The sequence below is a fragment of the Zosterops lateralis genome (genome assembly GCF_965231275.1).
Source record: "Zosterops lateralis genome assembly, chromosome: 1".
In the NCBI taxonomy this organism is placed as follows: domain Eukaryota; kingdom Metazoa; phylum Chordata; class Aves; order Passeriformes; family Zosteropidae; genus Zosterops; species Zosterops lateralis.
Window position 1 is genome coordinate 44,060,573 of NC_139762.1, and position 144,179 is coordinate 44,204,751.

The 144,179-nt window shown below is 40.3% G+C and overlaps 3 protein-coding genes across 4 annotated transcripts in view; 2 read left to right on the forward strand and 1 right to left on the reverse strand.

Moving 5' to 3' along the window:
- The first annotated feature begins 16,691 nt into the window (after positions 1 to 16,691).
- Positions 16,692 to 68,487, forward strand: SH3BP5 (SH3 domain binding protein 5). Its single transcript, XM_083874666.1, has 9 exons — positions 16,692 to 17,145; positions 19,233 to 19,295; positions 29,319 to 29,447; positions 48,407 to 48,571; positions 56,614 to 56,744; positions 60,690 to 60,732; positions 62,620 to 62,839; positions 65,967 to 66,227; positions 67,026 to 68,487. The coding sequence occupies exons 1-9, from the start codon at positions 17,065 to 17,067 to the stop codon at positions 67,205 to 67,207; spliced, it is 1,275 nt and encodes a 424-aa protein (XP_083730792.1). The 5' UTR covers positions 16,692 to 17,064; the 3' UTR covers positions 67,208 to 68,487.
- Positions 68,488 to 69,598: 1,111 nt separating this feature from the next.
- CAPN7 (calpain 7) lies at positions 69,599 to 101,621 on the reverse strand. 2 transcript variants are annotated; one of them, XM_083874640.1, is made up of 21 exons: positions 101,487 to 101,621; positions 97,475 to 97,583; positions 96,684 to 96,841; positions 94,428 to 94,495; positions 93,097 to 93,297; positions 92,609 to 92,695; positions 91,831 to 91,957; positions 91,414 to 91,499; positions 89,606 to 89,699; positions 87,900 to 88,046; positions 86,151 to 86,257; positions 84,517 to 84,637; positions 84,086 to 84,230; positions 82,474 to 82,573; positions 80,729 to 80,864; positions 80,220 to 80,295; positions 77,839 to 77,984; positions 77,028 to 77,090; positions 74,510 to 74,640; positions 73,268 to 73,360; positions 69,599 to 73,191 (listed from the first exon to the last, which is right to left on the reverse strand). In XM_083874640.1, exons 1-21 carry the CDS (start codon positions 101,586 to 101,588, stop codon positions 73,047 to 73,049), a joined length of 2,442 nt encoding a protein of 813 aa, XP_083730766.1. In that variant the 5' UTR covers positions 101,589 to 101,621; the 3' UTR covers positions 69,599 to 73,046. The 2 variants fall into 2 exon arrangements, with proteins under 2 accessions (XP_083730766.1, XP_083730767.1); XM_083874641.1 differs by lacking the exons at positions 97,475 to 97,583; positions 101,487 to 101,621 and having other exon boundaries at positions 96,643 to 96,780.
- Positions 101,622 to 128,237: 26,616 nt separating this feature from the next.
- The window catches only part of COL6A6 (collagen type VI alpha 6 chain), a gene marked incomplete at both ends in the record, with an annotated part of 36,192 nt that continues 20,250 nt past the window's right edge, over positions 128,238 to 144,179 (forward strand). The window contains 14 exons of the mRNA XM_083882476.1: positions 128,238 to 128,307; positions 130,256 to 130,599; positions 133,566 to 133,644; positions 134,247 to 134,392; positions 134,488 to 134,580; positions 135,918 to 135,971; positions 136,459 to 136,538; positions 137,006 to 137,024; positions 137,935 to 137,979; positions 138,211 to 138,264; positions 138,496 to 138,558; positions 139,730 to 139,795; positions 140,861 to 140,914; positions 141,770 to 141,805. Of these exons, the coding sequence (XP_083738602.1) occupies positions 128,238 to 128,307; positions 130,256 to 130,599; positions 133,566 to 133,644; positions 134,247 to 134,392; positions 134,488 to 134,580; positions 135,918 to 135,971; positions 136,459 to 136,538; positions 137,006 to 137,024; positions 137,935 to 137,979; positions 138,211 to 138,264; positions 138,496 to 138,558; positions 139,730 to 139,795; positions 140,861 to 140,914; positions 141,770 to 141,805 (1,203 nt within the window). The remainder of the gene's footprint in view (positions 128,308 to 130,255; positions 130,600 to 133,565; positions 133,645 to 134,246; positions 134,393 to 134,487; positions 134,581 to 135,917; positions 135,972 to 136,458; positions 136,539 to 137,005; positions 137,025 to 137,934; positions 137,980 to 138,210; positions 138,265 to 138,495; positions 138,559 to 139,729; positions 139,796 to 140,860; positions 140,915 to 141,769; positions 141,806 to 144,179) is intronic.

Here is a 144,179-nt window from a genome sequence, read left to right on the forward strand (position 1 = left end):
CCTGAGGCAGAAGTCTGGGGAGAGACAAGCAAATTGGTTACACTGTGAATCACAAAATCAATAAGGGAGTTAACAGCATAGATACCCATTTGCTTATTGTTCTGAGAGAAGGCAGAAATCCAGAATTATCCACTTCATATATGAACTCAAGGAAATTTAATAAGCATTTAGAAAGGGAGCATTTTTTCATGACCTGGATGAAAAATGCTTGAAGAATTCAAACTTTGGTTTTAAGCTTGGAGCACTTGCAAAGTTCTGAAAGCCTAAAAAGAGTGCATACATGCATTTAAACCTTGTGCATTGCTGGGACACTGCTTTCTCAGATAAACTGTGGGACTTCGACCTGCAGCATGGCCCCCAAATGACTGAATGTTGAGATACGCTTGTTTGTGCACCATTTCCCCTTCTCTCTCTTGAAGTCCTTGTTTTCATTGAAAAAGAGGATAGCTGTGCAGGCAGAGAGAAAGCCAGAAGGGTCTTCATGGGTACTCCCTTGTATTATGGGGTATACTCATCCTGATAGCCTTAAGATGCCACTTGGGATTTCTTGGCTCCTGAGAAATTTCACTGGACAACGCAAAGAACAGTAAGGGGAGCAAATGTTTCTACAGAGCAGTGCTTTGGCAACCTGGTCACTGCCTGTGTCTCCTTCTCTCAGCGACCTTGGTGAGATAGATATTCTACTAAGTGATGCAAGCTCTGGGTGGTCAGGCCTGTGCAGTATGTGGATGCTGAGGAGCACTGGCTGTGTATGGTTGGGAAGGGAGCAGTGCTGCAGTTTTTGGGAGGTTCCTCTGCAGAGTCCCACGTTGTATAGGGGTACATGGTTGCAGCCAGCAGACTGCACAAGGCAGACCTCTGTGCCTGCTTGGCTCAGGCTGATTTCTGTACTAGGAAATCAAGACCAACAAGGCATCTCTTATCCAGCCCTTTTCTCCTTTTTCCATAAGGTCCTTCTTAATTATCCTCCTACCCTTAAGTAAATTGACTTGCTCTACTTTCTCCCTACAGTGATGCAAGCTACCATGTAACTAACACTTGTTATCTGTATGAGATGAACATTTTCTTCCTTCTCCAGCTTATTGTCTTTAGACTGCAAATATTTGAGGGCAGGTTTGATTTCTGGTATGTTTACAAAGTACTTAGAACAGTAGAATCCAAATTTGGGCTGAAACTATTAGGATTTAGTCACTCTTATCTTTATTTATCATTTATAAGTTCTACTGGTAAATGCTCTGTAAAAAGCACTGCTTCCTCCACTGGCCTTGGTTCCTGCTGTGCCTCATTTGTGTTGAGGATGTGTTAGAGGAAATTGCTCTGCACACAACATAGAGTAAATTGCACTTTATTATATCCTTATTCAACATCTCTATTTTATTTTTTCTTTTAACTTTTCCTGTTTCTGTTAAGCCCTCACAAAAATGTAGACAATTCACATTATTTTTCTTATATGAGCAGTAAGAGCCTTCTCTGTCATGTTCTGCTGACTAGTGAGTTCAGTTTCACATCACTCTTCACATACATTTCAGCTACATCATCCAGCCTCTTCCCTTCAGCAATTTGCTCCCATCTCAGCAAGTTTTTAGTCTAAAAGAGATCCTAAATTGCATTAATTGGTCTTAATGGTAAGAGCCAACATATAATGCAGCCTCATTTGTGAGGCTGCACAGAAAGAGGAAAAACCTCATTCACTGTAAACTGATGTTCTAATTTCTTTTAGCCAAGTGATGCTTACAGATATTTGTGCAAAGAAAGCACCTGTGCTGTACAGATCCAGTCCCAGTGCTTACTTCCCAATTTTGGGCCATGTTCCCTTCAGAAAGTAGGCATGAGAGGAAGAGCAGCCCAGCTGAAGAGAAGAAGTGAGAGATTTAAGGAGAGGAGAATTGTGTTTGAATTAGTTTATGACATGTATAAGAAAAAACACAGAGGCTGGTGGGCTTCTGCTTGGGTTCCAAAAAACAAACCCCGTGGAATCTTTAACTAGCAGGGAAGCACAGGTAGAGTAAATCATTGCCTAGAGGGTTGATTTGGTGGAGAATCCTTATTATGAAATGAACACAAAGGTCAACAGTGGTTCAAGACAACATAAGTGCTCTTGCTATCTGTTCTCCGAACAGTTTGCCTTGTTCCTTAGACTTAGCTGGAGAGTACAGGATTTTCATAAAGCTGGTTAGGAAATGCATGGTAGTGTCTTACATGAAAATCTGTTTGGAGAAACTTAAACTGCAGGTCCCATCCTCTGTTTCTTGAGGCAGAAGAGGATTACTCACCAGTAGAGAGTGATGGACAGACTTACTAGTGGATTTGTATCACTGAGTTTAGATACTGAGATTAGATAGGGCTAAATGGCTGCAAGGGCATAGGCAAAGAAGAAAATGCTGAGTTAAGCAGCTCTGGATGTATTTTGGCCACTCTTGCAGTCTGTTTAGGATATGGAAAGAGGACCAGAGGGAGGTAGGCTCTGGTTTTCCTTGAGGCTGGGGTTTCTTGGCTGTGTTGGCTTGCTTTCAGCTCTGTTCTGTGTGCTCTCAGGCAGAGCGTAGCCTGTGTGTGAGACTTGCCTGAGAGCTTCAGGCATTTAGAGGTGACTCCCTTCTTCTTGTTTTTCCCAAGCATCTCTATCTGACTCGAGGCTTTTGATATAACATACCAGACAGCAGTGTGAGGCTCAAACTCCTAATCAGTAAGGATTGCTCACTAGGCATGACTTGGCTTTAGCTCTCAAGAAAGTTTTCATTGTCTTGCTTCGAGTTCCTCAAGTCCCTACAAAGAAAAGTTGCTCAGCTGGCCTTAAAGTAGGGAACACATGCAGTAGAAGAAAGACAAGAACTCAATTTGGATACCAGTAGAAGAGAAAGTAAGCAAGGAGTGTGGAAATAAGGCTTTGTGCACAACGTCAACTCTCTATGCTGTCTTTCCAATATGCAGCCCACTTTCATTGTTTTGTTTTTCTTCTTGGTGTCTTGGTTCAGGCTGTTGTTACAGACTGTTACAGACTCAGTTCTCACTACCAGAAATACAACCTCAGTTCCCAGTCCTCTGAGCTGCAGAGCTTGAAACAATGGCATGATAGTAAGACCCCCGAATGGAGAGTCTACTGTGAATCTATTTTAAGCCATTTTGGAAGGAGGAGGAGGGTTTGACAGGAGGAGGAGATTTGGTTATATTATGCAGAAGCTGCAGAATTCTCTCTCTTCTCTTCCTCCACTTTCAATTCTTGTAGATAAAGAGGTGGGAAATGTACCAGATTACCCAGAGTTCATGAGAGAAACCTATCTAAGATTTCTTGATTTAAAAACTGCTGGACTTTTTGGATTGTGACAGACAATACTTTACAAAACTCTGTTGTGTTTAATGTGCTTATAATTTTTAAAGATGTCCTAGATATAATACATAGTCGATAGATAAAAAAAGATATAAAATACATTTAGGATACTGCAGACAAGAATGCATGCTTGTAATGACTGTGAGGATTTGCAGGATAGGAATCTAAGTCAATAGGTGTGTTGGAAATAATTAGAAGAGAGGTCTGCTCATCTGAGAAACCCCACAGAACTGCAGACTCAAAAGCAAAAAAGATAAAAGCAACTGTCTTTTGAACTTCTCAATTATTTTTTATTGCTTGTACATCTGTGGGTAAGATAGCTGTGAGACTATTTTAATGCATCTTTTGGAAGGAAGGTCAGTTGTAAACCTGAAGTTTTCTTTCTTGCTTACATTTATTTTTCCCCTTCAGGGGGTACAGGTGTTCCTTTGCTGTCTCTGTACCTGCTCATACTGCAATCTTCCATGGCAGTGCTTGGGGCCGGGGCAGCAGCAGCAGCCAGGCTGTGGGTCAGGCTGTGACAAGCACACAAGGACGTACCTGGCAGATACCAGGCACCATTTGTTCTCCACCTCTGCTTTGAAACAGGCAGTGGCATGGGTCTTGCCAGCTTCCCTTCACTTGGACCATGTGGATTTATGAAAATAGCAATTTAAAGTGCCTGGCTGAAAATGATAATTTAGTAGAGAAGTATTTCAGTGTTCTTACTGCATTATGCCAATGTAAAGAATTCTGGCAGTTCTAATAATAACCTTTCTTTACATAGCTTAACAAAACCCTCTAGTCTTTCTTTTCTGCTTTTTTTTTTCCCAGGCAGTTCCTAATTATAAACTATGTAATGCAATTTTCAAGAGAAACTGTTTCAATTTTTCTACTGACTAGAAGAATCAATGCTCTTTATTGTGAGACCAGACTCTAAATATGTAACTCCTGAAAGGTTAAAGTTTATTTCTTACACGAAAAAGTGAATTCAGATCAAGAGTCCAAATTTCAGAGTTTTCTTTATCCTAAGTTTTAAGATCAGGATTGTGGAGAAGTAGGAGGATTATTAAGTAACAACATTTCAGAGGAGACTTTTGAATTCCGAATTTGGCATTCATTGGCACTGTCCAAATTCATAAATTTTTTCTTATTTTGAGCCATTTATTTATTTATTTTGTAGTTGAATTACCATAATATTAGGAAACACATTAGTCACACATCTGTTATCAGAGTGGTTCTATCAAAGTCTGATTATAGTAATTTTTAAAATCAGAGCCTGTAAGTGAAGTCTGTAGTATCTGTTTTCATCTGGATAAAAAGCAGCACTCTTTTTTGAAGAGAAATTGATCTGACTGCACACTTGGATACCAATTAGGAAGAAATTCTCACTGCAAAAGCACAAGAAAGAGTGGGCGGAAGGTTGTACATCTCTTTAAAAGGAAACTGTAATGGTACCCTTTTTTACAGTCATGTTAAACTTGCTGTTTGAATCAGAGAATATGTGAAGAGAGATGTCTGAACACAGGCTTTTGGGTGTGGGGAAGGTGCACCAGAAAACAAGCCATAATTGATGAAAGGGTGCTCTGCTCTGCCCCAATAGTGAGATACTGTTAAATGTTAACACAATGCATTTGTTACAGGTGAAGGTGTGATATGCAGAGGTTTTGTACCCATTTAAGTATTTTTGGTAGAGAGCCTGTTTCCTTCTAGAACAGCTGCAGCTACTGTAACCCTGTGTAAAAGATATCATTAGCTTAAAAGGAACTTAGAATGATGCTGTTGCTTTGTCTATGGGTATAAAGTTGGATCCATCTTGCCCATCCTGCACAAGACTTAGGTATTTGAGTCTCAGGTGTGCTCTGCTGTGCTGCCTTCATCTCCAGCCTTGTGTGTGACTGCAGTGGAGGAGAGGTCAGTGTTATGGTGCAGCTGTGTTAGGTTTTGGAGCCAAGGGATCTCTTGCTAGAAGGTGATTTCTCTCTCATTAACCTCATACCATGGCCTTTCCTCCATCTTGCACTTGGGAGTCAACTTTGTGCCTTGCCATGTGATGAAACTGGTGAAGCCCTGTTGCTTCAGCACAGATGGGAAAGGTGCCCATGGGCTCAGACAGATCAGCCTTAATGTGTGGGTGGCTTGGAAGCAGTTGTCTGTGGGCATACTCCTGTCCTTGGGGAAATACAGGGGTATTCAAGCTAACTTTATCCTTTCTCTAGGTTTTGTTGTTTTGGTTTTTTTTTTTGTCTGTACAAAGACAGTTGTACTTCATTACATGATGATTTTTGCATGTATGCAAGTCATGACTTAACCCCTTGCTTCTGTATCATAAAATTGTCCCTTGCTGCTGACAAGACAATGCGCAAGTCTTCTTTGCCATAAGTGACCTGAAGGAGGTTGCTCTGCATCCTCACTCTGTGGGGCTCTTCCAGCTTCTGTTTCCCCAGCTCTGGCATGTTGGACTGGCTCTTCTGCTAGGAAAGAGGTACAGCCCCCTTGAACTGAGGGGAGCTCTACTAACCTGTACAAATGGTAGATATGATCCATTATTGTTAGTGTTCCCAGATGGCAAAATGTGTCCAGATGCTGTTACTGTAGGCAGGGAAGAAGAAGCCATAGTTTTGTCCTTAATCTGTATCTTTGTAATGCTATGGAGGGGGGAAAAGGTGAAGAAACATCTTGCCTCCTCTCACTTCTGCTCGTATTTACTCATGGATGTAACAAGCTGTCATTTTCTAGTTTGTGTGAAAAGTGACACTTATTTCCCTTCCCCCCTTTGCAACCTTGCCAATGTATTTGCTGCATGCAGATATAGATTTGTGTTCATTTCCCTAGCAGATGTCACAGTGATTCAGTGCAAAATCTGCTTGGGGACATGATGATAATTGAACTGTCCTCCAGGAAGGAGAGATGAACACGTGGATATTTTCTGCTTTTGATATAATAGTAGAGCTTTATATTTCAGATCCTTAATTCAGAGCTTTAATTTTCCGTTTTTTCCCAGCAGGCTGGGTGACATGTACTGATGTCCAAGATGATGTTTGAACTGTGCCTTACCTAAACTGTTTAAGAACTGACTTTATACACAATGCCATTGTGAAGTGACAGTTGTTTGATATTTAGATGCAAGAAATCATCTGTCAGTGGAATGTAAATACTACTGTTACTTAAAGTTTAATTAAGTGCTGGCTCCTGGTATTCAAAATTTACTGAGAACACTTATCCTTTCTTTCACTTTTGCATCCAATTTACATGTAAAAATAATTCACTGCCGAGGAAGTGGCTCAAGAAGGTTTGGTGTTCTTGTTATGACAACCCAGGGGCACCACTTCCCTCTTCAGAGAGTACAAGTTGATTATGTAGCTGCAGCAAAATAATACAGGAGCCAAATTAAAAAAGAGTAAAAAGCAGTAACTGCCTGCTCACATTGCTGCTGCTATGCAATTGTTTGATAGCTGTATAATTTATGTGTGTGGCTGTGATATGCAATTTCCAGTTTGTGTGCATGCTTGGTGCCTGTATATTCTTTCAGGAGTTCCCGACTGCCTGCTATTTTCTGTTGTTAGGAGTAGATGTTTACATGCAGTGCATCTCCAGCTGGCTCTTGACCAAGCCTTCTCAGAGCTCTTGGAAATACCCCTCCTTTAATAAAATTAATGTCAGTGGAGATTGCCATCTTCAACCATTTTGATGTCCTTGGCACAAAGGAAATGCTGTTTCCTCCCTCTGGAGGATTAGACAGCATTAAAGCTGCTCCATCTGTGAAGAATAACACACTGCTGGGTGGCTGCTTTTTCTCCCCTTCCCCCCTGAAAGAGTTACTGCTCCAAAGGGGTGCCTGCAAGAGGAGAGCTGTACTGCAGACTGCCTGACATCTGCTTTGTTCCTTTTGCTCTGCAAAATGTCTGCACCTGAAAATCAGTTCCATCTCCTGCTGTTTGGAGAGGGTGTTCCTGTGCTGGTATCTCACTGCTCATCCCAGCACTGTGCAATGGCAGTGGCAATACTGAGTCTGCCCCTGCTGTTATACTGGGGTGCCCTCCCACTCCTCTTTGCTGGGACTGGGGAGCAGTGTGGATACCAAACTACATTCGAGCAGCTTTTGTCCCTGTGACTCAGCATTTCTTTTGCATTATTGACAGGTTTCCCAATCTGCTTGGGAAATCTGACAGAAGCCTTCTGGGTCTGCAGGGTGTTGAGCACACCAAACCTTCTTGTGGCCGAGGAGGCAGATCCCTCTCCTTTCTGGTAGATTGGCTGTTGAGAGATTGATATGCCAAACATCTTCTCAGCTTATTTTGCAACGTGTGTATCCTTCTCCAAACAAGGGCTGGATGATCCTCACACACCCATCAAACGCAAATCCCTTCAACTACTTCCCTCCACGTCGATTTCCTAATTCCATTTGCTGAAATGGTCCTGACAGCAAATCACCTAGGCAGCTTTTCCTTTTCAAGATCTGAACACCTTTTTCACAATAAGTAATGTGAAAAACTTAGAGAAATGAAGGTACCCTTTTTTTTTTTTTTGACATACGAAATCATATTTTGGACATATAAAAATTCCACTGTCCTACCCAGAATCTCCCCCAGGTATTCAGCATACCTGCCACTTCCAGGGAATTCAGATACTTTGCATCACAGGAGATTTGCTTGTGCCTTGATGGCTCGACAGAAGTGTGGGCACAGGGGTGTACAGTGTGGCTTCTAGTGTGAACAACTCACTTGAAAGGAGTTACCCTGTGGGAGGGTAGGAAATAAAAGCGTGAGAGGAAATTGGAGGAAAAGCCAAGGAGCTGAAAAGGAGGCTCAGGGGTCACATTTTAGATCAGAGGAACAGAGTCTCCAGTGTGGAGTGATTTGTGTTCATCTGCATCTTAATAAAGGACAATCTGTCAGGCTCAACATGATCCTATTGGGCAGGATTTTCTAAAGGGCTGAAGCGTGTTCCCTTATCTTTTCCTGCTGTTGTGGAACTTGCTCCTTAGATATGTAGTGGCTGTTACATCTAGGAAATATACCTGCAATTCGAACTGGAAAAGTGCTGTTCTGATACAGTCACTGGAACAGAAAAAAGGAATTGTCATCTTACCTTCTTGTGTCAATTGAACAAGGAAAACAAAAGAATGAGTGCCCTTTTAGACAAAAGGGAGTACTTTTTTAATCCAGCTACCTGCACAAAGTGAATCCCACTCTGAAGGTCTAGAGGGCATTTGAAAAAAAAAATAATTTCTGACCGCTGGGGCAGTTGCAGGGACTTTCAAAGTAAAATATTTCATTTCTGTCCCTATGACCTCTTATTCACTGAGATTGCAAAACTGCCCTCATATTGGAGAGACTTCAGTGGAGAGGAATTTGCAGCTAGGGTTGAATATGTTTCTTGTGGCAAAAGAGACTGCTCTGCTCTGGGGAAATCAACATATTCCAAATGGTACTGCAAAAGTTTTTCAGTCTCCTCAACAGATGAGCAAACTCAACACCAAAGTGGGAGCTGAAATGATGAAGCTCATTCATTTTGACAAATGGTGGTGTTGAACCACAGCTAATAGCAACTGCTATGTAACAGTTTACACATGAAAGAAGGGAAAAAGAGAAATGAAGGATAAAGACAAAATAAGGAAGGAGGAAAACAATGGGCTAAATGATACTTGCCGTGGTAAAAAGAAGAGGGAGATATTGAGGCTGGGGAACAAACAAGGCTGAGCTTGATGAGGGAGGTGAGGATAAGTAGAGATGACAGACTTGAGGAGTGGAGAGCACAGGTGAGATCTGCATTGCAATCCAAAGTGTTTATTAAGCTCTAGGAGATGTGAGGCATTTGGTCAGATACTGCTGCAGCATGTTTGTGCCAGGGAGGCTTCCAAACCTGCCCTGTGTGACTGACTTTGTTTTCACAGCCTTGGTGCTACTGCTGCAGGCTGCTCTTGGGCACCAAGATGGAAATGCAGGGATGTGGCTCTGCAGCAGCATGTTCCTGCAGGTTATTGCATGGGAGAAGGCAGGAGAGGGATCACTGTTAATCACTTCTTCTCCTGACATATAAAGTTGAGTGCTAAAACAGACTCTGCTTTACTCCTACACACAATGTGCTCAATCATTCCATTTTTAATGTAACAGGAAGCACTGAAAAGTATGATTCTCTCAGGGAAGAAAATCTAGCTATTAATGCTGGGAGAGGGAAAAAAGGGGCTTTGAACACAGGAAGCATTTCACTTTTACAAATCTAAGACAGATATTTTTAATTCAAGTATTTTAAAGGTTTGACTTTCCTATATATATATATATATGGAAGGCCACACTTGAAGTGTGGACACTTATGATCTTTCAGACATCAAATTCAGATTTGTTAAACTGACAATTTTTTTCTGTACCAAGATACTTCATAGGTTCATATTCTCTGCCACAAGGTAAAATACGCTATAACCAGCCCGGAAAGGAGACTAAAGAGGAGGGTATAAAAAAAAAATTCCTATTTTTCCTGTCATTGTTTATAGGCAGTCAAATGTGGTTAGGAAGCAAATAGACAGTGCAAAGGCCTTTCGTAATATCTTGCTAATGAGACTTGGCTGTGGAAGGGCCTGTCCCCATCTCCAGGCTCCCCAGCTGTCTCCCTCTTGGCTGCCAGGCTGCCTTCACAACTCAGAGACAGGAGTTCCCCTTTGGTTGCCCATCCCAGTCTTTCTTTTTCTCTCTATATAGACCATGATTCTGCCTTTTCTCTTTGCACTTGAGCTGTTCATGATGATAATGAGATCCCAAATCTTCCTGTAGCTACCTGGTCTACTCAACCTTGTTTGGAAGCTGATTTTGACTAGGTATTTGTTTCCCTCATCCTCTGGGCCATGCTTTTACTTGAAATATCTATGCTGTTTCCCTCTATTAATCAATTTGCACTCATAAGAAATGGGATTTGTGCTGGAAACCAAAGGGAAAGGTTCTCCAGATAGCTGATGCTTGAAGGAATGCTCTGAGATCTCTGACAGAAGCTCAAGGTTTTAATGTTGTGTGTTCAGCAGCTTAAAATAGGGTATGAGTGAATTTCCTGCCTGATAACAAGATTAGTAAGAAGCAAAGTCTGTGGTCGGAGAGCCTTCATCAGTCACCTGGTTGCCTTTGCACAGAGCTGTGCTCCAGCCCGCACACAGCAGGTACCTTTGCACCATAGATGACTCACTGCAGGGAGTGGGTGTCACAAAGCATCTGTCAGGAGCATTGCCTGGGACCAGGAGGCACTTGGAGACCCTTTCCTGGTGAGCTGGAATGTACCAAGTGCGTAGAGTAGCCATGCTACGGGAGGGAAGGGTTGTGGAAATTGCCAGCCTTAAGCAACCCTTCATTGGTCTCTCACAGAAAAGTGCACCAGACACATGAATACCCTGAACTAGACCCACAGGAACTTCACTACCTGAAGTTTCCTGTTTGTCCTTACTTTTTCATAGGGACTCCTGCCTTCGTCTGTCACTTTTGCATTTGGTATTATGAGCAGCATGGGCTGATGGCAAGGAACCTCTGAATGTTCATTTATCAGTGAGAAATCTAGTGATACAGTTAAATAGCCCCAAATATGGAACCAATCTGAATATTAAGCACACTACTGAAAAAATGAGATGTATTCTGGCATGTGGCTGGCATTATCTGAGAGTCAGAGGTGGTTCTTTAAATAAATGCTTTAAATGTGGTTTGCATACATGCCTAAGTATAAAGAATAAAAGATGAGGTTGGGTGTTTTTGTACTGAATAGCAATGATGTATCCACACCGCTGCAAAGCCTGAGTGAATTGTCAGGCTGGGTAGAGGAGAATGGCACTTGCATCTCATTTTGGCTCTCACGAGCCAATACCTCTTGTCTAAGGCCTCATTTTGAGTACAGTCTAGCACCTTTGCATTTGATCCTGCTGCCATTGAAACTGATGTGAGGCTGCTTATCAGAGAAAGCAGATAGCAGGACTGGGAACCTAGGAGGATATATTCAACTTAAAAGGGTGCAGTATAGGGTTTTTCCCTGATCAAGTATGAAGCACTGTAAAAGGGATCTTCCTTATCATTCAGCAGCAGATCTGAGGACAAGCTCATGTTACTCTGTTATTTTCTAAATCTGCAAAAGCAGCACACTCTGCATTTTGGCCAGAGGAGCAGCAGGACTGCTGCAAGTGTAGTGTCATTGCATGGATGGTTTTTTCCAGTGGGAAATTCCACCACCAGCAGCCTTGCCAAAAGACAGCTTGGAGGAGGAGAAAATTTCCTGTGATGATGGTGGTTCTTTCCCAATGAAATAAAAACAAGCAGGGAAATCCATCAAGCTGTTAGTCATGCATTTTTTACACTTATATATAGCATAGTGCATGTGAGTGTGTCTATATGTGTATACAAAAAAACCCTATATTGCACTCACACTCTCTATATGAAGCATCATCAATTTCAGCTACTAAGAAAACTAGCTCATGATATGATGGGAGATAAATGTATATGCAATGGAAAATGGCCCAGCAGATAATTTTGCTAATAATCTTTGTATTTACTTTTTATGGAAGATACTAAGATTAGTGTGGCTTGAAAATAGATTGTACTTCTTTAAAATGAGCCTCCTTTCTTTGTAGCCCTGTGAAGCCTGGAGGTTATTTTTAATTTTAAATAGTGCTTGTTAAAGAGAAGTGAAATCAAAGGGTATTTTGGAATGTAGCCTTTTCTTTAAATACATCCCTTGTAGGTGGGGAAATCTAAAAGTTTTTTGTACCACAGATGCTCAAGCTCCATTAATATGTCTTTGTGTGCAAGTTCATAAGGCAATACCATCTTACAAACTGGTGTAGGAGAGATAATTGATTTTTAGTGCTTTCTAAAATGCAGAGCACAAACATGCCACAACCATTGTGAGTATGGAAGCGTGAAAATTTGCTTGAGAAATAAGCCAGGGGAAGTATTGATTCTGACCACTTTGTGTTTGACACCCTGTATATGCGTCCAAGAAATTTACAATCTTCAGTAAATTCTGTGCATATCTTCCATAAAAATTTTGTGTTTAGCCTCCTATAAAAGATTAAGAGATATGTGATTTGTTCTTAGCCTCCTATAAAAGATGATAGAGACCCAGATCTTCACATGTACTATGACTATAGGTGAGATCCCACTTAATGCTTAAAAATGTTTCCAACACGTGCAGTAGACTTTTGAAAACCAGGAAAGTATACAGGATTTGAACACTGACAGAGCAATGTTTTTGCTGCAGCTTGGAATATAAAGATGGTGGCTCTGTGTTTAAATGAGGTATTCCCGTAGTTAAACTAATTTCTGGTTTAACATTGCAGAAGTTAGTGTAGTAAACTGGGTTTTCAGAGTTAATTCAGCTAAGAAGCTACATGGTAGATTTTATGCTCATAAATGTATTTTGGGGACTGTGTTTATTACTCCTTGGAATTGGACTGTTTATACTTCTGGGTTTGTTTATTGGTAAATTACTTAAAACCAAATTGCAACAGCACTTCAACATTTGAAGCCAATTGGAAGCTAGCCTCTAGCACCATCATCAATGGAAGCAGAAGAAATTTTCAGAGCAAAACTGTTTCTCCAGTCCCCTTGAGGAGAGGAGCAGTATTCTGTAAGCAAGGCTCTGTCTCTTAGGCTGTTTTCTCCTTGAACATTTCTATGAGCTGAAATGTGTCTTCAGTAATCAAATGTGCATTAATTAGTCCTGAACTCTGCTTAGTTTGCTATCAGTGTTCAAAAAGAGAAGATACATGTTTATGAGGAAGGAAATGCAATTTTTGATTTGTATTTTAGGCTCTTGCCTCTAGTGCTGGGACAGAAGCAAGCATGAGCAGATATTTGAATGTAAGATGAGATTTGGGCAAAACCCAATTCTTCCTTAAAATCCATTCAGAATCTACCATTACCAAATATATGTAAAATTACACTATCCATTCCCTTTGAATTTTATCCCTAAATTAACTATAGTCATTAGGATGTTTCCTCAGGCAATTCTTCACTGATGCATACTTCTTCCCAGCCAATTTTATTTAAAATGCAACTTCTAGTTCCCCAATGGCTATTCAGCAATGTAATACTGAATCTACAAACCATCATCTTCCAGAATGAGGAAGAGAATTCTTCTCTGTATTCCTTCCTCACAGTAGAGACATTTCAATCTTTCCCTTGCCAAATCTTTGCCTTGCCTGTACACTGAGAATTTCTGTGGGACCAGATAATGTGATTATGTAGCAACTTCCCCCAAAAGTAGAGCTGTAGCAGTCCTCTCAGCCAGAACATCACCCTTGTCTAGGGATTTCTGTGCACCAGGGCATGATGTTAATGATAAGGCTTGTACCCTAAATGCCTGCTGTCATGCCACAAGACAGAGGTGTTGCTGAGTACACTTAAATTGGTTGCTGAAGCAGCCTGGATTGTGGCTTTTCCTGTACCAGAACCTCTCTTTGTGCTTTTTAGTTGAGCTGTACCCTCTTCAGCATAGCTCATGTTAAGTTGCAGCCCAGCCTGACAGGTCTGGACTAATTCTCTGCTGTGGCCACTCTGGAAACCCATTAGTGAAAGAGCAAGCGGTTTCTTCCTGCCTTGACTTCAGAGTGCTTTGTTCAAATATTGAATACTTGGGACTGGGGTTTTGAAATATTGATACAGGAGAAAGTACAGACTGTCTCAGTCAGGCCTCGTGCAAGCTTTGCTCAGACGCCCTGGCGCGCGTAGGGCCTGCGGGGGAAGCGAGAAGGTCAGCGTGACTGGCGTTCTGGGTGTGGGGTGGGGCTGGGGAGCAGTCTGGCCTTTAACAGGGATTTGTGTAGGAGGGATTTGCTGGGATGACATCACTCATGATTTGGCAAAAGTAATACTCAAATGCCATCCACCGCAGTTCACTTCTTGCACATTATTGACCTGAGTAGAGCATAGAATCATGGAATGTTTTGGGCTGGAAGGGACCTGAAAGATCATCCAGCTCCATCCCACTGCCATGGGCAACAATATCTTCCATTAGACCAGGGTGCACCAAGCCCCATCCAACCTGGCCTTGAACACTGCCAGGGATGGGGTATCTGTAACTTCTCTCAGCAACCTGTGCCAGTGCCTCACTACCCTCACAATAAAGAACTTAATCTTATATGCCATTCTGGAGGGGTGTCACCAGAGTGGATCAGAGTGGGAGAATCACCACCCTCAGTCTGCTGTTAATGCTTTTCTTGATGCAGCCCAGGATGTGGTTGTCTTTCCAGGCTGCAAGCACACATTCCTGGGTCATGGTGAGCTTCTTGTCAACCAACACTCTCAAGTCCTTCTCTTCAGGGCTGCTCTCAGTACATTCTCCACACAGCCTGTATTTGTGCTTGGGATGCCCCAACCCAAGTGCAGCAGCTTGCACTTGGCCTTGTTGAACTTCAAGAGGTTGGCCCAGACCCACTTCTCATACCTGTCAAGGTCTCTCTGGATGCCGTCCCTTCCCTCCAACCTGTCAATCACACCACACAGCTCGGTGTCACCAACAAACCCATGGAGAGTGTGCTCATGTGTGAGGCCTGCCTATGTGACACACAGGTTTGTTCCTTGGGTATTTCTCGGGTCCTGCTGCCCTTTGCATGGGACAGCAGTTTCAGCAAAAACCATTCCATGGTGAAGAGAAGAAAATGAACATGTAAATAATAGCCTTGAGTCTTTTATTGATCTTCGTGTGTACTGAATAGTCTCCCTTTCCCTGTTCTGTCAAATCTTTTCCTTCAGGCCACTTTTCTGTTAATGCTTTAGTGATGTCTGCAGTAATGACAGATGTGCATTCTTCACTGATTTTGTTACATGTAGATCTTCCCAACATATTGGTTTGATATAAAATGATCTCAGTGGCCTCAGGGCTCTATGAGAGATTTCAGACTAATGGGAAAAGGGGCTTGTGTTTCCACACCATCTCTTGCTCAGTCCTAAGCTCTGCAAGCAGCTCTCCCAACTTTCTAAATCCACTGTGCAACTGAGGAGAGAGACAGCTTGCTCTGCCTCGATGGTAGCAGATTGATGAGTTTGGCTGGAGGTTTTCGAGCTGCAACAATCACGGGGATTGTCACAGTAGTAAAGGAAGAACAGGGTCCTTTGTGCAAACATAACAAATCCCTTTGGGAGAGCATGTGTATGCAGGAGCACTTCTGTACTCCAAGCAGCGGGCAGTGCTTTTTGTGACATCGCCATGGGTCAGGCTGTGTAGGTTTTGGAGGAACATGGCATAACTGCAGTAAATATTTTACATACTCTTGTTTTTTAGAAATCAAAGTGGTAACACCAGGACTGGCCACATTAAGTCTTCCACATGCAGCTTCGTGTTTTCTTTGCTGTTTTAGGATGATGGGAATGTTGGACATTTGACCACTACAGTCTTGGCATGAGCTACAGCACTCTGGGGAAGAGAAACACCAAGGCCCTGGGAACCTCTGGCTGGTGTACACATTGGATTCCCTTAATGGACAGCAGTAAGAGTAAACACTTGACTTTGGCTTATTTGGGTTTTGGTTTGTTTTTATTCCGCCCCCTGCCCTTTACATGATTTCTTCTGCTGTGAGCAGTGAAGATGTTGCAAACAACCCATCTGCGTTTTTGCAACACCTCCTCTGTTCCTTGATTATTTTAGTTTGTTGGTGTCACTTTGCATGTTTATACTATTTTGAAATGTTTATGTCACTCTCTTCCCATATTTTGGGGTTTTTTCCCTCGGTTGCTTTATAGCATTTGGAAGAGCTTGAATGCTTTTCTTCTGCCTCCTTTTTAAATCTTAGTTACCTTAGAAATGTTAATTTTTATCTTCTTATTTTCTGTCCCTTTTATTTTGTATCGTATAAAGAGATATGAGATTTTTTTCCACCTGCAGTCCCACAAAGGAAGCTTCTTTCTTCACCACATCTAAACTTTCCATTTTTATTACCTTTTGAGGAATTTTCTAACAAAAAAAATGGGGTTAAAGTAATAGTGATACTTTAAAGGTGAAAATATATTCCCCATCTGTTGAAAATTACTTGTTATCCACCCCAGTGATTAGGGAGACACTAATCTGAAGTGCTCTGCCAGACATGGGCCATGCACGTACATAATTCTTGTACAAAGTTCTTTTTTACTGACAACAAAAGGCCGTGTCTTCAGTATGTCTTTTTCTGCTGCATGCAGTAGGTACAATAGTTACCCACTCAGCTGCCACACACTAGAAATCTGGGTTTCATTTGAATTTTCAAGGTTGTTGAAAGCGCCTTTCGTATTTTTCTCTTCTACCCTTTTATTTTTCTTTTCTCTCCGTAGGAATGTCAGCCTCCAGCAGAGCCTGAAAAAGAGGAAAGAAAAAAAGAAGGGGCGGGGGGGGATAAATTAAAAAAGCCAGCACGGTGTCCTTAGCGTTTCCCTGCACCTGGAAGAACTGCTCATCCTGTGTGCTCCACGCAGCTCCGAGGGGGACGCGGGAATAAGGGAAGAAGCACGACAGAAAAAACGGGGCGTGGGGGAAGGCTTTAAAAAAAAAAAAAAAAAAAAAAAAAAAAAAAAAAAAAAAAAGAGAGAGAGAGAGAGAGAGAAAAGAAAGGAACCCCCGCGATTTCGCGCTGTTTCTCTCCCTGCGCCGCGAAGGCACAAAGAGACGGGGGCGCTGCGGGGAGGGAGTGAGGGAGGGGAGGGTTCCCCCGGAGGCGGGGCCGGGCGGAGGCCGGGCCGGGAGCCGGGAGCCGGGAGCCGGGAGCGGGGGGGCGGGAGGTGCCGGGCCGGGAGGTGCCGGCAGGAGCAGCGGGAGCCGCCATGGAGCCGGGGGGCCGCCGGGGCCGCCCCGCCGAGGAGCCGCCGCGCCCCGAGGACGAGGAGGTGGACCCCCGCATCCAGGTGAGGGCCTGCCTGCCCAGGGGCGGCTGCGTGCTTTGAGCTGCTTTTAATACGTGTGTTACGGCTGTATGCGATAATGGTTGGCCTTTATTTCAGTGCTTTTGCTGCGTGTGTGCATACATACATACATACATACGTATATATATGTGTGTCTATACAGAGACGCGCATATAGATATGTATGTATGTTTATTTATTTATTTACTTATTTATTTTCCCCCGGGTCCCCCAGCCTTTGTTACCCCGGGCATCGCTCCGCTCCGGGCTCTGCTGGCCGTCCCTCCTCCTCCTCCTCCTCCTCCTCTTCCTCCTGCTGCTGCTGAAATCCCCCCACCCCTCCCCTTTTTTTAGTTTTGACCATGACAGCGTGACCTTGCTCCTGGAGCCGCTGCTCAGAAATTCATAAATGCAGGAAAAGTAGATTAAAAAAAAACCCCATTTCATTATTTTTTATTATTTTTGAAAAAGGAGCTTGGGTGGAATGTGGTGCTTCCTCTCAGTGAATGCCTTCTGCAATGCTTTTTATTCTTGCGTGGTGTCTGAACAAAGCTTTTCTCCCCAAAATCGTATCTCGACCAAGAGAAACTTGAGGCACGCTGTGGTCCCTGAAATGAAATGTATTTTTAGGTCTCTGCAGATTTATGGCTTTTGCCTCCAGCATTGCTGGGGCTGTTTGTCATGAATGAACATAACATGTGTGTGCATTGCTGAGAGGATCCTTGGCACAGGTCCCTGCTCGCTGTAATTGTCATTCTTCTCTCCATCGTGAGCATTGCGTTTTCCAGGGCTGTGCAGAGCAGTTGCAAAATCCTCAAAACATGGTCACACAGAGCGAGGCCCTCAGCCAAAATCTGGCCTGGTACTGCCCTGGTTTTAAGAGGCTGAGCCTGGTTGGTGTCTATTGATCTAATTTTGGCTTTAGGTTCTTCAGCTCGCAACACGTTTCCACGTATAGGATTTGTGAATTGTTGGCAAAACAATTGTTTTTGTTAAGTTTTCTGTTTGGTTTGAAAAACAGGCTGCTGTGTCTGCTTCCGTGAGAGCCATCAGGTTTTCAGCCTTACAGTAAGGGACAATTAGGTAATTTTTGGATGAGTGTTCGTTTCAGACAACATGGATAAGCAAATAGGTGTTTTCCAAATCCTAGGAGTAGGAAATGAAATCTGACCGCTGGGGATAAGAGAGCTAAACTGTTGTAATTAATTCCTTTCTGGTTGTAACCAGAGTCCTTCTTGTAGTCTAGTGGGAAACTGCTCAAGTGACAATCAATTTACAACGTTCGGTTTGTACAGCAAAACATTTCCAAGGTGTATTGTGTTACACTGGTTGACAATTAAATAACGTTTAAATTGGAGAACACTCCTGTTAAAAATCTTATAAGCTCACTTGAAGGAACATGTTGCTCAGATAAAGCAAGCTATCAGATCTCCTCCCGAGGGTTGCTTTTTATGGTAAGAAAGTCAGTAAGAATGAGCTTTATTTTTACAGTAGCTTCATTCATGCCAACACCACCTCTACCACATATTTATTCAGGGGATTGTTAACACCTTTGTTTCTGCTGTTGAGGGATCAGAATGTTGGCAGGAAGGCACATTATGTAAACATAACTGTATGTCCCATTGACTGGTTGTGTTATGAAATGGTTTGCCAAAATCCAAAATAAAATGCCTCTCGTGCGGCAAGATGTGTTTCTTATCAGTTCTGTCCTTTCAGTGCGTTTCTCCTGTGAAAGCACAAACTTTATGCTGATCTTTCTGGGTGGGTGTGTCTCCCCAGTACCTCTCTGAAACTGACTGTATTGGTTAATGAGCTTACTGTGCCTTGTGTTTATTTGTAATAGTGAAGAAGTAGCCAGAATACGAAATGTGTTACCTTAACGTAAAACTATAGAGCTTCTCTGATTATTGTTTAAGTAGCAAAGCAGAAGACCGGTGGTGAAGTTAAGTTAAACATCTCAAGGTTTCCTCTTTTCACTAAATGCATTAGCCAAAGCCCTTGTGAGCTTTCAGTGGGGATGCTGAATGAGCCTTCTCAGACATGTTTTTTTCCCTGATTTCTTACTATACATCTGACTTTCTTTCCTTCTAGGGGGAGCTAGAAAAACTGAATCAATCTACCGATGATATCAATCGCAGAGAGACGGAGCTGGAGGTATAGAATTTATCCTTGCATTTTCCTTTTGTGCATGTCGGATTTTGTGAACAAAGGGGACAGTGTTTTTGAGTAGGTTGAATTTGTGCATCCTGAATGGTAATTTTGCAGCTGAGTCTGGTGATGATTTTTTTTAAAGGTGTGAATTGACCTAACAACTGAAAAGAAAGGGAAAAGGTAGAGAGATGTGCTGACAGTGGAAAAACCCTGTGTGGAGAACCTCACACACAACCATTGCCAGAACTTATTTTTAGGTTTTGACATTAAGCTTAGACAAGTTTTATTTTTACAACTCACAGTTTTGTGTTTGTTGATTATAGACAGGGAAAGTTTATTTGTTTAAGAGATTTTTGCCATACAGCTGTCTGCCAGGATCTCCTCTTTGGTGGCCATTTGGGGTTTTTTTAGCCTGTTATCTTTGCCTTGTTTTGTCATCATTTCCTGGGCAAGGAACGTGATGAAGGAAAGTTGGAATAAAAAACTTCCTGGTTACACAGAGGGGTTTTCATGGATACTGAAAAATCCAATAGCAAGTTCTGAAGAAATTGTTTCTAAGTCCCCCAAGTTTGAGCTTCATCTAATTGGAAGTTGTTCTGGAAGGCTCAACATTATTGATCTAATAGTGAAGCGAAACTGTTTTATTTGTGTGTCTAAATTTTCTTGTGTTTGCAAAACAGAGAAACCCAGTGGAAGTATAAGAATATGCTGCTAAAAAAAACCTGGAATTAAATATGACTTTGCATCCTAAATAATTTTGATATCATTACAAAGTTTTGAATACTGTATCAAAACATGCTGAGACTGCAGTGAGGAACATACTGTAAAAGTACATCTGTAGATTTTTGTCTGTACCTTCAAAATGTCAAAGTCTGGTTTGTTTGTTTACTTTTTAATTTTTTTTTTCATGTGTGTCTTTTCATGAGATGGATGGCTCAAGCATGGGATGGTTCCTGCTAAAATTTTAAAATACTGGAGTATCCACTGAAAGCACTAAACAGAAAATGGGGTTATGATCTTAGGAAACAAAGAGTTTTGTCTTTTTTCTTCTCTCCACTTTTTTGCATTTTCTGTCATTTGTGGCATGTAGATCATGAATTTATTGGTAAATAAGCTTAGTTAAATGGGGAACTATTTGCTATACAAAATGAAATAGTATTTTTGCTGTGAAAACTGTTTAGTGTCACTAGCATGATTGAAATTTTATGAGTGAACTTTAAAAATCAGTATTCTAGTCTGCAACAGTAGCAATTAAATGGGCTTCAGGAATCTTTATATAGATATATTGGAAAAAAATCATTATATGCATCTTTTCAGTCTTCTTATTTCATGCGGAGGTACTGAAATTGAAAGATGGTGTTATGGATAGTTGCCTGGATTTCATTAATTTTGTCATAACCTTGCGCCGAGGACATATTATGAAGCAGATGGAATAGTAATAATAATGCAAAGGCATCCTCATGAAATAAATCCCAGTGACTTTAAGAGGAGATTTTGCCGCTTGATTAAAATTATTCATGTGATCAAGTGTTTGTGGAGCCTGCAGATTTGTAGCTACTGTGTGTGACACGTGCTGAGCTGTAGAGGCTGAAAGGCTCCTGGAAATATAACTGTAAATAAAAGAGCGGAATCTCCACCTTAGCCTGGTCTTATGTTGTTGCTTACACAGCCTAGTAAATACCAGGTGTTAGATAGGTAGAAATCATATAATCATTGTCTGCACTTTGCCATTAAGTGTTTACTGCAAATCCGTGTGTAGTACTTACTGTAAGCAGTTTTTGATGGAATTAAGGTGAAATACTACCAAGAATATTCTTGAATGTTTCCTTTTTACTTTTCATCAAAAAGTCTTACTGGATGGATGCCAGTTTGTGGCATCGTGCAACTGCATAATTTTTAATCCGTAAAGATTTTCATTACATTTGATCTGCTTAAATATGGAGGACAAATGCAGTTGGATGATGTAAGCAAGGCTTAATTTATATACAGGTTGATAAATGCATTTTAAATGGACTTAAAACCTTTCTAGGGGAAAGGAATAAAAAAAATTCCACAACACCCAAAGCGTGCGGTTAGCAGAAAATCTCTGCATTCATACTCTGGACAAGAAAAGAAAGATTTGCCGAGCAGCCTTACAGGATAAATCCTGAGTTTGGAAGGAGGAGTTTGGAACTGAGATCATTCTCTGCTTCAAAGGCTTCCAAAATCCATGAATGCTGTCAAAAATGTGGGCTTCTGGGAGAGCCATGCTGAGTTTCCCTTTGAAGATTTGCACTTTTGGCTCTTATTAGCTGCTTTGGGTCCCTCTTGCTATCCCTTCCTAGTCTGCAACGTTCTTGCCATACTTCATTGGAAGAAAGATGTGTGTGGGTGTTTTTTAACCAGACAATGGAGTTATATTTATCCTGTTTTGCTAGTATCATTTTCTTCATCTTTTCAATATCTTTAATGGGAACATAGATGTATCGTTACGTTATTTAGAGCACAAGTTGCTGACTGTCAGCTTCCTGTATCATTACTTTGTGGTCCATACATTCCCACTGTTGATTTTTTCCCAGAATAATCTGGAAAAGTGATGGGAGTGTTTGAGTAGAAGTTGTATTTCTTTGAAGGAAGTTCAGAAAAAGACACCCATGTTTTTTTTATTTGATGTACTCTCTGATAAGCAGGCAGGGTAACCTTGTGGCATCTGAGTTCTGCAAGACTCTTCTGGACTTCCTGTATATTGCTTTGTGTGATTTGCTCTAAGTGGGACTGCTGGCTGTCTCCAGTTCCCATTAACTGAAGGAAAAAGCTGTTAAATCCTTCTAAACCCATGCTTCTGTCCTTGCTGTGCCTCAGGTCTGCATCTGCAGAATGGAGGTAATAATTCTGCATTACCCAGTGGAACATGTTATGGGGCTGAATTCAGTAGAGGCTTCTGGGATTTTGAGACTACACTTGTCTTGGTGTGGCCACAGGAATGTCCATGTTTGAGCAATGTAGAAAATACTGGTGTCTACTTCTTACAGAGGTGATAAAATGGGGAATTCTGTTTTAATGACCAGCCTCCCATTTCTTTAAATTCTACACTGAAACTGCCACATGATCTGTTTTTAAGTTGAGCAGCCTGGGTTTTTTAATCTTTCAAAGTAAGGTCTGCACCCATATCGCCTGTGAGAGCACTGGATATACATGTGTGGTGTGGCTTGGACAGATACATTGAAGTTGGCTACATCTATTCTTTTACTTGGAAGAATTACTCATTTTTTGCTCTTTTGACCTGTCCTATTAAACCCTGAAGAAATATCCTGACCTGCTGACGCTCGCAGCCTGTTCAGGAGTTGCAGAGCTGCCGAAGGGCACTGAGGGCTGATAGTTATATGTTGCGTTAATGTATTGCCTGTTAATGAATCTTTGATTAGACTTGATTTAAAATCCATAATGCTGCTCATACTAAGTGCAACACTGAGCATTACTGACACAGCAGAAGGATGATAAGGGTTCTCTCAGGGATTTAACACTTGGCTTTGCTATATGTTTGAAGTGTCTGTGAAGGGGTGGGGGAAACGTCTTGCAGGGGAGATACAAGTGTGTTTTGGCCAAACGCAAGAGGTTTTTTCCTGTTTATTGGAAATGCATCTCCATCTGAACTCACATCAGGAGCTGCGAATGTACTTAACAAATGTGCACTATTTGCCTGTCCAGCCTGCTCATACATGGCTTGGACTGGCTCTGAAAGTACAACTCAGATGTAACAAATTAACCCGGGGACCCTCTGGCTGCATTGCAGGGAGGGGAAATGCACCACATACCATTAAAGTTACCACTGGAATCCCAGCTATCCCAAATGTGGTTTTTGTTAGAGAGAGGTTTTTGTGTTGCTGGAGCTATGGGCTTGCCAATGTTTTTTTTACTGCATAGGAAAACTAGAGCTGAACAGTGCTGCCTTCAGCTATACTTGTCATTAGAGGGCCTGGTTGGGATCCTTCTTATATGCTTGTCTAGATCCTCTAGTCCTGATCTGCAAGACTTTGTGTTACTTCTAGTCCTGGGTTTATCATAAAGGTCACCCTAGGTTGTTGCTGGTTATAAGGAAAGGGCTTTATTAGCTGTAGTGCTCTTTCACTTGTGAGCCTTGTGAGCATTTGAGCCCCTCTCAGAAGGGGAAGGACTTTTTGTCATGGTGTAAGCCCAGCTGGCTTCTAAGCATGACACAGCTCCTTGCTCCTTCCCTGCCAGTGGGACGGGAGGGAGAACCAGAAGAGTAGAAGTGAAAAAACCCGTGGGTTGAGATAAAGGCAGTTAAGTAAAGCAAAAGCTGCACACACAAGCAAAGCAAAACAAGGAATTAATTCACCGCTTCCTGCTGGCTGGCAGATACTCACCAGTTACTTAGAATTACTTCTTCACTAAAATACTTTGTTTTAGGAAAAAACTTGACCTGTTGACCCTGTCACACATAAAAAATGTAAGTAGATTAAAAAAAAAAAAAAATCCTCCATCTTTCAGGTTTTAGAAAAATGATCTCTCAGTGCCTGGAATCTCATTCTGAGCATGCCTGCATGGCTTGAGGAAACATCTATCTGTGGAAACATCCGCCACCTTATCAGTATCCCTGTGCAGCATTTTCCAAAGAATGTCCACAAAGAATGCAGAGATAAGGGCAAAGCAGCTCACTGGCTGGTGTTCCTGCTGGCTTTTGGAGGAGGATGTACATGTGTGACGGATTTGTCCAGCACTATCAGACAAATCTTTCTACGTCTCTTTATGATCTACTTGCTTCCATAGGAAATGGCTCCTGCATGTGAATTGCTTGTTGTTTTGCCTTCTGCTTTCATCCAAGGATGAGTAAGGGAAGGCTTCTTCCTTTGCTTTGGCTCTGGAAAGATTTTGTCAACCAAGTGAGTCAAAGGGCTTTACTTGATTCATATTCTTGACTTAGAGATGGGTTTCCAGCCTGAGAGAGGAAAGGGTAGGTGGAGAAATCTTGCTTTGTAAGGAGCACCCAGTACCCTCCCATGCCTGCTTTCTTCTCTCTTCTTCTAAGAGTATTAAAAACATTTGTAGTAAAAAAGTATTGGTAGTCTCAGTTTGTAACTGTCTGCAAGCAGGAGGTTAGAGGAACTTTCAGGTACTGATTTTTTAATTGTTCTTAGAAGGCAAATTAGTAGTTACCTAAAAAAAAACCCAACAAAACAAAAAACCAAAGACTTTACTTATCCCTTAAAAATTGAGATGCTACTTATCCCCTTCCTTGCAGTTTGTTTTTAAGGTTTGGTTGCTTACTAGCTTACTTGAACTGCTCAGGTACCAAGAGGTGTTAGAAGTGTCTATAACTGGTTTGATGCTCGAAGGTAGATTTCTGAGCACACCTTATGAATCTGTTCTGTGTGGATGGGGACATATGATGCTGATCTTGGTTTAGACATGAGCTTTCACAGCTGGTATGTCTTCGTAGCAGAGAAGATGGGTATGGATACTGTCAGCCTCTTGGAAATAGATGAAGCCTGTCTCTCAGTCAGCAATTCTGTTTACCATGCTTAACAGAGGTGCTGCACACCAGACTGGCAGAACAGTCATGAGACAGCCTTTGTAAATGAAACTTAGATGTGGTTGGTACTAAGATTCAGACGTGGTTGATACGTAAAGCTCATTGTAAAAATAAAATTGTTTGAAAATACATGATTCATTTGATGGGCAGAAATAGTTACTTGCTCATCATCTGGCATTAACACCAGTTCATCATGGTCACTCATGAGTGAGGAAAACAGGCATGCTTTTTTGCTCTGACAGGTGGAGTACAGGTTGAAAATTGTATTTTAGTTTTTTAGATTTTCCCCCACATTTGAGAGTGGATTTTCAAAATGCTGCTTGTGAGGATGACTTGTCCTTCAGTGTGGTCCTTCTTTCTGGTGCAGTGTCAAAAAGCTGCCCAACAGCAAGTCATTGCAAACAAAATCTGCTTTTAATAATGAACTATTGCAGCAAAATCATGTATGGGGTAGAGGTCTGGCATGCTCCCTAAGACAGTGAAATCTCTTTTGAAAGAAAAGTGCTAAGGATTTCCAGGAAGAAAGTTGATGAGTGTGGAACTCTTGCAGCCATAGAATGAGATGTTGAAATGTAAACTGCAGCTGCCCACGTGCTACACATAAGTGCTCTGCCTGCTGGAGTGTGTGTATGACAAACACCTAGGTAGTGAGAGTCTACTTATTAAGGCTGTAATTTAGGTGAGTAGCTTCTCTTACTACTTTTTTTTTTTTTTTTTAACCTTGCGACACACATCGAGGATAAAGTGCCTTAATCGGCTTTTGTCCAGCTTGGAAAAGGTTTATCATCATCTCATTTGAGCACATAGGAGGGAAAAAACATTGAAAGCTGACTGACTGGCTAACATCTTTAATGTCACCTTTCTATTTCTAAAATCAGAATCAAAGTGTTCTTAAAAATGATCACAGAAGATTAGGAGTGAGTAGAGGGGAAAACATACTTTAAAAATGTCAGGGTATTTGAGATGTCTTGTGTCAGTTGTATTGCTTCTCTTAGCGTCTGTGTATGTATTCAGTGCAGTAGTGAGAAAAAAAAAGTGTTTTTAAAAAACAAAAAACCCAAAACATAGAAACCCACCCAGAAACGGTGAGTGTGACTCACATATTACCTAAGGCTGCTGTTATCAATGAATAGCATTTCTGCTGGAATGAATTATCTTTCAGGAAACTGAAATACAGAAACTAGAGATTGAGGACTGAGCTAGAAAATTTCTCTGGCATATGCTGCACTGTCTTTGCTCACAACAAGAAGTTGCAGGAATTGACATATTTTCCTTTCTCTCTTATCTATGTGTGCTAGATAAAGTCTAAATGAAGCAAGAGTTTGGCAGTTAAATAGTAACACGTATATGGAGGGGCAAGTCACACCAGAGGATTCCATAAGTAACTTGAAAGTGTTGTGGTTGTCTTTCTAAAATGGATGTAGGACTTAGCCTGGGCTGGGAACTACGGATGAGCTGCAGTGATGTGCCCTTCTAAAGCCTCTAAGCTTTTGCTGTGAGTGTCCTTACAGAAAACACCATTAAGAGGATTTATAGCTTTGAAGCACTTCACATGTGGGTCGAGGTGTCTCACTGGCAGTAACATGGGAAGTCAGACATAAAGCAGTGAGTTAAATCAATTCCCAAGTTACTGCCTTGACCATAGGCCCATTAATTTCCATGAACAACAGATGTACTTCTCGCCTCACATAAGGAGTGCACCAAGCCAAATCCTACTGGTGCAATTGCCTTGGTGCTTCTGACCTCCCCATTTTCACATGTGTAAAAATAGCTGCTGCACCTGTAGTTGTTACTCAAACCTCCCCAGGATTACCTGCCAGGGGAGTTTTGTGCTGTCCCAAAGGTGATGTCTTTGCAGATGCTCTGCCAGCACGTGGCAGGGCCGGCACACTGAACCGAGGAGCGTGGCTGGGTGTTGGCAGGAGGGAGCTGTGACCCTGCTCTCAGGAGCTGTTCCCAGAGCTCCCAGATCAGAGGCATGGTCAGGACAGCTCAGTCAGTTTGGGTTGAGGTGGCTGGGTGGTGTGCAGGCATTGCATTGCCACAGGAGCACACACACTGTAGTGGGGGATTGTTTGGTTTTGTAGTGTAGGTAGGACTGGTGGAGAGTAGAAGTGGTGTGTGTGGAGCTGCAGAGGGCATGAGTTTGGCATCTCACTTCAGAAACCTGGGCACCCCGCTGCTGGGTCTGAAGGGGATGGCTGGAAACCTTCAGCAGGGAGACTGATCCCAGCAGAGAATTGAGCATCTGCTTGTTCTGTCATGCAGAAGGTGTTGGAGCCTGCAGGCTTGTGTTCCTGGCAGTCAGGAGCCTGAGAACAAATGTCACTTAAAATAAGTTGTGATGGGTGATACAGGTATAAAGTTCCGGGGTGTTTTGGTTTTCATTATTGGTCTTCACTGCAAGAATGAGGGTGGTCAGACCTAAATTAAGCCTTAAAAGAAGAACCAGTCATCTTTGGAGGAAAATGATAAACTGGAATTTCACACCAGTGCGTTTTGCAGCTGAAGCTTCCTATTCTGTGTTAGCAACTACTGTGTGGAGTTGTGCTTATGGGCAAACGTGTATTTCACCATTTGTCAGACTTGTGCTTCAGGCACCAGTTCGAGGTGCACTTGGAGTTCAGTAATTTGTATGTGCTTCATCAGAGTGAAAGGGAGATGAATGGGTACAGAAGTTGCTCTTAATTTGACTGCTTTGTTCTTAGTGTCTTTTGGGTTTTGTTTCATTTTGTTTTTTTAAACTCCAAGTAGGGACTAGTCATCTTTTTCCTATTGGATAAATTTGGGGTAGATCTCCAAGCACAGATTTGTAGTGATGATTTCTTTGTTCCAAGTGCTTATCTTACAAACAGTGGAACTGAACTTTTTGATGAATCACTGCATAGGGCTTTTTTTTCTTAAACTATTTGCTTTGCATAACTAATATCCTTATATACAGCTTTCACAAAGAGTGAAATCTTCCAGCTCATTCATTTAGAAATGAGCTTTTAATTCTGTTCCTACACCTGCAAAGAATTTTTCTCTTTGTTAAATATACTTCAGTAGTTAATATTTTTCTTGCAATATAGTCATCATGCTTGGAGTCTTTTTTCAGTTACTTATGAAACTCATTTTGAGCAGTGAACCATGTATGGTCCGGTAATTTAATTGGAAATATTCAAATTCTTCTCACTGAGAAAATCATTGACTCAATAAATATTGTTTAAATGATACATTTCAGGCTTTCACTGAGAAATGAGATTATTGACTGGATTTGAGTTAATGAAATAATAAGTTAATGTCCATTTAATTCTCCATTTTTGACCTTGTTACCTATTTGAATAATTCCTTAGAATAAATTGCACTACCTTAAGAATCCAAAGCTATTTGCCCTGGACTAAAATAATGCTGATGCTAGTTGAGGTTTTACATAACACTAAAAAGGAAGCAAAGAAGCTCTTACAGAAGTATGTTGCTTTTTCTGTAAAAACTGATGTATTGTTGCATTTTTTTTTCCACTTCTGAGAGCATAGTGGCAGCTTGCAATGTATTTTAAATCTTCCAGTGAATAAGCAGTTTTGCATTCTAGAAATCCTCAACAGTAATGATAAAACTCTCCTGAATTAGGGCACTTCTTCAAGCCAGCTGCTTCCTGATTATCAACATGTCACTCCAGCAGTCTGCATAAATGCTGCACTCTAATTAGAGTTACAAGCCTTGTTGAGAGCTCACATGGCCCTTCCTCTTCATCTCCTTAAATCCTGGGCCAGGTCCCAGCCTGAATTTGCATCGATCTGCAATAATTTCATATATTTAGAGTCTGTGGTGGATTCTGAGATTGAAATCAGAATCACTTTGCTTACATGTATGGAAATTTCAGTGAAGCAGAGAAAATATTTTAATTGCTTTAGCTTATCATTTAAGGAGCGCAATTCATCCCATTTGGAAGTAGCTGGATTTTTTAAATATAGAAAATACTAACAGTGAAGTGGAATGTAGGTGCCCTTCTCCATTGATAGAAGCCATAGCTGAAAAGATGGGCTTTCTGTGCCAATTCCAGCTGATTTTCCAGCCTGCTGTGGGGTTTTGGCCTGCCTGCTAGCACTGTTCTAGCATTATCTATATGAGATGTCTTTGCCACTGAAGCCCCTCCCAGAACTTGTTACATTGCTGTTTTGCTTTCTCACTGAGTGAGTAATTTACAAACAATTCCTCTCTGAGGAGCCCTGCCAGAGGTAACATCTGGAACAGGCTGTTGTAGGCTTTATATAAAAGCTGTCACTGAAAGACAAAGATTTGGTGTCCAGGATGCTGGCCTTAGAATTTGGCTCTGGGTTCCAGGGTTCCTCTGCTGAAAAATTCTGTCTTAGTTCAAATGCCAGTAACTTTTGAATGTGTCAGCTCCTGAGTGAATCTAAAGAGGAACCTGAAGGTAGGAGCAAACAAGTAGAAATAATTTTAAAGCTCTAACATGCCTTTGTCCTTTCTTTCCTTCCTGCATTGTTTTGAAGGATGCACGGCAGAAGTTCCGCTCTGTGCTGGTCGAGGCAACAGTAAAACTGGATGAGCTGGTAAAGAAGATTGGAAAAGCTGTAGAAGACTCTAAACCTTACTGGGAAGCTCGAAGGGTGGCCAGGCAGGTAAGAACTTTCTGCCTTATAAGCTTGTGGTGGTAGTTGGAGGGCGCACACCGATGGTGTTGCTTTCCTGCTATTAATACCATCCTGAGCATATGCACTTGGCTGACACTAGTCTGTGTCTTCAGTTGCACATCAGCCACAGGAATCGATGGCAAAATGGTTTTCTTCACAGCCACAGCTGCACGTGCTCTTCAAACCCTAGAACAGCTACAGCAGACACAATAAAAAAAGGCTACTTCTATTCTCTCATTATAAATGGCCTTTCAGAGCCCTGTTCCTATCAGTAGTTGTACTTATTTGAAAAAACAAAGTTGACTTTGTGTGTATCTGTTTTTTCTTCTTAAAGCAAAATGCTCAGCAGCTAAATGGCTGCAGCTGGAAGCTGCAGGGAAAAAGACTGGAGTGGGGTGGGTTTGGGGAAACGTGCAGGGTGTGGTGCTGATTGGGTTGTGATGAAGTAGGAATGTGCTAAATGTGGCTCTAAAGTGTTTTGGTTTGGGGACAAACTGAGCTCGGCTTTCTCTGTCATCAGGGCCTTACTTCCCATGCCCCAACTGCTACCTGATTATTGATAGGCCTCTGTAGCTCAGGGAGGGAAGAGGTGTGGAAGGAAGAGTGTGACCTGCTGGATGAAGAGAAAGCCAGAAAGCTTGTGACAAGTCAGGCAACATCTCATTTTAGAGAAAAAGCTGCTGAGAGTTGAGTGTGTGGTGGCTTAGGTAGTGCTTCTGCTAGGTGTTTGTGATGGGGCTTGCTGGTGTGTGAGGCTTTTTGCTTCTTCCCCGAAGGAAGTGTGTTCCTGGTTGCTGTTTCTGTTTTCTCTTGAGGTAGGAAGAGTCAGGAAGAACTGCCTAGAGCTGCTACTTCTGTGCGTGGCTGGAAGGATCTGTGGGGCGGCATCCGTGGCTGGGATGTGGTTGTGTTCAAGGGGAGAGTGAGAGATGGGGTGGCATGTGTGAAATACATGAAAACTGCAGAAGGATTTTGTTCATAAAAGTAGGTAGAGGGATGAGAATAGTAGAGTAAGTGTGTGCCAGGAGGCAGAAAGTCAACTCTCAAGGGTCAGAGAAGGGGAGGGAAGAGATTGCATCCTCAGAACAGCACACAGGAAAGGGAGGAATGAGCAAACTTCATTCCCTTGAAAGTCAATGAAGTAAGAACTGGATTATGGGATGTGGCATACAAGATAATATGTGACTATCTTGATGCTTTAAATTGCATAGCATTGTCTTGGAGGCATTGTCTCAGATGATGGGAATGAGGTGTAGGGGCTGTTAGGCTTAATCCTGCAGACTAGAAGCAGTGTGGCAAATAAGTAAACTCTACCCTGCTTGCTGTGCTTTGAAGTGTCTACCTCTCATCTGTAACTGCTCTGAAACCCTGCTCATGAGGACTGTGGTGTGTGCTAGAGATAAACCACTGGTGAGCTACAGAAGTTAGTAATTGTGTAAACTAGTATATGCAGTTTGGAAAAACAATCCCTGCAACCCTGCCTTGAGCATGATCTTATACCTCTATTACTATAAATAGCTATAAGTAAGGCACAGCATGTGTAGGACTTCAGGAGTTACACTTGGAAAAGACAACGGTAGAAACACACACTTTTCAGTACAAAAAAACCCCTTTCAAAAAATCAATTGACTTTGAGGTTTGTAACATCACAAATTCACAGCAGTGAACTTTGCCCTCTGTCCTCAAGCTGGCAGCAGATCATGTTCTGGAAATTGAATTTGGTATTGTTACGTCTCTGCTACTCCTGAAATCCATTCAGTCATTCTGATTCAAAGGTACTTTGCAAGACCACTTAGAAACTCAAGCTCCTGAAGGTCCTTAAATTAGTAGAATCACTACTCCAGTAGTAGGCTTGTTAGAAGGAACTATCTTTTTCTCCCAATCCATTCTAAACCTAACTAGGTTTAAATGCTATTTATCTCAGATCTGTTTATTTGCTACATATTTGATTGTCTTTTAATTCCTTGGTATCGTTTTATTTTAAAGCAGGGGTTGCCCTTCTAACCACTCATTTTGCTTTTTTTTTCATTTTGTGTAATGAATCTGGTCATGGAACAGAGTTCCTGCTTTGTTTCTGCTCAGCAGATAAAGATAGAAGATGGTCTCTGGCTTCCCTTTCACCCTTTGTCTAATAACATCTTAAAATGGAAAATGTGAGGGCCAAGAGGAGTGCAAGCATTGAACAATGATGAATATATCTGGAAGCTGGGAGATTGGAAAGATTGGTGTCAATCATCAGTAAAGCATCTGCCTAAAGATTTTTTTCTAGTTTTCATTTAATCTAGAAAAGCTCCACTTAACTGGGAGCAAATCCACTATCATAAAGCATGGAGAAGGGGTGAAAAGGTAGGGAAATATGAAACTGGAGGAATGTATCAGAGTATTAGCATGGTTAGGTGCCAGTTTGCATCTCTCTTCTTACTTTGATTTGCAAAGCTGTAGAGAAATCATGGGAAGAGCTTGGGTCTTTTTTTAATTTAAATTAATAGTAACATCTAGCCTATGAAGAATTGTCTTCTTCCTCTTGTCTTTACAGTTATTTTAGAGCCATTAGGCTGCCTCCAAAAATATAGGCACAAGGTTCTTGGGGGCTGAAACAGCTTTGATTAAACAATAGGGGAAAAATGAGTGACTCTACCGGTAAAAGAAAGGGAAGTGTAAATTCCTGTTTGTTGTTCTCACTAAAGGGAAGTAAAAATATGACCTATAAATGTTAAGCCTTTTGGAAATACAGAATTGCATAATTAATGACTCTTAAGTTTGGCAGAAATGCAGGAGTTGTCCAGAGTTGCTTGCATTTAAGATGTCAGCTGCAGGGTAAGTTACCTGATGCAAGATGTATTAGGTCACATTGAGGAGCTTGCTTTCACTTGGCACCAGCACAAGTGTCTTTTGGAAATATGTGTTTCATCTATTAAGATAAAATCCATTAAGAAGGTATGAGGGCAGTGATGTGGGGTCATGGAAAACCAGGTGACCATGGGAAGTATGACACTGGAGAAGCTTTAGGATCTTGAGCCCTTTTGTCTACTCACCCTTATCCCCATCTTGTGCAATCCTGTGTTGGCAGAAGATAGGAAACTCAAAACAAATTAACTCTCCTATGCAGAAGCCCTGTAGGATCTTGTTTGTGGAGTGTTTGCCAAGAGAGCCACGGCTTGGCCTATCTCAAGGTGAAACTTTGCTTCACCAGAGCACTGGTCCCTTAGTGTTACAGTCTGAGCACTTTGCCCTCTGAAATGGTGGCACAGGGAGTCAGGATGCTGTCTGTTGGTACCAAAGCAGTAATATTTGGCTTTTGCTGAGACTCAAGTGAGATCTAGCTAATATTCTTGCTCAAGGAGATTTCAAGTAACTTCTGCCAAGACAGAACTGTTGTGATTCCTCATTTGGTACAGCAGTGGGCCTTTTGTGTTGATTGCAGACACACCTTACTGTTTTGGAGCATTCTGATTCCAATTTGTTGTTTAATCAAATTTTGAAGTATTTGTGCTGTGAGAACATTTTTGTTTGGCCTATTGTCTTTTCCTGCTGTTTTTTAACTTATGCAGTGATGCCCAAGTTCAGTAGGAGAACTTTGGCATGTAGAGGATTGTGCGTTTACTCAAGCAGTGCCCACATTGCAGCAATATGAAATTCTTGTAATCCAGAAGGTGGCTCAGGTTCTAAATGTTCAGAAAATCAAACTTCCCATACGTCTGTTTGGTTTGGGTGGTGGTTTCTTCTTTTTTCTTTTATTAATTTTTTTTCCACTAGTAGCTGTTTCCCTAGTTGACTGGTCAAAGAATTAGACTTTTCTTGACCAAAGCTAATGGGGAAGAAGGGTGAAGTTGCCAGGAAACATTAATAATGTAAACAGAAGTCCCGAGCCTCTGAGGTAAGGAGTGTCTTAAGCCACTGTTGACTTAACATTTTGCAGGGCTGGGGCTGGAAAGTGCCTATGCAATTGTATTCACAGTAGTTCTGAGCAAGTGAGAGAGCTGGGAAGTGTGTTGCCTCCCTGGTGACAGCATGCTCTGGGACAGGATGCTGTGCAAGAGCAAGTGTGGTCTAATGCATAAATCACTGGGCTGGCAGGAGTTGATTTTGTGCTGCTGCATGGCACAGATGAATGACTTCATCTCTCTCAGTTCCCATGTAAAATGAAGCTGTCAAGATGCTGTGAAGCTGAGTTCATTAAGGGAAGTAAAAGCACTTTGGGGTCACTGGGTGAAAGGTGCCATTAAAACACTGCTATCCATACATCATGACTTGTGAACCCATAGACAAACTGAACAGGAGACACGCCTTTCTGCTTTGCTTCTGCTGGAAAAAGAATCTGATAAAAGTGTGTTCCCACCCCCACAAGTAAAACAATCCACGCATTTTTAGTGACCCTAACCTGACTAAAAGCCCTGGGAGTATTGCTTTTAATTGAGTTTCAGCTTGTTTGTTTGTTTGTTTGTTTGTTTTTGGTTCTTTTTTGTTGGTTGGTTTTTGTTTGGTGGTGGGCTGGTTTGGTTTGGTTTTGTGGCAGAGTGAGGGGTTACATTTTATTGGCTCAGATTGGGCGTAGGTGAGGATGCTTTGCTCAGCTTTAGTACTGAGCCTATTTGGGAGAGACATGGTTTTGCTTTGTCATACTCTCTTCACTTCTCTGCCTCCCCGCCTCATTTAGCTTTTACAAAAAAGTGTCAGATAACTTGCTTCAGGCAAAAATAGGTGGAAGATCTGTGGTAGGTCATACCTGTCTGTACCTCTCCCTAAAGGACTCACCTGTACCATGTGTGTTCATACAGCAGTATGTTGGAGGGATATGCATGTTCTGCTTCCTCTTGGGTCAGTCTTCCTAGGTTTTACAGCTAATTCCTTTTTTCATATTGTTGGCATATTTAAGCAGCAATCTTTTATGTGAAGAAGTTTGAAAAGCCTCTGAAAAGAAGAACAGTGGTTCTTCTCCGCTGATGTCCAAGCATACCAAAGAGGAAGCGCAGTTGATAGAAAGGTAGGGGTAGCTGTCCCATCCTATTCACTGCAACTTTTTGTGTTGTAGAGCTCCTTTCTCTCACCTCACTAATAATCTTTTACTCATGTAATATTTTATAACTGGATTGCCACATCAGTGTGAAGAAATCAGCTGGGAGAATAAAGACTTATTAGAGATGAGCTTTCAGATATTCAGATCCTGCACCTCCATTCTGCTTGTCTTCACAAAACTTAGGGGAGCCCAGTTACCACTGGGAAATTATTTCCTCTCTCAAATGTGAGTTTTGACATGATTTGATGAATTTTTTATTCAAAGTGCATCAGGATGAAAAGTAGCTGCTGTAATCTTGCAGAACAGGAACTGAGGAGGAACTGAGCCACTGGTGAGGGTGGGAGGGGTATAAGCAGATAAGAGCACACCTACCTAGCTGGGAGCACACCTATCTAGCTGGAAGAGTCTTCCTCAGCAGATGAGGCTGATACCCTTCTCTGTAGATATCAAGCCAGTAAATGAACAAAACTTTCTGAAGTGGCCATTGCATCTCAGGTTCTAAGTGTACAGCTTGAGATGTCTAAAAGTAGTGTGGCAAGTATGAAAATTTACAGATGGTAACATCCTTAGCTCAGGAAACAAAAGCTTTTTAATTCATGTAACTTGGAGGCTCAAAACTGCTGAACATCCTTAAAAATTAATTAGGAACTGGAAACTGTGGTCTTGCCAGTGTTGATTTCCACAGCACCCAAGTTTTCTAACCAAATTCACTCAGCGAGTGAGAGCTAATGGGATCATAGCACCAGCTGGCTCTGCTGGGAAAAGGAGGGCAGCATTGAGTGTGGATGACAGCTCCTGGGTCCAGTTCCAACAGTGGTAGATATGCAGGTCTTTCCCTCTGGTTCCTAGAGACTAAATATGTTACACATCGGTATATTGACTTCTCATGTCATAAGGAATCTCCTTCTCCATCCTGCTTTCATGAGCTGAAGTCCTGATGCTCATGTTTAGGACAACAAGGAGTTAAGACTGATTTGTGTAATCTGGTAAGCTTATCTTGGCAAAAAAAAAAAAAAAAAAAAAAAAAAAAAAAAAAAAAAAAGGCAGAGGGAGAAGGAACTTGAGAAGCAAAAATTAAATGTCAGCAGAACTGTGACAGACTTGCATTGCTGTTTGGAGATGTGCCATGGAGCAAAAAAAGCAAAATTATTGGCACAGTTACAGAGGAACAACCAGCTGACCTTTCCTGGCTGAAGAAGTGTTTCTGGTTAACTGTTCATAAACCAAGTAACTATCAGGTGGATTCACATTTTGAAAGGAAGGAATACAGAAACTTGAAAATAAACTTTGACAAACTTTCTGCAAATTCTCCCAACTGTTTAAGGAAAAAACCAAACACCCAGAGCACTTAGCTGCTTTCTGTGACTATAGTTCAGTGCTGTTATTGTTGTAAAATAATCATACAATCATGAATTGGTTTGGGTTAGAAAGGACCTTAAATATCAACAAGTTCCAGCACAACTGCCAGCTGCCACCCACTAGACCAGGTTGCTCAATGCTGAAGCCATCCTGTCCTTGAACACTTCCAGGGATGGGGCATCGACAGCTGCTCTGGGCAACTTGTTACAGTGCCTCAATACTCTCTGAGTAAATAATTTCTTCCTGACACGTAATCTAAATCTCTCTCCTTTTAGTTTAAAAGTGTTCCCTTTGTCTGATCGCTTGGATTGGTTTTTTTGCATTTTGTATTGTTTGTATTTTGGATGGATGTTGCTGCTGCTTTTGCCATAACCAGTCTAGACTGGCAGTGTAGGTTGTGTTGTTTGTGCCCTGGCTGTGCTTACTCTTTGCCCTTTTAACTGAGGATGCTGTCTTGCAGCAGCCCTGGTGGGTCTTGGGGAGCCTCTTGGCAGTGGGAGATGGGAGGGAATGATGTCTGGATTAGGAAGGTGGGGTGAACGGCATGAGAAGTGACTCACTCTCTGGGTCTGTAAATCAACCATATGGAAATGGCTGTGATTTTTAGATTACTTGGATTGATGGGGTGGTGAGGGAGAGGAGAGAAGCTCCCTTCCTGGGCTGGGACTTTCTTTGGTTGAGAAACGTGTCTGTGGGATGGAGGCTGATGTGATGGTCTTGGTTAGCACTGTTGCAGGCCAGGCATGGGAGGGAGGCAGGCAGGCAGCACAAGCCTTGCCTGGGAAGAGATGACTGGTGTGCTCTGAAGGGAAAAGAGACATGGAAGTTGCTGTGTGAGCCATTGGAAAGCTCAGTGCTGTGAAGAAATGGTAAGGAGATGAAACGTGGGTGAGCTGTGCAAGAAGTGCCTGAAAGGATGAAGCATTGAGGCTGTGTTGTACCTGTTTGCCTACAAAGATTTGTTTGTCCTTTTTTCCTTTTTGCTCCCTATGGGCCTGCTCTAGGTCTGAACCCCTTCTTCCCACCAATGTTTTTAGTTTTTTTTATTACAAAACACATCATTAAATCTTGGAGAAACCATGTCAATGTGATGTCAGTCCTCTGGTGAAATGTGGAGTTCCCACCACTGTGATCCCAAAGGCCATTCTCAGTATATTAATCTCCCTTCCCACATGATGCATGGATGAAGAGGGCATTGGCCAAGCAAGGGAATCTGTAACGTTACTTAGGGTGAGGAGTCACTTCCTGGACTTTCACCAGGGAATCCACTGAATTCTGTAAACTTTTTCTAAAGCAGGACGTACTTTGGATTCGGTCAAGCAAATGTTTTGTCATGCTCAAGGTTTGATGGAGTGCCTCTCATGCTCTCCTGTCATGTTTGCACAGTTGTATCTGTAACCCCGTCAGCAGCATGTGGGAGTTACTGCTCTGCCATCAGAGCTCAGTGTCCCACTGCTGCTGCACAGAGCTTGTGTTTGGTGTACTCTCTTTGTTCCACCTGAATGCTTCAAACTTAAAAACTGTATTTTGTCTTGAATCATGGTTCTGTTGCCTTTTCCTTCAGGCCAAAGTAGCAACAAAGCCAAGGAAGCAGGGAACTCAGGGTCACTTACCTGGGTCAACAAGCTAGGTTTTACCTGGCTGATTTATTAACATTATCTGTTTACTTAAAGCCTTACTCAATGTGACTTTTGTGTTCTGGCTCTGTCACCTGGTTGAGCAGTGTGATATTGGAGTGTGTCAAACTGGGTGTCCTTAAATTGCCAAGAAGATGACAGATGTTGCCTGGTCAGTTTGGGAAAGTTGTGCCAAAGATCTGATCAGTGAAGGAAAGCTGCTTAATGTGTTTGTCTTCCCATCAACCTTACTAATGCAGGACAGTAGGTCAGTGTGGCTGGCAGGTTTTTACCCTCTTAATCTGTCCTATGTTTGGGAGCACCGACAACTGCTGCTTCTCAGATGAATGGAAAAAAATCCGTAGGTGATTCAAATTTCGTGCTCTGTTGCTTAGATTTCCTGCAGAGGAGGTGGCATCTGTAACGATATGGTTTCCAAGTACAATGTTCCTGGCACATTTGGATAGTGGGAACTAATTTTAACCACTTACTTGTTGAAATATCTGTGTCAGTAAGTTCTGTGTGTATGCGTGTCCCCCTCTAAAAGTTAGATCACCTGTATCTCTCTGTGCCTCAGTGAATGGGTCTAGTTATTCTGGGTTGCTATTCATACACCCTACATATCTGGTTTGTGTGGGCACTGTTTTGTTGAGGGATGGTTGTATAAGCTATTGATACAAAAACTGTAATTAGTTTTCTTATTCGCTGATGTGCCTTGGAGGGCTCCATCCTGTAAGTTTCTTGACTGTGCACTGTAAATTAGAGGTTCTTCCTTCTTCTGCTTTTCTTTGCAGAAATAGAAGAAAATACTCTTTAAACTGTTTTAAGAATTTATCTAGGAGAGTTGAAGAAAATTACTCTCTTTTGGTGTCTCTTTCTCCCACTTTCTCCAACCCTACGAAGCTGCCATCAGTTCTCAGCCATAGTGGATGGCAGTAGTTCAAAGCCAGATAGCTGTTCAACCTGCTCTCCATTAATTGTTGGGAATTAAATGACCTAATTATTTTTCCTACCTTCAACAATTTTTTTTTTCTGTTGTGAAATACCTAAAGTATTGTGCAAATAGGTCTGAAGTAATGGAATACTGGGTTAAGCTGGTGTGGAAATACCCTCAGTTCTTTGGAGTAACAAGAAGATGGCTAGTGCAGAAAAATTTGGGGTTTTTTGATAGATTTCAACTGATTTAGGCAGAAAGAAGTGATATAGATGGTCTGGCTATTATGCTTAGCCACAGATACAATAACAGATGCTGGGACTGGCAGAAAAGTGTAAGCAGCTCTCAAAGGGTGCTGGGATATGAAAATAGAACAGAATCCCTTTTTCCCTCTGCTGTTGTATGAAGATTTGAGTAACATCATTTTACATCCTCTTCGATTTGGAAAAGCCTGAGAGATTAGTTTGTGCATTCCTTTGTGTGACTGTAGCACTTGCACAGCTATTGCCAAAACACAAATCTACAGGAAAAAACAATTTAAAGGAAAGGTTGCTTTGCTTTGTTGTCTCTCACCATTTCCTCTCCTGATTTTTTTTTTCTGGCCTCTAGAAGAGGCTATTTCAAGAGATTGTAAACCACAGACAGGATAATCTATTAAAAATAGTAGTTGACATTTGAGCCTGGGTGGCTTGAGGTCAGGGTGATATCCTATGTATTTGTTTCGTGTGATACTTGCTCAGGGATGACTGCTGAAGGCTGCACAAGTCTTGCAACTTCAGGGAACTCTTTCAGCCAACCAAGTCTATTGTGTACAGTGGTCTAAATAGTTGGGAGTTTATTTTGGAGTGATAAATGCCCATGCTAAGGTCTGCTGCTGAAACAGACGTGGGTGTTGGTTACTGCCTTCTGGGTGTGTTTCGTTGTGACTTCCAGTAAAACAGTATGAATTTTGAAGCTTTTGTCTGTTCTTGCTGAAAAAGATTATCTGAAGAGTCTAATTTCTGTATTAGGAAATTAGCATGTGGGAATGGCTCTGCATTGACTTAGTTTCTGTAAGAAACTGCAGCAAACAAAAAGTACTATTGAACAAGAAGTTTTGCTGCCAGGATGTGGATGAATTGTCCACCTTTTTTAGCTGTGTCTACTTCTGGTGGTTGGTTATTGTTTTGTTGTTTGGTTTGTCTTGAAGGTTCTTTTAATTTGGTGAAATGTGCTAATGGCTTGTTCTCAAAGGAGGATTTTATTGCTGTGAAGTGGAATTGACATATTCCCTATTCCTGCTGCTACCTAGACTTTTTCCTTCGAGGAATGGACTTAGCCCTTCATTAGTCCAGGACACCGCCTGCTACTTTTTTGTTTCAGTGAAGCAAGCCTGTTATTTACCTGTGCTATGGAGTCGTGTAGTTCAACTAGGAAGAATGTTGAAGGGTCAGTAGTTATCTTCAGCGTGTCCCTTGGGAGAATGACTGTCTCAAAAGTGTCTGTGAGCGTGCAAAGGTGGACAAGGTCAGCCTAGAATGTTCTTCCAGAGCATGTTCCTGGTATTGAGGAGAGGCAGTTGCTGGTGGGTGTTGCTGAGGCTTTCTGGGAACTGGGAGAACATGTTCAGGACAGCCCATCAGCCAGGTGAAACTCCTACCCACATGCCTTTTCTTTGCTTATGCCAATATGCATGCTCAAGATATGCTTTCAGAACCAGGCTGCCAATCCCTTGCCAACACTCTGGAAACTTCTACGTAAAAACATTTGCTGCTTTGGTGGCAATTCCATGAGACAAGGATCCAGTGTTTCTCCTGAACATACCTGTTGCATCTGTATGTGCTGAATGTTGATTATCTTGGATAATTAGCAAAAGCCACTAAAGCAGGTGGTGTACTCTTGCAGCGTGTATTTGTGGGAGTTGTTCCTTGCTTCTATATTTAATTCCAGCAAAGCAGGCTGCTGCCAGGTGCAGATGAGCATGTAGAGCCTCTGTAAACCTAGAAACCAGCTGTAAGCTCTAGACTCGCTGACTCACTGCCTAAGCTCTCTGAATGCAGGTGCACAGGGCAGGGAGGATTATCTTGGTGTTTTTCTCTCTTGCTAAGATATTTTACTTTGGAGTTCAAAACCTGGACATATTCTATCATCCCCTCTTCCAGAAAGCAACAGCCTAATAATTTTGGCCACAAACAATTGCACAACTAACAAGCAGATGGCAGTGAATGCCCAAGAAGGCTGTGCCTGGGTGGTATTAGACTGAACCATGTGTCATAGTCTGGTGCCATAGACTGGTTAATTACTGTGAGTAACTCCAAGCACACCAGCATCTCTCAACAACCACATGAAAAACAAAGGAGGGGCAAAAGGCTTGGGGTAGTGTCTCCCATGCAATCTCTGTGCCCAAGTGAGCATTGCCTCCCTATTCCTGTAAGGCAAGGAGCTACATCAGTTAAAAGCAGTGAGGAGAGCAGCAGGTTTCAGATGTCTGGCTGCACAGTGGCAGTGATCAGCTCAGAGGGGATATCCTTGCCCTCCTTTCACAGGATCGTGGTTACAACCTAGATGGGAGCTGCCAGAGAACTGGGAAGGGCTGGCAGCTGATTGTTCAGTCCAGTCCAGAACTGGTCTTAACAGTGTTTAAGGGAACTTAAACCCTGTTCAGAAACTGTGTGGTCAGATACTTTCTTTCTCATTTCCTTCCACAGCTCCCAAAGAAGGGAGGAGGGATTCTGCCTTAGAGGCGTCCAGCTGTCTGCATGCTGGTAAAAGAAGCAGCTGATGAATGAGCTCTTGGTTGTGCCCTCAACCTGCTGGGTCTTCGAACACACTCGTGATCCTGTCTTAAAGGAGTTAGACATACCACCTAACTTTAGCACAGGGCTAGATGTGTCTTGAAACATGCTTTGTATAGGTCTGCTCTTATTTCCTGTGCCTTTTTATGGACTACAGGAATGTAACACAGAACCAGGAGTCAGGTCAGTTCTACAGCAGTTTGGCTGTTAGAAGAGAAGGGGAGGATGCATGTAAGGGGCCAAAAAGCCCAGCACAAGAATAAGACACCTAATCAAAAGCAGAGACTAAGGAACTGTATGGCTATAGGGTTTCATAGGCCTTTCATTATTTATGTAGTTGGGAGGAAATGGTTTGTGTTCTACAAAACTGTAGCAAGTCTTCTTTTCACCATTTCCTCCCCTTTGCCTTCTCCATCCAGTTAAAAGTCTTTCAATCTGCTTTCGAAAAAACAAATTCTAACCCATGTTCAATTGTATTGCTTTATAATAAACTGCTTAAAGAACAGAAGATTTCAGACTCTTGAGAGACTGTATTTTTTGATACAAACAGTCATCGTAGATTATGCAGGCCTCGTAGATCTGTCAAAATGAGATCACTCCCAAGGCCTTAGATTTTAAAGTTGTTTATAAAAGTATAGCTAGAAGGGGTTTCTGGGGTGTTTTTACTACTTTTCTATCCTGGTTTGGATCAGAGTTTTTAGGCTATAGGAAGAGGGGGAAGTAAGGTCATAAGAAGGAAAGTCCTTAAGAGAGGAAGATCCTTAAGAAGAGCAAATCAACCCTTTACCCCCCAGTTGCACCACTAGTCTGTTTATTCAGGAAAATGAATACGTCTGACTATCTAGGAGAACATTCAGCATCACTGCAAAGTTTTTGCAAAAATGTTCTTCAGTTTATGAGAAACTAAGAGAAGTATGGTGGTATTTGATAGAAATACTGGTTGTACAGGACCTTTGGAGGTCATCAGATCTCAACTTTCTGCTCAAAGCAGAACTGTCACGTTGCTGGATTGCATCAGCCATGGCTTTGGTGCCAGAGGTGGGGATTTGAAACCCTTCTGTGTAACCTGTCTGCAGGATTGGCCAGCCATGGCCCTCTTAGTTCAGCCTAGGACATGGTTTGCATTACTCCCAATGAGACTGCACCTTCTCAGCTTTCTCAGCCTGACACCTGTTGTAATGTGCAGGTCCTTTTTGGCAGGGCTGACTGTGGGATTATTCCACCCAAAGTGCAAGACTCTACAGGTCTCCTTGTTGTAAAGTGTCTCTTGGCCCTGTCAAGTTTCACAGGGTCCATCTAGGCTGAGGTTCTGCCTTTTCAACCACCCCCTCTGACTTAGTGTCATTCGCAGATTTGCCGTGGATGGAGCAGTGCCAATGTCAAGGTTGTTATTTGTTTGGATGTGGAGCATTATGAGCCCTTGTGCTGACATCTGGGTTGCTGCTCTTCTTCCTGCCTGCCAGCTAAATTAAAACAACTTGAGGAGAACTGAAGCTGAAATAGCAACACTCAGTGGCTGGTTGCTGTGAGTGATGCTGTGAGCACTCAAATGCCTCCACCTTGTAAGCTTCTGAGTCACCAAATCTGCTGCAGTGGTGGGTAAGATGGAGATGCTGTGGTCAGTGAGTGATGATCCTGCTGTCCTCGTCCCTGCCAGGAGCTTGTGCCGGATGCCTTGGTGCAGTCACTGCCATCAGAGCGATCCCTGAACACAGGCACTACTGCAGCAGCTCTGGTGGGTGATTGCTGGAGTGAAGTTCCTGTTTCAAAACATGTTCCCTTGTTGTACTTTTCACAGCAAATTAACGTGGGATGTTGATTAAAGAAGGAAAGGGAGCCAGAAGGAAAACATCTGAAACTTGATTCCTTCTGAAGAGTGGAATTGGAACATGGTTTATCATTATCTATCTGCTAGTAAGCCAGTACATGTTTGCTGGTAGCAATTAAACTATTGTTTTAAAGATTAATGAGTGGGAGAAACATTGGCTTCACAGTAACAAACAAGTGCTTTCTAGAGCAAAGGCCTTGGGCCATAACGTGGTGTGCTGGTGCCTTGTTCTGAGCAGCAGCTGTGTGTTCCCTTCACATTCCAACTTACAGTGATTTCATAAACAGAGATTGTTCATGTCTTCCATTGGCAATAACTTAGAGATGCTGAAATAAAGTGGATGTCAAGGCCTTGGCAGTGCAGGATGAGAGATTCACCTGGATAAGTGAGAAGCCAGTTTTGAAAATATCTGATCTTTGCTGATTGGTGTTTCTAATGGGAAAATTTCTAGTTGTGTTGTGATGCCCTTTCCATGAAATATCAATACTTGAGGTCTGGTCCTCTGGTGAGGCAGCCAAGGGGACAAATTCTGCACAGGCTTGTCTCCACAAAATAAACCCACTGCATCTATTTAGGGCAGCTTGGCTGAGCTATTAGCTGTGTGCAGGTGTGTTCATGTGCCAGTGAACTGAGCAGAGACTGAGCAGTGCTTACCAGGGTACATTAGATGTTGGTTAACCTCAGAGGAATGTTATAGCTGTGTTGTACCATGTTTCAGTGATACTGTGCAGAAACAAAAACAAAAATAGAGATGAGATGAAATGGAGATATGTCATAGGTTCAAGATATATATGGGAAGGTGGGGGAAAATCCTCTATTAGTAGCTGGGCAGGGTCTCTGACTACAAAGAGGACTTGGGTCAAAAGAAGCTATGTGGACTAATCAGAAAATTATATTTAATAATAAAAGAGTGCACAGTTTTCTGCTCTGAAAGTGGATGAGCAGATGTCTGTATGGTGCTGCCGGTTTGAGGAGGACTACATTTTAAAAGTGCCTGGTTTTGCTTTCTTTTGTTAGCTTGCCGTGGCCTAGCACTTTGCTAGTTTCTAGCTGACAGTGTAATCTGGCTGTCATGCATGGTTCCCTTCTGTGCAAGGCCCTGTGTAGGCTAAGCAGAAGACTGCCCATGAGGGTGCAGCTTTTATCCCCCAAAAGGGATTTGTCAGGACTGAGCACCTTTCAGGAATACATTAATAGCTTGCCAGTTATGAACCCTGTCAGTACCCCTTTAATTTTACATAATTTATTTTCTAAGCTGACATGCTTTATACCACAGTGCACAATTTGCTTCTGTGAGTGCTGCTGCTGCATGTCACTTCTGAGTCTTTGGGAGCTGCCTGGGAAGTTCAGGGCTGTGCCTGTCAGAGCCTGGGAGATGAGGGAGGCAGATGAGCTGGTGAGAGGAGGTCACACGTGCAGAACAGCACAGGTTGGATAGCAGTGTAAAGAGCTCTTGGCTATGAGGAGGGGGCTGAGTGGGCAGAGCAGGACTTCTGCATGTGCTGCTGCTTGTAGGGAAGGGATTTACTGTTATGGGAGATGTGTCTGGAGCTGCTTGCTTGTAGAAGACTGAGTTGCAGAGGAGGGACAAACAAAGTGGCAGGAAGAGTTGATGCTCTGTGTAGATGGCATGTGACAGATGTGCTGTGTCAGTGGGATTCTCCTTAGCTTCAATCCCTGTGGCTGCCTAATAATGTTTCTTAAGGACTCCTATTTTATATTTTACACTGATACAGAAGGGGTCTGCAGTGGTGAAGACATTCACTTGAGTTTCGTGGCAGAAAGCACCGATCATGAACCACAATGAGCAGTGTCACCATGGCAGTGGGAGCTGGGGCACAGGTCCCCCAGTTCCCAAGGTGTCAGGACTTGCTTATTTTCAAACAGAGGTTTCACTGGACTGGCTCTTCTGACTATAATGAAAGAGATCCTCACTTCTGTATTGAGTAGACTCCATCAAGCACCAGCAATATTGATGATAGGCAGAAAGTTGACATCCTACTTGCCTCCAACCTCCCTTAGCAATTTTTGTCCTCAACCCTAGTACATTTTCTGTCATTCTGCCCCAAGGCTAAACCTCTCAACTCAAACACAAGTTTGTGATGAAAGACAACCTAGTTTTCAGCCATTCATTTGAATTTTGGATTTTAGTCTTGAGAGAAACAGCCACTCTCTAAAGTAGTAAAGTTTATGTGCAATATGAGGAGGCTGGATGGAGATGCAAGCTCCTGCTGGTTTCTCTGAGGTTTTAAAAGCATGTGAAGAACATGACTACTCTCTTTTCCATCAAATGGAGTGAGCTGTGGACTTAGGACTGGGAGCAACTTGGTTGTGATGGTGCAGAACAACTTGTGCATGCTGGAGGGAGTTTTAAATGAAGGCTAATTACTGGGTAACTGTACTAGAACACAAAAGAAAGTGTTTGAGTATCCTTTTTCACATTGGCAAAGCCACAAACCTGTTGATGTTTTTCTAATGACAAATGTATCATTCTTTACCCTAGAACTGTTTTTTTTCTTTCTCAGACTTTCACTAAGCTGCTTAAAGTAAAGACTGTAGAATGACTTCAGATAACTGTTGAAGCTAAATTGCTATTTGTACTAACTGTGTTGCTCAAAAACAAAACGGTGTTTCCAAATTGCCACTGCAGAGCAGTATTCAACAAATGCAGCTGGGAGGGGGTGTTTGAGTATGATTTTGTTTCAGTTTTCTATTTAGCCACGCAGTTAGAGGGCATGAAGCTGAATGGGTTCTGGGGCCTAGAGTTGTGGGCCTGCCTGTTTACAACTCCAGCTGTCAGCATCCTACAGGTCCAGGTGCAAGCAGAAATACAACTGAATTGTAAATTTGGCTTCTGTTTTTTTTATCATAAAGACAGTTTTCTTGTTTTGGAGTCAATTTTCCATTAAGGCCTTCATTGGATGACCTACTAGTACTGCAGGCTACCACTATGTTATTTTCCATGGGGATTAAGTATCTCAGCTCCTAATGCTCTACAGGCTTTTTGCTGGCTTAGATGTCTTGATCCCTGACCCAGGTATCTGTGCCAACAGAAACTTTCAAGTGCTGATGCAGTTATGGTGAGAAAACTGTACTTCTGTGCTTGCATTGCCCCTGGGATCTGGTTGTACTGAGTTTCAAAAGCAGTTACTTGCTGAGGAGGTTCTGGCTGTGCTGGGAATGGGTCTCCAGTCTGGTTTTGTGTGTTTGTAGGTCAAATCTTGCATGGGCAGGCCTGCTCATGCAGCAGGGCAGCCAAGGAGCTGAAGCTGCTTTCACAGCTTTATTGCTGGAAGCTACTGGACCTGGCTCCCTCTCATAGAGTCTTCCATGAAACTTGGCCTTGCTCTTCCTCCAAACATCCTCAGCACTGTTCTACTCTGGTGCAGGCTCTTCTTGGAGTCTTGCATTTTATTGCCCATCTTAAAATCCCATCTCAAATTACTTCTGTGGGATACTTTGGGCCTTTATTTGTATTTGATTCCTTTACTAGCATAGGTCAAACTTACTGGATGGAAAAATTTTGTAGGTATTATGGAGACTAAAATTCAGGCTTTTTGTTGTATTCTTTGTTGGAAGCCTAGGTTGAGCTTTGTTTAAAGATCCCCAGATGGCTTTCTTGTGCTTACTGGGTGTTACGGTTTAGTTTAGTTAATGGCTAAATAAAAACATTCTATAGTCAGGCTTATTCTGAATTTGTAAAATGTATTAATACATTGGAAACAGGCAGCTGGTGACTGGGGTGAAGAGGAGATGTAACATGTGGGGTTTTTTTTCAGAGAGAAGAGATCGTGTTGGCATTGAACTTGTACCAGGATGCTGTGCATCCACTAACCTTGGCCCAAAGATCTGTGCTGCCTTGGAATGTGCAGTTCTGCTTGGAAATTAACACTTTAGTGCCCTGGCTCTTCATAAAGGTTGTAGGCAGGGTGATATGGTGTAAACTGCCTGAGAACAGCGAAGAGCATGGTTCAATGAACTTCTCTGTGGAAAACACCACCAGGCACTTGAGAAGGAAATGCATCAGGGGTCTTGGTTGGAAGGAAGTTACTGCTCTGATTGTGGTGACTTTGATTTCCCTTTCTAGCTAGTAACTGAAGGACCTCTGACACACAATTGCTATTTTTGCATGGTTACCTTGGGGTGAAGTACCTCCATGTGAGAGAGGAAAGGAAGGAAGAAGAGCTTGCTGCTATTTCAGGACATCGTGAGGGAAACTTGGTGTGCTTTATTTCCTTTTGAGACTTGTGTTTAAGTTATGAGTCCATCTCCCCTGCCATGGGGCAGGGAGGGAGGGTTTTTTCCATTACCTTTACAAATAACTGTGGTGTCTCAAGTGTGAAGGTATTTGCAGCTGGTGTTGAGGGGGTGTAGCCAGCTGTTTGCTGAAGAAATGCGCTGTTGTTCCACTTATTTTGTATCAGGGATTTTTAGCGACTTCCTAATGACCACCATTTCTTCACCTTTTCCTTTATTCATAAGACTTCTATCTTCCTCAGTGTGGTATTCTGTATGTCAGAGTCCTTTCTGGTGTTTGATTCTCAGATTCCTTCTGCGTTTATCATGATATGTAAAGTTTTATTCATTATTTTGTTCTGTCAGTCGTTTCTGGTCAAAGACTTTTTTTCATAGTATGGGCTGGGTAATTCCAATTTATTTTTGAAAAATCAATGAAGTGTAAATGAAAACTGTCTTCACGGTGCTGGATGTTCAGTTAATTGAATGTGAGGCTTACATTGGAAGGGTTGTATTTCTGAGCAAAAACAGCCCAAAAATACTCCTTTAAATAAAAATTTATGAAATATATAATGTGGAAAAATTCAGGAAAAGATTTTTTTAAAAATTCCCTTGGTTATTCTTGTGTCTGTGTGCTGGGAACTTACTTGTTCTGTTCCAGCAATAACAAAGTAAAAAACGCCCAAAGAATTAAGCAGTCACCATCTCAGAGAACTTGTTTATTCTTCATAGCAAGGTTATAATTCCAAAATATTTCCTCAGCGTGATTAATGGTATATCAGATAAAAATCCACCCTGACTAAACTCAGGGAGTGCCATTCTCAGTGTATTCTTTACATGCCATTAGTTTGCTATTTCACTTTCTTTTGGTTTGTTTATCAGTGATTAAACCTACATCATTAGGTATTATCTCTCAGCCAGGTGCTTATTTGTAGGCTATTAGCTGTGAGTTTTTTGATCACAAACACCATGAGACACTTCTTGGCAAACGTCCTCTTTGGGTGGGAGCTGCTGTCTTAGCAGGACTTACTCCAGTGAAAAATACGTCGTTTCAGGTAAAAGTTTGCGAAACAGTGACGCCGGTGTGGCTCTTTTAAAAAGTCTTGGGATTAGTGTCATACATCTTCTAAATGTGACTGTGAGGGTTCCTTTGTCTCTGATCTCAACCTTTTTTTTCCCTTAGGCACAGTTGGAGGCTCAGAGGGCGACTCAGGACTTTCAGAGGGCCACGGAGGTGCTGCGTGCTGCCAAAGAGACCATTTCGCTCGCTGAGCAGAGGCTGCTGGAAGATGACAAGCGTCAGTTTGACTCTGCCTGGCAAGAGATGCTCAACCACGCCACTCAGAGGGTAATAATAGAAACTTGCCCCAGCATCTGCCTTTTCCATGCTTTGTGTTCTCTGGTGGTGTATGAGGCACAGTTTCTGAAAGATTGAATTTTTATTTTGGTCCAGATACGTGACATGTAGGAAATGAAGCTGTGAAGATTATGAAGCCTAAGGTTAAATGATCTGAGCCTTGGCTGCTTCTGGAACAACTCTGGTGGTGGTGCTATAGTAGTGGAGTAGCTCTCTGCAGAAAATAAAATAAAAAAAGTTATTGCCATCTATTTTACAGGGATAAACAATGTCTTAAGGCATATCTGCATTTGGAATTGTGCCAGAATAATTGTGTGGGGATGCCCATTCCTGAGTACATGTGTTATGGGAGTGGTTACACTGGAAAAACAGGGACATGTTCCAGTTTTAGTATAACCTGTTCTTAGTATGGACTAAATTGAACCAGTCACTTTGCTTTAAAAATGTGATGTATTTGAATGTAGAATTACTCAAAATTGTGTGTTGCATTTTAAGCTTGCTTGCTGCTTTATCCTGAATTTTAACTTTGGAATTTAGACAAGGTCCTACCTGCTTTGTAAAGTCTTTTTAAACCTACAGAAGAGCTGCACTAACAAAGAAAGGCAGTATTCTTTCTAGCAGATGTCAGGAAGAATTTTCCTGTCATTTATCTAATCTCTGTTAAAAAAAGAAAGGTTTATTTTAGCATAAAAGAACCAAAAAATCCAAGTTAAAAACCTTTGTTCTGTTATTTCCTTAATATGCCAATGAAGCTGAGCTTGCTATTCCAAACATGCTCTCATGCCATACAATGTTCATATTGTCTTAAGTCATCAGTGCAACAGCTCTGTTCTGTTGCAGAAGCTTTTCAGTTATAAGAAAGCCTCTATTTCAGAGTGAATTTTAAAATCCAGCTGTCCGATGAAGAAATGGAACAGAAAGGATGCTAGCTGTGTATTGGGGAGAGATAGAAAACCTGGTATATATTAATGAGAAAATGAACTCCAGGACACTGTTTGTGTTATTGTCCCTGTATAATTTGGTTATGATTTGCAGATCTGGTGACTTCTGTGTTTATGAGGGGACCCCCACCTTTGCAGTGTGTGTATGCCAGCTGTCATTTTCCCTAGCTGTAATTCCTGCTCAATATGAGCAAAGTCCAGAAATAGATAACTTTTGATTCTCAGAATTGATACGTGAAAAAACCAGAAGCATTTAAGGAGTTGCTTAGAGCTCCTGAGTGCTAAACTGCTGAATTTTGGTGGACAGTGACAGCTGTCACATCTGCCACCTACCTCTCTCTAGCTGGCATAACAAAAACTTGTGTTGGGGTAGGTGACAAAAGAAACAGTGACAACTTGAGAATACAAATGAATTCTTATTTTCCTTGGCTATTTCAAAGGCATCCTTGTGCCCTTCTACAACCCTTGATCGTTCCCTGACAGTATGTGAGAGGTGTGCACCTGAGATGAGCAAACCCAGTGATTCAGAGCAGCAGATGGCTGCTGGCAGCCTTTGGTGGAGTCCTGCTGGTGGTGTTGATAGGTACCATCACTGATTGCAGGATACCTGCTTGTTGTGGGGCTGATTCAAGCCATAATGTATCTGATTTGTTACAGCTGAACAGTAAATAGGGAACACTAAGGTGTACTTACTGCAGCTGTAAAATCTCCCAGGCACTGACTGGATTGCATAGAGCAGCTGAGAGTTCCATGAATGGAAAACTTCTTGTCCCACAACTCCCAGTGCTTAAAGTAGTCTGGGTAAACTCAGTTCCCAGAAAGCACCCATCTGCACCTTTCCGTGGTGCAGCAGGTTTTGAGAGAGTTCTGTGGAAGTTTGTCCCGTGATTTTCATTGGCCATGGTGCAGGTCTTAAGGCTGAGGCCAGAGCCAGGAGGGGTGAAAATGCTGTTGGAAGTCCTGGCTGAACACACCCAATATTAGTTTGTTTGGAGTGCTTGACTGAGTTTTATAACTTCTCTAAGAGTGGAGTGAAAACTTCACTTGGCTTCAGAGCAGGCAATTAATGAAGTGCTTAGAGTTCAGCAAGGCTGAACTGGGATCTCAGGAAGCAGAAAACATTGACATTCCCTACCAAGCTATGGATGAAAAGAGGTTAGAGGATGAGATCTTTTAGAACAAAACTTTTCCTTGAATGCTGCAGTGTTGCTGACAACTCAGATTGTTACTATTTATTACATTAGAAATCACTGATGGAAAAAAAATGTTTTTTGGGATGAAGGCTGAGGGTTGAGAAGTAGACATTTTATACTTGTACATATAAAATTGTCCTTGGAGAAAGCTTTTGCAGTCTGGTTATTTGGATTTTCTAGCTTTTTTTGCATGCATTTATAGATGACAGTTTTACTGGGCAGAGAATAATCTTGCAGCAAGCCTTTTAAAGCAAGGACTCAAGTGCAGAAAAGGACCTCTGAGCTAAATATTAGAAGTGGGTTACTAATTAATTTATTTCTCTTCTGATAGAAATGTCAGGCCAGAGTAAATGGCCTGGTTTTATTTGCTGTTCTTGGGCAGAGGGAGCAGGCTTTACTGAATTAATCTGAAACTTGGACCCAAACTTGAGCCCTGTAGCAGCTTGGTAGCTGACAAACACCATAAACAGAAAGCATAAAGAAGAAGGATAGGGAAGTGAACAAATGAGAAACTGATTTCTTACATGGCTATGTGTGGAAATACTGCCAGATTACTTTTGTACTTGACCTAATGAATATAGACAAAGACTTGGGTTCCAGGGTACCAAACAGGAAATGCTGTTTCCAGACCCTTACTGGGAGGAAATAGGGATAAGGGTTGCATGTTGTAATTGCTTTTTGATGTCTTGATAGTCGGAAAAGCCATTAACACTATTTTTAATGTGACAGCCTATTTGGCTTCTGTAAACAAGGCTTTTGTAGCCACTGATCTAGAAAATCATACAGTTCAACTGATGTGAAATGGGAGAGTTACAGGAATTTTGTTTTTCCTGGGTGAGCTGGAAGCATAACGTGTGGAAAGTCTTTCTATTTATGGAGCATCAACATCTACATGGAGTATAGGCTGTCACTCAGAAATTTCTTTGCACCTTGCAGTTTGAGCTGTGTTTCCAAAGGAGGCTGTGAGCATAAATGGGAGCTGGATTCCTGCCTACCTGCCTGTGAAGATACAACTAATCCTTGCAAATGTCTGTGCTTGAGCTAAGTGTTCACAACAGAGAAGCACTGGACTATGGTGCAGTCCTGCAAGTCAGGCAGATGCTTTGCCCACTTCTACTCTTACCTTGATGTATATTTCAGGGTAAAGTCCATTTTTTCCTGAATGTCCATTTTTCCATAGATCTGAGAAGTGTAATGACAATTGGATTGGAATTCAGCTCATCAGTGTCATGTCTAGAACCTGACTGTGTTTCACAATTACTTGCCAAAAGTTCCATTATGATGAAAGGCTGTCTGATCAATAAGTGGTGTCTGGAGAGCAATTCATGTGGCCAGAGGGACAGTTCATTTTAAGATAAATTCTCTGTTGATTATAATGTAAATATAGACAGGCTTGATGAGCTCTTAAGCTGCCTGGGGAGGAAGAATATTCCTCACTCTTAGCCACTGGCTTACCAGGATTTTGGTGAGTGCAATGTCTCTTTAAAATATGGAGATGATGTTTTTGCAAGCCTGTTCGTACCTTGAATTGTAATGCTACAGTTTGGGGTGCAGAGAGCAGGGCTGTGAAATAGAGTCCTGTGAAAGGATCAAAGAATACTGAATTTTGGAGGGATGGCACATTTATGCTCCTATTGAAAATAATTCATAAAGATGTACAAATGGAAAGTACTGACAGATGTGTTACCTCTAGTTCGACACAAGCTGGAGTAGAAAGAAAGACCGTTCATGAATTTCAAGAGAAATCACTAATTTCTAATTGCTGATGCAATCTGCAGTCTTAAAAAGATTCTGCTTTTACAGTCTTTCCTGAGATATGTTGAGTTCATAAATTCTGGCAGGGAGAAGAAATGTTTTGACTCTTGATCATGAGACATTTTAAAAAGGAGAGGATGAGGGGAGAGTAAAGAGGGAGGAGGCATGCTCCCCCTTGGATTAATTTGGCTTGTGAAGCTCCCTTTGATATTACGCTGTGAAGTACCATCTGTCAGTGTAAAGTGTGTGGGTGCTTTCGTGATGTAGAGAGGAGAGATACTTCCTGCAGCTAGAAAAACTTAGAGGAAAAAGGAGGAGAAGAAAAGTCTGTGAAAGAAACAACAAAAAACCCTCATCTTTCCTTGTCCAGATCTCTCTGTCACTTTATCCTGGAAATGCAGTGATTTTTTGCAATCCCTTGTATTGTTGATTATTTCCTCCTGGTTTACTGATTCTGCATTGTCTGTTTCCTTTATTTTTAATTCTTCCCCTAGAAGAACAATCAATTTAACGTTTTCTGAAATAAACAGTCCTCCAGAGTAATTCTCTGGCTTAGATGGTCAGCTTTGCACAACTCCATTGGTAAAATTGTTCTTTTGCATCTGTTGGTATTATTACTGAGATATCACCTGGAGTCCATTTTTACTTCTGATTATGGAAACATTTTGGGTGGAACAAAGCTACTTGTACAGACTTACTGATAGTAAATATATACTCTACACTGACCTTCCTTTTCCAGACAACTGAGTAGGAAATAGAGAATAGATGAGGAGAGAAGAGGATTTGATCAATCCCTGTGTTGAGGCATTTTGCCTGCTTTGTTTCCCATTACTTGCATCTTGTAGCCTGTGCTTCCTGGGAGAGTGAGTTCTGCCTGGAGTAGGTGATCCAGTAGTTAGGGACAGGCAAGGGCTACAGGAGTGTCTGATGGTTGTATGGGATTCCTGGAAGTTCATCCACTTTGGGTGTTTTTGTCCAAGAGTTTGTCCTGTGCTCACCCTGAGGGTGAACTGAAAGGCAGGTACAGTGTCAGGAGGTGAGATGGTGAGATGTGTCTCGAGCAGCCTTTGTTTGAAGAGGTATCATCCTCCCTTTTGTCTGCCTTTTTCTAAGTGATGCTGTTGCATCTGTGATGGCTTAGGAGCATCTACAAAGCACGGTGGGTGGTAGAAGCACTTGGGTTAGACAAACCAGCTTATTTGGGAACTGTGGCCAAGAGCTTGTTTCACAAGTCCATGTGACACTGCAGTTTTTTCACCAAATGTATTATTAGCTCTAATAAAAAGTACTTCTTTCCTACACAAACCTGTCTGTCTTTTTCTAAGCCTTCTTAAGGAGTGAGAAGTTTGCCTAGCTGGTCTTATACTGAACTTCCCAGCTGCAGAGTTGGCAGCATCGTTTGCAGTTTGTTTCTGTCTGCCAGCCCTGATGGACAGCTTCTCCATTTAAAGGCTGTTTGGCTTTTGTGGCGGGGTGGAAGATCTTTTGTTTCTTCTTGTTTGAATGAAGTTCTTAAATGCATCTTGGCAGGTGATGGATCTTTGCAGAGGCATCTTGCAGTCGCCCAGGCATTATCCTCAGCCTCGGGCATGCACCTTGAGCGGCTGTCCCAGGAAAGAGGGCAGGCTGTATCTGCACACTTGTGTGGATAATGTGAGCATGAGGACAGAATTCCCACAGGAAAACAAGGGTGTAAGGGGAGAGAGGGATTTTCTTCCATCACTGATTTCTCAAAAGGATGAAGTATAGCCTTTTTCCCTCCCCTTTCTTTCTGGAAAGGGTAATGAACATGGGTATATATGGCTGGCGGGAGATTCCACATTTTGTCAGATATTTTGAGGCGTTTGCAATCTTGTCATTCTCAAATGCCAGTTCTGCAGGATTCAGCATTTCTGTAATGTTTGATACGAAACATTTGAAAAACCAGCACAATACTGGACACCTAACCTGCTTTACAGCCGTGGTGTTGGTCGTACTTATCGTGTGATTTTTCCCAGATATCAAAGTTTATGCTAATTTTGCCCCAAGAATGGATGTGAGGGACTGACATGTAACTGACATGAGCATTGGCAAATTCCAGTTGCTCCATTATTTTGTAGCTTACGGCATTTTTAAATTGCAGATTCCTTGCCACACCAGAAAGAAGATGAACCACCTTCTGTGCAGTCTTTGGAGACTGCAGTTTAATTTAAGAGACTTCCACGTTAAAACCAGCCTTGTCTGACATGTTTCACTAAGGCAAGTTGTCACACCAACTGGCTTTAAAACAGTTGTTTGAGACAAGAGGCTGCAGTTTATTTTTCAGGGTGCAGGAGAGATTATGTTACAAGCCTGATAGATTTTTTTTTCCTTTTTTCTCTTTCTTTGAAAATGGATGCCTTATATATATATATGAGAAAGTTGAAGGATGTTGGAGTTGAATATATTATTTTGTATCTGATCAAAAGATCTTTTGAAAACTTTTATTTCTCATAGTTTAAAGTTCTGTAGCAATTCCTTTAATAATGAGTGGGGTGTGCAGATGAGCAAAAAGTAGCCTCCAGTTGGAGCAGCAAGAGCTCCAAGTTGATGCTGATGGCTTTGGCAGCTTTAATCCTTCATTTAGGCATTAGAAAGGACAATATGTCAGTTTCCCCTGAGAGGAGCAGCGATCCAAGTGAGTCAGAGTTGACCATCTCTTTTCCTTGCTCCTCCCAGCCTGAGGGTTGGGAGGACTAGCACACTTTTTCAAAAAATTAGAGCTTTGTGGGTGAGGTTATTTAAAATCAAGCTATTTTGAATATTCTCTCAGTGTATGAGAGCTCAGATGCACAGTCTGGGAGTAGGAGCCAGGTGGAGCAAATTTGTGTAAAGTTGCAGAGTAGTTGGTATCACAGCTGAGGCATTCCAAATTCCAGTACTGGAGAAAATCAAGTTCTGCCATTTTTTTGTATGAATACCTTCATAGCTCCAAAACAGGAAGCTTAAAAAGAAATCACCTGCTTTCCCCTCATTGCCAGACCAACAAAGAGATGTCACCACTTTTCTGACTTGAAAAAAATCTGGATCTTGACTGCCAGTGCTCTAAATAAAACACATTTGCTGACTTATACCTCTGACATCTCAAATCTGGACAATAAAAGTACCCTGGATAAAATTAGGTGTGGCTGTGTGATACCAGAGTTCAGCTAATGGAGAGACATGTACTTTCCTTCTCCCAATGTTTGACAACCCTTTCAGTGAAAAAAAAATTTCCTAATATCCTAAATATCCTAAAATCCTAATATCCTAAATCTAAACTACCCCTGGAGCAACTGGAAGCCCTTTGCTCTTTCCTGTAGCTTTTTATTGGGGAGAAGAGGCCGATTCCCACCTGACTACACCCTCCTTTCAGGGGGTTGTAGAGGGTTGTAAGGTCTCCCTGAGCCTCCTTTTCTCCAGGCTAAACACCCCCAGCTCCCTCAGCTTCTCCTTAGCAAACTTGTGTTCTAGATATCTTGATAAATGAGGATAGGGGCTGGTTGTCAGCATAACTTTCCTTATGTGCATCATGGGGGTGGCAGCTCAGGGCTTGAACCTTTGCACTTTCAGTGTTGAAACTGTGATTTCAGGCATGTCAGCTGTTTTAAGAGAAGAACCATCTTGGACACAGTTTTCTAGTGACGGGTTATTCAGGCCAAACTGTATTCGAGTCTTCCCTCTGCTGTGGTTGGTGTTCAGCCCTTTCCAGAGTGATGGGGCTGCTGCAGCTGAGCTGACCAAGCTCTCTGCTGGGAAACGCCAGTTCCTGGGAGAGAAGCAGGAGGAAACAGAAACATTGCTGTTGAATGTAACTGGGGGACTTCTGCTAATGTTGCTCCACTTGTGAATATCTAACTAGGTTAAAAAATGGATAATCCCACAAGCTGAGGGTCTTCTGAAATTCCTGTAAAAGAGATTTTGTAACAAGGTGTAACACCTTTGTCATAATTTACACAGTGTTTGAAGACTTGCTGCTCTCTTCGGGAAAGACTTTTAAGTAGGTTCACTGGAAGTAATTTTTTCTATACCCTCACTTTCCTGCCATGAGCTGATTGGAGAGATTATAAAATTGCTGTTAATTGAAAAGATAAGAAGTGGATCATTGTATCTTGCTGCTCAACCTGTTTTTTCCCCCCTCTTGAAGGTCATGGAGGCAGAACAGACCAAAACGAGAAGTGAGTTGGTTCACAAGGAGACTGCAGCCAAATACAATGCTGCCATGGGAAGGATGAAACAACTGGAGAAGAAGCTGAAAAGAGCCATCAATAAATCAAAGTATGTTTCATGTTTGGAGAGGAATTTAATGGTGCAAACTGTTTAGAGGAAATACCTATTCTGTGGGGTTTTTGAACTTGGAAAGTGTATTGCTTTTTGGGTTCCTCTCTGTGTGTAGCAGCCTCACAGCACAATTGGTACTGGTATTTGTCCTTGTTGTCCTTCTAAGTGTCTTTTGAAACACTCGACTTGATGGACTGGTGAACTACATGGGATAAGAAACCTTCTCTGAGCAGCATCTTGGTCTTGTTCTGGTGCAGTGAACTCCTTTGTGGTGTGTGATTTGAAGAACAGGTGCATGGGATCCGCACAGGTGTGTCTGCAGAGTTCTGTGTGGATGTTTCACAGCCTAGGATTGTTCACAGTTCTTATTTTTAGTTAGGAGAGCAACAAAGCAAATGACAGAAAGCTGAAAGGTGTGAGACTGCAGGGGTGTAAGATGCTGAACACGAGGCTTGTTTACTTCCTGCTGCTGCCATGGGAAAGCTGTGTGAGAGCTGTTCTGGGAGAACGAAACACCCTTGAGAAGGCATAGCTAAGCAGCTCGTGTCATTAATAATTGTGCCTGCATTTGCTGTGCCGTTTGGCTCTGTTGCGGAGAAGTGAAACAGCTTTTTGCCCAGAACCTGTTAAAAATTTTGGCCCTGTTTACAACCAATTCTTAATCCTCTTTATATTTCACAGTCTTTTTTTTTTTTTTAATATTACCAGACTGTGGCTTGTCTAAACAATCTGCTTACAGTATTCAGCTTTTAATCTCCTCTATCTAAAAATTACTTTTTGGTGAAATCGGTCAACTAAAAATCTATTTCGATGGTGTTTGCTCAATTCAAGAAAGGACTAGCACTTCTCAAGCAAGATTCAAGCATGTTTGGTGAAACAGTGTAGTGGTGTGACTTCCTAGAATGAGCTGCATGCTGTTTGTCTAGCACTGCACAGGGGCTGTGAAAACCGTCATCAGATCACTAAATGACAGATTCCTCTGGTTAAGGGCAGTATCTGAGAACAGCTTTGGCTGCCAGGAGTTCCTTCCTTGCAATAACATTTAAAATAAAGACCATAATTAAGTTGTCAGTGGGGTCCTACATACCTTTTTATGCTGGTGTGGAGCCTGGTGTCCCAGCTGCCTCTTATGTGACGTGCCTCTGAGTTTTCATTTCTTTGCTGGAACTACCCTCAGAGGGGTGTCTTGTGTCATTCTTCTTGAGCTAAGCTGGTTTCCACTGTTGTGGAAGGATCCCAGTGTATTCTTCTGTCTCACAGCAGGGCTAACTGCAGCACAAACCATCTAGGTAGGGTGTTTTGGAGATCCTTTAATAAAGGGTGTACAGAATTGCCACTTCTAACCTAGTACTGACGTGAAAGATGCCTGGTGGCACAAACAGTTGTGGATGTCTTTGAAGTTATGCTACATAGGGATGTTGGAAAGGTCAGTCATCTCTCAACATTGCAATTTTCACATAAAGGAAAATTGCAGCTGAGCTGAAAACATCAGTGCTGTCAAGTGACTACAGAAACTGGGAAATGAGGCTGCTGAATCTGCAGCTGTTTGTATTGTAGGGTGTAGCTGGCCTCTAGCTGCTTTTCTAGCTGGACGGATTTTCCTCTAGCTGGAAGGATTTAACACCAGCATCCTGCTCTCCCTGGGTGCTGTGGGAACACTGGCTGTAATATTTAGGCCTTTCTGGCCTTCTGTTCATCTTCTCTTTCAACTTGTGGATAGACACACTGAATGAGTTGCTCTCTTTCAGGCAGAAAATGATTTGCATTTGCTCCTTGCTTCATTGGGATTAAGATGCTTAAAGCATTACTATTTTGAAAGCAAGACTGGGGCATCCTGGAGGAAAGTCATTTAGATGATTTGCCATGTAAAGCTGATGAGCAAAGGATTATTGGATAGTTATGTTTTGGTTTTGCTTTTAATTTAGTTTTTGGGTGCTTACTTGCTTGTGATCTGTGAATGTGCATACGGCTACATGTTCTTTACAGTTACAGATCTTCTGGCCCAGTGCCTCTGAGCTGTAGGATAATGAACTTCCCTGTGTTAGCTTGTTTTTGGAAGTCACTTTCTGCTCTGGTGACTTGGGCAAAGTGCCTTTCACTCTTCCTGTCATCTACTTGAAGAGCACTTCGTCTGTGTAGTGCCCGGGGCTCAGCCAGCCAGTGATGTAGGACAGCTCTTGCATCCCAGTGGTGGGAGCCACTGACTCCCACCCTGCTGAGTTACAGACCAGCCCTCAGTGGTGACAGGGCCATGGATATCAGGGAGTGCAGTGACCCCAGGACATGGGAGTGCCTTTCCTGCCAGTGCCCTGGTTCCTGCTGGCATCAGGCTGGCTGTGTGTGAACCATGAGGGAGCAGGAGTGTTTACGGGTGAGCTTCTGCCTGTCAAGCTCTTTGTCTCCCTTCAGTGGCTGAGGTGGTGTTTTTCCTACCTGTTGCAAGTAATCATTCCTCCTTGTATGTGCATGTGTATGTATTTGTGTGTACACGCATATGCATGTATGTATTGTTTTTTCACACCATACAAACACACATGTGCTTATCACTGATAGAGAGGAGACTTTTCCCAAGGCTTGTGGGAGGTTAGGACTCAAGCCTGGTTGTTCTCTTCCAACTTGCACCAGGATAAGGAAGGTTGAAAATCAGGTCCTTTGAGGCGAGTGGGTTTCACTGCTTTCCCTGCCTGTGTTTCCCTGCAACACCATTCTGTCAATGTCTGTGTGCTACCATTGCTTTGGGGTATGGCTGTAGGAGTCCTTTGTCTGTTGGATCCAAATTCTCCACTGCAGTGTTTTATTTGGCCTGGCAGGGGCATCTGTGTAGCCTTTGGCAGGGTGATGTCCCACTAAGGGAAGACAGAGGTGTGCTGTGGCTGGGTCAGTGTCACTGGAAGCATCAAGACTTGGCTATGTGTCCCTGGTGATGGTGGGAGGGTGCTTAGAAATATCAGAGCTGGAAATAACCTACTCTAATGGAAACACAACTCAGTTATTTTGTGCGTGACTGTGTAGTGAATTCAACCCTTCAAAGAATATAGGATTGATCAGAAAGCCACAGTGTCACACTCCTGAATTCTAGTGCACAGTCCAAAATGCTGCTGCATAGGGCTTATAGCTCAGAAGAGCCTTGCTGTCAGGGTAGAAACACAAGGGTACTTCACATTCTATTTCATATAAAGCCAGATCTGATTGTTTATCTCTCCCCCACTTTCCAGGAGAGCATCTGAGAGAGGAGGATGGTAGTGAGGCCTGCTGAAATAATAGAGCTTTTTTTTTTTTTTTTTTTTTTTCTCCTTTCCTGCTCAGTGTTGTATCAGATGACAGTGGTTTTAGGGCTTCAAAACTCGGAGGGTGGAAAGTGGTTTCTAGGCTTTGTTACTGCACCTTTTATACTCCTGTCCTCTTGCATCCTTATTAGCAAGTTTAGGGAAGTGCCTGGTGGGCCGCTGTTGGGAGGTGCTGTGTCCTTGTATGTGGTGCTCTGACCTCTTTTCACACCCTCTCCTTCACTGGAAAACCCAAGAACTGCCCCTTCACCCCCCACACCTGAACATGGAGCAGGTTCACCTTCTGTAGGAATTTACATGTGCCGTGGGCTCAGAAGTTAGCTGGGTAGAGAGAGGATGCCTATGCCTGAAGCTGGATGTTACATTTAAATATCTTGCAGAATCTAGGCCTGGAGGAATTATGGTGTCAACTCCAAAAAGTGGAATTTTGCGATTTGTATTTAGGTCAAAAGACCCATGAGAAATAGATGCATTGAGGAGTAAGACAGAGACACTGAGAGCATGTGTAGGTGTTCCATCATCTGGATAGTGGTCTCTTGGGATTGCAGTGATACACAAAATAGCTGTGTTAGTGCTATAAAGAGAGCAACTCCCACACCAGTACATTGCATTCAGTCCCAGTGATTGTAAACAACTGTTCTTTGTTTTTCCACAGACCTTATTTTGAACTCAAGGCGAAGTACTATGTCCAACTAGAGGTACGTATGTAATTCAGATCCATCTGAATCTCTTTACTGCTTACAGTAAATACTGAAATTACATCTAAAGTGCTCTGACAACTATGTTGTGTTTCTATACAAAACCAATTCAAAACCTCTTGAGCAATTTGCTAAGCACATTTTAAAGATAAAAGGCTAAGAGAGTCTTTGTTTCCTTGTGTGAAATAAGTGTTTGAACTCTGTCAGAACCAAAAGAGTACAGTTTTACTATCTTTGCTTCTTGTAGTTTAATGTGTCTGGGATTTATTTGTTTGTTGTGGGTTTCATTTTTTTCCCTCTGTGTTTTATGCTTCAGACTGTTAAACTCTACTTGGGGTGCTCTTTTATGTTCACTGGTTGGATCAATTAAGAGAATAAGTAACTTGCTTGCAGTACTCAAATATCGTGCAGATGTGAATTTGGGATTTGACATAAGAGGGGTTTGGGGTCTGGCTGGATAGGCTTCCAGGGCTTTTTGGCATCTCTGCACTGCATTCTGTGTGGTGCAGCAAAGTCTGGCCAGTGCCTGTGCATTGCACATGCCTTGCAGGGCACAGTGGCCCTGGGGCAGTCCTGGCAGTTCAGTGTGGGATGGTAATCCCTGCTATTACAGCCAGTCTTGGAGCTGCCAGGGATGGGAGGGCAGAGTAACTCTACAAATTCAAATGCAAGAATCACTCTCTTTCTACTTGAGTGACTTTTGCTGCATGTGGTTCCCAAAACTGGGAGCCTGGCTCCTCACAGTTGGAGAGTAGTGGCCAGTGCTGCTGTTGTGTGAGATGGGTTTAAGTGGAGCACATCGCCTTGGACTGCTGGCCCTGGGTGCAGGAAAGCTCCGGTGGGGTGCTGGGTCAGTAGGACCCTAGGTAGAAAAGGATTCCCATTCCTTGTCTGGGGTGCAGGGTGTATCCCACAATGGTTTTGTGAGCCCTTCCCTGGGCTGCCTGAGATTCAACAGCATTCTGTAAGCCTCAGGGACTGGTGTGCACCTTTCTCCTTGCCAGGTTCCAGGTTTGAGAGCCCTCTCCTGCTCTGCCATGCCTTGCCTGCCTGCAGCTGCTGCTGCATCAGGCTGAACCCTTGCCTGTCCTGGGCTGGGTGCCAGGCCAATAATCCCATCTGCCTGGAAGCATCTTTTGAGAAATTCCCTTTTTTCCATGGGCAAAGGCGCACTGTTTGAGGGCCTATTGCTTCTCCATGGCAGCTGCTCAGTGCCCTCCTGAAGCAAGGTGATTGTGTGAAAAAAGACAGCACAGATTGCTTTGAATGCACAGTAAAAACCAGCATTGAGAGAGCTACAGACACACAAGAATGTTTCCCCTTGGCAAATGGGATGTACAACACTTACGCCTTTGCTGTAGGGTGGTGCCTGGGGACGCAGGAACTGCTGTATTACAGCTGTCAGGGTTTGAGGTTTGCTGCTTTCTGTTCTGCAGGTTTAGTGAGCAGAAGTGATGGGTTTGGTGCTCAGCAGAGAGTGAGGCTGGAGCCCCCTCAGAGGTGACTCCCAGCCCTGCTGTGCCCTGCAGACAGGGGCTGCCAACAAACCTTTAGGGTGGTTCTGGGATAAGCAGTGACATAGCTGAGAGCTGCATTCCTGTTAAGGAGAGATCCTGCAAGTTCATGTCTTGACAGGGTCTCAGCTCTGTGCACTCCAGAGGCAGTCCCAGCCCCTGGCTCCCATGGTTGGCCTTGCTGATGTCACTTTCACAAGTGTCACTGCTTGTGCCAGAGTGCTTCTGAATTCTGAACTTTCCCATCCTGCAGATACCAGCTCCAGTTTGTGCTTGCCTGTGCAGAACCAAGGCACCTGGACACATAACAGGGAACTGTGTGCTGTGCCTTGTTTGTAGTAAAAGTCCATCTAATACCTGTCTCCCTTGTTAGCAACTGAAGAAAACAGTGGATGACCTGCAGGCCAAACTGGCCCTGGCAAAGGGAGAGTATAAGACTGCCTTGAAAAATCTGGAGATGATCTCAGATGAGATTCATGAGAGGAGAAGGTCCACTGCCATGGGGCCCCGAGGATGTGGCGTGGGTGCCGAGGGGAGCAACACCTCTGTGGAAGACCTGTCAGCGAGTAAACCGGAGTCAGACACCATCTCCAGTGAGTACAGAGCACTGCTGTGCTTGGGAATATCCTGTGGGCATCGTAAGAAATGCTGACATTAGGGTTGTTCTGTGGATTCTGCAGTTTTGAAATTTGCTGGCTGATGTGGGACTGTGGCTAAGTTGTCATGCTTCTTGTTATTGCAGGAGTTGATTACATTCTTTAATAGCCAGTTTTCAAGGGGAAGGGTAACGAGTTAAAGTGCATCAGCCATTCCCTTAATGTGCTTGTAGTTTTTTTGTACAGTGCTGTACGAAAGGAGCAAAATTAAACACTTCAAAGTGTGTGTCTAATTTTACACCAGTGGTGCTGCTGGGAGTGACTCGCCTGGGGTGGTGTCAGGCTGTCACAGATCATTCAGCCAATCTGGGAACAGACCTTTTGGATGAAGTGCTTGTCTTCCAGTGCTGGGCCTGTGGCAGAGGGAGCTGAAGTTGTGGCTACAGTAGTACAGAAAGGTGTGATGCTTTCATGGAAGCATGTAAGGATAAGCTCCTTTGTGCTGCAGAGTCTTTTGCCAGGGTGTGATTTCAGCAGAGCATGTGTGGTGTGAACAAGGGAAGTGAAGAAGCAGCAGTATGCTACTGCAGTGTGCTGAGGGGCTCTGTAGGAGAAATGGGTGACAGTAACAACCTCCAAAGAAGCTCCAGACAAGCAAGGTAACCTCTGCTTTCTGGTGGCACACGGGGACCTTGTGTTGCAAAGTCTGTTGTATGGTGAGTTTGCATTTGTCCTGGCTCTGGGTGAAAGTTGGTAGATGGACAGTACATGTGGCCTACTTTTGCCTCCTTCCTGGACATTTTTTCCCCTTCTTGATGCAGAAAGTCTTTTTCTTGGTGCCTAGTCCCACAAATTCCAGTTTAATTTGTATTTCAGCTTTGTCTCAGTAGGGAAAAGTCCAGGTCAGGATTGCAAGAGTTCATGATTGCACAACCCTGGTGCCCAAAGGCAGGAGATGCAATTTCCCCATAGATAACAGTGTGTACTGGCACTGAGGCCTTGTAGGTCCATGGTAGAGCCTTGTGTGAGCCATGGGAGCTGGGAGGCAGCCCTGGGCTGGCCTCTGCCCTCTGCAATGGCAGGATGTGTTTGAGCTCTCTCACTCAGTACTGTGCAGCTGGGACCTGAGTAGCAGCAGCAATGAGTACTGTGTCTGGACAGCTGATGCAGCCATGTTCCAGTATGGCTGCTTATCTTCTGCCACCCTTAATTCCTGAGGTTGATCCTTTTCAACCTAGGCAGGAATTGCCTCTTTTGGATGCCTGCAAGTCCCACTCTTCATGCAGAAGGCCTGAGGTATAACTGAGTTTTAGGATATTTTGTGCTGAAAGAGTTCAGGGACCTGGGATATAGGGGCAGAAAGAGCCAGGAAAGTTAATATTAATTAATATTAGTTGCTGGCTCCCCTGGCTGCTGCTGAGGCTGCAGGCAAGGACCAGCAATGTGTGCTCATCCCTCTCTTTGAGTTGCACAGTCTGACATGAGGGGAAGGACTTCAGCTTGTGTCTGGTGCCAACACAGAAATGGGGTATGACAGGGCAGGACTAGCAGCCTGGATTAAATAATAAAATAGCCTGGATTAATTTCTCGCTGTAATGTGGGGAGAGCTTTCCTTTTATATCTTGATTTCTGTCTGCCAGAGTTGGATGAAACACCTGTCATCAGCAAGAGTTTCTTGGCCCTGGCAGATGCTCCTGTGTGTTAGGCTGAATTTAGATGGTGGAAAGGAAGCTGCAGTTTAAGGTGTGCTGCTTGTAGACTGCCTGATGTCAGCACTTCTTGCCAAGCAGAGGACTTTAATTGGAAACAGCTTTTATTGCTTTTGCCCCCCATAGTTACTGTACTGCTCACCATATATTGATGAAACACAACAAGTGAGAAGAAAGGCCCCTCTGCAGTCTTAGATTTGACTTCATTAGAAACAAAACAACAAAACCCAAACCACAAGAAAAGCTGTCTCTGAGTATGAAATGCCCTGGAGAGGACTCAGGAAGGTAGATAATGTTGTTATCCATTTTATGTTTGAAGCCTTTTGGGTCAGTTTTGCAACGTGTAAGTGCAGTTCTGCAATCTGCAAGTCCAGCAGAAAGAGGTTGAACATCTCTGCCGTAGCCATGGCAGCAGCAGCCTCTGCTGGCACCTTCATGTCCAGCTGGAGCCCCAGGCTGCCAAGGTGACAGAAGAACTTCTTTGAAGCTTCTCCTTTGAGCCATTTTGTTAATGCTGCTGCTTTGATCCTGCTGCTTTTCCAAGGTGATTTTGAGCCTTGCTAACAATGGCAGGAATCACAAGAAGGAGGAATTGGAGATAACCTCAGGTCACTGTGGATGTCTTGCTGTGTCTGGGTCTTCTAAAGGCCAGTAAGAATCCAGCACACACTTGTGTTGTGTAGAGGCTGATGTGCATAGAGAACCTTCTGATCCCAGTGGGACTGCTTGTGTGCAGAAGTCCTTGGTCCCCACATCCTGCAATGAGCCTCTGAAGTGTGCTGAATTTCAGCAAATCTACACCCTTGTGGTGCACAAAATGGAGCCTTCTTTAATGGGTTTCTCTTGTTGTTCATAAGGACCCTGCAGCTTAATCTAGACAGACAGTTTGGAGTGGATTTGCTTAATTAGAATTCAGATCTCAGCAAACACAAGCAAGGAAAAGAATATATATACTTGGCTTTTTTAAATTTTGGTGTTGTTTGGTGATCCTCATTCAAAAAGAAATCTTGGGACTTGTGTCTTTCAAATTAGTGCCTTAAATAACCAGGAGGCTGTGCTGGGATCAAGATAGTGCTGGGGGAGGCAGACACAGGGAATTAGGCTCTAACCTAAGTTGTCTACTGAAGACAACAAGTGAATGAGGCCAGCAGGGCCAGTAAAAATCCAAGAGCTTCTTGGCCTGAGGAGCAGTAGCTACTGCAGAGCTGGCCTTCCATGGCCTGGCTGGCAGGTGTGCTGCTCCTCAGGGCAGAACCAGGCTAAGGCTTTGCACAGGGGGCAAAAAAACAGAGGGAGCAGCCTGTGAGTTAGTGTGTCCGTGTATGGAAGATGCAAACCTGAAAAACTGCCTTTGCCTGAGAAGGTGCAGGAGAGGAGGCTGAGTTACTAACTGGAATATTCTTTGAACATTGCAGTGGCTTCAGAAGTGTTTGAGGATGATAACGGCAGCAGCTTTGTGTCTGAAGAAGATTCAGAAACTCAGTCAGTGTCCAGCTTCAGCTCTGGTCCTACGAGTCCCTGTGACGTGCCCACTCAGTTTCCTCCTGCAACACGACCTGGAAGCCTGGATCTGCCCAGCCCTGTCTCCCTCTCTGAGTTCGGGATGATCTTCCCTGTCCTGGGCCCCCGGAGCGAATGCAGTGGGGCCTCCTCCCCCGAGTGTGAAGCTGAAAGAGGTATGCACAGCCGGATACGCCCTGGGCCAGTGTTTTTCAGCTTCATAAAGGGAGCAGGAAAAGCTTCCCAGCTCCCCTAGGCATATGCCAGGGAATGCTCTGAGCTGCTGGTGTCTTCTTTGGGGAATTGTGGAAGGCCCTGTGTCTCCAAGTTAACACCGATGTCTGTAATGTATTAATTACTGTTCTCCTGGCTGGGAATGTTCCCCAGTTCTGTCATAGTGCAGGGCTTTGAGATTTCTCACTAAATAAGTGATCAGTGGGATTCTCATGGTACATTTATATGGAGGTATAAATCTGAGTTTATTTATTAAAATTATTGTCCTGCTTTTTGAAAATCTTGCTTTCCGGGAGGAAAAAAAAACCCCAACAAAATCCCCACAAAAAAAAAAAAAAAAAAAAAAAAAAAAAAAAAAAAAAAAAAAAAAAAAACCACAAACCAAAAAACTAAAAAAAAAAAAAAAAAAAAACAACCCAAAAAAAAACCCAAAAAAAAAAAAAAACAACATGCCAGAAGGAGCTTCTTGCAGGCTCTGCCAGCCCTGGCTGACTAATTCAGACTAGAGGATTACCACTGCCCTTGTCTGCTCCATCCTGAGGCTGTTCTCACTAATTTGCCAATGCAGTGCACAAGATGAGCACGGCTTGGAAGGCCAACTTGGTTTCGTTAAAGCATTTTGCTCCTGCTCCTGTAATTTCTGTGTGCTTTGGCAAAGGAAGCTGCAGCAGCACCTGCTTGAAGCTTAACTTGCAGAATGAAATCCGGGTTTAACATCCAGTTTAATCCTTTCTTTGCAGGGGATAGGGCAGAAGGGGCTGAGAACAAGACGAGCGACAGAGTGAACAAGAATAGGAGCAGCACCAGGAGCAGCTCCACTGAAGGGCTGGCTCTGGATAACCGAATGAAGCAGCTCTCCCTTCAGTGCATGAAAATCAAAGAGGGAATATGCGCGGGCAGGAAAGCTGCCCAGATTGGCTGAGGCCTTCTCGTGCCCCGTCCTGAATAATGGGAGTCTAAATATTTATACATGAACTTCTAAGTGTTTGAAGAACGTTGTGCCAATAATATATGCCAAATCTTAAGCGTTTACTCTGAGAATTTAAAAATGCACTAAGAAGTTTAATTGATGTGGAGGGCTGAAGTTTTTATTCAGTAAATCCTTTGTAGGCTGGACGAGTTATCAAATGTTTAAGCTGTGCTCATATTTCACAGACTTTGTAAATTGTTTTGTAGCAGCCTGGCTGAAGCAATAACTAGTAATGTTCCCGTGTAAATTCATGCCAGTCGGGGGTCTGAAATTCAAGCCAGACTTTTGCAGAGAGCGGTTTGGCTTTGGTTTTGTAGACTGAAATGCTCTTTAGATACAACCAATCTCTTGAGTACAAGTGGCATAATCTTTAAACATCTGTATTGGTCTGTATTATGCTGAAACTGTAGAAATATTTTGTATACAGGAAAGCTGTTGCATGTGTGGGGTCTGAAAGCCTTCACTCTTCCCTTGGTGCTCACAGAAAGGATAAAATGAGTCATGCCTCTAAAAGCCTATCAAACAGACGGATGACAGGAAGGGAATGATAATGCCCAACAGTGGGAGGCCCTTTCTAGACACCTTCCCGAGTCTGACTTGGACTCTGCAGGTGATTCCAGTGACCAAAAAGAGTTGATTGGCCCCTTGCCCTTCTGCTTCCCTGAGAAGTGAAGTATTATTTTTCAGCACTTTAAGTGTATTTTGTTTTGGTTTTTTTCCCTCAAAAATGGGAGTCATAGATGTTTCCAGGACGATTATGATAAGGGGTTTGCCCTTGAAATATGCATGAAGAAAAGGAATTGCCAGTGTAGATTGACAATGTGTTCTTAAGCATCTCTGTAGGTTGTACTGTGTGGGGATTTATAACTGTTAAAGGGACTTGGGATTTTAGTATGCCCTAGACAAAGTGTTCAATAAAACTAGAAAGGGCACGGGGCATGTTTTGCCAGCAGCTGTTAGGCAGTAGTAGTGTCTGATAATTATGCTAATAAGTGGTAGTAAAAATCCTAGGACTCTTCAGTTTTGGTGACTAAGCATTTCTGAAAGCACCATTTTATCTAAAATGTCAGTTTATATTGTTAATTTGATGGGAATCTTAGTATTGCCCAAAGTATTTTCTATTCTATGTTTTTGCAGTCCTGTTGTATTTCATCCCTGCCACAGCTTGTGTATCTATTCTCAAAGTTAATGTGAAATTCTTCACACTACAGTAAACATTTTTGTTTTCCACATTCTGAGTGTGTGCAAGTGAAGTTTCTCTCAAGTGCTAGGAACCAAATCTTCTCTCACAGCAAGCTTAGCCCCCAAATATCCACTTCCAGCTGAAGACTGCAGGCTGAGGTCACACTGGTATTAGAGTCCATTGCAGTACGTGGGCAACTGGTGCCTCTTTCCAGCTTCCCAAATCCCTGCATATGTGGCTCACTTTTTATTCTGAACTGTGCCACCAGACCAGAGCTTTAGTCAGGTTCTCCAAAACCCCCTTAGTGTGCAGGAGGATGGAGGTATTCTGTTACAAAAGACCTCTGTACCTAATGCTGCTGAAATTGGCTGTAAAGCCACGCAGAATTGGAGGCTAAGGATCCTGTGTTCATAAAAAAATAGATTCATCACATTATAGCTGTTAAGCTGTAACTGTGTTAGACATTTATATGTTTACATCTTCTGAAGAACTAAAGGCTAAAACCTTGCACTGCCAACACTTCCCAGGCCCAGAAAGCGCTTAGGAGAGTAATCTGTGGTTCCAGCTTCTGATGTGACCATTACTTGGGTAAAAGCTGGGATAGACAGTACAAAATATGAAAAACAGTACAGGAGTGCCACGTTGTATGAAAGTTTAAGCAAAAACACTTAATAGCTGAGCAATTGTCTGTGCTGCATTCAGTCAGAAAACCTAGCAGAAGTCTTTGTGGTTGAATCTCACTTTTGCAGACCTCCCAGTCACCACCTGTTACATTTGCCTGGGTTCTTTGGATGGCTGTTTTGGCCATGATTTTTTTCTTTCCCTTTTTTTTTTTTTTTTTTTCCCAACCTCTCTTGGTATCAAATTTCTTCTCATCTTGCCAGTTCCGACTGGAAATGCAAACTTCCCACACTTGGGGCGCAATGAATTAATTCTGTGTGTGTGCTGCCTTGCGTTTGTCCTGTTCAGCTCCCACCAGGGTAAAATCATTGATCTGGAAGTTTAAAAGGATGTGGAACCCACTCTGCCCTTCCTTTTGTACCACCCTGCTGCAAGAGTTGCTGAAAGATCATGGTGCAGCCTTCCTCCTTTGGTGAGGCCTAGACTTGGCAGGTAAATCACCCGTCAACTGTGCAAGCAAACAGGCAGAACTGTGTGTCTAATAAATAAATGGAAAACTCATTTTATTTTAAACTTCATAAAAGCCATAATTATAAATATGACAGACTTAAATGAACATACATTGCTATGGAGTACAAGCAAATGAACAAGCTGTCTCCAGTTACTTTTTACTTGAGCTCTTCATGGATTCTGAAGTGTAACATGATGGTAGCTGCCTTCATGGTTATAAAAATAAGCCTCTGGTCTATCAAAGTATACATGATTTATTCAGCTGCCCTGATGTGAGAATGTATAAAGCAAATGTTAGCCTAAGAGTTCTATTTCTCTTTGGTATTATCAAACAAAAAACGATGAAAACCTCTACCGTATGTACAAAAACTTAGTTCTAAATAGGTGGCTGTTCAGAGGCTGCAGAGATTGTGTGGTTCAGTGCATAATTACTGTACAAAATAGTTACATGAAGCTTGCAGCAGGAGACTAGGACTGAACTCAGACTCACAGTCTAGCGCAGTGGGGATAGAAGCTGTGGATACCATTCATCCATGGTACTATGTCTCACTGAATCTTTGAGGACTGAGGGATCGGATCAACTAAGAGGTAACTGTTGTCTTCCTAACAAAACAAACAGAACAAACTATCTTCTCTTGTATATGGCTCAAAAAATGCTGAACAGTATATGGGAAAGAAAAGCTTAACTTAGTGGCCTGAGGTCATCTTAAAATCTAAGGAACAGTCCACTTTGCAATAATTTTTCCAGACTTCCTTGTGGAAAAAAAAGTATATACTTGACAGAAAATATTAAAGCAAATTCTAAATGCTTTCCATCAGTGTTTTTTTCTTAAGAAAAAAGGGCAAGAAAACTTTGTTGTAAGATGAATTTGCCGTAACCAGAATCCGTAGGCTACAATTCATATGGATATTGTTGTAGTACCTCTTGAATACTTCACCTGCGTGTTCTGTCCTATATATGAAGGAAAATGCAGTGATGGCATTCTAGTACCCTATGCAGGTGCAATATTTGAATAGAATTTGCTTTATATATATAAGATTGACACTAAGCTTAAGTCCTGTGCATTAATGGGGATGAGCCCAATCCACTGACTGTTCCGAATGTGTAAGAAATACTGGTGTATCCTGGTGGGGACAGGATCCTTTGGCCTTAATGCCTTTGCCTGGCATTAGGAAAGTGAGTACATTTTTTACTTTTTAGTTCAGTGCAGTTTAAGTTCAGCAGATTACGGAAGCTGAGCCTTATGCTCCTTTCATGCAGCATAAGCTTTGGCACTAACTTGTGCTCGGGGGAAAGAAAAACTCCTTCCTGCTGAGTAGAAACCAACTACTGACGAACAACAACAGATTTTCCTGTAGGCAAGTCTACCAGCTTGATCTCAAACAGCAGAGAATGTGAAAGAACTTGGTGCTGCAAGCTGGCACTTCTGGCATCTGCCTTTTGTACTGCCAAGAAGATACTTGGTTGAGACTTCCTCATTACCTCCAACTTTAGAAGTGATAAGATACATGGAGGACTTCACTGCTACTCTGGTTTAGCCTCAGCTAAAAACTTAACAGAAACCTGTAAAAATGGGAAAATGGGAGTTGAATGAAATGTTCATATTTTAGGGATGAAGCAGTCCTTGGCACATGCTCCAAAAGCCAAGCATAACCACAAGGAACCTAATCTCTTTTCTTCTCAGCTTGTGTCCATGCTGTTCCCTCTGGTTATTTATTGCAATAATCATCAGAAACTTCTCTGCAAAAGAAGGTAAGTCACTCTGTGACAAACTTGTCACGAATTCCTTAGCCCAGATGGTCTCTGAGAGCACTGCAAGTCAGCAAGGCATGTGTTTCCCAAGGCAGGAGCTGTCATTGCCCTTTCAGCTCCAGACACTTGTTAAGCAGCTGTCTGATGAAGGAAATGAAACAAAAGGTTCTTCCACTTTCTGGAGAGGACTAATAGCAGATTTCTGTGGGAATAATTTTAGCCCACAGATATTTCTGGTGCTACTGTAGAATGTGTGTTAGGTTTCCCAATGGCCAAGTGACACCTGTGATCTAAAGCAAGATTTAAATACTACCTTTTTGCTTGGAAAACTGCCAAACCACCAGTGTGAATGGCAGCAAAATTCCCATGGCTGTTTTAAAAATACCCTCCCCCCTCCAACTGTGAAATACTGTAAGTTTTGTAAAAATGACAAAATTTAATTCATTCCAGGATCTGTGAGGCAGTTGGTATTAAATAAAAACTTCTTGAATTCTCTTCAGATGCATTGTATACGGATCTTGAGGAAGAGCACATAGGGGTGGGAAGCTTCTAAAAAATAACTTGTTCTGCATTAATCCCACCTCCACTAATTTTCTTAGGAACTCTGACCCTGCTTCTATTGATGACACGTCACTGGCTTTAACTTACACAGAAAAAAAAGTATCTTTTCAAAGATGTCTTGCATAATGGAATCAGCAAGTACATTCCTTGCAGCCATGCTGTATTGGGAGGGAGGTTTAAATGATCCTTCTCTACATGATGCATACTTACAAAAGTGATGAAAATAAAACATTTCTTTGCTGAGTTGCCGATGGTGGGCAGTTCCCCATCTCCCAGCACCAGCAACTGAGACTACCCTTAGTAGATACAGTGAATCTTACAGGGGATCTTCAGATGAAAACCTTTTATGGCTGCTTGAGGAAGGCAGTGCTGCACTGCCTGGACACTACTGCTGGATACCCTCCTGTCCTTCCTGCTCATTGGGATCAGCCTAGGTCTGGCAGATGGCAGGAAGGAAGCCATAGAACCTCATGCTCTATTATGTACTAAAGTCATAAAAGTAACAGCTCTCAAAGTGCATGTAACATGAGCAAAGGAATTGCTTTGCTTTTAGAAACGGCTAAAGCTGGAACCTTCCTTTTCCTTTACTTCTATATACATATTCCAGATAAAATGACACATGGAATACTATTGGCCCAGCAGTAGTACATTTACATTTAGATGCAAGAACCAATTCAGTGATGAAAACATTAGAGAGAGCAGCACAAACATGTAACAAAAGCTATTTGATCCTGAGACTGAATAAGCAGAATACACCAGAATATTTTTTTTTACGTGTTTACTTTTAAGAATAGAATCTTTAGCCTGTATACCCTGTCTGTTGGGAGGAGGGAATTTCAATGTTAGTTTTTCTCGTAACTCACTAGACTTTGATTCAAAGTGTGGAAAAACTGCAATAAATTGAGTTCTGCTGGGTCATCTGAATATATGCATTTTAGCCTATTCCCAAGCCTGTTGAACAGTGCTTACCCCTGGACCATAGCAGCAAACCCACAGCTAACTGCCTGCCACAATTAACTGGCAATCCATGATTCCATGCTTTTGGCTATAACTCAGGATGTAATTTTCTTCTGTGCATGCGTAGTAAGGGTTCTTCACCTGTTCTCAGGCTGTTGGACAGATCAAAACCATCTCCCTAAACAGCACTGCACAGTTCTGTCTCCTCACTGCAGCTGTGACACCTTAAGAGGAGTAGTACTGTTAAAATCTAAGAAAAAAGGGCCCTCTTGTTGAGGCAGGAATGTGGTGGGGATAATGTTGTAAACTCCAGCAAATGTGTTCTCCACCTCCAAGTAGCAAAATCCACACCTATGATAAAGAAAACTACCTGTTAGAAATGGGATCTAAAGTATGTTTCACACCTCTATACAGACTTAATTGTTACCTGTAGTCACCACTGCTTTTTTTATGAAAGCCATGGGAACCAGGATCTCCCACTGTTGAGACGGTGACAAGTTCAAAACCAACGCTGTATTGCCTGCAAGTGACATGACAGACTTGCTTTAGGTATTTGGGTCATCAGGATTACCATGAAGAGGGCTAGTTATTCAAAACTATACAGTATAACTGAAAGACATCTAAAAGTTTTGTCACATTCGTGACAAAAACGTTAAGACAAATTTACCATGACACGAATATAGAATTTGGAAGACAGAACTCAATTCAGGTTTAGAACTAGACTGTAGGGAAAATGCCTGCACACTCAAGCAGAATTCAGGTAGTTAAGCTTGTGACACACTCCTGTGTCACATGGCAGAGATCCTGGGGTGTGATCAGATTGCTATCAGAGGACTCAGTGTCAGTGATCTCAGCAGAATTTCTCATGTTGCAGTACAACTTGGGACACTTCATCTGCTCCTGTTAATGCATGTGACAGGCACCACTGCCCCTGTCCTTCAAACTACCCAAATATGATGTGCAAGTGCAGGAAAAAATGCATACAAAGAACAGCTCAATTCACGGAACTGTGCAGCCACACCTCTTCCTTCATCTTCATTTCATGAGAGGAGGAGTTTCCTCAAAGAGGGGAGGAGAGATAGAAAAGTTCTCCTATTTGTGGGTGTGCAAAGGATAAACACTTGACTGCAGGTCAGGAGATGTTGCTGTTCAGAAGTGCTGAATACTGGTATTTTGAGGTAATCATTAATTGTGCCAAAGGAATTTGGCCTGCATAAGTTTACTTCATAGGACATTGACATCCAGCACTTCTCCTGGCCTGTTAGAGGCAGAGTAAATACACTTTCAGAGGTGTTTGAGAGCTGTAAGGGTTTAGTATCTTGCATATTAGCTCTACTACAAAATAAAAAGGAATTATGAGCATAATTAGTTTTAAGAAATCCGTTACACCTTCTGCCCTAGCTCTGCTCAGACCCCAAAACTAAAGAGAAAGAAAGGCTGCTGCTTTTCTTATAGGTCAAGGATTTCTCTCAGTAGTTAATGTGTAGATTTAAAACACTATTGATGGTAAAGATAGAAACATAAATAGTACTAAATCTGAGTCAACTCCCACACCTTGTCTTCTGCATTTTCCATGAGCTTCCCACCCTCCCCAAGGGGATACTGACAAAGCTTTATCTTTGACATGCAATGTCTTCACTGTATTGATGCACCATTATTTTCTACAAACCTTGGCCCCCGTAGTTCAATTAGCAACGGTCCATTCTTGTCTAGCTGGAATTGATAAATGGGGTTATTTTTGTAGGTGTCTCTGAAGTTTCCACATCCTCCAGCACTGTGACCTTTCCACTGTCCATTAACCTGAAAGAAGTCAGAAGTACAGAAAACAAATCCTGAGGATTTGTATTGCTTATATATACACAAAAACAAGACTAGAGGGTCCTCTCACTTAGAGGTTACTGACTATAGTGACCTCTCCTAATTTTTAAAGTGAAATGAAAGATGGTGTTAAGCATTCACAAAGTCTCATGCAGCTCCCCATCCCCCTTATCAAAGCCTTATATCCCTGAAACATGTACTGTATTTTTCCAGCTTACATTGAACAAGCACTGAGTGACTGTTTCTGACTCTGACAAACTGCAGCTAACAGAAGACCCAAATTCCCATCTATCCCATGCCCACTACACTACACAGGTCGGGTTTTCTTTGTCCTCAGACACTGCTCCATTGGGTTAAATAAGAAACAGCAGTGATACAGGCAGTACAACACTAATACTGTTGTAACCTTTGCTTTTTTAAAGATCTCTGCCTCCAGCCTTATCCATCACCTCTATGCACTCTGAAAGCCAGCACTGCAGTGACAAGATAAGGACAGATTCTGCAAGGATAAGGACACACAAGAGGAGAAATGCTGCTCAGACTTTGAGAAGCAGGCCATCTGTTTCCAAGTTCTTCTTGCTAGTCATTAAACTGAAAGGTTAGACTTGTAAGCCATGCCAGGCATTCCCACAGATTTATAGCTGAGATCCATCTCTCCTGTTACTTCTCTCCTGCCTCTCTCAAATCAGTGAGGGGCAACATTTTCCCTTGTGATTTAATTTCTTCATTCAGTGCCCATGCCCCTCAAACATGGTAAGTCTGGAAGCAAGGGGAATTTCTCTCCCTATCAAGCTGTTACCCAGGAACCTAAAACTGCTGTGTGCTGTGGAGCTTTCTAGCCCTTTTCCACTTCTGCTACACTTAATTCCAGGAATCACATCAGGACTGGTGAGCTCCAGAGGTGACCACTTGACTCCAGTACAGGACATCTAACAGAACTTGTTTTTACTGCTAAACTGTGAATTAGTTCTCTGCTTTTGAGTGTGATGACTGCTAAGCAATCACCAAGCAGGTATTAAAAACAGGCAACCAACTTTTTGTATTCAATCCTAAAGACAGAACTGATTTGGATAGACGGAACATACCTTTTTTTTTTTTTCAAATACTAGACAGACATTCAAATAATCAACAGGAATTTTCTGTATTTTTATATACTCGATTCTCTTTTTAAACATAAAATGGATGTTCCTCTTCAAACAGGCTTTTTGCCCTGAATGTGTTTTTCCACCTCTTAAAGCACTTTCTCTAAGTAAGCACAGTTTTTAACACCTATATAGGACACTCGTTTCTGGAAGAACCAAACAAATCATCTTGCTGCTCCCAGGAATCTCTCTATTCACTCACCATTCTCTAGAACAGGTTTCAAGGGACTGTTCCAGAAATAACAGCTGGTATGGAACATAGTCTGAGCTCGAGAGCCAAGCTGCAAGCCAGCATATGCCCCTGACCATACAAACTAATGCAATCCTGGGCTTCAGGCATGAGTGTCCTAGAAAATGGACCATTCCACTGTGGCTCAAACTCCCTTGTTTCTCTCTTCCTGAACAAGTTACTGTTTGGACAGAAGACTTCTGACTATAATAGGATTCCCCAGGGTAGGCATGGTAGGTATAGAGCTAAAGTTAACAGCTGCTGGTTTATTCTTTCCTGAGGATAAAACTGCTAAAACATGAAAATACATGCAAGTTACTTTATCCTGTGAGCTCTTGGCTATATTTATACTTCAGCTGAAGGTGTAACTGCAGCTCATGCTGACAGCTGAAATATGAACAGCAGCTGGCCCAAAACTGCCTGAGCTTCTGACTTAATTTCAGTCAAGTTTTTCACTCCATCTCCCAGTTTCTATACTCTCAGGAAGCATTTCTACAGCAACTGTACAATGGATATACTTCCTTGATCCTGTCTGGCAACAGGAGTGATTATTCCAGTTGTTACAGACCCTTGAGGTATCTTTGTAAAATTCAGGAACAGTAATGTGTTGCGATAATTCTGTCCTAAGTTTGTTTCTTACGGTCTTGCTACTGGTGCCTTTGGTTTGGCATTGCTGATTTTGTCCCATCGTGCCAGGAGTTTTTCCAAGAAAATCATGCAATTCTCCCAAGGGGATATGAGCAACACTTCTGGGGGATTTTCACTCTGCACCATTACTAGCACAACCTGATTTCTACAGAGTGATGACTTACTAGGGTATAGGTTGTTGTTCCAAAGGCCAGTCTGATCCACAAAGGCCTTGCAGCATGTCTGCAAAGGCACAGCTGCAACAACACACTCTGTGGTGGAGCTGGGGCAGTAGTATCAAAATGTATTTTAAAACCTTAGAAACATGGAAAAGCCACACCAGTCACCCATAAAAGAAAATGTTTCTTTACCCGTTTGGAAATGGTGTAAGGTGTGGGAATCTTGGAAAAGGTGAACTTGCACAAGGAATACACCTGTGTTGTAAAAGAAGCAGCAGGTCACAAATTCATCTGCACTTTTCAAATGAAATCATGACAAATTAAAAGAAAGCAGAATTGCCTACACAACATTTTTAGATACTTGTTCACTACATGCCTATATTACCCATCAGATGACCCTGTGTAAAACTCAAAATTCAGAATAGTGCTGGGACCAAGACTTAATTCTACTTAAGTTTTCTTATCAACACTGCCCCCTCCCTCCCCCCCAAAAAAACCCCTACTAATCAACCAAAACCCAACAAAAATAAAAAAAAAATCAAAATGGAAACAATCTGCATTTTACTCTTTTTTCAGTGAAAAAACCCCTAGCATTGATCATTATGTGACTCAGCAGCTTAGAGAAAAACCCAAATCCTAAGTCAAGACCTAGACAAGTCAAAAATTTTTAAATTGTAACCAGGATCTAAAATAGGTTTTTTTTCGATACATATAGAGCCAATGATTTCCCTGTACATAGATACTTTTTTACTCTAGGAAATAAGAGTATTTTTCAGCTGATTTCGTTACTAAAATTTTATTACTAAAACCACACTAATATCTTAACTACAAATGGAGAACTTGCACAAGGAACCACTTCATCCAGTGGTTCTGCTCCATCATTCATAGCTTCCCTCCCCAAAGCAGCAATATTGATTCAGAAATACCCTTTTTATCAAATTTAAAAACAAAAGACACTTTACAGTTTAATTGCTTACATTTATTATGAAACAACAGCACCTACCCTGATGGTGTAATGGATGGTGTTTTGTTTCTCATACTGGGACACCACTAAGGTGAACGTATGGGAACCTGGAGAGGTCAGCTTTATCTTGGTCAGATAATGGGGACTGTTGATCCGAATACCATCAATATAAGGAGGAGGATCAGCTGAAAAAGAAAAGGATGAACATTTTTCCCTGACCAAAAAATCCCCCAGCCTGGTAAACTTCTAAAACTAGACTGAACAGACCCGAGTGCCCTGAACAGATGAGAGCCTCAAGATTTATCCATAAAAAGGACAGTCTTAACATCAACTATTGTTTTCAGGAGAAGTACATCACACATGACAACACACAATTTCTGTGCTTGAAAGTACAGCTTAAATCCCAAGACTTGCCAGGACTGCTTATCCATCTCCCAGCAATGTCACTACTCAAAGAAGACTGCTGTAATTATGTTGAAATTTCAAGAGAAAGATAATGGATGTTTAAGTACTCTTTGAGAATCTCTGAAGTGTCTGCTCTTTCTCCATTGGCTGGACAGTTCCAGAATGCCAGCTGCCAAAATCTTTGGCCACCACGTAAACAATACTTCAAAACATGTTAATTCCTTTAACTAAATCACACAAGCTTTCTCTCCCTCTCTCTTCAAATCCCTGTGATCATTACACAGATGTAGCTGCATCCCAACACTAATGCACATGTGGTACTTAGAAAGAACCCAAATGTTTGCTTTTACAATTAGACAGTGTAATTTGTTATTTGCCCTCTAATTGGTTCTTTCCAGACTTCTTTTAGTTTCAGTGAAGCAGGACCAAATCTAGCCAATTATTTCAATAGGCCCAGGATCAGGTCCTTTTATTTTCTTCCACAAAGCAACATGGGAGAGGGGAAAGGATTAATATAAAACAATAAGAAGCTAGGAATGGGAAATCTCGGCCTTGCTGCCAAAAGATTAAGCTGCTTTGTTCTCATCTCATTTTAACAGATGGTTAAAAATAATACTGCAGCTTGACCAATCTATTTCCATGGAAAAAGGTTTAAAACAAGTTTGAGCTCGTGAGATCAGAAGTTTTTAAAAGAGTTTGTGTAGCAGGACAAAACATATGAATCATTCAGGTTTTGTTACTGGTCTTGCAAGGCTGTCTCTTTCAAGCACAATTGAACAATTCCCTTTACTATACAATTGTGTTTGGGTTTTCTCGTTTAAGAATGTTTTCAGTGAAACACACATGTAAAATAAGCACTGCTACAACTACCAGGAACACCACAAACAACTTGGGCATTTGCTTCTCCTCACAGAGAAGCTCTTGCAAAAACATGATTATTTGGTCAGGTGTCAACAGACACTGCACAGAAAGACCTGGGTTCTAGGGGAAGCTTGGATTCTTCCGGAAAGTGGTCAACAATATCAGATGTGAACAATGCAATCCTTATTAGCCATTCAAATAGAAAAAGTCCCAAAAATTACATTCTTTGGTGAAAAAGCTTTAAAATCTACTAAGGAAGTTGTTGCATGAGCAGCTACCAGAATGTAAACCTGGTTCTAAAGAGGCTCCTATCTGTAAAAGCAACAGGCCAAACCCCGCTTGTTTTAGGATGCATCTTCACTGAATAATTCCAATTTCCAAAAATATTGTAATATTTTTACAATATTTACCTCTAACTTAAGGAAAAAAAAAAAGACCTTATTAGCTGTGCCTTAAAGTTTCAGTCTAACCATTCAACCTGGGCATTACCTTTACACCCTAAATCTCAGCCTGTGTTTCAGATCTGCTATTTCTCTTGAAATAAAGCATACTTGGCTATATCACAGCTACAGCAAAACTCTTCTCAAGGTGAAAAGAATCTGACATATAATGACCAAGAGTGAGATTTTGATAAAATTTGAACATTTTAAACATTCCGTATCTGATACTTGGAAATATGCTGAAGTGTTTACCTATATTTCATAAACTTGCTTAGGTACTTTACTAAGACAAGTTCATGGGACAATTAACCCTGATTATTTTCATTTTGTGGAAGCTGTAGACCTTTAAATAATTTCACAAATGCAGGAAATAATTATGCTATCAGAGAAGAACGCACAACATCTGTTCTCTCTAAGTGTTAACTACTGGCACTGAAAAATAAATAGAAAAAAATAAAGAAAATGTTGCATCAAAGTAAGTGTCAGCAGAACTATGTAGACCTCTTAGGAGTTCTTACACCATGTGTGCAATGGCTTATTCCTTCAGACTTTAGGTAGGATATGTAACAGAGCAAAATAATGATTTCAGAAGAGTGACCTCTTAATGAGGCATCTAGTTTTAAAGCAAGAAGTGCCTTTCCTCTCCACAAAATTCTGCGTGCTTTTTCATTTATTTATAGCATCAGATACAGTAACTAATTAAGGTACACTAACCTGGATAGTAAACTTTTTTGCCATCAGTCTTGTATACGACCATTGTAATGAATTCTCGATTGTGTGCAAAGTCATCCTATAAAAACAAAACCCACAGAAAACCACAAATCAGAATTATGCAATTCTGCAAAACATGATGAATGCTTAATCAAGTCAAGTACACCTTCTACCACCCCTTTTGATCACCACACAATATGATCTGATATTTGTATTTATTGGATACCCAACGGAATTTTTTTTCAAATGCCTGAAGTAAACAAACATCCACTAATTTAATTTATTCAGGCCCCAGGATTCAAAGTTACTTCAGAACCTTTACAGTGGAATAGAATCACTTAGCTGAAATGTTACTCTGTTTCAGCTGGACATACACATACCTGCTGAATTAGAAAATTCTACATGTACACAGGCATACACACCTGAACACAGGCAGTAATATACTACTAAGAGAGAGCCATACAGAAAGATTTACAGGAGCAGAGGCAGAGCTCGCAGTGCAGAGCCAGCACCTTGTCAGTGATGTGCCTGCTGAGCAGGACCCAGACGGCAGCACCACCCTGTGGACACTGCACCTCCAGCTTGTACTGAGGGTTGTTGGCCAGGCTGTAGGCATCCTTCACCGGGCCCTGCTTTGCATCCCACGTACTGAAAGTGATACAGACATGTTATTAGACCAGTAAGAAACTAATCTGTGCTTTGAAACCAACCCCAGCGTGATATTATCAATAGAAGGTTACCAAAGCCTAGTTTTCTACTGGCATCTATGGCAGTGGTTACATAACACAGTCACATCAGAAGCGTTATCTCAGAATCTTGCCTTATAAATGAGTTCATCACAATACATGTATGGTAATAAAAAATGCTAAATACAAACAGCCTGGCTGGTGACTGCGACCCCACAAAGCACAGAAAAAGCTGGACCATTTATGCAGCAATTGCACATACCAATATTAAATGAAAAACACCTACACTTTTGGAACTGTAGAAATCTATCTATCATCTATCTGCTGTGGTTGGTTTCAAAACCTTGCCAAATTTTTTCCTCCATTTTTTCTTTTCCTGAGGCAATTTTTGTTTTAAAATTTGCCCTGTTTCATGATTGGAAGGGTGCCCTGCAGGAAGTGTTAAAGATCTTTGAGGTGCCCTACTGCAGAATGTGCCTTCTGTCTTGTGAAGTGTCTAGACAAGAAAAATATAATGAGGAAAAACAAAAGTGCTGATGACTGAACACAGTGTGGCACACTGGGAACAGAAGCCTATACAGCTATTCCTAAGTCTCCTTGTCCCTCTCACACTTGTAAAACTGAACAGCATGTGTGGAAGGTTGCATTAACAAAGCTTCAAATTATCACCATCGTTACTCTGCATTTTATGGCAACTGCCACTGTGCTAAGGCTTTTCCCTACACAGAGGGAACACAATCACTGATCACATAAGGACAGACAGACCAGTAAGTGAGCTCTGACATTAGCACACACATTATCTCATCTTGCTACATCACCACAGTGTATTTTAAAAATAACTGGAACCCAAAGATGGAAGGAGCTGTTACAGATAAGCTCAGCAGTCACACTGTGGATGGAGGAGCTTGTGCAGAGCTAACACATGCAGGAACAGTGTGGAAGCAGTGGCAAAGTGCAGTCTAGTGGAGTGAAGTATAGAAACCCTTGCTTTCCAAAACCAAGACACAGATACACACACTTATCCTCAACTGGGAGGCAAAACCCTTAAATGTTACAGATATTTGGTAAGAGACAGGTATCACATTCAGAAAACAAATCAGCAGGCAAGGAAGATTATTTATGGTAACAACAACTGCTAAAACCCAGAACTGGTTAAAGTACCCTGATGTCAGTGAACACACCCTACAAAAACAACACGCCACACAGCTCACTTGCAAGTGGCCAGAAAAATGAATTCCAAATAATAACTGGGTCACTTAAAGACAGTCTGGGCACTACTTAGAGATGGACAAAATTTGATTTTTATCCTGATAGGGAGATGTGGGACTGAGGTCAGAATGTGGTTACACAACCACAGCTCCACAGCAACATCACAAGGGTCACTGAGCTCCATTGATGTTACAGAAGTAGTCAAAAACAAAACCTGGGCTGAGAAAGTGTAAAGTCAGGCTCAAAAGAACAGAGCTGGAATTCAAGTCCCCAGCTGTAACCTAGAAGAATGGAAGGAAGGAAACATCACATCAGAACGCTTACTGAGATTTTGAAACAAAAATTTTATCTTTTGGACCAACCTGTGAATACATGTAGATTCTTTAAAAAGACTTGGGTTCCAACTCAAATAAATAACATCATAGTACTGGCACAGGTCCTCCCAAGAAATCCAGAAAATGCCTGAAAAGGAAATGCTGTTATTATTTTCTTACCAGATACCTTGATTTTACTTGTTTCTCAAAAGTGTCTTTCTGAGCAAATGATACAGCTTATATAAGCCAACATTTCTGCAAAATGTAGTAGTAACGTCTGCACTGCCTAAACTGTTAAATTTAAACTTGCCTCACAAACCAAGTTAAAGCAAGAAAAAACAAGTTAGTCTCTTCTTATTATCAGGGACTTTCTGAAGCTGTCGGAATGCTTTTCCATTCTTAAGGACTAAGTGGAAGATATGAGAAAATCTGCTATTTTGAAAGAGACATTATTAGGTGATTCCTCATTTCGCCTTTCCTAGGTTTCTAAAAACAAAGAAATGAAATACACAGTCTAACAGGTTCCTGCAATTCAACAACCTACTTCAGCAGCCATCCGGCACAATCAATTAGTCAATCAACATGTGAGTATGTTTAAATGTATTTCTAAGATACTTCAACCAACACCTATGTCACTTGATTTTGCACCCTAAATTTGCTTTATCTTTGCAACATTCTCATACATTTATTTTAATTCTCCATTAGCTCCCTTAATTGCAATTTCAGCCAACAACAGTGCCTGCAAACCAACGAATTCCTAATGGAATGAACTGTCAAAATGTTAGCAGCCTTATAAATCATGTACTTGACAACAGGCAATTGCAGATCTTGCAGCACTAAAAACCAGTCATAATAACTACACAAAATCAAGAAGACCAAAGTGTAAATCCAATTAGAAGGAATAATTCCATTAGAATTACCAATGTAATTTCATATAAAATTTTAACAACTAGATGCTACAAATTATTTACAAAATTAACTGGTAAATAAATAACAAGCTATTATCTCATAACTGTCACAAATCCAGGGCTAGTATTTTTATGTTTGAATCCAAAGTTTTCATCAGGCATTTGCATGAGGCTTATCAATAAATGCTATAATCTAATGGATTTGGAGGCATAGTGTTGTAAAAACAGTAGCACTGAACAAAAAGGCTCCCTCAGAGATTTGGAGACAGCAACAAGGACACAGCAAAAAGCAGAAACATCTTTCTGAAAGTAAAATGCAGCTGCTGCAGCAGAAAGACTGATTTAAATACTGTTTACAGTAAACATGTTGATACATATTTGAAAATGTTGGAGAGGAAAAAGACCCACAAAAAGTCCATTCACATATTAAAAAGCAGCATTTCACAGCTTATTGTCAGAATGTTCTCTTTGCACTGAACTCCCACATACTGAGACAGCACACTTAACCAAGGAGGTACTTTCTTGTCAATGAATTTGAGATACATATTTAACTGTCTAGATTACTTAAACCCCAGACAATCCTGAAATGACAGGTTTAAATACATAAATACTTCCTAAACTTTTGGACTATTTAGCTTCTAGTATTTGTTTTACTCTTCTTGTGCATAAGCATTCCTTTCCACCTTCCTGCAGGGATACACCACAAAGATCTATACTATTTGAGCAGATAATGACTTCTAAAATCTTATTACCATTGTCTATTTTCTGAGCTGTTCTGGGATCAAAGTTCAAGTATTTTTGTAAATCTGGGGTCCAGTTTCTTGTGTCATTTTCACTGTATCGTCCCTTCCAACGTAAGTGGCTCCACGGATTTTTTAGCTGAAGAAATCGAAGTCCCTAAAAGAAACCACAAAGTAAAACTGTCAATTCATCTTGTCACAGTAATTTTTACATATTGAAAGTGGTTTTTATATGGATCATTAAGTTTTCAGATATTTCCCAGTGGAGTCCCAGACAAAATAAAATGTATTAGCCATTAGAACAAAAAAAAAAAAAAAAAAAAAAAAAAAAAAAAAAAAAAAAAAAAAAAAAAAAAATCAGTAATTACCCATCTAGGGTAAACCTAGAAACACAAGTAGGTTTCAAACAGGAGTTTGAAAACAGCTTCAGTTTCACTTGATACCTTATATTCTCTTATATCCAAGACTGCATATGCATGGGTTGGAACTAAACCCCACTTTTCTCCTTCCTCTTCAGACATCACCCCTGTTGCTGTTGTGATAAGGACATCTCCCTTGTGAAATCTGTTCAAAAAGAGGTGGAAAAATAGCTTAATTAAATCTCACAAGTTGCAATCTAACATTTGCCAGACACTGCAGTAGCATCTTTGTACACTGTCCATTAGCATGACCCTGCTCTATAAAAACTAGGATACAGGGGGTTTTGTCAGCAGAAATCACTCCTGAAAAAAAATCTGAGAAAGTGGAAGTATTTTTCTTTCAGAATTAAATATACAGTTTAAATTAAAAAATAGTATTTCATTGTAATTTCGTATTTTCATAAACAAAATTCAGCATTTATCAACATGAATCTCAGCCCGTGTCACTTTTAAGATACTCTTCACAGATCCATAGCTGAGCACAAATGTGGTTTCATCACCACTTAGTCAATGACTGCATATAGCAAATTACCAAGTCTGTCGCACTCCCAGGATTCTGCAGAATGAGTAGTTCACACTTCCATACTTCTGCAGGTGTTTATAGTGAAGTTTAGTGTTCTGAATCATAATTGTTAATTTTGGAACAATCACTGTTGTGAAAACGCACTGACGCATTTCCAGCCTAAGCTAAAAATCCAAGTACACACTCAGTGTCCCAAGACAAATTACAGGATCATTGGATTATATGGATCAACACATTTTCACTCTAGGACAGGTGAACAACAGCAACATTCCAGTGGCTAGATCCCATCCTAACCTCAGTCACACCGTCAAATTACAACAACAGAACATCTGAAAAATTGTTGACGGCTCTGAGAGCTCCTAAGCAATGGAAAAAACACTGTAGAAAGACTCTTTTAATCGTGGATGCAGATGTTTCAGTCAACAGAATAACCCCCTTCTACTGCACTGAAATACATAAGACACCAGCTGCACAAAGCCATTTTGAAAGAAATCAAAGTACTTGGTATACCTGGCAAATATAATTTATGGCTGTATCTTTCACCGTAAGCAAAATAATAGAATCATTTACTTTGGATCTTTAAGACCATCAAATCCGACTGTTATGGTAGGCGTGAAAACCAGTATTGCGGTTTTGATAGGCTTTTGCTGCTCCTCCAGCAGATTTACTGATGGGGCATAATCTTGTGATACAATTAGAAATACTGTATTATATCTGCTTGCTAGGACAGCTGATATATTATAGTTCTGGGGAACTGTGTGGAAACACAGAATACACATCCTTCTTCTTTTTAAACACTTAACTGGTATATATTATAACTAGTACCAGTTATAATGTAACTCATATATTGGTTCCAAACTACTCTTCTCTGACTCTATATTCTGTTTTCTTTATCAAGGAAAAGAAGAATTCAATCACACAAAATTCCTCAGTATTTTGATCTTCTGTTCTTTCAAAGCCACCAATACCTCAATTTTTCTCCTTCCAAAAAGCACATGGAGGTTATATAAAGCACAATTTGCAGCAGTACCAAAATGCTGTTGAAGTATCTGTGGTGACTATACTGCTTTTACAGTGGTAACACAGCTACTACACAGCGAGCATTTTAATTACTAAGAAAAGAACAAATGTCTACCTCTGATAAAGCATTCTGAAAGTGTTATCCTTATTGAAGGCTTGATTGTCAGAGTGCATAGCAATTCTTTCAGGTATCCAGCCTGTCAGTGCATGGAGATCAATATTCTGAAATGCAAGTATTCAAAAGAAATCAGAACAGGTAATCAATATATAAACATATGATGTCTGTACACAACTTATAAAAAGCCTTGAAAGAAATCAAGTACACAAAGGTTACAATACAGCTCTATGCATAAAAGGGTCAAGATTAAGACTAACAAACAAAAAATTCTTTGCTTAGACAAGGACAAGAATTCCAAGTAGCTTAAGGAGAAAAACAGCTGGAAAGTGAACTGATGAAATAAACTGGAATTCCAGAGCAATGAAAGCATATCAGAATCATCAGTCACGTTCAACTGTGTGATGTGTTCTATTTATTTCATTGATTTACAGACTTTTTAAAGCATATCTCAGAAGCTCTATTTGGTACCTTGCTATTATATATGCATTTTAAATAATTTATCTTTTATTTCTAAACCTCAGGGTTTGGTTTTTTTATTCTTTTTGGTAAAGCTGACACTGACATGTATTTCCATAAAAAGATGCTTTAATCTCCCAACTCCTTGAAATATTGCTTAATTCCTATTCTTTTGCTTTGTACTCCTCAAAGCAAAAGCAGACTGTAAATGCTTGAAGTGCCAATAACCAGCACTGGGGGGCGGGAACTCGAGGAATTAAAAGTACAAGACAGCCTGATTGTAAGTAACTCTGATTACAGAAGGAAACCGGAATGCAGTGGAAAGTGGAGGGGGCAGGAAGGGTGGAGATTAAATGTCACCAGCCAAGCTGTTTTTCCAGATAGCAAGTTAGAGGGTGACAATGGGAATAAAACACAGTTACTCTCACCAGCTTCTGTCCTTCAAAACAAAGCAGCCTGACACATAAAAATGTGTGCTACATTTACCCCTTACACAAAGCTACATTTGTCTCCATAACAATTTTTCAAGAGGTAATGATTACCAAGTATACCAAGAATGTGATTGTCAAGACACCAAATTAGCACCATGAATTTAAAAAAAAAAATCTTTAAAATTTTAATAGTATAAAGTTAAATTCAGAACGGCTTCCTAAGTAATAAATTTTGTGGACTACTCATTTCAGTAAACCATCCCTCTTTAAAGAATAACTTGCATGACATCACTTGCATAATGTATGCTGACTGTTTCTTTAGTAACCACATTATAGAAACCCAATGCATATTTATGGAGATAAGTGGAACAATCTGATAAACAAACTTGCACAGATCAAAGTACTTGCTCCCTCTATACAGACCTTCTAAATGACTAGACTGTTCCTTTCCTAGCTGACTCCATTACCTGATGAGGGAGAACTGTCCTATTTATTGAAAGAGTTAGAAACCAAAATCAGCAGTATTGATATGGGCAAAGAGAATTTATGCCTTCACCCAACACCTCCATCTAGACTCTATATAAAACATTTCCTACCCACAAGCATCAATACTGAAGTCTAAGAACTAAAATTAACTTTGACCATCAAGATGTCTTGCTCATTCTATTTTGATGGAATAATTTCATGAAGTACAGCTAAAAATATTTGTGAAAGAAAGAAAGAGAAAAAAATTAAGAAAATGTCAAACCAAATACTTATCTTCCCAAGTTGTTCACTTTGATTTCACTAGAAGGAAACTATTTTACCCATTATTATTTAAGTGGAATTTTTTTCTTCTTAGAAATAATCTCATACTTACAGAATTTGATCCAGGAAAATCATATCCTCCCATGACCTTCATGTAGGCCTTTTCTATTAGTGACACCCATAATTCATTCTTATTGTTGGAATAAGAGCAGAGAAGTTCCCCACTATGATCAACAGGTAACTGGTCATCTATGATTACCTGTGTGAAATGAATGAAAAATCATCATAAATCTAATAAAGTATTTTGAAAGTAATCAGAAAATAAAACAAAACCCTCATTAATACAAAGCTTCTCAGACACAGCCAGACCTGACCATTGTTCTCACATATGGACACCTCTATCAATCCTACAGTGGTTTGCCCAAGTGAACAAGAAATTCTACTGCCAGCTCTTGATTGCACTGGTCTAACTGGGTGATGTGAGTGGCTGCCTTGACTGATGGTGACAATACACTCTTATAAAGTGTGCAATAGCTACTGTAAAAGGCACTTGCAGAAAGGTTCTGTATAATTACAAGCATAAAAAGTAAAGAAAAGTCTAACAATATTCCTCATCTAATAAGGAATCAGAGCATAGAGGGTAGCCAGCAGAGGAATAAATATTTATTTATCTTTAAGGAAGCAAATTGTGTCATAACTTTCATAGCCTCTAGTTCCAGATTCAATTTCTTCTCTCTGAAAAGGAAGAATACCTTAAAGCAGCAGCTCTGACAGTATTAACATTTCTTCTTTAAATTGGGTACTGTATATTCATCATCATTACAGATTCTTACTGCATATTTGCAGCAATCTGAAACAGTTTCTGTGAATAGATGTTTCAGTTTCCTGTTGGCACTAGTCCATTACAAATACAGGCTACCAACACAGCACATTCTCTGGTCAAATCCTATCTGTGCAGGAATGAATAAACCTTTTCATAGGAGAGCAAATGGCCATTCATCCTGACAAAAGGCAGCCATTAGGAGATACTTTGGAAAGAATATTAAGAGTGAGGCAGACACAAAAATTATGTTTTCCTGAAATATTCAGATTCTGGAATTTTGAAGCTCAAAGACTTCCTGACCCAGAGGTTATATCTTAACAATTAAGAGCCTTTGAGAAGTTTCCCCCTACTTTCCCATCCCATGAATATGACCACTCAACTTCTGAACTCTCATAAATATTCATAAGTCACTATGATCTGTGCTACGGTTAAATATTATATGGAGAAGTACATTATTTTATGTTCTTATTTATTGCACTGGAAAGAAAATGAAGTTATTTGTGAGTTTGCAAAGTTTTATCTTCAGGTGTTTCCTTTTCTTACTAAAAATCTGTAGTTGAGCAAAGCCTTGCTCATCAGTCGAGTTATTCCTCTACAGTCATTTCATATCTATACTTTTCCTGGTATCCCCCTCTATATTTTTTTTTAATTCTTTCTTAGATGAAGTGGAAGAGTGCACATCTAATTCATAAGTAGGGGACACATAGCTTTGTTCCTGTTTGGTTTTCACAATTCTGTTAAGTAATATAAGGCATTTTTTAACATTAATTTAATGTAAGGCTATTTTTATGAACACCTACAGAAGTACAGACAAAAGAAGTATGTGGTTGGATACTTCAAAACCAAAAACCAATCTCAAGAAGGTTTAACAATTAAAAAATACTTTCCAAAAGCACCTGCCTTAAGTTTTTGCTATGCAAGCACTTCATAGTGAAGTTGATTAAGCCTTTAAAACACATGACTTATGCAGTACTAAGTCCCCAAAAAAGATTTACCTTTCTAGGAACACCATTGATATGAAGCTTCACCATGTATTTACCACATGGATTATATTCTGGCTCTCCTTTCTTATTCTGAGGGTAAATTATACTGTTAACAGAAAAAAAAAAGGAGGAAATTATGACATAAATGACTAGGCTGTACCTACACTTATAACGATAAAAGTGGGATTAACACAATCTGTTTATGGAATTTACTCTGAACAGAAATATGGAATTTTTAATGAAGACCAACTCAAATTTAGTATAAATAATCATGTTTAAATAGGTTTTATTTTTTCAGGCCCTGCTCTTGTTTCAGCTTTCTACTTAATAGTAGCAAAAAGAACCTAAGTAACCTTATTGTTTCTCAAACAGAAGCAAGGCAAACAAATCTATCTTACGATTAAACAAGCAGTATTTACAAATCTATAATATAAACACAGTATTTGCTGAATGACAAGTCAAACTTTTGAAGGAGAAGGCAGTGCAAAACTTGCTGCTCTTGAAAAGAATACAAATTCAGTTCTAAAAATAATAGGTTAAAACAAAACAATCAAAAACCATTCACACACTGAGTTGGGCAAGAGCCTCGCAGCAAAGTCCAGAAAACCCATGGCAAATTTATCATAGGATGCCAGTTGAGTGCAGCTGTGATAATGTTGGTAACATTAACTCTACAATGAGTTGTAAAATGGACCACCTGTTGCACAGTAGCTAACAAAACAGAAAAATGAAACTAGAAAGCATTATAAACAAAATAGAAAAATGAAACTAGAGAGCATTATAAATAAAGCTAGTATTTTAAAAATCCCAAACAAATTACAAAATCCTTCAAAACTATTTATTACTCCTCAAAGCACATGAAGTTAGACTCCAATGTCTGTATTATTTTGTCAGCAAGTTGTATCTTAGTTAGCCAGGAGTTTTGTGATTTTAAAAAAATTTTGTAATGATCTATGCTTAATTAGTTGAGGAATGTTTGACTGTGATTTTAGCTGGCTTTGATTTAGATCTGTGTTGGCTAAGTGTCAGTAGAAAACCCTGAGAAATTATCTCACAGCACCTGCAGAAAGGAACTCCATGAACCCATACCCCTCAGAGAACTTCATCAACAGTTGAAAGAAAAAAAATCAATAAAGAATTGTGTAACTGTTATCATATAACTAGAGATGAGTTAAGATGTCATAGAAAAAGAAATCTATGTTGAGCAAGATAAGGAGTCAAAGGCCTATACACCCCAGAAAATCTGATTAATACACAGCAGGTACAGTAAGGGAGACACTTCATAGGCTTGTTACACTCCAGAAAACTTAATCAATGGTAACTGTCTAACCAGGAGAGCAAATTTAATAAAGTGCTGCTTGGCTGAATAAAACTTGGGTCATCCATCAAACAAAGACAGATGAGATTTTCTGGTAGTAATAAAAGAAACAAAATACCTATACCATGATGTAATAAATTGGCCAGACTTTTGGGAGTGTCTATAAAAAATCTTGGATAACAGAACATACATATACATCTGAAAATTGCTGTTTCTTTGAACATGTCTATAAATATGTGAGTAAATTCATACTCTGTTCCCAATTTTGACTCAAAATTTTTATTACTAATTTTTGTCCAACAGTTTTTTGCTGTTAGACTTAAAACCATTTGTTTCAATATAAAGTTGTCTTCCAGCTTAGAAGTGCTGAAACCTCATGAGTCCAAGGGAGATGAAGGTGAAACAAATGCTATTTTTTGCTGTGTACAGATGTCACAGAACATACTGCAAAAGCTTGGCAGTATTAAGCCTGCAAAGATCTTACAAAGCAACAGCTACTTACCTTGTGATCAATTTCTTGTTATATCTTCTTTCATATGCTGCACTGATAGCCAGTGATGCCACGAAAGAACAATCTGACACTATTGTCTATAAAGAAAAGAAAACCAGTGAGGACATTTTCTAATAACTCAGACACTGAGAGATGAATGCAGTGTGTGGAGGGAAGGAAAACAGTCAGTTAGTAACTCCCTTTGAAAGGGAAGAATTTAAATCAAAAGAAGCAAAGCCAATATTAGAGACAGAAAACGTATATGCTTGCTCAACATGAGGCCCCTACAGAACAATTTTTTTTCTATTTATTTAACCTCATAAGAGCCAAGGAAAGCACTCTCTCATATTTGGGGATTCCTTTTTGTATAACAAAGTCCCCCCATGATAAACCACTAGCAGCACACATTTTTTCTTGGGAGCAACTTACCTGCTTTATGCTGAAACTTGATACAGTATAGATCATCGTAGGGTTATTTGTTATGTCATCTGGTCGCACCCACTTGGCAAACATCGCTTTCTGTTTGGGGGATAATGGCAGCTTCCCACACTTATCACTAAATTGAAGAGAGAAAAAAATAGAAATAAATTAATAGCTTTTTATGGTTTGTGCCGTCTTAAATATGTCTGATAGATGGTTCAAAATATGCACAGAACAATTACAAAGCGGTAAAACAATTTCTAGGAACACTGCATCTAAGTTTGTGATTTTTAAGGGGGGGGGAAAGGCAAAAGTGTTAAAAAAATTTAACAACCCCAAATGTCTTTGTCTACTATGGCTGTGTAATCTTAACTTATTATTATTGCTTATGAATGAAAGTCTAGCCTGACTCTTCCTTGGAATAGCGCTTTACAAAGAAAACAGCTCTCACCTGCATTTTACAAGCAACAGAACTAAACTCATTAGCATGGAGTAGCATCAGAAAACAGACTCAAGCTGACAGCCCAGCCCAATAATCCAAAAACGGAAATATAATATTATCCTTATAAGCTTGCAAGCGCAAAAGTACTACAGAACAGCTTACAATAAATTTTAAGTTCAGAGTGGAAGAAGGAAGTAGTAATATTTAATTACCTCTTCCTGAATTATACTTAAAAGCCTATGTAAACAATTTTAAAGCCTGAAAAAGAAAATACCGAAATACCAAATATGGAAAAGTTTTGAAAATAAGAACAAAAATGAAGTTCAGTAACTGAGGCATACTTACGAAAAAGGCATAGGAAAGGCAAAACGTTCTCTCAGATCAACACTCATGAAAGGTACATATTCAATGCCATTAATCTTTGAAGTCTTCCTACAAGTCAGAAGAAAAACAATGAAAAAAGAAGAGTTACAAACCTATCAATCATCTTCTGAAGATTAACTTGCAGAAGGTAACAATAAAGTAAGTTTTTAAAAACTAGTAATAAACAGTGCTTCTGAAAACAAGACAACTGCCTCTTGAACATTATATATTTGATAGTTTTCAAAAGTCACAATTTAGGTTAGCGGTTTTATGGATTGTAGCTTATTTCACCTATAATAAAAATGAAAGTAAAAGGAACTGGATGTAATAGAAGGCAGAGTCATATAAAATATTATGCTCCTTCGATCTCCAGTGAAGTAGCAGTTGTATAATCTATAAAAACAACTTTGCACTTTGGCTTCTCAGAGACAGATTTTTCATGAACTCACTTTGGAAAATCTTGGACTTACCTGAGTACTTCAATCTCCTCTGCAGTGTATCTCTGACCTTGAGATTCACTAGCTTGTACTGCTCTGATTGTCTGTGGTTTATCATTTAAAGAAAAATCAGGTCCCAATGGAAAGAATGTTCTGACTGGCTGATTTGGTTTGGCTGCAGTTGACTTTTCTTTCTGAGATGACTTTGACATAGACTCCTTCAGTGCTTCTGCTCTAAAGCAAATGAAGAATGCATTTTCTTTACAACAGTGATAAAAATAATTACAATTCTATTACTGGTTGATGTTCCCATATATGTTAAATGGAATGAGCAAATGCCCAAGTTGACCAACACTACTTTTTCTAAAAAACCAATCAATTGTTGATGCTGGTACTTCCTTATTTTTCTGTTCTTGAATCAATTAAAATATAGCATTTCCAACTCATACAAGCTCTTTTTGACAGAACACATTAGATTTTTATTGCCTCTAAATTATGCTAATAGGAGAATTTGTGTAAGTGTTCATTATGTGAAATCTCAGAACAAGATCACTGAAACACAGAGATAAAACTGATCTGCAACCTCTCATACCTTCCAGATTTATTTTGCTTATTTATTTTGTATTTATTTTGATTTTTTATTTTAGGAGGTACAATAGTAGTAAAACCCATGGGCATTCTCGCAATCCAGATTTTCAACTGCTTGAACTGTCAGCTGGGTATGCAGAAGCCATATTTTGTTACTGCTGCATTAAGCTGCTGGATACTCGCACACATGCAATATCCTGGGATTTTTTTCTGAACACAGACTGAGAAGAGCTAAAACCCAGCTTATACTGAAACTTAGCCCAACACAGCCTGGGATTCATCATCATAGAGCTGATTTAAAAAGAGGTACATTGAAGTTATATTTGTGTAAATTGTTTCAGACAGAGATTTCACTACCGATATACCATGTAATTAGATTGCTATTGTAAAAAAAAGTGTGTGCCAGTTTCCAAGCTATCTTCCTTAAGGAGAGACACTGACACCTTGACTTCATGCTAGCCTGAATTCAGCATCTTTTATAGAGGCCAATAATTGTAATACTCTGAGATATATTATAATATATATATCTGAAGTACTGCATTTGTTCTAACAAGCACACAGTCCTTTCCTAATTCTGCATGTCCCAAGATTCCCAGAGGGTTGGCACAACAGCTGCTACATTCAGCAGTGAAGCAGCTGGCAACTAGCTCCAAGGTGAACTTTGCAGGAGCTTAGTCTACACAGAATCCACACAGATGTGTTAGACTGAGAATCCAGCTCAGAGGGTGCACTTAGACCTGACAGCAGCTATGTTCACTAACATTAGCAGTACTCACCTGTCCAGTGCTTGTCGAGCCAGCTGTTTCAGTTTGGACTGGAGGCCTGCTTCTGAGGTTTCAGTAGCCTGAAATATAAAATAAAAGAAAAATCTGCACATCCAAAAACCAGCATGTTTTATAAGCTCAGTTGTCATACTTCTAGATTACAGCAAAGAGTAACTAGCTATTTTTGCCAATTCTCTTTTTGAAATGAGCAAATATTTTGCTTTGTTGTTGTTTCTTTTTTTAAATTCACCATTAAAAATACTATGTAAGCAAATATAATTTTGCTGTTCTAGTGAAATTTTTATAGAATGGAAGTTATGTGTAAAATTCTTCAGCATGGAAAACACTGCATACACAAAAAAGAATTGCCAGAAGAATTGTATTAAAACACTATTGGCGGAAAGAAAAGAAAAACAAAATCTTGCACATACTGCTGAGCTTGGATGTGTTCTGATTCTTTTCCTCACATGTGTTAAAATGATCATGGTAACTTAGGAAAAAAAATTTAAATGTTTACTTACATAAAATAAATTTGTTTCCAAACAAACAAGACACAGATGCAAGAACAACATTTTTAACTTGTAATCAAAAGCATAAAATAACCTAGGACAGGGTGACAAAGATGTGCAGAGCATTAACTTCTGCTCCCATTTGGGAGTCATCTATGAGATTAATACTTTTGTCTTCCTTACAGATTAAGCACAGCTTCTGCAGCCAAACAACCTGCAGGAGACACAACACGAGGTGTGGCTTCTCCTGTGGCACCCACAAGCAGGTTTCAGGTTCCAGCTTTGTGCCTTGGCCAGTTATTCCAGGTCAGGGAGTCAAGTGAGGATACAAAAAGCAAGCTTCTTTCACTCCAAGAAACAAAACTAAAAACACTCTCTGTACGTAATAGATTTCATTTGCAAATAAATAACACTCTGGGATTCCTGGTTGGAAAAGCCTTTTAAAGATTTATGAAGGTAAATAGTGGAGATGGAACAGCAACACATTCATCTAGGAATCAGCCACAGAAGAGGAGTAATGGCTGCTCCCTGAGTAGTGCAAGGGTAAGGAAGAAATAAAACTTTCCCCCTGAATATACTGAGGAGAAAGACAGGAGCAAAGCCTCAAGATAGCAGAGGTTCCTTAGATCTCCTTTCATCCTGGGAAGAAGGTACTTTTGGGTCATCCCAAGGAACAAACCTTACCATCATATCAAAAAAAAGAATTCTCTTGTACCTAATGAAATACCCAATAAATGCAGTGGTTAATATGAAATATTTTCAGACTAACTTCAGTAATACTTGCATGCACTGACACAACAGAAGGAGGAACACAGCAGAGGAAAAGGAGCATGCTGCTGCAGTAAATGTTACGTAATCCACTGAAAATGTTCTGCCCCAACAGCTCAAGTGGAAAAACTAGAGCAGCTCTACTAACTCTTGGTTACACTTTATCACCAGGGGTTTTAGCCTAGGTAAAACCTGTTAACATAATTCAAAGGAAAGGATTTACTCAAGCATGTAGCAAAAGTAATATAACACCCTCAACAATCCACAAATATTCTTACATTATAACACTGAAAAGAAGAGAAAAAGAAAAACAGACTTGGTGGAGTTACATTATGATGGTGAGCTCTTCTTGTAATGAGTTAGTTAAGGCAACTGGACTTAATGGAGAAAAGCAGTACCTGTAATTATATATTCTTCATTGTTTATGTAATGGCCAATTCATCCATATTAATTTCAGTGCTAATTGAATTCACTCATAACAGCTTTGGTGTTGAACACTTGAGTAACCAAGTAGTATTTTTAATAGTTTTGGCATCAATAGACTGTTACGTCTTCAGAAAATGTTACACACAGAGATTTCCCTTAAACTACTTCCTTTAATGTAGTCAGAAATTAATACAGCTGATACATTAGCAAGTCACTTTCATTTTTAACACTTTTTAATTTCTGTTTTTGTAGTATTTGCTCCAGGGCAAAACCAACATGAAAAATATTCCAGAATATTACTAGCTTTTAGTATAATCCAGTTTAGAAAAAAACCACATAAATGATAAGTCCCCATAAATTTACAGTGTTGTATAGCAACATAACAAAGACTGGAAGAAACACTAAGAAAAAAACCCAGCAAAACAAACAAAAAAATTAAAAGGTAGTTTTTACAAATACAGGTACTCCATTTTCAAGCCAGCCTTTAAGGGTCAGTCATTTGTGAGAGTGGAAGAATTTCTTACCATCACATAATTCCACCAAGTTAACCTGTAGCTTAACATACTGTTTTCAAACAGAGCTCCACCGCTTCTGTGTACAACTCTATAGCTTCTTCTGCATTGCCTTTATCATCTTCATCAAAAGCCTGTGTAACTAGGAAGTGAGCACGCTCCAAGTCCAACTGTTGTTTTGACTTCAGAGGGTCTGTCTTCTGTGATTGAACTAAATGAAAAAACAAGTATTTAGCTTTCTACAGCAGCAGACATGTAAAAACATCCTGAACTTGTCACCAAAACACTAGCAGCTCCAATCAGATGGATTAATGTCTATTTCTTGCCTGGAAACAAAATCTTTCTAAACTTTGCTAAAAACATCTATGCAAGGACAAGAAAACACCACCACACTTCCCTGAAGCAGAGGTTAGCTCTCAGGATATTTCAGATGTGAAACAATATTAATAAAATCCCTTTCATAATAGACTGAGAACAAGGATGTTTAATTATGTAAAATACTGCATCATTTGTGGAAATACATCACTTATGACAATATACGTGTCACTTACTACCTTTATTAATGACCGTTCTCGCATTTGCTCTGCAGATGTGGTTCCTCAGAATATTTAAAAGCAAAGAATAACCGCACTTAAGCCCTTAGAAAGTCAGTCTTCGCTTAATTTGTGATGTATCAGAATTCAAAGCACTGATGTGCTCATTGTATTTGTGGTTCTTTACAAAGGACAAGAAAATCAGAATAATAAAAGCAGAGCAAACACCATTGATATGTATTTCACAGCAGCAAACAACTTTCCACTCAATTAATTTAAGCAGAGGTTTAATTAGAAAGCTCTTTACCCACCTGCTGAATGGAGAGCTTGAACTCTCTCCAAGTACTCATTTATTTTTTCTTGAATATTTTCCAAGTTGGACCCAGCCATCCCAGCATAAATCAAGGCTTGTGCAGCTTCCTGCAGGGAGAAGAATTGGAGACAAAGTTAATGTTTGCTGCCTAGAAAATCACTTACCATAACAGAGGGCCTACAGCAGCCACAAGTTGCATGAAAGCAAGCCCTTATATCTGCAAAAAGACTCAGTGGCTGCAGGGAAATTCTACTCAAAAGAAAAAGTTTCAAGTTATAAGAAAGATCATGTTTAATTTCTCACATCTGGGACAATGTAGGAGGGTATAAAAATATTGAGAAGTTCTGTAATACCAGATCTTAGACCTGTTTATATAATAATGTATAAAATTAGGAGATTTTGAGTAAAACTCTTCAAGCATGCACTGAAATCAGTTTGGTTTTAAAGCTGAGGATTTAAGGTTAGGAAAAAAAAAGTAGCTAATATAAAAGCTTTTTAAAATCAAATGCCAAGAATTTTTGTTTAGAAAGTTTTTTGTTTTTTTTTTTTTTAAATTCATATTACTCAGATAAAGCTATCCAATCTGGAAAGTCTACAAATGTGAGGCTTCCTAGCTTCTCAAACTTGTTTTTTTAAATGCTTATATGTGTACAAAATACTGGATGGAAGTCTCCTGTCAGGAGGCAGCGTAGGCCTCTGGCTCAGAAGCACAGTTCGTTACCCACATTAAGGCTTTTTCCATACTGTACAAATCTATTAAGAAAAAAATGCCTTCAGTTGCATAAGCTGTCTATCCCTTCATTGAATTTATGAAAAACACATAAGCTTTGGCAGGGATGCAATAAACAGCCAGAGCTGACACAGTCTCTGAACCATGTGGAGAATCAACATTTGTCACCCCACAAAAATGAGGACAGAAACCTTGTTTTGTCCTATTACTGACATGGGGAAACCCTCCGTTTTGTGGCAGGGCTCGCCTTCCCACCAGCAGTAGAGGAAAGGAGGTGGTCGTGTAACAGGCAGGCTGGAAGGCAGAAAGGAGAAGAGTAGAGGCTGCCCTGCATAGAGCAAGCACAGATCCATGGCCAGGGCTCCCTTGTGTGTTTTATGGCTATTATTTTGGTCAAGCTTAGCAGTTCGCACCCATATCCATCTATTTAGTTTGCTCAGACTTAAAACTGATCCTGATACAGCCTCTATTTGTTATCAGGATGAATTTTCACTAAGAAACATCACAGAACCAAGTACCCCATGCTCTCTGCCAGCATCCATTTCCATTTTACATCACATAAAACATCCACAGCAACTGAAGGGTAAGCAGAAGTACCATTTGTATGTAGCAATTAACTACCATTAAGGTCTAGCATACAACTATTTTTTGCAGGAGAAAACAGTGCACTATAGCTATGTGCCCAAAGGATGGGTATATTTGTCTGTGACATCCTGCAAGTACAGACTGACAAAACAGGTGCTGTATCACAAAAGTATGTGGTCTAATAGGATGCAAAGAACAAAATCAGTGCTACAAAATCAGTGTCTAATTAATGTTGCTTCCGTGATTTCAAGCACGATTGTTTTTGCCTAATTTTAAGATGTGGACATAATAGAAACAAGTCTTTTCTAGACCAAACCTGTAAAGGACTGAAGCAGTTGACAGAGTGCTTGTGGAGCCACCATGCCAGCTGTTTCCAGTGACCAGATGGATGTGCAATTCAGACTTAGCATTTATGATCTCTCCAATGTCACTACTGTTTGTCACAAGCAGTGTGCCACAGTCACACTAAGCTAACTACTGATCATCAGCCTGCAAGCTGCTAACAGCTGGTCAACAGCCAGACTTAGCAACAGCCTTCAGCAGTTTTGGCTGAAGTCATTGGTGTCCAAATATGATCCTGACATTTCTGCAGAGCACCATTAATTAGCAAGCTGCCCGAAGCTGGTCCACATGCAGCACTCCTCTAGGCTTCTATCAGAGTTACATGGTAGCAGGAAGCCAAGCACACTTGCTAACCATAGGAACTCCATTCACACTGGTCTGTTTTGGTGTTGTCTATGGCAACAACTGTATCATTTTCCATATTTCATCCTTAAGGTCAAGTTCCTGCAGAAGCCAGTTTAGTGCCCAAGCTTTCCCACATGCTTAGCAATTGCACCAGTGGGCTCTGAACTTCTTAGAGCAGTTGATAAGAAAGCTGGTGACAGGCCAGAGCTTACTTCCACTGTGCTGGAATAAACAAACAAGCAAACAAATAAATAAACTATCCCTGAAGTAATAAATGACATTTTGTAACTATTTTGTATAATGTAACATGGCAGTGATTCTTCAGGCAACGTCTGGAAAGCCAAACATATCTAGGTGACACTCTTGTCTCACACAGCTTCAAGTGCACCCACACTGCCAGGGGTACATTTTTCTGCTTAGCAAGAGTATCACCTGTATACAGTACGTGAAAAAGATTTTCCACACACATGTATGTTCAAAAGCATACAAGCGTGACTATTTGCACAAAAAGATATTTTCATTCTGAATAGCACTGAGTAATTTCTTCCAGATAAAAGGAGAAATACACAGTACTAAAGCAGTACTGCACATGGTTATCAGACCAGGCACACAAGCTGCTGCTGATGAACACAGAGCTTATCAGTGTTATTATGGCCAACTATGACTTTTGCATATATAAGGTTTACATACATAAATTTAGCCCCCACAAAATTAACAAGTGTGTTAAAAAAAAAAAAAACAAAAGAAAAAAAAAAGATTCCTCTTACTATGCTTTCACATTTACATGCATAGGCCACCATGATATTAACATTACGCTTTTAAAACATTCCACAGACACCTTTTACTCATGAAATAAAAGGCCAGTTACAGATCTCTTTAACAAGTTATTGGAAGAGAATGACTTTGCCAGGATAATGGAATTTGTGGAATGATTACTGTGATAAGGATAAACAGAGGCTTCAAATAGAACCTTTCTCGAAGGTGAGAAGTCAATGGGACACAGAACTTTAACGTGACCTTACGCCACATAAAACAACAAAATGAGACAATTTGCATAGGAAAAATGCCTAATGGTTACACAAAAACTATTAAATACTGGTAGTAAGCCTACAGATATCAAGCAAGACACTGAATCAAGCCTTAGCTACACCAACCTGAAACTGTACTGAAACAATAAAATCTGGTCCCTAATGGAAAGAATACTCACACGAGGTTAAAAACCTGTCACTGACAGCTTGTGATCTTAAGCTGTCTTACTGCTGAGCATCTTGTACTTCACCACAGACAGCTCTATGTACTTGATGACTACAATAGAGCTGCTCCCAGCTGCACACCCGGGAGTGGCAGTATGCCCACTTGTGCTTCTCCAAAATGCCCAGCGCTTACACGGCGAGCATGAAACTGATCTCTCAGTCTTTCTGGCCTGGCAGGGCTTGGGGAGAGGCCAGGAATGAAAGTGCACAACCAGCGGGGCAGAGACGTTTTTAGGTTACAATTAATCTCCCCAGAAGCACGGCAGGGGCTGTGTCTCCAGCAGCTGGAAGAAGCGCCCGTTCCCGTTTTTAAGCGGAGAAGCCGCAGTGCCGGCCCTCAGCCTGTGGGTAAACACCAGCGCACGGGCAGCGCTCTCTCACACCTGAAAACAGGACGCAGGGAAAAGGCGTTTCGCAACCCGCCCTGGAGGACGCGGCTCCTCCGGAGACTGACAAACTTTCCACGCTCACGCTCGGCCTTCCGCCCTCGTCTGGGCGGCACCGCCTCGTCCTCCCCGGGGCAGCAGCTCGGCGCCGCGGCACACCCGCCGGGGGAGGGCGGGGGCGGCCGCGCTGACCCAGCGCCTCTCTCCCCGCCTGCAGGGCCGTGCCGGGCCGCGGGGGTGCCCAGCGCTCCTCTCCGGCCCGCGGGGTGCCGCAGGGGGAGCGCGAACCCTCCGGCATCCCCAGAGCATCGCGCGGCGAGGGGAAGGGGACAGCGGCGCCCCGAGGGAACCGGCGCGCCCCCGCCGTACCTTGTAGTAGAAGACCGCTTCCTGGTAGCGCCCGCTCTGGTCCCGCTGCACCGCTAGCTGCGCGAACTTTACCGCGTCCAACTCCAGCGTGGTGGCGTCCATGGCCGGCGCCCTCCCGGTGCCGGCGGCAGCGGCGGCAGCTCCCGTCGAAGCCCTCCCTGTCCCTGTCCCTGTCCCCGCGCCCGCCCGGCCGCTTCCCCCGCCTCCCTGACCCCGCCGCGCCCGTCGGCCGCGCCCCCATGTCTGGCCACGCCCCCGTGCCCGCCCCGCCGCGCGTGTGGCCACGCCCACAGGCTCCGAGAGCGCCCGGTCCGGCTCATTTGGCCACGCCCACCGCACGCCCACGCCCGCGCGCCCCGGCAGCGGCCGCCCCGTCCGGGGCCGCACTGCGCGTGCTCGGGCGCGCGGGGGCGGGGGGGCCGCGGGGGCGGGAGCGGCGCGCGCCTGCCTGGGGCGCTTGAGGCGCGAGCGCGCGCAGGGCGGCGATTAATTACAGAATTGTAGAATTACAGAATTAGTTGGGTTGGAAAAGACCTCCGAGATCATCGAATCCAACCCGTGACCGAACACCACCGTGTCATCCAGACGGTGACACTATGTCCAGCCTTAAACACCTCCAGGGACAGTGGCTCCACCACCTCCCTTTCCAGCAGCCCATTCCAATGTCTAATCGTTCCTTCGGTGGAGAAATTCCTCCTCATGCCCAACCTGAACCTCTCCTGGCACAGGCTAAGACTACGTTCTCCTTTCCTGTCACTGACAGACCCCGCCTGGACACACCCTCCTTTCAGGGGGTTGTGGAGAGCAGAGGTGTCCCCGGAGAGAAGAGAGGCTCCCCTCCTTTCCTCCAGGCTGAGCACCCGCAGCTCCCTCAGCTGCTCCAAACAGGACTTGTGTTCCACACCCTTCATCAGCTCCATCTCTCCCTTGTCTGCCTGGACTCAGTCCAGCACCTCAGGAAGGACTCCAGTCCTTCATGACCTGAGAGGCCCAGACTGGACACAGCCCCCAAGGTGTGGCCCCATCAGTGCCGAGTACAGGTGAAGAATCACTTCCCTGGATTCTATTCCATCCCTTCTCTCCCATGGTTGTCAGTCACGGGTGAAGGAAGCAGGTGCAGCCCAGGGGTTGCAGAGTGTGGTTGTTCTTTTCTTTCCATTTCTCAATTTTTGATAGAGGTGAACATGGTTAATCCCCTTGAAGGCTGGGTTTTCTAGCCTTTAAAGGAGAGCATTTTCAGTGTGCACCTGTTTGTCATATAGGTGTAAAGTGGAAAGCAAACAAAAAACCTGGTTTTATTGTATTGTTCCTCACTAAAACAAACAAAAAAATCAGGCTAGCAGTTTTTTAACCTAGATTGCTTAGCTATGATGTTCATGATTTTCTCTTTTTTTCTACCATAAGAGGCAGTTGGGGAAATCTGTGGGGTGGGATTCTTGAGGGTCCCTCCACAAGGAGCCACATGACAAGGGGTAGTGGGAACAGGTTGCACTGAGAGAGGGTTCATCTTGACATAAGAAAGAAAATTTTTATAGAAGCATCGACTGTTCATTGTAACAGCTTCCCTGGGGATGTTGCTGGAGGTTTTCAAGAGGATATAGACAGGGTGCTAGTCTCATCTATGCTTCTCTTCCCACAGAAGGTTGGACGAGGTTCCTTCTCACCTGGACAATTCTGTGATTTTACAGGCTTTTATTTCTGCCTGAAAATTCAGCTTGTTGCAAGGCATTGTTTTCATGAGATATAAAAATACTGTCTGGCAAGTTATTCTGCAGCTCTCTTTTATGTGTGTCTTTTCAGCCTGTTTTCTGATTATAGATTTAGTTAGAGGTGTAGCTAAATGCAAGAGTACTAGGTACTGAAATACCAAAATCTATTATTTCCCTATAATTTTCTTAAGTACACAGTAAAGTGTTCCCATTCCATCTGTTTCTCTTCCTTATCCCTTTTGTGCTTTACTGACAGCATTTAGGTAAATACAGTAATGTTTAGTGCAAAAAGGAACTTGGGTTTTGTGATCTGCTGTGTAGGGGGAAGTTCTTGTGTTCTTCATAGCTTTCATTTTTGACTGTGCTCCTTATAAAGTTAGTTGTTTTGAGTTTTCTTTTTCTTTCAAAGTATATTTTATGGGTTTTGTCTGAGCACAGGAAAGATTCACATTACACTAAAGGGTTTTTCTGAATAAAGCTCTATTTGTTCCATATTTCCCTAATGATACCATGAAAATGAAGGAGTTTCAGTCAGGGTCTGCTTCAATTTGATGTTGAGACATAGTGGTGTGACTTGCATAGCCTAAAATTAATTTGTCTATCATAGCTTCAGACTAAATCCTTTATGGATAAAATGCAACTCTGAAGTATTCAGAGTGACATGCATTATGAAAAGGAGGCTGAACTGGGCAGAACCACAGATAATGCCATTCCTTACTTAAATCTACATGCCAAAAACACTTATTCTGTAACAGAAGCTAAGACTTCTTCCAGCTAATCATGATTCAAAAATGTCACTTTGAAGAATTATTTTTTCACCATTAGATGGTAATTGTGATTAGCCCTTTTCAGAAAATAAATCGCTTATGTGTTTTTGTTTCTTACTAATCCTCTGTAAAATTCTACAAAAGGCATTTAAATGTACAAAAAGTACAGTAAGTTATTAAGGTCATGAGTGCAGCTAAGACTTCACACGTATCAATTTTTTGCCTTTTGCTTGTAGTGGTGTTTTACTTTTGGAGCCAGATATTAAATCTGGCCTGTTTTCTTTCTAGATGAAGAAGAATAATTTCTTTCAATTGATGTTGATATATCCCAGACATTTAAATTTTTGTATGGTTAACTCTTACCTTACTGTGCAGAAAACCACTTCCACTAACTAAGATTGTTAAGTCCTTTTTTCCACTGTCAGAAATCCTAATTCTACATCCAGGTTCTCCCCTGCCTCAGTTTTTCTTTTCTTTGGCGATATTTCCTCTGAGTATCCCTTACCTCCCACCTTTTACTTACTCTATGTGCCTTCCTTCCTAATCTCATGCTTGCTTTCTTTCCTTCCTGCCTGCCTTTTGCAGTCAATATTCTCTGGGAAGATCATAGCTCTATATGTTATCTTAATATTATTCCCTCCAGCCCATGCCTTTTTGCAGAGGCAGTATCAGATGAAGAAATTCAGGTTTCTGTTTCGTAGTTTTTCATTGCTAACATGACAGAATCAGTTCATTCTCATTTGTCCTTCCTCTGAAGATACTTTTCATCCCTCTTTTCCTTTTGTCTCACATGGTGCTGTAATTTGCTGTCTCCCAGCTCCTCTTCCTTCCTCCTGATTTTGATTTTTGCTTCTCTGCATCTTCTTCTTGTCATTTTAGGGATAGATGTTTGCATGTTGGTGATGCTTCTTACCTAAATTTTGCTTATTGCCATACCTATTTTCATTTGACTGCAACCAAAGCTTTTTAATGCTTTATAATGCTTTTAGTGCTTCCCACCCCCTCAGGCATTGAAAACTCCAAAGATACAAACCTTCTATATGATCTGATCTGTGAATTCCTCCACAGTCACTTTCACTCTGTTGAGGCAATACAGAGTCAGAATGGGAGTTACCCTGGTCCTTTATTCCTCTGACTGGAGTGTAGTTGATCCCTGTTGAAAGAGTACAGGAATAGGATAAAGTCAAAGTAGTGTTTTGTCTCAGCTTCTCGTAGGCTGTGGGTTGAACTCACATTATTGCCTCTGATACTACTTGCTGGGCTTATTTTCAGTTAATTAGTCTAATTGCTGCTTTAGAACCTTTTGATTTTGGCATTCAAAATATTTTGTAGGATTGTTTAAATTTGTTGTATAACATTCCACTAAAAAACCCAAACAAAACCTAAAACAATAAACCAACTTCTATGCTGTTTCTCAGTGCATTTTTTCACCCTTTCTCCCCTGCTTATAAAAAAATATGATCCTATCACTCACATCTTTTATTTTGCCCATAAATTTATGTTCTTTACTCTCTCTTTTTACCATTATTTTTTTTTGTCATTCATTTAATCTCTTTTCAATCTCAAAATGTTTTCTTTGACATGGAGTGACCAGAATGGTGTGGAGTATTAGAGTTGTCTTACTAATTTTGTATCCTCGTGCATTTTCTCTGTTTCATAATGATGAACACTCTGTTTGCACTTTTAACCACTGCTTAGCATTGCCCGAAGTTCTGAGCACTCTCCAGAATGACTCAGCTTTTCTGAGAAAGGATTAAAGGTTTAGCATCTGTCATTATGTACCTAATGTGGTGTTTTTTCCTCTGTGATTTAACAGCATTTAATTTCACAGGCTGTTTACTACATACACAGGAGAATCTTTGCACCACTTTCTGTAGCAGGCTTTCACAAGACTATTTGTATCACTGGCTGTGGAAAATTGCCAGGCTTGCTGCAGAGAATTGTCGAGGCTGGTTGAGCCCACGTGAGCTGAGATTCTTGTCTTGCCCCTGGCTAGAGCAAGGCTAGAACTCAATGTGTGGGGTGCAGCAGAGGCCTCCCAGCCCAGAGTTGTCTCAGTGAAGCACAGAAGAGCACTGACACTGTACAGGGGTGTTGACCCTGAGATGTGAATCCCCCTCATCCAGGTGTAACAGGCCTTGTTAGAAGTGTGAATCTGGTCCTTTGAGGAGACGATGAGGTATGGTTTTAACATGCTCAAGGAAGCACACTACTGGGCAGAGATCAGACAGCCTTTACTGCTGCTTGGACTTTTTTTGGAGAGGAAGCAATGCTGAAGTGTCAAGGTTCTCTGTTCTGCCTTTGATTCCTCTGTAAGTCCTATAGCTCAACTTGACCAAAGGTCAAAAAGCCCCTCATTATCCTTTCTTTGCATGTAAAAAAATACACACCCATCAATATAAAAATGAGAAAGGGGCTGCCCCCCACCTATGACAGCAGCAACATTTGACCGATTATATTTGACTACAGTCCCAGCCCCATTTACCCAAAAATATAACATTGACATTTGGAATCCTCCATGTAGAGGATGAACATATGACCCCAGTTCACAGACAAGTTGTTGGGCTTGCTCTTCTCCCCAAAACAGATAAGCCTTTTTTTGGTAAGATTTGTGATTCTGACTATGTCAGGGCATACTCTGGTGAAACCAAGCTAATGAACAGTGAAGTTAAGCTTAGTGAAAAGCTGAATTTGTTGCTTTAGCTTGAATTGTTAATTTAGCTTAATTTAGCTAGCCAGCTAGCTTTGATATATTTATCATTAATGCAATAAGTGCATTTATCAGTTATTATTCCAAATCTATTTCCATTGTTCCACTAAACTGCACCAGTCATAATTTTGTGATTGTCAAAGTTTTTATTGAACGTGACTGGACTTACAGGGCCAAATTGGTTATAATCAGAAATTCAGCCAAGCTGCACCCAGCCCTTCTGATCTCTGAGGACTAGCTGAAATCCAAGGGGGTTTATTTTCTCCCAGACTGCATACTCTAATGCAGCACTGGCTGTTTTCCTTATTATTGCTTGCCAGTTTTAGGTAACTTATGAATTTTTGCAATAGGTGACCACCTTGCTCAGAAACAGAAGTTGGATGTGCTGTGTTCAGGTTCTGTAGGGGCCTCCCCCTTCGCTGTTTTAAGAGTCAGGGTCCCATATATTTTTCCAATGGTTACTTTTCCCCCTACTTGTTAAAGAAGAGCACTGTGTGGGGCACTTTAAGTGCTCCTGTATGGAACTGCCTTCCAGATTTCTACTCTCTTATGAGTGACATAAGGGACATCCTTTCCCAAGTGCTCTCCTTTTACAAGTTACTTTCCAAACCTTCTACCTGAGATGCTGTTCATATTTTGACACCATTCCTTAGCCAGAACAGTGTTCCCTCATTGCTTCCATGGACTGTGCTGTTTCATGTCTAGTCACACTGTAGGCAATCTCTTCCTTTTTTATTTCCAAGTACAGCAAGAATATGCTAGTTGTTACTACTATAAAATAAATACAACTAATCACTCTATTGCCCCCCTCCCCCTTCATGTCATTTGTTTTATTTTAGTCATTGAAGTATGTTGAATAATCTCTTCATCCTACATTAAGAGATTGTAGATTTGTGTTTTCCAGTTTGATTCAATACAGTAAATGTAAGGTTAATTTATTTTAGATGTGTGATAGGTAATATTTTAAAGACTTGGGGAGATCTAGGGCTTAGAGGCATGGAGCAAAGTGACAGGAAGCTAAGGAAGGTGAAATAGCTCACTAAAGAATGGCTGCTGTTTGTTCAGAATGTCTTTGAATATCAATACCTGTTTCATCAATAACTTGTTGAACGTGTATGCACAAGTGTTAAATGTATTCTGCAATAATTTAGGGAAATGTTGCTCATATTTTTCAGCTATGTAGGAGCAACTCCTTAGATCTATATTTATGGGCCTGGTTTGCTTGGGTGTTCCAGAGCAAATCTGTTTATATTCTCCCGTGCATAAAATGTTTTCTTAAACAGTCTAACTGATCTTGGTTTATTTTTGTGCACAATACCACAAATTTATTGTTACATAGGCTATTTAAATATTGTATTTTCAGGACTGAACCCCTACCTATTGATTATTTTAGTCTTTTTGCTACAAAATTAAATTTTCCTAGATTGAAGGCTTCTGACTATGAACCCAGACCTCTGATTGCTGGAGATGATACTTTTATGAAAATAAGAAGGCAGGAAAAGCACAGGTGAAAATAAAGCCTTTAAGTTTGTATATGATATTTTAATTTTTAATATGCTAGAAATCCCTTCTATTCATAGGGCTTTAGATTTATGAAACTATTTGAAAAAAGGAATCAATTATATTATACCACTAGGTGTCCATCTACGATTAGATTGAAGCTAGAATTCTTTTGCATGGTTAAAGGAACGGAAATTGAAAAAATACATTTTTAGTTTGGCTCTGATTTACCTATGAGTGTGGTTAAAGGTGCTTGAGTTAATTTTGCTTTTGAAGTTTTCTTGACTCACTCAGAGAATTGATTTAGTTTTTACGGTCAAACATCCAGTTTTCAGACTGGTTAGAAATTTTGGGACCCCTGTCCCCCAAACACTACAGAAATAATAACAGTATTATAAATCAGAAATATAAAATCATGTTACTATAGATTCTATAGATTTTTTTTTTTAGTAAGTAACAGTTTTGGCAGAGATTATTGCAGTTCTCCAAAATTTCTTAGTTTGTTGCAAAAAGTAATACAACTTTCTAGAAGCAAAATGTTCCTCCTTATACTTTTAAAACACTGGTTCTCAGATTTCTGGGCTGTAATTTGTGGCATCCATTTTGGAACAGTCATGGTGACAGGGACTGTGATCCTTATTATAGAAGAGGGAAGAAAAGAGAGAAATATATCTTGATAACAATATATCAAAATATTCAATATAGCCCTAGTTAATTTTCTCAATTTCAAGGGCAGAAAAGTTATAAAATAGATGCTCAAATGTGTCTCTGTCATCTGTTGAAAAACATTTCTGTAAAAATCCTTATACTTTATTGGATATCAAATTTTTGCCAGAAGCAACTCCTAAAGGGTTAGTATTGGCTGATATTTAATTTCCTTTTTGAAGAAAAATTAAAATTCAGACTCTATGCATTGAGGGAGATGGGCCTTTTTAAAAAGTGTTCCTTTGGTGCTATTTATTTTCTCATTTCCGATGAAGGCATTTTAATTAGTATGAATAATGTTACTTGCAAGAAACTTGAATTTGATCAAGTAAGTCCTTTACTGAAGCAGCTTGTTATGCTGTCAAATCTGTACTCCCAGGTAATTAAAATTTTAAAGCTCTAGACACATTCCTCATTGTGATGGGTTGGCTTCAGCTGGCAGCCAAGCTCTCACACTTCTACCTCCCCAACAGGACAGGGATGGGGGAGGAACAGAGAAAACAGAAGAACAGCAGTGAGAAAATTCATGAGTCAAGATAAAGACAAGGAAATCATTCACCGGTTACTGTTGACAAAACAGACTCCAGCTGGGGATTAAAGTAATTTATTGCCCATTAACATAAACATTTAGTTAGTGATTTGGGCATTGGGAAACAAAGATAACAAACATTTAAACACTTTGTGAAAACACTTTTTCTCACCCTTTTCCGGGCTTAACCTCACTCCAGACACTTCCCCTCCCCTCTTATTACTGGTGCAAGTTACAAGTAATACTTTAAAAGAAGGTGATGTTTTATGCAGGAGTTAGAGGTCAGTATGTAACGGTTTCTCTTTGCTGCTCCTTGCTTCTCTATTCTTCTGCTGCTCTCTGTGTTTACTTGTTCGCTGTGCTCTGGTGAGAGTCCTTCATTGACTGAAATCCTATCAGGAGTGTATCTGCTCCAGCTTGGGCTGCAGTCCCTTTGGGGTTGTACCTGCTCCAGTACAGGGTGTCTCCTGCTGTGACCCTGTTGCTCTGTTGGTACCATACACTGGTCCTCTCAGTCTTAGCTTTTTCTGCCCTTTCTTAAAGTATTTTTCAGAGAGGTGTGACAAACTTTGGCTGGGTCAGCTGAGTTTGACACAGGGCAGCCCCATATCTCTTTTCACTGACGCCACTTCTGCAACCCCACCACCACTACCAAAACCAATTCTTTATACCCCAGTGTGCTTGTAAAGGGGTCAACTTGAAGAGAAATAAGACATTATAACAAGTAAGGATTTTTCCTCCTCAGGTTTGTTAACAGGCAACTCGGTAAAACTAAGGCAATCAGTTGGACTGGATTAGTTACTGCTTGAAATCACATAAGTAAGGCACAACTGAAAACCTTTTGGAGGGTAACAAGACCAATATAGAGGATACAGGGTTTTCAAATTCCCTTTCTAGGGTTACCCTCTTCTATTTGCAGAGAGTGTACCCTGGAGTGCAGTTTGTGAGCTAAACTAAATCCACAGCTGCAGAGGGAAACAATCTCTGCCGCCTCAGCTGATACTGCTGAATCTGGCAGGGAAGACCCTTGTTGAAGATCCTTGTTGGTGATCAAGGGGACATAGGTCAGAAACCACTGATGTCTCCTGTGGGTTGTCCTTCATGTACAGGTTGTATGTTCCATGTTCCTATGGCTGCTGCTATCATGAAGGCTTTGGTATTAAGAGTGTTGTCTTCTGCTATTGGAAGGAGGTTCATGTAAGAAGGTATTTTTGTCATTTTACCAGCAAAATTAGGTTTCTGAACTTGATGTGTATCAGCTGTGCTGTGCCAAGTACTGTGTGAATACTAAATAGTGAGATCAGTGAGAAGGTAAAACTACTTTGTGCATGTTGTCTTTTAGAAGGTGATGTGCATGAGCCAACTGTTCATTGAGTTTGCAGTTGACCTTTCCAAACAGTAATTTTGTTTGCATATCATATTCTTAATTGAGACTGTGTCTTTGAGGTGCATGATCTAGTCAAGACAGACTACATTCTTCACACCTCTCCCACCCCCCAAAATCTTACACTGTACTCAGATTCTGATTGCTCTCTCTGATTTGTTATCAAGTTTAACAGTTCTAATAAATATAGATATAACAAAATGGGTTAAATTTCAACTTTCCTCTAAGTATCGAAATGTCCCACAATGGGGAAAATTTGAAGAACATTCACATCAGTTGGACTTGATTAAAAAGGTCAGCTCAGTGGACTGTTGTGAGGCTAATTTTTTTTTTTTAAATCCTTGGGATCACGGTAATGGTTTCTGTGGATTCTAAGTGAGATGCTTTGATACAGGAATGGGTGATTTGTCCTCCTGCCAATACTGCAATTAAGTTGGTCTGTAAACATTCTGATTATTTTGCTTGATGTGCTTACTCTAATTAAAAACTAAAATTTTGCTTCAATTAAAATAACACTTCTCCATTAAAGTACATTCTTGTAGGATTTAATCAAATAACCATACTCTTTATAACTGTCTTCCAGGGTGAACAAGATATTGGATGCTTGAAGAGCCTTTTCCTTCATGAATGAACTTCATTACTATACTAATGAAATCTGACTGAATTTTGGAGATAGCTTTGTGGTAAAAACATTTTCATTTCCTTAAGCTATAAAATCTAGGTGAAAAGAACAAATGTGTATGAAGGAATGGGGAAATGTATATGAAGGAATGAGGAAAAACTGCTCAGAATAATTGTAGTGGGAGGATGGAGTGCAATTGCTCCAAGATAGTTTTGACCCATCTTGGTAATTGTCACTTTTCTGAGAAGGTTTCTCCTCATGAATTGATGCAGAGAACCAATCTGATAGCATTTGGAGTGAATACCAAGCGTACATCTTCAGCTCTCCCCAGTCTTTCCCTGTGTTTGTGAATACACTTATGCTCAGTCAAACTGATTTTTACCACAGATTTTTTCCATTTTTAAATCAAATGTCATGATTTCATTAATCATCAAATTACCTGATTTCTTTGAGTTTGTATTTTTGAAGGGGGCCAGACATATTGCTGTAAGCAGTAAGTAGGCAGGCAGCAGGCAGGTTCCATGATGAGTGCTAAAATAATGCCATGTATATTGCATAGGAATGCAGCAGAAAAAGATAGTGACATTGAAGTCCTGAGGACACCAATGTGTATGTAATGGTGGACTTCATTAATTTATTGCATATCCTAAAGTTTTACTTTACGCTTGAAAATTTCACTAGGATTAAGTTGTTCATGGGCATAGGTGTTCATACAGCTGGAACAAGAGAAGTTATAGGTACAATACATTTGAATCCCTTAATGTAACCATAAATCTCCAACCATCAATAAAAGCATTTTTAAAAATCTAGTCTGTTTTTCACACAAAAACCCAACTATTGTTTTTTCCTTCTGCAAGTAACCAGAGTCTCCCTTTAGTCCTGTGGGACCATTATGTAGTATTTAACTGTGTGATAAAGCAACACTGAAAAAAGTCTAGTACGTAGTGGGTTTTATATACTGCATTGTTTCAGCATGTCTGCTCTGTGCTACCAAGATAAATTGGCTGAGTACAATCAGAAGGAATTATGGACAGAAAACCATGACCTGGAAATGTCACTTCCGATCTGGCTGTCATATCCTATAACCTTTCCACATGGTAGTGGCTTTGCATGCGACTGCCTCATTTTTATTATGTTTTTACTTATACATTGAACGTTTTAAAGTTAAAAGGCAATAAGATATTTGGTTTTCAACAAAATTCTGTCTGCCTCAGACAAGTGAACAGCATGATGATACGAAAGTCCCTCAGAACTAAGACAATTCCTGTGCTTTGTTTATTTTTGAAGTACTGCAGGCAAGGAAGTTGGCAGTGAACATGGTCTGGAAAACAGAACTGGAACCTCCAACAGTATTGGTGGATGAACATTTCTTTGACTGTTTTGCTGCCTAGAAACAAAGAAGCAGTTTAGAACTGGAACTGAAGCAGCCTGGAAGTTATAACTGTTTTGGGCAAAAATCCCCAGTGTATCTTGCAGGAAATTGTCTTTCTGCTGTGTTTTACAAGTGACGTGTGCATACACTTTTTTTAAAGTGGATCCTGTTGTTAGAGATTAACTTCAGGCTCTCTTCCATGATCATTGACTTGAGTCCCAAGAAGAATCCTCGTCTTCTGTATGACAGATGCATTTTTCATTAAAGCTGAACCAATCTTTGTTTCATCAAAATTTTTTCAAATAATTTTTCCACTCTCCCTGAAAGTCTGTGTGAGAGAAAAGTAAAAGCACCCAGCAGAAATGTACCAATGCTCTAGGATCAGAGACTTCTAGAGCTAAAAGTGGATTTTTAATGCCCTCTGATTTATTTACCTTCAATTCATTGGTTCTTTGTGCTTATCTGATATTTTAGCAATCACAACACCCTGCTGCAAAGCATTCCATAGCTTAAGCACCCAATACTCGAGCCTCCATTTTGCTTGCTGTGAATCTACCAGCATCTATCTTCAGTTGATATCCCATCCTTTTGTTGAAGAGCCACTGCCTTCAAGTTGCTCATGACTTTATGAACACCCACTGTATCTTTACTCAGTTGTCTATTTTTTTCCAGTAGTCTGAATAGTCACTTTATGCTTGGATGTCTTTCCATACTTTAAATTTATTCTTTTAACCCTGCTTTGTGCTTGGGTGAATCTGGAGAGTTATTGCTGATCTTTGAAATCACCATTACTTTACTTCAATGGAGACATGGGTATTTGATCATAGGAGAGAAAAAAAGAGCAGGAAAAGGAACATATGGGCTTGAAGGGTCTGTGTTGTCTGGTCAAATGCAAACATTGCTGCCTCTTTCTGTGTCTCATATGATGCCCTGCAATGAAGTTAGGCTCTTCAATAGATCAAAATCTTCAAAACCAAACAATATGTCACAAGAACAGAAGTAAAACCTAAACAAAACAAATGTTTAGGTGAGAGTGATATATGTTACGAAGTAATAAAGGGAAATCAAGAGAAGTGGTAAAGGTGTGCAATTGTGAGCATTTTATTAACCTGATCTCATCTCATCTTTAGGTACCAGCCAAGTGGGAAGTATTCCAGTTTATAACAGAGCTCAATGAACCATCCATTCTTAGCAACATAGCAGAGTTCACTTTGCCAGATGTTCTAATTTCCTTTCTTTTGTATGAAAACTGCTGATTGCCAGAGGAGGAAAACATATTTCCGTAGAAGGTGGGTGTGCCTTTGAGGATTTTCTTTATATGTCCTCTGGTTGAAATCCAAGTAATTTTCACTAATATCAAAATTGCCACAGCAAGGTTTGACTTCAGTAATGACCCTTGTCAAAAGCCAGGAGTGTAGAAATCATGCATAATTTGTAGCCTTAAAATTTGTATTATTTTTAGTGTTAAAGCTTTAAAGGTTTTACTTTTTGCATTTCCTGTTTTGAAATACTCAGACTTTTAATATATCCTATCTGTAGTAGGACACAAAATTAATCAAATGGAAGTAGAGCCTGTTTAGAGCTCACTGTATTCTTCTAGACAGTGCACACACATTCAGATCAAGACCCTGAAGACATGATGAAGATTTAAGCCACTGGATTAAAAATTAATGATGCAAGGGTGGCATGCTGTGACAGCAGAGTTTTTGCCATAAGCCTGAGTTTGATCCCTTTAAAAATAATCACACAAAAACTGTACTGTGCTGAAAAACTACCCTCAGCTAAAACAAAGTAAGCCTGCCTATTGTTTTCCGTCCATCTCCCCAGTTTGCTTCCATTTATGAAGTACCTTAATGTTCTCAGCAATGCAAAAAACCCCAAAACAGATTCCCAAGAGACCTAGTTAAAACATTCAACTTTTATGCTATTCATCATAGGAGAATAAATTATATCGTAGTTTTCTTTTGACCTGGAAAATGATCTTGTGCTTTGAGTTTATTAAGGAATAAAGACTGATCTTGCATTAAATTTTGAAAATGTATACAGATGCAGTGATTGGTTAGACTGCAATGGGTTTATTCCTCATTTTTGACTGAGCATTTTAATAGTTTTTCTTTGTAAGAAAATTTCAACTTTATTAATACATGGAATTCATTCACCTCTTGCTGGCTTCTACAATGCAGGTATAAAGCTCCCTGTAATGATATTCATCATGTGATGGCCCCAGGCTTCTTAAACTTAGAGACTTTTTTTTTTTTTTTTTCTTGAAACAGGTGGCTACCTAAGGCATCAACCTCCTGGCATGGTAGCTTGTCTGTATTAGGAGGTGTAGGAATCAATTTTTCCAGCAGCTACTGCTACTTCTCTGACCTTGCTCCTTAACTTCACTAACCCTTGCCTAGTTCCTTGTAATTTTATTCTCTGCATCCATTCCATCATTTAAAACTGGCATTCTTGACATGGGATGAAAGCCTATGTACAAACAGACATGAGTACCATGTAACAGGCAGCATTTTGTATTAGCTTTATTTGGGAGAATAAATGAGTCTGATGTTACCAACTAATGGAGTTATATCATCCCATAGAAATGCCAGCTACCCAGTTTTCTACATGTGGTTATTTGTTTTCCTCAGTTTTGTCAGTGTTCTTTAGCAGCATATGTTTGCTGCTGGAACTGTTATGGAGCCATGAGATGTCACTGCGGGGTTGTAAACTGAGCCTGAGATATTTGTAAGATGTTTAAAAAGTCAGATTTTAAAATGTATTTTTATGAAGAACTCTCTCCTTCCTAGGGAGGATTTTTTATCCGTACAGGATTAAGTACACAACCTGTGTACTGTCATCACGTGAATGTGCTACAGGATCAGGATGATCCAGAAACTTTTTCAAGTATTCTGCAAGTAGTTTTATGTTGAATGCTGGATCAGGCAAATATTCAGCAGTGTCCATCTCATATTCTGACCAGTGGGCTCCCTACCCCCAAATCAGGAGAGACTAGCAAAACATTACAGTATTTGATACCTGAAATAATTTTTTCAGTAAAAGGTTCAACAAAGTAGAATTAAAGCCACTACATCCCTAAAAACACACCAAATGGTGCAATTGCCCCATTATTGGTGTGATGTGTACTCCATACTGTGTTGAGCTCCTTGTAATTGGAGCAGGAGTGCATTTGCAGGAATCGTTACTCACGTGTTCTCTGTTCCAGCATTAGCCTTGCTTACTGTGGCATTATTAGCTTATTCTTTTTTAGCTTTTACACCTTTCTCAGTTATTGTGCTCAGAATGGATGGACTTTCCTACTAAATCTCTCTTTCACTGGAAATAAAGCAAAAGATCTCTCTCGTATCTTGAAGCAGTGTGACCTGTAGAGTCACTCATACAATAGCTGGTCATTGCTGGTGCTAGGCAGTCTAAGTGCAATAGCTTTTCCTTTTCCTTCTAAGGAAAGACATTACTGGAGAGGTTGGAATGAAAGTCCCATCTGTACACCAGATCCTTATCTACTGTAAACTGTGCTATTGAAGTCTGTGGTTCTTTGCTGATTTGTATCCCAAGGGGTATGTTGAATAGGAAATAAATTGGAAAAAAAAAAAAAGCAAAGTTGCTGCCTGTCTTTCCTGAGACACCTGATTGCTATAAAACAGAACAAAAATTTGTGTGGGTTTTGAGACTGTATGATACATAGAAGATGTTTCCTAGGGAAACAACAACAACAAAAAAACGAATGAATCAGTTGTAGGTTAAAGTGATTTGAAAATAAAATGAAATACTGAAGAGAAAAAGGATGCACAGGGGGAATCAGGCAAGCCAAGACACATCTGGAACTGAACCTGGCTAAGGAAATGAAAAATAAGAAACAGGTTTTCTTCAGGTGCTTAGGACAAAAATGGAAGAGAAAGAAACTGCACCCTGCCTGATCACTGGAAAACATGGCACCTGTCTATGACTGAGATGTACAAAACTGAGATACTCAAAAATGTTTTTTGCTTTGGTCTTCCCCAGAAAGTGCTCCAGTTATGTCATCCAATTCCAGAGTCCAAATGTAGGGACTGGGAAAATACCCACTTAAATGCCCCTTAAGAGAAGATCAGGTTTAAGACCAGCTAAGGAACCTCAATGTGCACAAATACCATCTTTTCCAAGTGTCCTTGCCTTTTGTCCCCCCCTTTCCAGATGACCTCGCACAATAGGTGTAAGGCTCTGCAAGTGGAACCGAACAATTACAAAGGTGATGGTTGTTCTACTCACTGCATCAAAACTGCTTCCATAAAGAAAAGAAGATGGGTAAAACTCTCTTCTGAAGGGAACAGAAAACCCAATGTCTCTGATGCAGGTAATTGAGCTTGCAGCATTTCCTTCCCCATTTAAGTTTGAGGCATCTCAAACATTTCTGTAGCATGAAGAAGCATTTTTCTTACCTACAACAACTCCAGATAAATTCGGTAACATAGTGGTTGCTGTCTCCCTTTCATTGATGGGAACTTTACTGTCCGTTGAGGCAAGTGTCTCTGGGTGGTATTTTGACCCAGTTCTCAATTTTCAGAGGATCCCAGGAGCTCTAGTTGCAGTGTTTGGAAGTAATTAGCCTGTTTTTTTAAAGGGACTGAACTGCAGTTAAATTATCTTTATGTCACTATATTGTGCTGGACAGTGTGCAAGATTCCACTTCTTTTTAGCTTTCCTGACACCAGATGAAGTAAAAGCATTTATTTAGAAGCCCTTTCACATCTGAACTGAACCTACAACCTTCCAAAGCAAAGTTAAAATGTAGAAGCATAATGGCTCATGCAAGAATTCTAGTCAGTAAATAATTAGAGACATATGGTAGTCTTGAATTGAAACATTGTCCAGGAAATGTTAGTAGTGCTCAGGGAAAAAACATTGATGCTATACTTGGGGTTTTTTGTGTGGTCCTAGGGAAACAGAGGGTTCTTTTTGTAGATGATGCTGTAGAGGCCAAGTTCCATGACTATTATTAATTGTATATTGTCTCAAATTACATTTTCTACATAGGTTCTTCAGTGTGCATTAAGTGAATTTCAGTGGGCGTTGTTAATATAAAAATGTGGTGAAAGAATTTATGTGCACAATTCTTGCTGGGTTGGAACATCAGGGGCAAGGCTTCGAAGGAAGGGAATCCAACACCTTCAGCAGTCTGGAGATTCAAGTGATATTCTTCCATCTACCAAGATAGTCCTATGTAGTACTGACTAATTATGTATGACAAACCCTCATTTTGCAAGTGTGATGTAGCTCATTTCAGAGTTTAAAGGCTTAGTATTATAGCATTAAAAAAAATCAGAGAACAGTGATTTTTGAGAAAATGGAGCACTAGAGAGGTGCCAAATTGTATTCAAATTAATTTTCCTTCAGGGAAAAAGTGGAGTTTTTGCCTTGTTTTGGCTCTGTATGAGGCTACATTTTAAAGTTTCTTGGCTCCTCACAAAACTGTTTTTCAAGATCTGCTATAGTGAGATACCATTTCTGAGGCTTATTAATGGATGCATATGGATGAACTTACATTTTATCTGGTGCGTTGTGACTTTAGTGCATGGCGAGTGTCACAAAACACATTTTCTAAGTCACCTGCATAGGCATGCAGACACCTGAGAAAGTGTCAAATTTCCACTCTTACTTTCCAGAATTTATTATGGATTCTTCTCACGATGTGGCAATATATAAAACACGCTGTTTAATTTTCATTGGTTTCACAACAGCTGCAGTTGTAAAGATGATTGCCACAAAGTTACGCAGCTCTAATTGGTCTGCATACAATCATTTACATAATTCTTCCACACATTCAAATCCAAATAGGGTATCATTCAGTCAAACAAATCTCCTTCATGTCAATGAATAAGAAAAGAGCCTTTGGATAAACAAAATTTATTCCAAATGATTCAAAGTAAAATATGCACCTAGTAATAATATCAGGATGCTTCAGAAATACATGTCTCTTTGCTTTGTTCATTTTACAAAGATGTTTCTTTTGACAAGACAACATGAGTCTTGAACTAATTATGAGTGATATTGTAGTCTTGTGAAGATATTCACAAGCAAAAGTCTTGATTCTTCCTAGCTTCATATTTTCCTGCCATCAAAAGTGATAGATTCTGGTAAAAATGCATGATTTTCTGTACTAGAAATGAGAGGGTAATTAAGTGGGTTTTTTTAACAAGTATGTTGGCAGAAATTTTACTTCTATTGAGTATTGCAAGGTAAGATTTTTTTAAACATTAAGTTTTTATAAGAAGAATCTGCATCTTGCCACCACCAGTAAGCTCATATTTTTAGAATCCTATCTCAGAGGTACATCTAGCATATGTTAGTGAATAATTGATGGTTTAAAAATTGTGTAATTCTGCATACAAATGGTTGTCCTCAATTTTAATTTCCCCACTTTGTGGTAGTTCAACATGAGGTGACTTACACTATTTTTATTCCAAAGCAATACTTTTTATAAAATTAATTTGTTCCAGATGTGTTTAAGTACTTACTCCTGTGGATAGGATGCTTTCTCACTCAATATTCCTGGAAGTAGGAGAGTCACATCTGCTGGTTTTCTTCAGAACTTTTGGCTTTGAGAAGCTGCTTTTATGAATGAAATGTTTGTATTTAGTTCACTTAATATTCTTTACTAAGTGAGTCAGTGAAGCACATGTGGATAAGTTTAGCCTTTATGCTGTTGATATTTTTCTACTTTCCAGTCAAAGGGAAAATGAAAGGATATGAAAAATTACTTGTATCATCCTCCAGGTTTAGCTGGCCCATTTTACAAGGTCTGTGAAATTGTTTTGGTTTCCTGCTTTAATGCTTTTTATTGATCGCTTTTATACTCTTTTCTGTATGTAAACAAACTTGATCTGTGGCACTGCCATATTTCTTTGATACTAACATGATACTACAGCAAAGTAAGTCTAAGGCCAGAACAGATAGGAAAGATAGAGAGGAACAATAACAAATGCACCTCTAATTCCATAAGAATTTCCTCATGTGGGAAAACTACTCCTCCATGGGAAGGAGCTCTTTTGGCTTCCTTTACCCCTTTTAACAAATGCCTCAGTAGGAGATACATTCACCTTGCTCTGAAATACTTATATACAGGTTATTGGTCACAGTCCCAAATTGTCATATGAGGTCTCCTGCTCTTCTTTTATTGAGGCCAAAGAGCAGAGTGTTTAGGAGTTTGAAAGTCAGCTAGTTCTAGGTCAAAATGAGTCATTGCTAGGTAAGAACTCATTTAACAAGGTTTAAAGACTCTTAGGTTCCACAGCTCCATTTACTGGGTTTGGTTTTAAAATTCTTCCCCCCATCTCGGATGAAAGGTGAAACGTAACCTTCATCTTGACTTCTTTCTTGAGGAAACTAAAACAAGAGTAAAGTCTAAAGCTATAGCAATGTGCATAGTTATGCTAATATTTTAATGACAACTTGGGATAGTCTAGTTGAATTCATACACTTAGAGGCAGGCTTTAATGAATTTGAACCGAATGTAGCAGTTTAAATTAGGGTGTAATTAGTAAACAGCTAATTACAGAGTGTGCAAAATGAAGAAGTGAAAGCTTATGAGACTCAGAATAGCTAACTGTGGTCTTAGGTAGATGTTGTAAATATTCTGGATAGATTTGATTTTCATCTAATGAGGTTTTCAGACGTATGTTTTATTTTATTCTGTGTTTAAAAAAAGCTTTATGAGGAAAACTCCAGACTTTTCATTGAAGATTTCCCTAAAGCAAAGTATTGGGAGTTGGGGCAGGCAACACAGTCGTGTCAGAAAATTTGTTATCTGAGTCTTACAGAATTTTTACTTCTGACACCTGGCAGGCAGCAAGGACAGCTCTGCTTGTCTCGCTCTCATGCATTCTGGGAGTTGCAGGTTGCTCATGCTGAGCTAAGGAAAGGTATGTAAAATAGTGAAAGTTTTTTTAGAGAATACTCAGGACTTCTGAGGGGATTGTTCTGATCCTAGGGGAATATACATATGTATTTGATACATTCAACCCATTTGTCTTCAGGGGACACTAAAAGGGTATGGTTACTTCAGATATGGAGATGTCATAAATAGTTGGGCTCTCTGACAGAAGACTTATTTTTGAGGGATCTTCTGGACAGAAGAAAGAAACTGTAATTTTATTTTTAATTTCATGGTAGGTTAAGAGCTGTTTGAGGCTGCCAGGATATCATGGTCGATTTATAAAATTTTGTTAATATGTACTTATTGCAATTTGTTCTGTTTAAACCGTCAGGAAGATAGAAGTAGAAATTATAAGGAATGTTTACTTACAGGATCATAACATGCTTAATTACTAAACTTTACTCAGAAATGGAAAAATAGGCAATAGACTTATAAAAGGTGCACCAAATACTGAAATGGAAAATCATTATGTCTCTTCATTCTTTAAAATGAAGTCAGCAAGTGAACACCCAATTCTATTTGCTCACAGACAGGCAGACACTGATTTTAACAGTAAATGAAACTGATTTTTAGTGTCAGTTTTTTCTTGTAAGACTGAGTGTAGACTCCTCATGGGGTGGTTGTGTGCTTGTCTGGGCTTACGTCTGTCTGTGGGAGTGTTTCTGTCCTGGTGGCCACGTCCTTTCCAGCTGTCTGCATGCCCTTCTAAACAAAACCACCCCTGAAACATACTGAACCTCACGTTGTTCACAGTGACTTCTTAAGTCAGGTAAGTCACCCAGGGTCTCCTTGCTTAAATCAGTGCCCAGCCCTGTGATTATACCTGGAATCATTAGGAAACTCCTTTTTCTCTAGGAAACCTGCAATGAGTAAAGCAGCAGTGCTAGCAAGAAGATAACGTACTTGTAGGAAAAAATATGTGTCTGTAGAGAGGAGATAACTAAAAAAAAAAATTTCTTCCTTTACATAAAGAGCTGACACCTAGAAAGTATTTAGCATTATTTTTACAGCAATGTTTATCTTTCTTCTGGTACTATGATTTCTCAGTGTTTAAAGTTCAATAGGTGGATATATGAGGAGAGTGGTAAGGTGGGAGGGTGGGATGGACTCCTCCTGTTTTACTCTTTGGAGAAACCAGGAAATTGCACAGTTGAAAAGCAGGCTTTAAATCTGCTTTAGTGAGAGAAAAGAGGATGGTGGAGGAAAGGAATAATTAAGTGGGGCATGTAAGCTGAAGCTTTCTCTCCACTGTGTTCCAGGACTTGATCTTATTTCAAAGACTTCAGAAGGGATGAAATCAGCATGTAGAAGTTGAAGTAATCTAACTGGAGCACTTCAGTAGGTAGGGGAAAACTATGTGAACGCATTTATTTGCGCTGGTGGAGACGGGATTTTAAGTTGGGACAAGAAAGATTGTGTTCCGTCTGTTAGTGTATACTGACCCAAGAGGAAAAATGTCCCCAGTCAGGTGTGCAGGGGGATTCTGTATGCAAAAGGCTTATAAATCACAGGTGAAAAAGAGGTTGCTTCAAGATTTCCATGCTTTTGACAGTGTGCTTAAGAAGTTTATTATCATTTGAGAGTGCATTTTGCTCTGGCAGCAAAAATCTACAGAATTACTCTTTTACCTGCCTAAAACACTGAAGCAGCTGAAGATAAAAATTGGACATTAGTTGGTTAAAAAACCCCCAAACAACAAAACAAAAGCAAAATATATTGGCAAGTAATCTTTGCAAAGCATTTAAAGGATTCAGGAGTACTGTTGATCTTTTTCTTCCTTTGAGGTTTATATACATATTGGTATATCTCTAGGAACAAATAGGTAAAAATACTGGCAATAAAATGAGCTTTAAAATATGTATTATTTTATACTGTTTTCTAAGGACTTTCCATAATTTTCAACTCTTGTCTCCTAAAATAGAATTAAAGTGGAAAGATGTCTTAGATTTTGGAGAATTGCTGCCTTAACATCTTGAATAATTATGCTTATATATATATTTATATAAGCAACAACAGATATGCATATAAAAGTGCCTTATGCTAAGACCTTGTATATAGTATTTTACATTCAAATAAATTTTAAAATTAGGATATTGCTAGTGTAATGCTCTGTAGCACTGCATGTTTCTGAGAGAGTTTATTTAGGCTTTGATCCATAGTATCTATGAGTTTTCTGATGTGAATTTTCCATTAAATTGCTTCTCATTTTGTATTAGTAAATAATGAAGAATACACACAGAAGGCCTAAAGCACCTCTATCTATGCAGCTTGTGGCGCACGATTGGAATTTTGTATGCGAAGATAAGGCAAAATAAATAGTACAACTAGAAAAATTAGTCTGCACATGTTTCTAAATTGCAGTGTTTCTGTGTATTTAAAGAAGCTGCCTGATGTCAGTAGGGACTAATTAAAGGAAAACCAAAGCAAGTGGTAAATAGGTTCCTATCTGCACTCACTGTTTAGGAAGAGTGGGAGAGATTTTTCAGTTCTAGGGTATCTGACCTGAAGAACAGGGAACATTCTTAGGGAACATTCTTGAGTTAAGGAGCTAAAAGAAGCTGAAGGAGGCAAACAGAGACCACAGGTGTTAGGAGGCATGGAAATAGTTGCATAGCTAAACAGTCACAGATTGTTTTGTATATTGTAACAGTAAGAACTAGATTTTTGTATGAAACCTGAATATTTATATAATTGAGGAAAGTCTAGCCCCCTGCTAAAACACCAACTGTATTTTATTCATCTGAGTGTGAGCAGCCACATATACCTTGGACACTTGCTGCTATTTTTTGCTCTTGAGCTTTTCACATACTCATAGTCGTGGAAATTTCTAGAGCAAAAGACTAATTGGAGGCTTTGGAAATACTGGAAGCAATTTACTTATCTGGCTTTGAATATGTACATGTCTAGCTGGGTCTATAGATCTGTGGGCAATTTATTCAAATAAGAGAGTTCAAGATATTAATGCTGCTCTGGCATAATAACTGCGCTATCAAAGCAGGAACTGTGTAACACAGTAATGAAAATTAGTAATCATTATTATTTTTGGGGGCTGCCATTAAAATATTTAATTGTCGCTCAGTATAAAGTTTTACCTTATTAACATCTGAAAAATAGGCTTATATAATTAGATGTAGTAATGAAAATAGATAACAGGATTAAATGTCTGTCTAAGTGATCAAGGGGCACTCTTAAGAGATTCATTAAATCTCAGGAATATATGCAGAAAAGTTAATTAAATCCAAGACAAAATTTAATTGTGAAAATGGCATGCAAAATGGTTGCAAAACAGTTTTCTCTATGTTAGTAATGCTTATTAAAGAAAATTGTGATGTGCAGAGGCATGAAGGAGGTTTCCTCAATGCACCAACCCCAGCATTGTTGTCTGCTCTTGTTGAGGACAACATAATACCTGGAACCTCTTTGGCTGCATAGGGACCTCAATTGCAGCTGGAATTTCTGTGTTACTGCCGTTGTAATAAAAGTGCAAAGTGCCTGTAACTGATAAATGTCTTGAAATACAGAAAATGTGGTGCTTTTTCCTCTAAAGGTTCCAAAGAACTCTTCAAGAGCTTCAGTGCAGCTTGGTGTGGTGATACTTGGAAATGAAGTTTTGCTCTTTTTTCTGAGGTTGGAATATAGATTCAATCAGATAATTTCTATTCATTGCCTTTTGTTATTTACAAGACCTAGGGTAATATTACATGCTGTTACCCTAAGAACCTGGACTGAACCCTGTGTTGTACTGCTAGACCAGCTGTAACCTTTCTGCAAATTTGCCTTTGCAGATCCAAGATACAGAATAAACAGTGTAATGAGTTGTTAAAGGCAGAACCATGTGTGCTTGTGTGCTAGAATAGAAAGTTACTCAAAACTGGTTTGTTCTCATTTGTTTAGTGTGCTTAAGCTCAACATGCCTTAATTTTGTACTTTCTGAGAGATTTTCGTTCCCATTATTCACAGCACTGAGTTCTGGCTTTTGGGAATTTTTTATACTGTATTTCCATTTTTCTATGACAAGCATCTTTATTACTGGCCCAATGTAATTAATTTGTAAATGAATGCTTGTTCTTATCTGTGTGTATCATATATAGATAACACCACCAAGCTTCCCTTTAATTGATGTGGGGGTGGGAAATTTCAAGGCTAGAAGGAAATCTTAAAGGCATAACTCCCATTAATCTTACCCTGTGAATACCTTGCTTTCAGTTGAAATTTAGATCATGGTAAATATAGCTGTGTGAATCAGAACAAAGCATGATTATGAGAGCAAAGCATTGAACAGTTCCTGCTGGTTATATGCTGTACATCAGCGTCAAATGCTTACAGCTCTGCATTCAAAGCCTGTATGCTAAAAACTGAGGGGAAAAAATGAATTTAAAGTGCTACTTTAAATTGCATACAGATAGAAAGCCTGCATGTTGTCAATAAAATTCACTTATCCAGTTCCTCCACAATTAGAAGCCTCCTTTTTAGGCAATTATGCTCTGTATTTCTTATATCTTTGATTTTGAATTTTTCTTTTTTTCCTTAGGAAGTTTTTCAGAATGGATCCCTGGAAACCACTTCTTCTTCTCTACATTTTCACCTTCTCTACAGAGTCAGAGGAGACTGGTAATACACTAAAGAAATGACTTTTCAAATCAATAGCAAAATTGGCTTTTTACATTTATACCCAATGTCAGAGTAATTTGAAGAATTGATGAAAATTTTTTCTAACTATGAATTATAATTAGGGATACTGTGGTATGTTTTTATGAAACTTATAACTACAATAAGAGAGTTTTTTTAAAAATTGCAAAATTTAATGCAACAGCTCGCATTTTGAGTTTGTTCATGCATGCTGAGGTTTCATATTTGCAAAAGCAGTGTAAAGCTCTTACAATTGCAAGACTGCCAAAAGCAAGGTAAGTCACGGTATTTAGCAGTTCCATTTTGATAGTCCGGTCTTCTGGAAGATCTGTTTGAAAAATGTTCTGCCCAGTTACAAGGTATTTTCTGCATGACTGTTGATTTGAGGAAATATTAACTGTTTCATCCATGCTCTGCTAGTGTTATGTGCTTCTGGAATTTGTGGAAACACATGAGTTTAATACCTATTACAAAGACTTGTGCTTAGTACTCAGTAGGTTGGTGTGAACTAATTTTTTTCCCCTCAGAAAATAAATATTAATTAGTAATGTATGCATAGGGAATGGAGCTCAAAGTGCATGACTAGCTTTTCCTTTACTCTCTTGAGAGCAGGCCAACACATTCCAATGGTTGTGTTTCACATACAGAAGTGTTTAATATGCATTTACTACAGATACATTCTGAGTAGACTGTGAATGAAAATTGTGTTGTGGATTTCAGCATCTCTCCTTTTCCTGCAAATGGTGTTGCAGAAGAATGTATCTTCTGACCCTCTGTATGATAAACAGTGGAAAAGAAGGAACTAGTGGGTGATGGCAATTTAGCAGAATAGATGGAAAGGTTTTTCTGCAAAAGGACAATAGGTCTTGGATTCTGAAAAGCAATTAGGATTCAAAATTACTTTTCTGTTAGATTACACAACCCTTAGGGGAAGTTACAACATATTTTCTCAGTCTGCAAGCAAGCTTCCATGACAGACATCATTTTCCTGGTAGATGGATGTGAGTCAGCACAGTGATGTGACATACACTGAATTCTTGTTGAACACTTTTTATAACAAGAATGATTCCTTATAGAAGATTCAAAAATTACATTACAAAGAAGGAGGCACCAAAACAGGGCAGAGCCTCCAGTGCTTGAGAATCACATCATAGCAAGTGCTGGTAGCCAAAAAGAGGCTTGTCCAGAGCCTTTTTCACTGAGTACTCTGCTGACAGGGTAAAGGACAGAACAATGGGATCTGTGTATTTGAAGCTGACATAGGGATGATAAAATCTCCCTTGAGAGCTGTTTTTTTAATAGCTGATGATGCAGGGAGATTTCACAGTGGGAATTATTGATGTACTGAAAATCATCAAAAATAATGTCAATCAGGTCTGTTAATGCCAACATCTCCCTGGTCAGGGTAAGGAACAAACAAACCTTTTGTTGGGTGTATAATGACAAGTATCCTCATGGCTTTCTGGAGTGATAAAAGTACACAGTCATGCAATTGTTTTATCAAAGAATACTGCCCATGTTTGCAACTCACAACTTGTACTTTGCTTCAGTCAAGAGCCACTACACTCCTTGCTATGGTAAATAGCTTCTAACTGCTTCATGTTAAGCCTTGACATTCATAGTTCCTCAGTGTCTGAAAGGAGCCAGAGCAGATACCCACAGCAGGTATATCTTAATAAAAAGAGAGATAATTCAGTGATATTTTAAAACAACCTCCTAGAAACATAACTTTGCCGTCTCTAGCTGACCATACTGCTTCAGTGGGACTGTCAGCAGCCACTGTCTGTCAACAACACTGAAGTCTCACAGAAGCACTGTGCAGAGGGGGTGTGAGGAAATCCATCCTTGAATATGTGGGAGGTATTGGCAAGATATGAACAGCAAATCCATGGCAATTTTGAGGTGCTACCTAAAAGCTTTTCCTAGATGAGAAACAGAAAGTGGTATCTCTTACTACATCTTTTAGATGGCAACAGTGGCTTGGATGCCACACAGCCTGAGAGGCTGCCAACCCCAAAGAAAATAAAGGTTCAGTAATGCCTCTAGTTAACATAGCAACTTTTATCAAATGTCACATGCTGGTTTTGAGTCTGAGTTTATTCTGCCTTGGTGCTGCATTACCAGTCACCTTATCATGTGGGAGGACTGAAGTACAGAACATACACAGTTGCTCTTTAATATTACATATTCATGCCAGCTATGTAGTTTGACAATACTGTAGATGTGTTTGTTAAATTGCAAAAAAGAAAAATGGAGTCCATGACAAACCAAAAACTGATCTCTTCTGACTGTGGCATAAGTGCACAGCATTGATTGGGTATGGCAAGAAGAGACAGTTCTCTCTTTGCTCATCCTTATAGGGACTGTGACAGTTGTTTAAAGCTCCTTGTTCTCTTCCTGTGTGTTGTGTTCACATAGAGGTGATATTTTACATGTGTTGGATGTATTCTCTTTGTTCTCCTTGTTATGCCATAAAATTGATCCAACCCAGTTCTCCACCTTTCATTTCCTTCGTGATCAGAAACTTACTGAGAAAGGAGCACTGGGGTGAACACACTGCTTGTCTAAGGCATTTTGTAACAACAGCTGAGCCTCTTGTGCATCCTAGGCTAGTGAGATCTTGAACACCCAAAAACTGTCTGGTGTTTGCCAGGGTGTTGGAGACCAAAATGAAGAGCTGAACCTTTCTTCCTAAAGACAGAAGCAACTCCATGTAAATTATATCTGTTCAGGTGGTTTGCAGAGAGAACAGCTGGGCCTGATTCAGTATGAGCTCTGCACTCCCTCCTACTCTTTTTCCCATCAAGAGCTGAGCAGACTCCCAGATGAAAAAACATTCCCTGGCTCCTGCAAGCAGAGAGAGAGGGCTGCTGTGGAAGTGGAATGCGCTGCCATGGAGCAGCGTGACCATGGCTGACGCAGTAGCACCTCCTGGTGTTTCGTGGCAGGGAACAGGGAGATTTAATGGGAGACACAGCAGTAAACTTAATATATATACAGGCACACTTGTTTAGAGAGACAGTAGTTAAGGAAAATGCATTGGGTTTTGTCTCAGTGATGCATATGTTTATTGGTAAGACCTGCATACATTTGTCTCATAAAATGAAGATCAACTTTCTGTGAAGCCTGTTTTATCTTGTCCTGTCATCTATTTTAATATATTCACTGACTTTCTTCCCTGTAATAAGTCTATTAATTCTCTTTTCTCCAGTCACCTTCTCTTAAACTGACAGATTTTTCAATTTAAAGAATTACATTTCAGGGATAGCATGTTGACAGGAGAAAAACCCCAACCCTTTGCAGCAGTAAGGCTTAACAATGTGGATGTTTGTAGGAGAACAGGTGGTGAGAAAGAGAGTTTGGCAACACTAAGGTGTTTACTCCTGCAAATAAATAGAGATTATCAACAAGGTATAGAATACCTACCAGTAGATGTTTTACACATTCTCATGCACAACATAGTAGCACAAAAAGTGAACTATTTACTGCTGTTTTGTTATTCATGCTGGTACACTGAGGACTTGACAGAGAATGTTTTAAGAGCTGAGCAGTGTGGATGACCAATTGTCAGGCCAAAATTGCTGAGTTCATGCTTACCCTTCACACTGCCCCCAAACTATGTAACTAAAAAGGTCCAGGTCTTAGAAGAACCTCATTGTGAACATATACTCTCTGTGTGCTGTACAAGAACACATACTGGAAGAAATATCCATTAAATTTTGTGTTCACATGTGTGTGTGTGTAGACATGCATGCATGTATAGATATATTTAACTGTTTTGTTGTGAGCTAAAAAGATAAGAGGCATAGATTTTTGACGTTGCTCTGACGTCTGAATATCAGATTTTTTTAGCCCTAAAATCTCTCTCAATGTGACCTTTTACATTCAAAGATTTTCACACTGCTTTCTGGCAGATCATATCCTCTAGGGGGCGGTTTGTACCACAAGTGAAAATATTGAAACATAACAATAGTCCCTCTGAGATGAAATTATTTCTAGAAGTATTTGGTTAAAGAACTGAACACATATTATCTCTTTCATGAGAGAGGGAAAACTCAGAAAACTTATGTGGAATAATAGGAACAAGCCCAAACTCGCAAACAGAGAAAGCAATCTTATGTTTGCTAAGTGTTTCAGAATCAATGAGTGAAAAGAGAATACAAATAGGTAGAGTGCTGTTTTACAGCTAAAATTGCATGCCTCTGACTTCCTTGCAGAGGTACAACAATGAATAATAATGCATCACAGAATAAAATTCTACATGAGAAATGAATAATCAAGTTGGAGAAGAAAAAACCATGTGGTTTAGCTGAGGTTTTATGAGGGCAATATGATTGGGGCAGGGGGAGGAATTAACCACGTCACGCTATTGGTTGTTATTATAAGGAGCAATGTGATTCCATAACTGAGGTAGACATCACCTTACAGCAGCTGTTTTTCACAATGGTTATGGCATTTCATGCAGGCAATGCTGCCCCTCTCTCTCGTGTTTGTTTCTTTGGCCTGTTGTTCTACATTTGCATGTATCACCTGGTCTTGTGACAAAGAGACAAAGCATAGCCAGTCATCAAGGTTCCATTCACAGTTGGAATTTGTGTTGTATATTCTCCATTGGTAGCAAAGCTCATGGAGACATTTTCAAAATTAGGCCCTTTGAGGACACTGGGCATCTGGGGGACAGATACATTTTGCAGTTTGGGTGTGTGCAGGTGTTGAGTAATTTAGTTCTTAGTATTAGCAAGTTCACATGGCCACACTGAAATCTGTGGGCTGATGGTGTTTTATGTTTATGGAAAACCTATCTCACTGATTCTTACTTCTGGCTTTAAATCTACCATGTTGCATTTTGTTCTATGATTCTGACAGAAAACAAGATCACAAAGAATGGATGTTTATAGTTTCCTGATTCCTATATTTTTTTTTTCAGAATGCAACATAGATCTTTCTATAGCAATTGATATTTCAAGGAGCATGCAGCCGGCACCTACAATACTTCTGAAACAGAGACTGCAAGCATTCCTCCCTAGACTTTTACTGCAGATGAAATCACTGCCAAATACCAGCTGTAATGCTCCAGTCGACATTGGGTTCAAGTTCCAAGTATTGGCACAGAACAAACAATTAATCTTTGACTCTGGTTTTGAAGACTATGATGAAGAGATCATCCAGAACTTCTTCGATGCACAGACTACTGTGGACACCTACATGAATGCTGACTTTTTGCAGGCATTTGAGGAGAACTTCTTTAATGTGACCCCTGCTAAAGTTAAGGTAACTTAATGGTATGAACATACATCTTGGGAAAATTAGGCATTTTGATATTTACAAACTCTGATGTTGAGTGTTCCAGGAAGACAAAAAAGTAGTTTGGGAACAGATGATGCTACTATGCAGAATCACAGAATGGTAGAGATTAGAAGGAATCCCTGGAAGTCACCTTCTTCAATCCCTGTGCTTAAGAAGGATCAACTAGAACCTGTCCAGGGCCATGTCCTGATGGCTTTTGTGTATCTCCAAGAATGGACACCACTCAACTTCTCCAGGCAACCTATATCAGTGCCCAGTCACCCTCATGCTTTCTTAAGTTTATACAGAATCTCCTGGTTTTTTTCATTGACTTGATATAACCCTATATATCAATTCCAATTCCTTAGGCACTCTTGTAGTGAGATGGTACCCAGAACATTTGGCTTAACACATGTGATGAAGAGTATTCATACAGACAACCTTCTTCTATCTACCATGGAATAATTGTACTTTGGGCAGTGGAAGGTGGTTTCTTTCAGCAACTCTTATTCCTAAAAAGAAACTACTTTCTTATTCCTGATTCTGTATCTTTGTTCAGAATAGTGACAGCTCAAAGCAGGTCACAGTAAAAGGTCATCTGAGAAATTTGTTTACAGAAGTTTATTCATGACATTAACTTGTCAAATAATTTCAAATAGCAAAGCAGAGTTTTACTTGCAGATAACTAAAGATCAGGAAAATCTGCCTAGATGCGGCAGTTAATTCATCCATCTTGAAGTGAGGTGAAGGGAGAAGCATAAGCCTTCATCTAATCTCTTCTGAAATTCATGGGAATTCTTTCAACTTGGTTCAAGAAATTCAGATCTCATTGGAGTGTTTCAGGGTCAATGCCTTGACAATTTATTCAGGATAAGGCATTGACTCTGTAAAGCACTGAGCATGTCCTGTAGTAGCTGTTTGAATATTAGCACTTACTAAGGTCTCTAAAGAGGAACACCTTCTTGCTAAGGAAGGACTGTTTAGTTCTTGCCAGATACATAAGGGTTTTCCTCTTCCAACTTTGTTTTCACTTTTATAAAACACCAATTTTAATGTGAGATGGAGTGAGAAAACCATATTACAAATTCCTCTGCTTTCACATGAAAGTTGGCATTTTTACAGCATTTGCATAGGTGTGTGTGACTTACCAATTTAAGTTGTCATTTGTGCATATTTAATGATTTTTTTTCCAAAGATTTCTTAAAATATCTGATCAAGGAACATGACCATGTAAGATTTGGCTTGTTCTGAGTCTCAGAGAAAGAATTTGTTTGACATAAAAGTAAAAGCAGTGCTTTTTTCCTCCTAATTGCCAGTTTTGGAGATCAGTGTCAAGCAAGGCTTCTTTCTGCTTAGGCACTATTATTATAAATAAATATACTGCATATCTCAGCACTTTACCAGTGGATTAATATTCTTCTCTGACACTGTTTATGTACAAATTGAAAGTATTAGACTTTGGAATACACATGAAATCACAATTTAATCTTCCTAGGACCCTGAGAAATAACATGCTTGTTCTGTAAAGATTATTAGTTATAAAAATCATCAGGGCCCATGATTCTCTGTTGCTTGAATTTCTTCTTTTCTTTATTATTTGTTTGTTTAGGAACAAAAAAGTTGTACCTAATCCCATAATTTTCAACAATGGATGTGTTCCAACAAGAGCTTGGTATAAACAAATGCTTTATAAACATCATAACATATCTTTACATATAATGCCCACCTGACATTCTCTGTTTCCCATGTTTTTAAAATGTAAAGATCATAGAAAAAACAAGCAAACCCAGGCCTACACTGTTGTCTTCAACAGTCTGTGATGAGTTTACCTATCTGTGGTCCAGCTCTCCGCTGTATCACACAGTGCTTGAGCAAACATAGAATTTGTACCAGTGCCTCCATATTGTTTGTTTGGTAACTTACCAGTTAAGCTCTAGCTTAAATTGGTGTGGCAGCCCCTTCATTTACTTTTGTCACCTGTAGAAAAATTTACCTTAACAGAAGTAAAGGTGTTTGCATGGGTCAAAGCTGTGTCTTGCATAGGGAATGTAAAATATGAAGGGTGGGAGGGAAGAAGCTCTAGCCGTGCTTGTCCCTTGTTGGTCAGAGAGTTTAGGAGGATTTTAAGTCATTACCATCGGGGATAGAACACAATTTACTTGTGCAGCTTTTTTCTGGGCAAACTAATCCACTCAGTGAATGGAATCTTCTGATCTGTTGTTTCAAAGAGGGAATTGGAGGAGAAAAATGGGAAGAGACTGGTAGCTTGAGGGGGAACTATAAGAATTTGTGCTGTCCTCCATCCTGCGAGAGACTTAACTATAGCTCTTTGGCTATCTTTGCCTGAAAAGATGGAAATGTAGCCAATACAAATTATTAGCATCCTGAGGTGAGCTAAACCTGATGTCTTAAGAAGGAAACATAAGGCAGAGAACAAAGCAGAGTGATGACTTGCCTTTTTTGCCCCATGTGGAAGGGGCAAAAAGACATAAATATCTGCATGGGGAGGAAGATTAGACCCAGAGAGGATGTGCTTCCTGGTGTGGTTCAGTTGGCAGCCAATAGGAGCTGCTCTTGGAGAAATGGGAAAATTTGTTTGCTCTAAATTCTTCTCCACATTCTCATGTAAGAGAACTGTTCAGACATCAGAGAAGGTTTGTTGGTGGTAAGTTAAAAAAGAATTTGTCTCCTACCTCACATGCTAAGATGACAGATCTAATAGCCATGCTATATTCAGCAAGAAAAATCCCTCAAATGGAAGTGCTATCAGGGAAGAGAGGCTTTTGTGTTCTGTTCTCATTCTTCCTCACTACCATTTTCCAACACACTTTTCAGATTTACCACAGTGTAGACCATCTCATAGTCATTTCTCAATGTGAACTGTAATTCTTATGAAGACTGAACTTTCAGTTCTTTTGCAATTGACTTGTCATTACTCCCTTTCCTGACAGGTTCTGTTAGTCTTTTCAGATGGACTGGATGATTCACTAGAAAACCTGAAGACAGCAGCAGACTCACTTCGTGTTAAAGGTATTACAGTACCACCTTGATGCTCCAGCCTCCTACTACTACAGGCCTGATGTACAGCTCCCCCACTGCAACTTTTCTGTGTAACACTGCCTCTTCATGCTCATGTGGCATTGCCCCGGAGACCCTGGGAGAGTATTTGCTTCTCCATGTGAAGCAGTGTACATGATGACTTGTCACTATATGGCAGATGATGCCAGGGACATGCCTAGGAGTGCAGAGGTTCTGGCTTCTGGAGTCCAGCTCCAACAGCTGGAGCAATTCAGAATGGACTCCTCTCAGTGACGAGTACAGCACCAGAGGTTAGATACAACTCTGACTTCTCTAGGAAAAAGCAGGTTTGAACTTGTGTTTGGACACTCAGTAGCAGTCTGGTCTGGGGACAGCTGGGGAGAGAAGTAATTTGAAAAATTACTGGTCTGGATTTTTCTCTTACACATTTTTCTCAATAGTTTGATTTCTTTTAACATTCTGTATTGAAGCCATGAAATGTGAGTCTTGAAGGGAATTGCTATTATTCAAGTTTATATTGTTGGTTAAGTAGTATGTTTTTTAATAGTGGTTAAATTCACTAATTCAAGTCTTACATTGTGCTTACATTGAAGGTCTTGATGCACTTCTATTAGTTGGCCTGGACAATACACAGAACTTGACTGAATTTTGGGAAGTAGAGTTTGGCAGAGGGTTTGGATACAACGAACCTCTGAGTGTTGGGTTTGCAGATATTGCAAACATCTTGCAGAGAAACCTTGTAAGTCCTTCTATGATATAAACAAAAGGGGTTGGAAAATCAGTCTTTATTTTATGATTCATATATGTAAATGATTTTTTAAAAAATTTTTTCAGGATACTGTTGCAGAAAGAAAATGCTGTAAGGTTATTTGTAAGTGTCTTGGAGAAAATGGTGATCATGGTGTCTGGGGAAATCCTGGAAGGAAGGTAGGAGGTCCAAGATAGACATTAAATAAAAACTGATTTTTTTTTTTTCAAAGTGTTTCTGTTTTTTGTAGTATTTCAGAGCATGCATGTATGTCCCTGTGATATTTGGTGTTAGGATAGATGAAGGAGAAACATTGAATATGATCCTTTCTCTGCTGCATGCTCCTATGCAAAAGTATCTTTGTAACTGAAAGATTTGTACATATAAAACTCATTAAGCACTCTCCTGGACCAGTTCAGCAGAAAATGGAGAGGGATTAAAGAAATTAAGTCTGATTAATCAAGAAGCTTATTATCTATTGGGAATGAGAAATTTCCAACTGACAAGTTGAGACTGGAAAATAATCCTTTTTCACTAGGTATGCGTCTTATCCTTTTGTGACTGGTTATTCCAAATATCCTCTTCTACAAGTCTGTTTTGATCCAAAAGCATTACTTCTTTTAAGATTTTAAATTGTTTGTTTTAAGCCTTTTTGAATATTACAGATATCACTATTTCTACATCATACTTGTAGAATTAATTATTAAGGTTTTTAATATATGTAGTCTCTATTTGACTACTATTCATTACATTATTTCTACTTATTCCAGTAGCATGTGAGATAAATGATATCTGCAGTTCACACGCTACGGTTATGTGGTTGCAGTTGAATGGAGTTTTGGTTATCTCTTAACAAAAGTATAGTCTCCTAATACTTCTTCATAAACAAGTTTACTGATTTTTTCCATTACTCTTGTTGATTTTCTTACACCTTTCTGTTTTACTAAAAGGCTAGATTAAGGTGCTTAGACAGTATTCAGAATGAAAACATGGTTGTTGTGCAACTAGAAATTCCCTTTGTTCCAGTTTCTCTCTGCTCAAGTTTTTGCCCTAAGGGTATGATATTTGCATGACTTCCAATACAAAGTTGAAACATTCCTGTGTGTTTTCAAGGCATTACAATAAGTTTGTCCTAACAAGTTTCCAACTCCTTATGTTTTTTATTTCACCTTAGAATTTCATTACTATGTAATGCTTCCTTTTCCAAATCACTGGAAAAATGTTTGATTTGACCAAGTATACCAAGGAGCTTTTTTATCAGAGAGTTCTCTGAAATCACAAACTGAAATTTTATAATAACCATTGGTATTTTCTTGGGGTTGTGTTTGGGGTTTTTTCACAGCCATTTCAAGCACATGGGACTGTACAGTGTGTCTGTGTAAATGTGGGGAGCCTGCCTTCCTCAGCATTACCAGATCTAATTTTCAGGAAATGTTTTCTATCTCTATGTGCAGAATAATCTGATAGAGATGAACCCAGTGTGCTTGGATAACAGTGTTATTTATCTTTTATAAAGGGAAGTGCAGGTTACAGAGGATCTACTGGCCATCCTGGTGAGGAAGGTGGGATTGTAAGTAAACATTTATCTTCCTGCTATGATGTTGTTAGTTGGTGCCTGAACCTGTTTGCACTTACTCACTGAGTACCTATCAATGTTAACCCAAAATGTGTTAAAGGAACAGGTAAATACACAGATCTGTTTCTCTGTGCCTCTGCACCTCACCATAGATCATTACTCAGTTAAAAAGCAACTCACCAAAAGTGGGTTAGTTTATTCAGTTAAAAAAACCAACCCCACTTCAAGTAGAGACATTTCAGTTGGAGATTGGTAATGCACTATAAACATGGCATGATAGTGAGAGTAAAGAACCAGGTGCAACTCAGATTAGTAATTGATGTTTTCTTGTGGCCTGTATGAAAATTTCCAGGTGATTTGCATTTGTGTCCTTAGTGCAGTGAATAGTGATATAGTTCTGTCTTGCTTTAATCTTATGTGATGAATTAACCAGTAATCATCATTGTATGGATGAGATTAAACATTTTCTTTTGTTTCTTAGGGAGAGAGAGGCCCAGCTGGTTTCAGTGGGACTCAAGGAGACAGAGGATGTCCAGGTGTCAGAGGCCATAAGGCAAGTATGTAACCTTGAAACATTTCCTTATTTTGTTTCTCACAAACCTGTTGTCTCTACTGGGAACAAATCCCTGTACTGTCTTCCTGAAGCTTGGATGAACGTCAAGATCCAGCTGTAGGAATGGAAGACAGTGTTTGCTGTCTCATTTTGAGAGGTTTTTGTGTAACCCAAGCGTGGTTGAATGGCTCAGGATTTTTCTGACTACGCAACCTGATGATGACTTTTTCACTACCAATTCCAGACTGGCTTTAGTTAAAGCAAAAAAGCTTTATGGAGTGGGAATGAAAATTAAGCCTGTACTGCCTTCCCAGAGGAAAGGAGGAAATCCCAGTAGAAGGTTTGACCGTAGGGACTACCAATACTGAGCTCAGCATAACTCTGCACAACAAGCTATTGTGGCCTGCTTTTCAAGCTCAATAAAAATACTTTAACCAAATTTCATCTATATTTATTTTCAATTTCAGGGGGCCAGAGGCTATAGAGGAAGTCAGGTATGTGTTTTTCATGTGTGGTCAATTTTCTTTGAGAGCAGAGTTCTGCTTCCTTTCATGCTGCCCTGTAAAATGAAATTATCAACAAGGAAGAAAAATAGTGTAAAAACTTCACAGCATTTAATGTACTTCTGCTACAGTTCTATAAGGATGGATTTAAGATACCTGTCACATTAATCAAAAGCAGCAGTCATAGTTGATTTAGTCTAACTGATGGGAAAATGATTTATTTACTGACTAATTTGATAATCTCTTGAGGTAGTAATTCTGGTCAGCTGAATCTCATTTTAATTGTGAAGAGAAGCTGAGGGGAAAAAAGGTTGTAACTAATATTTATGTAGCCCTGGTATTTACATACTATTGCTGAATGAGTTATGAAGTTTCTTAAAAAATTCTAGAGTCTAAAATCAGTCTTCTGTAATTATTTTTTAATAATGGTTATTCTTTCTGTTTTTTCAATCCATTGTTCATATTATAAAACTATGTAAAACAGAAAAAAAGCACAGTGCAAGCACATATGATGGTTGAAATCAAAAGTTATCCGCATGATAGATCAAATACTAGTAGTTTATTTTAGAATATATTTGGATTTTGAAACTGCTGCAGCTGGAAAAAGATTTGAAAGCTAAAAGAAGGAAAAGCAGAATTTAAATCCTGATAGAAACCTATAATTTAAATAGCTGCTTTTCTTATTAAGTGTCCTTAACAGTTAGTTGTTTTAGATGTTGTTAATTCATTAAAAATATGAATTAGTAATTAAAATTTATAGTTATTATTCTTAATTATTCTTTCTAAACATTAAAACCACAGATCCATTCAAGTTTTCAAATCTAGGGTGAACACTTCTTTCTTTGCTCAAAGAGACAAGTGGACTAGTGCTAATTGGCTTTTTTTTTCCTTATTGCTGCAGGGTGAACATGGTGAGAGTGGATTTGATGGCACTGATGGAGAGCAGGTAAACATTACTTTAAATGTGCAGTGCTATTAAAGACACCAACATCAGGGTTCAGAGGTAGAGATTTTTTGCCTTGAATGGGCTTTAATGCTGAACAGAAGTTCTGTTGTTGGGTGTGTAGAATTGTATATCTCATTGAAGCTGGATTCTGTCAGAAAAAGCTCGAGCTTCTGATTTAGCAGAAAGAACAAATATTATTTTTTCTTCTGTGTCTCCCCTTTCTGAGTCTAGGGAGAATGTGGATTTCCTGGACCTTCTGGAGAGAAAGGCAGCAGAGGAAAATGGGTGAAGTACCTTTTACAGTAACGTTTAGATTTTATGGAAGCATCTTTGCAAAGGGTAATGCTGTCTGTAATGCCTGTGAGTTGTTTTTAATAGCTGCCCATTCTCTAATATGCTGTCACTCCTGCTCTAAATCACTGTAGCTCCACTGACTTCAACAGATCTGGCCCTCTGCTGCCACAGATACTATCTGTACTTATACCTGAATTGTTTGTACTCTTTTTATGAATTTAGGGCAGAAAAGGCCCCAGAGGAGAACCAGGTGAACGAGGAGAATCTGGTCTAAGAGGAGATCATGTAAATGCATTCCTTTATTTTTATTATATTTCACTGATTTGCACCTCGATTTTGTGATGGAGATGTATGAAATGTATGTGATTTGAAGAGTTTTTTACAGTCCTAGAAAATGCAGTACTCTGCAAGAAAAATGGCACATTCTAGGAGTCCTGACTCTTTAGCTGTAGATGGACTGGTGTGTTTTGATGTATTGTTTGGAAGCAGGTGTTTGAGCCTCAGGTCTCCTGCTTGTTTATGAATTTTTGGTTGGCTGGTTTGCTTGTTTTCACCATAGGAAACATAATTCCTTTTAGAGCTACTTATCATAGAATCGTAGAATGCCTTGGGCTGACAGGAACCTTAAAGATCAACTAGTTAGCTCCACAGCCCCTGCCATGGGCAGGGACACCTCACACTAGACCAGATTGTCTGGTGAAAAGATCAGGTGGACTCAGTCAGTCTTCTCTGTTGGTTCCCACCCTACAGAGAAATTCTGGATCACTTGAAAACCCTGTGTACTCATTCTTGGTTAGCAATTTATAATGATGCAAAGGCAAGTTACTTCTTCATGTTCATATTTTTTCTTGCATGCTCCAGAGATCTACATAAATGCACTCCCTGAGGACTAAAATTCTAGTGTACACACCACAATTCTTGTCTTGAAAAGACAGAATTTTGTTTTATGTTTTATTTTGTCTTATGTTATATATTTCAAAGACTTTGTTCCAAACAGTCATATATTGTACTGACTCCTGTCTTCAAAGCTTATATTGAAAAAAAAAGTTCAGATGTCTTGGTAATTTGCCTCTTTGAAAGATCAAGATTTCACCTGATTTAGCATTAACTGGCAAAATGGAACTCCATTGTAGTGTAACCCCTCATCTGAAACTCATGAGTTATGATCTTAACTCAATTAACTATATCAAATCAACCAGAACAGTTTCACGTTTTCAGTTTAATTTGTTGTCCATTAGTAATTTTGCTTTTAATCTCTGTGGAAAAGAACTTCGTGGACTTTGCAGAACTTCCTATATCATGTTCTTACAAGCATCTTCCTTTAAAATAGCCTTTTTATTTCTCGCTGTCTGTAATTACAAATCTAATTAATTCTATTTCTGTATCCTTCCCCTGTAGTCAAAGTAATAAAGGTATGGTAAAGGAAAATGCTGAGCTTTCCATTGATCTTTTTCAGGGAGATCCTGGGGCTAACAATAATGTTACTGGTCCTAAGGGTGAAAAGGGAAACCTAGCATCACAGGTAAGCAAGTTGGTCTATTTTGTGGAGAGAAGATTTGCATAATTTCTAATTCCTATTGGCTGTCCAGTGACCAAAGAGGTTTTTTGTTTGTTTATATTTTGCCTTTAGGCAAAATATAAACTTTAGGAAGTACTTGATACAGTAAAAAAAGAAAAAAAGTAAAAAAATGCTTACCAACACAATGGAAATATTTTCATACTAGAGAGCTAAGGGGAAATATGGATTTAGTATAAATACATTATTCTACTACCAATTTGCATCAGCAACCTGACAGTCTTCTAGTAATGAGTTGAATGAATACTGTTAAAAATCATGCTGGAAAAAATGCACAGGGAATCATACAAATTTTGTTATGGAATTGCTATTGTCTCAGGGTGGTGAGTAAACTCCATTTTGATCTGTAAACAGAATATAAGAGCTGGGGTATATGCTTATATAGTGATGTTTGAGGTTTTAACAGGCGTTTTAGTAAAACTGCAATGAAAGAAGCATAACAGAAAAGCATGGCTTCATTACTATTACAACTTGTTTGGAAAGAATAAGCAAAGCTGATAACTAGTTGGACAGTAGCATAAAATTGTGGTGAATGGAAGCTTAAGAGGATGGCAAACATGAGAAAAATCCACTGATTTAGAAGTCTGTTTATCTCTGAACAAGTAGGATTGTATGCATAAATGTGTATCCATGTAGAGTGTGCTGAAAGCAGTAGAAAAACTCTGAGGGTTACTTTTTGAAGATTGGTTGGGTTTTGATGACTCTTTGGAAGCAAATCTCATCAGTAGTAGTCCAACTAAAAGGCTGAAGTCAACAAAAATTATTTCACAGAAGCCTTGACTTGATGTTGGCTGTTAGTAATTGGAAATCCAAAGCAGACATGATCTGTCTGGTTTATAATTTTTGAATGTAAATAATTTGTCAAAAGCAAGAATCAACATTAGTATGACACAACTGATTGCAATGAAAATACTTAGAAGAAGAAACAAAGAAGGAATATATAAAGAAGAATGTGCATGCACAAGAAAAAGGAAAGTATTTAAAGAGCTTGGGCATTACTTTGTTTTGCAGGGAGACCCAGGCCCACATGGACTCCAAGGACAGCAGGGTGATGCTGGCGTAGATGTAAGAATAGCAATCAATATGGGGTGGAAATAACTGATGAAAGATACAGTGGGGTTCCCCTTGAGAAAACCCATTTTTGTATTCTTCGCATTATCCCACCCTTCAAACTCCTGCAAGGAAAAAGAACAACAGTCTTCAAAGTTTTCATAGTGAAATGTATTTGGCTTAAATTTGGCTTAGTAGCTTATATATATTGCAGTGTGTTTTCCTTTCTTTAAAATCAGGAATTTGCATTCCTGTTAATTTCAGGTCTGAGTCATATGAAGTCACAAGACTTACACTCAATTTCTTTTTCAATGAGCCTTAATTGCTTCACAATTCCACCCTAGATTAATCTATCTCTTCTTTCTGCCCATGACTACAAGCTTTCTATGTCTGTTCAACATGTAAAAAAGCTCACTGGCAGCTGAGTTGCTCTTTTTTAGTTCACTGGAGACTGGAAATTTTGAAGGCCCCTCTTCTAGTCTGTAAGAATGGTGCCTAGTGCCAAAGTCTGGCATGATCATTCCTCAGTCAGGCTGCAAAAATATCCTAAAGGCCTCCAGTGATGTTAGGTTTAGCAGTAACATTCACTAGAGCTACTCAGAAGTGTGCAGTCGGAAGTGGTGCAAACCCTTGGGCTCACAGGGAGGGAAGAGGGCTTTTGTTCTCTTTATTTTACTCAAAGGGCAGCTGACTGAGAAGATGTTTTCCAGAATTTTTTTTTTTTAACCTTAAATCTTTCTGTGGAAATACTCTCTGCTTTGTTTAAGCTGTATTTTGTTTTATTGTATATATAATGGGTTTTATGATAAACTACTGTTTCACATATTGCTCAGTATTCTGGATGTAATCTCTCATGCCACTCCTTCCTAGGGTGCAGCAGGTCGAAGAGGCCCTCCAGGTATAAAGGTGAGTGGCTGACACTGCTGCTACCTATTTATATGCAGCTACATGTCCAGCCTGAGTGTCTGCTCCTCTAAAGGGAAAAAATTCATTGTGAGCCAAGACACAAGTGTTTTACAATCAAAAGTCCATTTCAAGCCAAGGCAGCCTTTGAATCTCAGGTGGATGTAGTAGACACCCTCCTGACTTGAAGGATTTAGAATTGGAAGAGAGTTTTCATCAAAATAAAAGGATGGTTACTTTTACTATTAGGGCAAGTATGGGAACATAGCTAGAGAAAAGACTGTTACTAAAGATGACAGGAATGAGTAGTCAGGCTGCAAAGTCTGGCAGTTTATTCCTCCTTTGCTGCATGCACACAGGGATATGTGTGATACACATGTGCAGCACAGATAAAATTAGGGCAAGTTCTGCATGATGCTTTGCTCAAAAGAAACAGTGTTAACTGCAGCTCTGACAGTTGGCTCAAACATATAACGTAATCAAGATTTTGGAAATAATTCCCCAAGTCAATATCTAAAAGAATATAGAATGTACAGGATAGATCAAACCCACTGCATTCTGACTGATCATTCCAGGATGATCCTCTGGTAGAAAAATCTCTCATGTTATTGTGAGATGACAAAATCTCTCTCCTTGTTTGGTGGCAGCCCTGGTTTTGCTAGATTTATACTACATAGAGTGACAATGAAAGAAAACTTTCCTGAGATGTGCTTCACAAAGACATCACTGCAATTCTCTTAAATGATGATTCAGATTATGTTCTTGGAAAAGAAAACTTGTTTTTCCCAGGGTATAAATTACAAAATACAGTTATCAAAGCAAATCTAAAAGCAGCTCTATTCAAGGGTGAAGTAGTGCAAGTAAAAATTAAATTCTAGGTATTCTCAGGTATAGGTTGCATGATCATTCTAGAAAACCTTGCTTTAGCACAAATGGTTCACATTTGACCCAATCTCTCTGCCAAGCTGCTAACACAGATAAGGAAGATGGCATATGCCATGATATTGGATTTTCCCCTTTATCTTAGGGCATATAAACACAAGGAAACATTACAATTTTGTGTACAACATTGTCAGTACTAACAGGGTGGAAAATATCTTGAAGTCCTGCTGTTGTGTTGGAGTCTGGGGAACGGATAGAGTTGTAGCTTCTGAATAAAAGTGCTAACCAGCATTTCGAGTAGGCCAAGTGTAAAATGTTAATAGATAATAACAAGAATAACCATAGTGATGCAATATAGAACACAGATTTCAGTGAAGGAAAAGACTTTTATGGCAGTAATATTTCTTCAGCAGCACAGTGTTTGATTTGTCTCTGATTTCTGGGCTCCCTGTCCTGTTGAGAGGTTTTGCTATACCTTTATTACTTTTTTCCTCTGTGTGGCAGCTAGGTAACACAGATTTTTTACATTTAGAATGTTTCAAATTAATATTTCCCTGGGCAATGTCAGTCAGAAGTGAGAGTCTTGCAAGTTCCCTAAACTATAGTCTGGTCATTTCCCAGGTTTTTGCAATACACATGTATGCCATGTGCCAAAACCCCTGTCCCCACCTGGTTTATGAAAGCCCCAATTTGGATTTCACTTTGAAAATCCAAAATTTTCACTGAGGCATTGCAGATAGGAATATACTGGAAGATTTTGATACTGTCTGCCAGCAGGAAGAAAACACCATGATTTGGCCATTGCAGGATCAACATAACTTGAAAGAATATAAACATTTTGCAGTTGTTTCCTATTTCTATCTCAGAAATTCTGTATAGGGTTTATGAAGATATTTTAGATCGAAATATTGAAGAATATTCATCAAGTCTGCCTCTTAATTATTCCAATCCTTGCTTGATCAGTCAGAACCCATTTCTTAGGTAATTATTAAACTTTTTGCATTTTTTTTTCCTTTTTCCTATTGGATTGCAGCTGATATCTCAGGAATGTTTGTATTATTCTGTCAGGTACCAACAAAAAGAACTAATCCAGCTAAGCTATGGTGGTAACAAGATCATAGCTGAAGTCAGTGGAAATAGATCTGTACCGTATCTTGGTTGTACTAACAAGCACAAGAACTCTTATGTGGTTAGAAAATAAGAATGTTCAACTTGTTTAGTAAATTCACAGAGTATGGAGCTAGTTGAACCTTTTCAACTAATTGAACCTTAGTTGAGACAACCCTCTTCATCTCCATGGAAGCACCCTCATCCAGTGATGAGGCCACCCTTTTGTAAAATGGCAGGGAACAAGAGAAATGACTGAAACTCACAGCAACAGAGAACTTTCACGCTGTTTTCATTCAAGTACTTGATGATCAGCTTTGACTTCTAAAAACATATAAAAAACCATTTGTCTGGGTCAGTTAGCATTGAAAGATGGGTACCAATCAAT

Coding starts and splice junctions, on each gene's coding strand:
- SH3BP5 (XM_083874666.1), top strand. CDS start 17,065: ATGGAGCCGGGGGGCCGCCGGGGCCGCCCCGCCGAGGAGCCGCCGCGC. Junction 19,296..29,318: donor GCAGAGAGACGGAGCTGGAG/GTATAGAATTTA, acceptor ATTGTTTTGAAG/GATGCACGGCAGAAGTTCCG. Junction 29,448..48,406: donor CTCGAAGGGTGGCCAGGCAG/GTAAGAACTTTC, acceptor TTTTTCCCTTAG/GCACAGTTGGAGGCTCAGAG.
- CAPN7 (XM_083874640.1), bottom strand. CDS start 101,588: ATGGACGCCACCACGCTGGAGTTGGACGCGGTAAAGTTCGCGCAGCTA. Junction 91,958..92,608: donor GCCTTTCCTATGCCTTTTTC/GTAAGTATGCCT, acceptor TCTTCAATTTAG/TGATAAGTGTGGGAAGCTGC. Junction 89,700..91,413: donor AACAAGAAATTGATCACAAG/GTAAGTAGCTGT, acceptor TTCTGTTAACAG/TATAATTTACCCTCAGAATA.